Raw genomic sequence first — 144,179 nt, forward strand, 5'->3', positions numbered from 1 at the left:
AAATTTAACTGATACACAAGCCAGCAAAGGAACTTTTCCAACTTATCCTTTAGCAGCAGTAATGCAGAACCTCTTTGATGAAAGGGAAGGGCAAAAGAAGCTTCTTCAAACAAGCACTCACAACTGTTATTATTCTGTTCTCCAAGAATTTAATATTCTTTGGGAATATTCAGCTAAATGTATTGCTTTACAAAATTATAAAATCACAAGCTGAGTAACTGGAATATTAGACTTTCCAGAGAATTTTGAGTTAGCTGTGAAAAAGAAAAGTACTGGAAAGCTGTATCTGAGCATGAGCCACTTCCACCTGTTCAGCCTCCTCTCATACCTGTAATCTCTCTTCCACACATATAATCATCAGGAGAGAATCTGAATGCATTTCTTCAAACAATAACAAACTTTGTGTTGTATTATCTGTGAAGACTGCAGTTTTGGCTTTCACTTCATATGCTACTATACGTATTAAAAAAAAAAATTCCCAATAAATAACATTTTCAAAATATTACCTAACTTTAAAGAACTAAAATAACATATGAAGGAACTAATTGAACAGTAAAACATACATAAAGATTTATGCCTTTTTTAGCAAGGCGGTTAGAACAGGATGGATAGCAGTACTTAAAATTAAGAACTACAAGAGAGAAACACAAGTTGGGATGCATAAACTGAACATATGTTTTGAAAAATAACTCACTTCAGATTAATGTATTGTATTGAATTGACAATTTAGGGACTGGATCAGTCGTATAAAGAAAGACAAGTTTTTTGTTTTCACATGTAACTTGAATAATTTTCAGAGGATCAGTAATATTAGCTTTAATTACATCTTCCACACCTTCAAATACATGAGCAGAGAGAGAGGAAGATGGTTTACAAATATTTGGCTTTAAAGCAGGATGAGGTTGTTCAGGAGGTGTTGGAGGTCTTATCCTATTTGTTCTTAGCAGTTGTGCATTAAAAATAAAGCAAAATACATAAACTTGCAGAGAAACACTAGAAATAGAAAACTGGTTTAATACACAGGAATGATACACAGCGTTTTGATTGATTCACATCAGTAACAGAAGATGAGTATTTGTTTACAAAAACATATAAACAAGGAAACATTATAAATGGAGGAAACAAAAGTAACTGGAATTGATACTGTTTAACAATTCCATTATAAACTTCTGGTTTCAGTTAACTTGTAACTTTACCATTACCTGTGTTTGACAAAAATTTTCCCTTGGAGATATCTAAGCTGGGGTAACACTGTATGAGTACTGCTGTGAAAGTGTTTTCACAGATACTAGCAGCACAGATCCAAGTTTAGAATGAAAAATAAGAGTTAGGGCAAACACTTTGACAGTTAACCTTTGCTAACCTGTGACCTACTATACTTCAATTTCTAATGCCACTCCATTAGACTGTACTAGCAAGTGCAGTAATGTTTCCAAAGCTAATACAGTACACTGCTGTAAGAGCATATCCTACACTGTCTCTCTGCCCAACGTGAAATTACTTGTGGAAATTTTAATTTGGAAACTGTTCAGCTATTTCCAAGGACATATGTAGCTAGCAAAAGCCTACTTAAAAATGAATGAGAGGATATGGTTCTTCACACAGGAAGAAGTAGATCTGTGGAAACATTTGCCAAAACATATCGCAGATGCTAAGTTTACATGGGTTCAAGGAGAGGTTGAAAAAGTTTATGGAAGGGAAATCTATAAGAGATTACTAAGTACACAGAAACGACATCTGGTTCAGAAAAAAAATGCCGAAGCTAAGAACTGTTGGCAACTGGGTCTGCCCTATGCTTCTGTGTATTCAATGACCTTACCATATGAGCAGCTTTTGAGACTAGTTGCAGAAGTCTTACAGGTTGCTGCACCACATAGGGCTAATAAGAGCAGAACAGTCTGTTCACTGTCCTTTCCACTACTTACACAGCCCTTTGACGATGTTTTCCCTTCATTACCCTATTCACAGTCAGGTGCTGCAAATTCCTGAGCAGGCTGCTCTAGTTGCTTCTCAACTCATCAACACAGACAAAACAGCTTAACTTGTCAGCAACAAGAAACAGACCCTGGCAGATGTCTATAGTATTGCAGACTTGAGACACATTTAATTAGCCATAATCACTTTCAGAATAAAAATAACATGCTCAATTCTTGTGCAAATCTGATCTCCTAAACTTCCAGAGAGCACTGATTCAGGAACTGAGATTTCCAGTTCTGAACACTGTACTTATAAACACCTGTGGAAGGCACTATGCAAAGAGAGTGTCACCTCCTCCTCGACTCCTAGTGCATAAAGGGCAATAGCTTCTTCTTGTTTGCAACTATTTCTTAGTACAAGCAGCAAATATTTGTGCTGTGACATAAAGGTTATTGGTCCACTGTCCCTTTATCAGACACAACAATGATGTTTTTGCCTATATGAAACAGAAATGTAGAGTTTCCAATTCATATAAATTATTACGAATCTTGAGATTGGGTGGGAACGTTTCAGTCATTAAATAAATCAGTAATACACTGCAATTGAAGTGTAGTATGTGCAATACATTATTGTTGATCATATGGATGTATGGAAAATAAGTTCTTAGTATCCTGCAAAGAATATTCTTCTGTGGCAGATAAGATCAGAAACCATTTAAATTGAAATACACTTTTTTAATCTGAGCATGCTGGGTCCAATTGAAAATTCCTTTAACATAAAAAATGCCTTAGCTAATGCACATTTGTCTTACATAAATTCATGAAAAATATTCTTTTAAGAAATACTAAAGAAGACATCAGCATGTTGCTGAATATTATACATACAAAAAATCATTAGTTCTACTGATATTTGTTAGTGACTAAAGAAAAGCTCCCAGTAGGCAGCACCACGTCATCCTCACTCAGACCTTGGCAGGGAATATTCCTCAGTAGTTCAACTGAATTACCATCGGTTTTAAAAGAACTGTTCTGACAACATTTGTCCTAACCTTTTAGACTGCAGGTCCCACTGCAGACCTTTTAAACCATATTAAAGCCTTTAACGTACCAAGGGTTCCACACTTACAGCTTGCTGTCTCTTCCTTGTTCTGTCGTGAAGTTCTGTGTTATGCACAAACCTCAAAGCACTTGGGTTTGTTGCTGTGTATTTGGGAGCCATACAAACCAGCCTTTCTTTTGGCTTGCTGGCATTATTGACAGTACTAAGTAGCCCCTCATTTGAATATTTGTCACTCCTGCTATTCTCACTCATGGATGACTAAAGGGAGAAGGATGGCAGGGAGTGCTTCTTAGACATCATTATGTATATATCAAATATACATTATCTGTTAAAGAAAAAATAATGAAGGTTTGGCAACTTCAAATCTAATCTGTACAACTTTAAATGCCTATCTTTAAATGTCAATCTTCCTCCATCGTTGTACTGGTTTTGGCTGGATAGAGTTAATTTTCTTCACGGTAGCTTGTATGGTGCTATGTTTTGCATTTGTGCTGAAAATGGTGTCGATAACATAGAGATGTTTTAGATATTGCTGAGCAGTACTTGCACAATGTCAAGGCCTTCTCTGTTTCTCACGCTGCTCCACCAGCAAGCAGGTTGGGAATGCACAAGAGGTTGGGAGGGACACAGCTGGGGCAGCTGATCCCAACGAGGATGGGATATTCTATATCATATAGCACCACACTCAGCAATAGAAGCTGGGGGAAAGAAGGAGAAAGGGGGCACATTTGGAGTTACAGTGTTTTTCTTCCCAAGTAACCATTACGCGTGATGAAGCCCTGCTTTCCTTTTCCTGGCTGAACATCTGCCTGCTGATGCGAAGTAGTGAATAAACTCCTTATTTGCTTTGCTTGCATACAGAGCTTTTGCTTTCCCTGTTAAACTGTCTTTATCTCAACCTACGAGTTTTCTCACTTTTACTCTTCCAATTCTCTCCTCCATGACGCTGCGGGGGACTGAGCAAGTGGCTGTGTGGCTCAGCTGTCTGCCAGGGCTAACCCACAACAATAGTTCAAACACTTTTGCTGTTTAATTTTGCAGCAGTTAAATGTCAAATCATCTTTCTTCTCTCTTCAAGCAGATGAAGTCTACGATTGTAGATTTTCCAATTCCATCTCTTCTGACTACAGAGAAGCCCCTCACAGCCCAGTCCAGTGGAAACAGAATGACTTAGGAGAGATGTCTGCAAAGTCACAGAGTCTTGATCAATAGGTCACTGATTTTACCGTGTTAAGGACCTCTTTCCGTGGGCAAGATGAATCAAAATAGCCAGCAGGTACTGCTTGAAAGTTAGAGACAATTGGAGCACGCAAAACTGGGGCAAGGGGAGTTGGGGGTGAAGGTGGAGAGCCTAGCTGCCTACATAAGTGAGGCACAGAAGGTGAAAGCACCAGCGTAAATCACCCTCATCACCTTGACCGTGTCTGTAACCAGGACGTGCGTGCCCCACTTGCCTGTGGGAGAGGGGAAAGGTTGCGCCTCCCGGTTACATGTACAGGAGAAGGAAGCCTACAGTTCCCAGGGGCACTCCCCTGAGGATTTCGGCAGGGGTCTCTCACGACAGGAACACCGGCCATCTCCTTTCCGCAGCGGCTGGGCCTGGAGGGTGGGACGGGGGTCCCGAGGCGGGGATCCCCACGCCGCTTCACTCCCCTACTGCAGGGACAGGCGCTCCGGGGGCAACCGAGACCGTCCGTGGCCAGGCAACGGCGCCCAACGCTTCTCGACAGCCCGCGCGGAGGATCTGGTATCCTACCGCAACGGTAAACCACATTTCCGCCCCGTCACACGCACCTGCCGCCTTCAACCAATCAGAGGCGTGCGTCTCTGGCCGCCTGGCAACAAGCCCCGCCCCGCAGGCACTGCGCCCCCTAGCGGCGGAGCGGGTGCTGGCGCCTGAACGGCGGGTGGCACCCGACGGCGGCCTGGGATGGCGGAAGCGGCTGGAAACTCCGAGGGCGGCGGAGCTGGGCTGGGGCGCCCGCCGTGGACGTCTGAAGTGAGGGGCTGCCTGTGAGGGCTGGTGAAGAAGTAAATGTTGGGTACCGCCAGAGGGGGCGGAGCTGCATCTGGCCATGGTTGAGCAGAGAGACTCTGGAGAGCAGAGGGGTCCTGGGCAGGGCCCAGCTCCTCGCTCCCTCGGTTACAGGCAGGCCTGCCTTCCCCTGGCAGGTGAGGCACTGTGTAGCTTTTTAGCCCCCCTTTGAGGGACCAAACACAGATCTAGGAACCTGCTTGTGGAGACCACTTGCCTGTGACAGAATACCAGTGTTTACCATGAGAATTAAATTAATGCATTAATCCAACAAAAACCAACTCCATAAAATTACTTGCGGAGGCTATTTTTCAAGAACAGCCATATTTTCAGATTTCTGAAAACTGAAAAAAGCTTTACTTGTTTTGTTTAGTATTGAGACGCTTCAGTATAGCTAATGTGGGCCTATCAGAAGTGTGCTGAAGATGGCATTTGTGTGACCAAATACTGTAGCCTTGCCTTTTGCTTTGAGATGGAGGGAAATTAACCCCACAATCTGGAAGGCAGAACCTCTCCGGGCCCCAGAGCTTTGGAATTCAAAGGACCTGGAGAGGCACACCAATCAAGAAGACAGCACTGGACAGGACATGCACTGCATAGATACGTTTTGCCTGTTAACTGAAAGCTGTTCAGGCCTTGAGCATTTCTGACAGTGTGCATAGATGTATCACCCAGACAGGCTGTATTTGAAACACTGAATGACATACAGAGTCAAGATGCAGCGTATGGTTCCACTGGGTGAACAGCTTACTCAAACCCCAGATATAAAACCCAAGAAGAGCAGTAAAATCAAAGCAACACAGCTGACAGTTTTTGTCAGCACATCAAGAAGAAAGTGATTTATCTTCAAGAAAGGCAATAGGGCTGGGAGTGGAAGTGGCTTTCTCTCACAGGAGGAGAGGCGAGAATAGCCTGGGGTCTCCTAAAGTAGGGTGATGAGTATACAGCCAGCTTGATGCCTCCTTATGGTCAGGATGGAATTCAAAGCACGTATGGTTTGATTTTCTCTAAAAAAGTGATGATAAAAGCACTTTGAAGGATTTGCAGATGGATAAGACTTCACTGCAAGGTATCCCTCACAAGAGGAAGAGCAGTGGTCTGGCCAGGATTCAGGGGAATTGGCTGCCAAGACTGTACACTAGCCATTAATTCATGATAACTTTGGAGAGCTGAATATTCTGAGATTTCCCATCCTTAATACAGATGATGCCTCTAACAGTTTTAGTCTCTAGCTGTACTTTTTTCCCACATGATTTTATCACTCCCATCCAAGCACTTAGATATATATTTAAGAATGTAACACCCCCATATGGGAAGGAAGCACCCTTAGGTCCCTTCTTAAGAAAAGGGACAGCAAGGCACAAATAGAGCAAAACTACTCATCTTAAACAGTTAAAAGGCCTGTGCCCAAGCAAGGATCTGAACAAAGTACTCCAACTTCCCATTTCAGCTTTAACCATATACATTTTCTTGTCCCACGGACAACAACATGGCAAACAGAACAACAGACAGAGCACAAAGATGCTCTGTATGGTATGGTGGAGGCTTAGTAACAACCTCGGCGTATTCACCTGAAGAGCGCGTATTTCCACCCTGGGTAGCACTGCTTCCTACAGAGGTAACAAAACCCAGAGTGAATATTTCAAGACGACAGTTAAGAATTTCCTTCCAAATCACCATTCAGATGGGACCAGCCAGGCCTGCAGAGTGGTGAGAAAAATAAAAAGAAATAATTGGCAGATAAAGTGAGGCAGAGATATATTTGTACTGCTGACTGAAATAATTCTGGAATAAGATGCCCCCAGCTTGTACCCAGGTTAGCTGTCCTAAAGCCCTCAAACAAACTTTGCTCCCTTTGCATGATGAGTATCGGCTTCTAAAGCACATGGGCAACATCTAGTGTTAGCTGAGGGATACTGCATATTCTGGTATCTTTGTGAATGGCTAAACATCTGAATCACTCATAATCAATGACTATAAAAGAGTTCCTATGAAAACCAGGTCTTCTTACCTCAGGTCAAGATGAAGTATCCCAGAAATCAGGCAGGCATTACCACAAAAGGCATGCATCATGTACTTCCTTGCTTTTTCTCCATGCCTGAATGCTGTTAGTGGTCAGTTCTATCAGTATCCTGTTTAGACTTAGTAATAAATAAACGATCAGGAGCCTTGGGAAAGCAGGTTAACGGAACAGTCTCAACTCAAAAGCGATGTGTTCTAGACAAAAAAGTTTCTTAATCCACATGAGTATGGATATGTTGGACTAGCTAAAATGAAAAGCAAAGGTCCCACCATCATTTAATCTGCAAATCCTAGAAAATCTATGTGGAGGCATGCAAAGTGTCTTTCTCCAATATCAGTCTATGATGATGGCCACAGTCCAAGAAGCCGGAAAAACACTGGTCCTGCCAGAGAGAAGGAGAATTACTGCCCTGCAGAACAAGGCTGTTACTGAATAGGAGTGGGTGGATGGCTTGATTCAGCAGGAGTTACATAAGAAAGGAGTGTCTGCATGGAGTGTGCTCAGAGCTTCAAGCAGGGAATGAAGAGGTCATAGGGGATGATGTGCATGCTCCAGACATGCTCTTTAGGATGATGGGGAATGGGAGGAGGCTGTGTTGCAGAGGAGATCATTCCAAAGTCAGCTGATGCTGGCATGCAGAGGTCAGCACAACTCAGACCCTCCTGCTACCACAGGAGCCTTTACCCCATTTGTTTACGGTGCAGTCAGCCCATTTTCTCCCCCTTTCCTCCCTTGTCATCTGTGACCCAGCTTCTCTGATGACCATCTTTCTTCCACAGTGTCACAGCAAGGGCCTAGGACCAGCAAATGCCTACAAACTTTCTGAAGAGGGTTAGCACTGGCCAGATCACAATCAAGCGGTGGCCGAAAGGGCTGTTTATTTCTTTTACTGTGTGGGTCCAGCCTTCCCCTGGTACTCCAGAACAATGTTAGGTCTAAGCTGGTGAGAGTCTTTTCCTTGCCCTGTCTGGGGACCAAGTGCTAAGACTTGGAGAGATATTTGAGACCCCAAAACTTTTTTCCAGGCCTCAATACTAGACTAGAATCTGCTCTCTCAGTGGTTGTCTGCTGAACCCCAACAATCTGGTCAGGCCAAATGCTATATTCACTAGTTTTACATCACAGTTCTTTACACAATTAGGAGAAGAACATGATCTTTACCTTGTCATTTGTTTCCAAAAGAAAATTGGTGGGGAGGGAGAAGGCAGGATGTGCTTAGCTGGTATTATTTCCCCAGACAACAAAATGTGTTGGTATGGCCTAAGACTAGCAGGTCCCAAAGTCCAAGATACATAGATACCTGCCTCCAGCAGGCACATCCCATATGCTGCTCATGTGGTGCCCGCAGACCAAAACAGCAATTGCTTGCGTGGCAAACCACAGCTGTATGAGGTGCTGGGGAAAATCCCTCAGCTTTTTTGACAGGATCAGAACTCACTCCCTGTCCCTGGCGAGACTTTTCCCCGTATCTGCTCTGGGAGCCTGCTAGCAGCCACACTCCCAGCAAGTCATAGATGGTTCGCAAGCTACAAGTAAGCTACAAGTAGAGATCCTGAGATGCTGTCATCAGCTTCGTGTTTCACACCTCCTTGATGCAGTTTGGCTCAGTGCAAGGTGCTGGTGGCTACAGCTGCATCAGGAGGTCACACGAGCTAATAGCTTCAAGCATCATGCTAGCCATCTTTACAGCATCATCAGTTTGTCATTCCATGCTGCATTTCCAAAGACAGGGATACAGTTTTGTTTCTTGCTTTTAGCACCACGGACTTGGTTTCAGCAAAGGAAGCTTTAAAATGTGTTTGATACATTTTTGTGCCCTGGACTGTTCTCTTGCTGTGACACAAATACAAATGGCCAGCAAAAAAATTCACTTCTCTTTCTGTCATTCTGCTTAGAGAATGTCCTGTACAGTAGGTATTGTAAGGGTATGTGGAAGATAAGAGCCTCTGCTTCATTAAGGTCACCTGATCAAGGCCCTTTTCAGTGCAAAGGGGATAATAAGTAAAAGGGGAAGTGATAAGCAAGAACACATAAAGACACAAACCTGGTAGACAACAGATAAAAGAGACGATGCCAAGGATTAAAAGTCTGTAGTTACTAATTGATGGACGATTGAGGGAAACTTCCAGGCACAGCTTTGGAGATGGCCACCTGGACTTTGTAACTGATAAGAAAGGGGAAAGAAGAGGGATGTGAGGATTTGAGATATTTGAGGGGGGTCTGAGGGACTATGCAAAATTTACAAGGGAATGTTTAGTGGAAGTGCATTGGGGAGGAACAAAGTGGGGGAATAGACAGAAAGTGGTATAAAAGGGGCCAGTTGCATGTAAAACATTGCTGGTCAGTACACTTGTCTGACCACATCCTGTGCCTGATCACTGCAGTTGGTCCTAACTTCTTATTAAATCCTTTCTTGTCACCAGCCACTGGGATAGGAACAGTGTGTGTCCGGAAAACCAGTAACTGTGAGGGACCCGGGAGAATGAAGCAGGTGAGGGGCTCAACTCCAGCGGCTGGAGTGAGACCTCAAGTCACAGGCGCATGTGTCTGGTACCAGTTGCTGGGGCAGAAGAGGGTTTGTATCTTCTGCAAGCCTGCCACGTGCAGGGGTGGGGTGTACTTCACTGGCAAACCTCAAGCTATACCAGCCAGCGAGTAGGAGGTGCTGGGTCTGGGCAGAGGTACCAAGTAGGCAGAGGGTCTGTGCTGGTACCCTGGGGGACCCATGCGTGTGGGGTAGCTGTGAGATGAGTATGTGAATTCTGGATCTGTTAGCTGGACAAGATGGTGAGCCGGAGACCTGTGAAGCGCCTAAAAGGGATGGGGGTGTTGGATGCACAGAGGGGTGGGCCGTGCCAGTACAAGCCAAAACTGTGTGTGTGCTTATGAATTGGGGGGTAGGGCGAGGTACACGCGCTTTCAGCAGTGAACTTCCATCTTTACCAGCTGAAGAGGAGGGGACTTGGCTGTCTGTGCTTATGTTTTATGTGAGTCCTGAATGTGGGTGCTGTTGAAGGCAGCGCCTCATCTGTGGCAGTGTGTGTGACCAGCCGTGTCAGTGTCCTCCAACTTGTGTGTGTGTGTGTGTGTGGCTGTCTGTCTGTCTCTGGGATATGTGCTCAGCTTCACTACTAGTTGAACCTGCAAATGGGAAAGCAGAAGCTGCGTCCATCAGTCTGGGACAGAGACCCCTGGGTCCAGCTGCCAGGCAGGAGGAATCCCCAGGCTCTGGAGCTGCTAGAGGTGGTGGCCACTTATAATACTGCTTAACATGTCTGTGCATTTCAAGCCTAAAGTCTAACTCACATCTTGATCTCCCAGTTTGAAGGCTGGCCTTATCATAGCAGAAGATACAAAATTCACTGAAACTTCCCTTATCCTTAAGTTGCTAGTCCACCAGTCAGTCTGGATTGAACCCCAATTCTTTTGGATATGAGGGGTCATGAAGTGACAGATTTCCCAGAGAGATCTGGCAGGATATGCGCATCAAGACAGAGGTGCTACAGAGACCTCTAATGCATTATGTTTTTCCACATAAAGAGTAAACTGGCTTTAAACACCTCCGGTTCTACAGCACACTTACTCTGAATTAAAAAAACAGAACTAATGCATCAAGAATTGCAGTCTCCAAATTGCAAGCACGAAGAAATTTCAAAACAAATTTGAGTTTTAATGAAATTCCAGTGTAAGAAATTCCAAGTCAGATCTTGAACATATTACCAAAGGAAGTCACTGACAGTAAACAGATAACAAATTCAGTAAAGAATTGGATATTTGAAGAATATTCAGCTTGTTATTAGCAGCTACCACTGAAATTTTGGAAAGGGTATTTTTGTAATTTTTCAGGCTGTAAACCAATCTCCATACTGTAGTTCATCATTGACACCTGGCTTCCCAGGCAAATTATTGTGTGTTTGTCCACGGTGGTACACCTAAATGTTTCCTGGCTTATCGGTTACCATTTCTGCTGTCTAAGTGCTGAACTGTTGAGACAGAGGTTGTCAGCTCTTCTGTAAATTGCTTTATTTGCCTAATTTCCTTTCTAGCTATTGAGTTCTTGGGCTAACCACAAGTGATGTTTTCAGAATTCTCAACACAGCTGATTTTCCTCAAATCTGAGTCTTACCACATAAAACAACTCCAGCATTACAGCTTTACCTCCCAAGCCGATAATGGACAATTGCACCCACAATAATCAATAAATAAACAATGCTGTGAATTCAACTGAGTGGAGTACTTTTATTCTGTTTAAACTCCCACACATCCAGACAATTCAAGCACCAAGCTTGAAGAAGCTTGAAGAGGCTTTTCTGTTAGCCCATGACCTTTCAGCAAAATATGAATGTATCCTAGGCCATTGGTGATTTCTGGTGGCAAAGACTTCGTATTTTCTTGTATCATTGTGAATATGAAGAAGCTTCACCAGAGTGACACTGGTCCTAAGTCGTCTTCTAGAGAACAAGTTCCTTTGCAAAGCACTATTTTCATGATTATGTTCTAATGCCATTGGCAGCATAAATTTACTGGTGAGCAAGGTACACAACACTGCAGAAAAGAAGTAGTGCTGCATGGTGTTTAAGGAGCTAACATTTCAGTGTAAGTCTAATGGGAAAAACAGCCTGTGTACATGCACATCTGACAGGAGCCTGGATATGGGTTATTTAGTAATGGAAATGCCTAAGTTCTTCCGAATGGGTGGCATGTTTGCACAGCAGCAAAGAGCTTGGAAACATTAAAGCCACAAGACAGATGGCTGTTTTATGTGGCCTGCTAAGTACAGATGTGTAACTGCTGTACTTATATTACACATCTTTCTAACTTTCGTGACAGGATAGGAGCCTGATATTCAAGGTTCTTGTTGCTTGTAGCATTTCTGCTCCAATTCTTGTAATAGCCTTTGTCTGTTTTATCCACTTAGGTGTGTGTTTATGTCCTTGAAGCTATATTGGCAAATAATTACCCAGTGTGTTACAAAAGTCCAGCACAAAACTTCACATGCCTTCCACATGGAACTGAGGCCTGGCACCCACTGTCGGAAGGTCTCAGAAAATTGCCTTGCCAGCTGGCAGACTCTGGGGTTCATACTTATTTGTAACATTCCACTATGTTCAAATCAGACATACAAAATGCATTTCCTGGGATGTTTTCAAAAGCCACATGCCAGGTGAGCTTGGCACATCATCACAATAACATAAAGTGTGACTGCGTGCAGCAGCCCATCTATTGCAATGCAACTTGAAAAGACGGGGGTATTTTCTTCTGTTGCTAATTTGAACATAATCAAAATATCTGATGTCTACCATTTCTTTAAAAGGGGCCATCTCCTTCCACTGAACTCTCCATAAATGTGTATAAGATTATAGTGAATACTCACTAAATTAGTAAGAGGGGCTTTAAAGAATTCAAAGCTTTGGTTTCTAGAAGGGTGAAGAAGGAGATGGACACTCTATGGGTTTTTTGATCTGAAGTGTTCAGTGCAGTTTTAAGAACTCTATTTCCCTATTAATCACAGGGTCAGAGCTGCTTTTTCTCTCTGAGTATGTCTATACCACCTGGTGCAACTCCACAAAGGGAGTACCAGCTCTCAGTCCTCAAGGACTCTGGCTCCGCCAGCAGCTAATCAGACCAGCCTCAAGCTGGCCCACTGCTGAGAAGACATACAGTAGGCAAAACCGTTTTGGACAGGGTTGATGTTCCCGGTGTGCATTGTGTCATGTGCACTAACCCTGAATGATAAGTACTGTGAGTATGCAAGGTTTGAATCATGCAGAAGGCTGATCATCAGTGTTGTGTGCATCTTTTGAGACACTCTGCCACCACTTGTCCTGGTTTCGGCTGGGATAGAGTTAATTTTCTTCCTAGTAGCTGGTATAGTGCGGTGTTTTGGATTTAGCATGAGAAGAATGTTGGTAACACACTGATGTTTTAGTTGTTGCTAAGTAGTGCTTTAGTCAAGGACTTTTCAGCTTCCCATGCTCTGCCAGGTGCACAAGAAGCTGTGAGGGAGCATAGAACTGGCCAAAGGGATATTCCATACCATATGACATCATGCTCAGTATATAAGTTGCGGGGAGTTGGCGGGAGGCAGCGATCACTCCTCAGGGACTGGCTGGGCATTGGTCAGCGGGTAGTGAGTGGTTGCATCACTTGTTTTTTTTTCCTGGGTTTTGTTCCTCTCTCTCTCTCTCGTTGTTTTACTTTTCATTACAATTTTTATTATTATTACTATCACTATTACTATTACTATTATTATTATTATTTTAAAGTATTAAACTGTTCTTATCTCAACCCACGAGTTTCCTTAGTTCTGCTCTTCTGATTCTCTCTGCCATCCCACCAGGGGGGGAGTGAGCGAGCGGCTGTGTGGTGTTTAGTTGCTGGCTAGGGTTAAACCATGACAGTCCTTTTTGGTGCCCAAAGTGGAGCTCGAAGGGTTGAAATAACGACAGATCTGACCAGAGCGTATTAAAATAAATTTGTTATAAGCATTTAATAGTTGTTGGTCACAATGTTGTTTTATTTGTTCACATGGTTGTATTACGTAAATCCTTACTTGCAGTATGTATTCCCTGTGGTGCTGTTTATCATTTCTGGGAGATGGGTCAGGATTATCACTTTGCTGTACTGTGTAACATCGGTTTATGATACGATAATATTACTGATAAAAAGACTAATTTGGTGTTTGTATTTGGTATTGCTGTCATCTCTGTACCTCGGGCGCCATCTCTCGGAAATTATTAATAATTACACTCTTCACCTTTTCTCTTCGGAGAACCAATCTATGGGGAAGACAGAGGGGGATGCTTTCCCCCGTTCTTTCACTTTCCCTTTCTCCTTCAGGCTAGTTACACCAGCTGTCAAGAACTTTGAATATCCTTGGGATGTTCAAGCCAGCATGCTCCTATTGCTATGTTTCCTGAATGTGTTTCAGGTCTTGTTTAGGTTTAAACAACTATTTAAAAAAATCACCTAGAGGTCTGCCCCGAGGCTGGATGGTCACGGGTAGCACGGCATGTGGGAAAGTACAGGGCAAGTACTTAGAGAACTTCTCACCTCCAGTGGTCTGGAATTTCACTCCTGAACAACTACAGGATCCTGATGAAGTGATAGAGTGCTTGGAAAAAAAATGTCGTCGTTATTCCAAAGAGGCAGAACTTACCACACTGTGCTGGGCCCTGGCTAGTTGTAGGCCAGGCAAATTGACATTTGTCAGGAAACAAAGGCAAACTACTGTTTCTTATCTTCAGCTGCATAAACTTACAGTGACTTGAAGGGAGGGTGTTAATATAAACAAAATAAAAGAGCTAATGCACAAAAGACTTGTAGTCATTTGTCACAAGCATCAGAGAGAGAACTGTGACGGCAAAGTATTTGTCATCCTGGCTATTCAATTATTTATGCATCTAGAGACAAATCACAAGACACATACAAATGACATTTTAAAATCCAAAGCTTTTGCTTTTTGCAGTGTAGGAGGGAATAAAGTCTCCATGGGTTTTGTAACCTGAAGGATTAAGTGACTTGAGATACAAGTTGTATAATCAGAGGTAATTTAGCCATGGTCAAGCAGAGTGTTTGTGGGGTGGAGGTTTTCTGAACTGTTTGATGCCCAGTTCCCTGGACACCAACAGGAAATAGCTGGTTGCTTGAGCACTGGAAAACCTAGCTCTTGGATAAAGTATAGCTGAACACTGCTGGAAATATCCATATGGAAAGACACACACCTCAGAAAGATTCAGGGGACCAAAGGCCGGAGCCTCAATTCTTTGCCTAGACCATAGATATCTTCACAGCAGTCTTCAGAGTATAAATGCCGGATAGCTGTTATTGTCCTGAAACACAGGAAACATCCAGCAAGACTGTGTGCTTCTAATTTTATTCCATTTAACCCACTCAGTCTACCTTTGGCCTGCTTGCAGGCAGGAGTGTTAATATATTGTGACAGAGACTTTTTCCAGCCTTTACTGATACATACAGTCTTCTCGATAAGGACAAACCTGCACCGTAACAGGACTGTGATCTTGAAAGGTAAATTAATTTCAGCATGAGACCTGACCTGTATAAACCTTATGTGCATTTATTGGTGGTTACAAGATAGCAGTCTGGATGAAGCAGAGTAAAAGGGTAGAAAATGGTAATCGGTTTCACCATGGATATAACAAGATCACCTTTTATTAATTTTCATAGCTTAGATTTTATTTTTTGTGATAAAGGATAAATGACATGTTTTGTCCACATTTTCTAGACAACAAGCCACTGGAGAAATCCATCTTCTAAAGCACATTCCTTGGTTATCTAAGAAAGAGATTTCAGCCTGATTTCTACACACTGACTGTGTCACAGTGTTTTAAATAGCTGATCAAAAGGGGCCATAACAACTCACTGAACTATACCAGCTTATCTTACTTACGGTGTAATTGCAGCTTCAGCTCTACCAGGAAGAGAACAGACCAGCCACAAGACTACCCTGGTGTCTGAAGAGAGGGCTCTGCTCTTTCAGTGCCTGGCTCTTTTTTCCCCAGTTGAAGAGCACCGTATTTTTCCCTGAAGCCTTGTTGCAGAGGGTACAAAAGGAGCACAGATCAAAAAAAGAAACAAAATGCTTAGATTTCTTCAGTTCTATTTATTTACCTGCCTTCTGTAACTCCTGTACTTTTTCCCTCTAATCTCTTTTAGAAGTATAATTTTGCTATATGAATGGTTAAAAAGAGAAAAAACACCCTCTTTACAAAGTTTCAAAGTGAAAGGAAAGAAATGTGAATCACTGAGCAAGATTTTTTGCATTACTCTGTGTTCTTTTATGCTACTGCACCTTTAAAATAACAAAACCATGCAAGGTCCTTAAGGCACGTCAGAGGTTAGAATGAGGTAATCTGCACAGCTTATGCATCCCCTCTCACATTGTTATAATTATCGCTTGGGAGGGATGTGTACATTTTTAGACCCTATCTGAAGAACATGATTTTTTTTTCTTTCAGTAATTTTATTTTTCACATCCTAATCTGAAAGGGTTTGAAAGTAAACCCGCACTGGATCCCCAGCTCACTAAGGGGCATTCACAGTTCACAGAAAAGCTGTATCAGGTAAGAGCACATTACTGTGTATGAAAGCACATTGAGTGAAGTTATGCCTCCTGCAATGCTTCGCAAGAAATCCCAGTCGCTAACCAAGTATCATATCAGAAAATAAAGCTTCAATGCATTAAAAGTGACGAGCAGCAGAATGGAAAAGCTGTGAAATTGCAGGAGGTAGCTGTTGGAAGTTCAACGAAGTTAAAAATAAATGGTATCTAATGCCTGGTCCATTTCGTCAGCAAATAGAAATAAAGTGCAAGTGCTGACTATCTCAGGAAACAGGAATTTATGAACAAGCCCTCTTCCCAAGGAGGATGTTTGTCTGCCTTTTTTTCCTAGCTATATACATAAATGTGACATTTTATAATAATTAAAAAGCATATATGTCATAACACAGTAGTCCATTATTGAAGCTGTCAAGCAATAAATATTCACAAGAATTCACAAAACACTGCAGAACATCAGTGATGGTTATAACCTACATTCTCCAACATTACAATATAATCCAGGGGGTGTGTGGAATTACATTATCAAACCAGTACATTTTGAAGTGGGTAGGTTTTAAATTTCTGCTAATAACTTTGCAAATATCAGCCTTCCAACAGAAAGAGAAATCCTGATCACAAGGAACACATGGCAAGAGTCCCAATCATCGCAAAACAGATCTGTTCACGGAGAACTGGAGAGGTGATTTATGAAAACAATTTAAGCAGGGAGGGGAACAGCAAAGTGCGCAGGCTAATTAGTAAGTACAACGGAAAGAGAATGGAAGAGGGAGACCAGGATGTTCAGATATAACAAAGAATGCTTTGTTATAGCACTTAGAGGACACGAGGCACCTAGCTCAGGAGACAACAGGAGATTTCAGCCCCTGCACTGAACAAAGAAGTACCTGCACCTTCACAGTGATTTCTGAATCAAGTCTGATACTTATCACAAGCCTGACTGAATCTCAATTGCAAGGCAACAAAAGCTACCTCAACTGCTTGGGAGGGACAGCTAGAGGGACAGTGAAGTCTTCTAGGCACATGATGGGAATGCTTGCTTTCCTGATGCTCTGTGGCCCAGAGAAGGGTGGTACCTGAGCAGACACTGGCGATTAGGATGGCTCCTCAGGCTGTTCCAATTCTGGCAAACGTTTCTTGTTCTGGAACTAGGGACAAACAATTGGACTCAAACCTAGCACTCCCCAGTGGTCACTGTAAATAGCTGAGTAGCATGGCAGCTGGAGTAAAGCTCTGCTCTCCGTACCAGTCACGGTTTCAAGACTTTGGTGTACCCCATGGCCAGTCAGCAATGACTGGTCTGGAAGAGAAAGTGAGGAGTAGGAACCACCAATTTAGTTCACAGGTATCAAGCCAAGCCCATGAGACCTTCAAAAATACCTTGAAAGAATTTGATTACTTTGCAGAAAATCTCCCAGGATGCCGCCTCTGTAGGCACATGATCCATCACAGTTTAAGGACATCTCTATTTCCCTGACACAGTCAGGCACTTGGAAACAGACTACCAAACGAGTTACACCACCAGGACTGAATTATCCATAGTGCTACTTCAGGTCTCCATTATTCCCGAGTGTTTTAAATTACTCTTCCTTCATGCCAACCTAAGAAAAATGTTAGTGGCTGTTCCACTCGACTCAGCTCACCTCAGAGAGGCAAAGCTCAGGAGCAACATGGAGGAGGGAACAAAGGAAAAAGTCAGCCTGGGGCTATTTTACACAGCAGTCTTTATCTTGTAATGGAGAAAAGAAATGGAAGCTCTGCCTCAGCCCCTTCTCCCAGTGCTTCCGGAGCCCTTTGGACCTGTGCCATACCTCATCATGCACTTTTGAAGGACAGAGGATAGGGGGAGAAGAAACAATACCAATGCATAGGCTAGCAAGCAGCAGAAGACACTCTGACATAGTGCTTTTAGTGGCCCCCTCAGATGCACTGGTAAATACACAAGTATTTGCTCAGTCAGTCAGGCCTGCAGTGCATCTTTGTAACTAAACTATGCCCCATCTGATCTGCTCCCCAGGTCATCTGATCAGGTCATATTCAGGCCAATGAAAATAGCTCTGGACCCACCAGGTCTATGACAGTTTACACCAGTGAAAGATCAACCAGAGAGAGAGACAGGGGAGAGCAGATTACCAGTCTGGCTGCTGTGTAAAGCCAAGGAAGCCGGAACGCATTTGGTACCCTGAGGTCTTGTAGTATTCCCTATAAGGAATATACAATGAGATGGTGCCGTCTTCTACCCCAGCCCAGATATATTTCATTCTCCACAGTGCTGCTGCAAACTGTAATATTTAGCCTCTCCTTTCTCTGTTTTCCTCAGCAAACTGAGACTTTGTTCAGGTTCAGTCCTTCTGAAGGGGGGCTGAAATTTGAGATCAAGAGATGAAAAGCCTGTTAGGAAAGCTGGAACTGTTTGCTCCTCCTCCTCCAATGTGCAGTAGAAGGATGAGAAAAAGAGGTACTTTTTATAGGCAATGAAAAAAGTAGTGAAGCACATGTAATGCACAGGAAGGGAAACCTGAGGGTTTGTTGTCTCACTGGGGCAGGTGACTGCTGTGTTTCCAAGGTACCAAGCTCAGCACATTGTCTCCAAGCCCTCCCATGGATGAATCTTATGAGACCTTCCCAGGCAATGAAAACCTCCTAAGAGGAGGGAGGGATATGTTGCTCACAAAATGAGTCAGTGTGATCACAAGAGGATGTCCTGTACAAACACAGAAAACCATACATCACCACTTCCAAGCTTCCTACATTCAACAGTCAACAGCATGTCCATTTTAAGTAGACAGCAAAGGACTTAAAACAATTTGGAAAGAATTTCCATTGAAATTGATAGAAAACTTGCAAGGATTTCCTAGAATGAAGTCTAACTGTGCAGAAAATGAAAAGAAAGCCCTTTCTCCCCAGAAGTGAATGTAGCTATAAAATAATAATATATTTGTGATTTAGAAAGAGAGGGAAAACCTGCATCTGGGTTTCTCAAATCACCTCTTGAGAATTTCTTATTTTGGAAGTGTCCAACAGTATGATTGTGAAACTCCTCAGGCAATTTTTTTTCTTGAATGTACATCAGTTTGTGCCTATGAGACTTGTCTGGGCATTGGAGGTTCAGGTGTATCCATCTTACATCAGCACCAAACAGACGGCAGAAACATTCTGTTCACAAGTCTTTACTGTTTTATTCTATTGTAGAAGATGTTGTCATAAACTTTTGTATGTAATCTGGAGTCCTAACAAGCAAGAATTAAAAGGATTACCAGTGGAGACATAAAATACCAACCTCTCTTTCCCAGCTGTGCTCATATGACCGAAATATTCTGTTCTATCACTAAACAAGTTAGTGGTGTGTAAATCTTTTTACAAGGCACTGAAGGTGAAAAAAATGTAATTTAGTTTGGCTCATACAGCTAAACAACAGCTATGTTATAGCAACATTATAATTTCCCCAAAGCATTATGGGATAACATGAAATCATTCTTCTGCAAAAGAAGGATAAATAACACTCTCATTAAAATATCTTCTCCTGTATTGGGAAGGTCAAACCAGTTAATAGTGTTAATGATCCAGATTCAGGAAAAGGAGGGAGTTTAAGAACACCCCAAAGAACAGGTGTCCCACTCAGAGTCTTCTATCTTTGTTTTTTTCACATAAGTTTCTTTCTTGCTTTTTAAGGTGAGAGCCCTGCAGGTTGGCTCCCCCTGTGTTTCAATGCAGCCTTATCATATGTAAAGTCAAAGTCAGTAGCGAGAGGAGGAGAGAATGGGAAAGCTGGTGAACGCTGCCAGTATCTGGGCGAGTGTGACTAGACCGTCCGTGGCCCCGGGGCTGGGGTTCGACCGTGATGTAACCGTTAATGATGCGGATCCGGGGAGGAAGGTCGGTAGCACTGCAAAGCAAGAGAAGAACGTCAGTCCAGACCCAGCCCCGAACTGCCCCATGCCCACAGAGCAGGAGGTGGTCAGCCTCTGTGCCCCACTGTCAGTCTTCTGGGCTCCTGGGAATGGTCTCTCATACTGGTTCCATGCTCAGCAAATGATTGTGTCTCCTAATGGCAGAGCACTGGCTTATCCTTTCCTTACAGGTGTGGGCAGCTCCCACGCCATCCCACATGGACGAGGGCGCTGCCCAGCTGAATTACGAAGCAGTCTTGAGGGGGAACAGGGAAGAGATTGAGGAGGGTGGAGACAGCACTGAAACACCTGTTTTGTACCCAGGTCTATCCAGCCAGCCTGCCCATTGCTCCCACGCAGTCAGTCAGATGGGTAAGATGACTGTATTCCTAGTGCCCTCCGACCAGCTAAGCAGAAGATACGTAAGAAGAACAAAACAAGCTTTGTCGCAGAGGAGTGTCACTGCAGCAACACTTGCTGTGCACAGCAGGAGTGATTTCGGCTGAATCCATCTTCCCCAGCCATGCTTCTGTATGTGCATCTTAGCGTGGACCAGACTTGTTCCTATACTGCATGTTCCCTTCCACAAGTCAGGAATTACAAAGGGCTTACACGACATGCTCTAAGGAGAGGAAGAACCACTTCCAGAAACGCATCCTAGAGTCACTGGGAAAAGATCACCACATCCCAGAGTATCTCCCAGTGGTAGTGAGGACTCTGAGGTGGTGATGAATAAGAACAGAGTCAATGCCCACATGATGCTGAACTCCCATTACGGCAACACATGATGGAGGAGAGAAATTTGTATGCTCCAGGCTGCTAACACCAACTGTCCCGAATTTGCGGAGTTCCAACAGCACAGCAGGTCAAGAGTCAGAAGGGTCAGATACTACAGAGGTTTTGTTCTCTTCAGCAATGGCTTGAAAGCCATGCTTGACCCCACAGTTGTAAGGCTGACATACACCCCAGGGCCTCACTGTGCTGTGTGGAACCAGAAGACAAATTCAGACGAAATTAAAAGTAAGACTACCTGCCAAATACAAAAGCAGAGTAATTTTTCCTGCACCCACTCCCCAGCTGCTGTGCACCATTTTGCCTTATTTTGGCCAGCTGCATTAAGCAAAAACGCTTTGGGAAATTGAAGGCAATTAGTATCCTTTTTAAAAACACTTACCATTCCATACCCAAAGGCCCCCACAGAAGGTTTGAGCAGTAACTGGAGAAAAGCCAGCTGGCACCACATCAAAGAAATACAGCTGACAGCTGATGCATACAGGAGCATGAACCAAAGCAATTCTGCCAAGCCCACTACAAGACTGTATTGAATCACTTGAGCTGCACCTTTCACATTTCCAGGCTCACAGGAGGAAAGTTGTGAATGGCCCATGCATTAGAAACATGACAGCTTTACCTGTGCCTGGGCACCCCGGGAAATGCTTATAGCAAGGGCTGAGACTCCCAGTGAGACGTGCCCTACACACGTGCGAGCTCGAGCCCAGAGGGGCTGGATTTCCGTGGGGACACATCGCGACTGTGCCACGAGGTGGGGCTGTCAGCTCAGCCCACGCCTTCCCGGGCAGCCCGCAGCGGCACGGTCTGCTTGCACACGCGAGTGTCGGGGCAGAGAGGCTGGCGATTCCCTCTGCTTTACAAAGACTAAACCCAGAGCACGGGTGGGGGCTGTGCGTGAACGGCAGCTGCCTCCCTGACACTCGCGGCTTGCCCTCTGCAGTAAGGGTGCAGCAATCTCCCAGGCAGCGATAAGCATCACGAGTCTTTGCCAGTACTGTCATGCAACAGCGCCATCCCCAGACGCTCAAACTCTCTGCTACTAAGGACTCACCCCTAAAAAGAATTTGTCACCTAGCACCTGGGTAAGTTTCTAGCACAAACGATGACTTAATTAGTAGGGGAAGAAAGGAAACATTACAAACGAAGAAAATGAAAGGAGGCATTTACTGTTCCGTATTTATGCAGTAGTTTCCTAAGCTGTCATCATTAGCTTTGCTTTTACCTCACTATTGCCTTGCAGTACTTGCAATCCAGTATGTTGCCCTAATGTACCTCCAGCTTAGTCACAGTAGCACATCCTCCCATCTTCCCTCTTCTTCTGAAGGCACTGATGCTGCAAGTGCATGCATATCTCACATCAGGGCGCCCATTGACTCCACTGAGCTCCATGGGAACAACTGCGTGTGAAAAACTGAACACGTCAGTGTGCAGGCAGGGTGGGAGCTTGAGATCATGAAGACTCCAAATCATTCCTTAGCGTTTCAACTAAGCACACTGTCAACAAAAGCTCCAAAAACACATTCACAAACAGTTGGTATCAACTACATTTAATAGAAAGTAAATGATACACTAAAATACAAAATCAAACGTGATCAATATAAGGATTTGTTGTACTGGTGAATCTTGGACTGTGTGTAGGTCTGTCAGTGGGCATGCAAACCCCTATGTGCATTTGTCTCCCTTTCTCTCCAAACTACTCACACTTAGGTTGGAAGGAGGAGCACAGAGAGAGCACAAAACTACTCTAGAAAGAGGAAAAGAAGTCTGGTCTAAGAAGTTTGACAATGGCTGAATGCTTGGAACAGAACAATGGTTGCTGCACCCACTTGCAGCCAGCCTGAGCAATGTATTACTCAAAGCAGTGGTACAGCTGGGACCCAGGGACGTGATAGGAGAGGCACAGGAGAACCCTGATATACTCAGTACCTTGGGGAAAAAGAAGAAATATTCTTTAGACCAAAAAAAAAAAAGAAGGTAGAGGCTTCATTTCAAGAACTGCTGGCCTTTCTCCATCATCCTGACCTGTCTGGTTATTTACAGTACCACAAAAATAAAATGCTTTCAACCTGACTATGGCAGAGGTACAGAGACACAAAGTACAAGAGAGAGCAGACTCAGGTCTGTGTGTTATCTGACAGGAGGAAAACATTAAGGTACATATTCAGCCACAGGCCTAAGTATAGCTAGTGAGGGAGAAGCTGGCTTTTTTTGCAGGCTGCTGTAGTTCGTGTAGGTGAGTAAGCTCTTCTGAGTGAAAACTAGGGGGTATGTGTGAACCTTTGCCCCACAACACACTCCATTTTTTATATTAACTCCATCATCCAGTAGGTTGTCATCCCCCTTTCCAGATCTCCAGTAATGCCATGGGGCTCACATGCTTTCTAAGACTAGAAGAATACAGTGACTGGAAATACTAGATAAATATTGTCCAAATGCAAGGAGCGTATATGCTAGATATGACAGTTTCCACATATGCAGCAGCTCTCGGATAAAGGTCCAAGGCTTTGATCTGTACCATCTACCACTGGACCCAGCCTTCTGTGATAAAGAGGACTACCATATGCTCACAATCCCTCAAGCCCAAAAGCAAAATGGTCTAGACAAAGCTTCCGCTTGTATTATGCATAATTCTCCACAAACCTAACCATGCGGAAGAAGCTATTTTGTCACTAAAGGCACAAGCAGGCTTGAGTAAATGTTTCAGCAAGAATCACGGTGAGGGAGAAGGTCAGATCCTGTCCTCAGCATGTAGAAGTTTGGTGTACTGGATTAATCAGTCTAAGTTAAACACCAGTTTGCATGATAAACCCTCCTCCCTCCCCAGCCGTTAGCTACCTTTCTTCAAGGCGAACCCAGAGGTCATTAAACTGTCGTAGTCTTTGCTTCTTCTGCTGCTTCTTCTTCTTTTTGTACTTCCTGTCTACCTTCTCCAGCACGTCAATGCCATCAGGGAGCAGCAGGTGAGGCAGGAGCTCCTCCTCCTCCGCCTTCCGGGGGTGCAACGGTAGTGGAAGCTCCTGGGATGCGACATAGGGGCTGTGTGCTGGTGATGACGATGAAAAGGCTAACAAGGTTTTGGGGGGTTTTCTGCTGGAAGAAGGAGGGAACACAGATAATATTTGAAAGGGCTTTGAGGCAGAATCTTGGTACAGATACCATCAAGGCACATATAAAACAGGCGTTTCTCCCTGACATATTGGCTGGATGCTTATTTCTCTGCCTTGTATTCCTGCCCCCCTCTTCCTTAAGTCAATATTCTGATCAAAATAGTTCTCTTTAATGAAAAAAGCTTTGGAAAAGAGGTAATCTGGAACTGAAGAAAGAATGCAGTCTGGCTCAGGGGGGAATAACTCTTTGGAATAACTTTGTGTATCTAGAAAGGAATCAACCTCAAAGTCAGAGGAAGTCAAACCACAATCCTCTAGTCTGACGTACTGCAGAACACAGACCAGATTATTCCTTCAGGGCAATTCCTGCCCAGAGCCAACTAACCTGGGGGGCAGGGGGAAGGGGCAGGGACAGGATGACTAAGGCACAGCTGAAGAAGCCAGTCCTAGATCAACAACTCTCACTGGTGCAGAAGGTAAGTCATGAGCTAGTCACTCAGCAGTGACTGTGGTCACAGCTGCAGAAATGTGTCTTGCAAATTATCGTCTTCTAAGGGAATGGCTCAATGTACCATTAAGCAATCCTTTGGGCCATCTAGACTGCAGCAACTGGAAGCAGTCTAGCTGTGGCAGTGCCAAGTTCCCCACCATCTCATTTTCTCTTTCATGAAGCCAGATGGTACAAAGCAGTGAACTCAAAGCCTTTATAAAACAGGTCAGGGGACATGAGACCAGAGCTCAACTCACTGTTGTGGCATTGACTTCTAGTGTAAGCATTTACTGTCTCCATACTGATCTGCAAAAGGAGATAACACTGTCCTGCCACTCAGATAAGCACACCAAGGAGCATGAAATGGTGGTTTTAAAGGATTGTATCAGACAAGTATGGAGGTACACATGGACGGGAGGAGGCTGAGCAATTGCAGCTCTCCCACAATGCAGAAGTGAGCTTTGCACACATTTATAGTGAGTAATGAGGAAGTAGGAGTCAGGCCTTCAGCTTTCTGGCTGCACAGATCCTGTATTAGGCTGGCAGCATTATCTGGAATTTCAAAGGAGCTCCAGCAAGTGAGATACTGCATGAGACTATGTGAAGGGACAAACTCTCTCATAAGGCAAATCTTGGAAGCCCGAAGGACCACTCAATCGAGCCCCCAGAAAAAAGCTCTAAGGACTATGCTTACTCAGCTTTGTGCAAAAGTGATATATTGGAGAAACAAACATTCAGCTCCACCCTGATTACTCAAGCTCTGTTTCATTGTACTTAGAGCAAGCAAATCTCTATACTCCAAGGCAGGCAGTCTGCAGTCTCCTATCGACTCATAGCTTTGCTGGCCCACACTTCTCATTGTTTGGAACAAAGCGATTCCCCCTCTTTACTTGTTCCTGAGCATCTTGAACAAACTCACAAACTCAATCCACTCTGTGGATACACAGAGCACAAAACAAGTATCTGACTGATCTTTATGGCTACTTCATAAAGAGAAGAGATGCGGCAGTCTTCTGTTGCAAGACAAAATTGGAGACTGGCTTGGGCTGAAATTCAGAAAGGTAATAGAAGACCACAGACCACCGTGCAGAAACCTGGCTTCAGTCAGCGAAACCTTCCCAGAACTATAGCATGTTTCATTTCTGCTTTGCAATGGCATCAAAAGGAGGTGGTCCAGAACGAGACATGTTTCAGCATGGCTGCAGTTTTCAAGCTAGCCCATCACTATGGTGGGCACATCTCCGATGGAGAATAAAGAGGGTCCATCCTGGAGAAGGAGAAATGAAGTTGTGGACTGGAACGTGAGGGAGAGAGTAGATGGAAAATGAAGAGAACTTGATCTTATTTCCTGCAAGGAAAATCACAGACTGATCATGTGGTGAACTTGATGTGACAGAGACTGCTGCAGAATGTGTCTTGGGCTATCGATCTCTTTCAAAATCCTTGTGATTGTCACACTCTCATTTTATCACCTCTGAAGTGTCACGACTCTTCAGCTCTCCGCCACAACACATCACCCACTCTTTAACTCCGCCTTACAGAGTGACTCCCCCCCAGTTGTCTCCAGTGACCTCATTTGATCTCTCTGAAGGTCCTCTGCTTATGGTTCCCTTTTCCCCTATTTCTCTTCACTGTGTCTATTCCTTAATTGGAACAGATTGGAGGCACTAGTCCTACCCTGTAGATTAGAGTGCCTTGCTGCCTGTGGCCTTCCCTACCAAACTCAGGGCCATACCATGCTGGAGCTCAGCATTGCTACAGGCACAGCCAGGATGATCTCCATCCTGCATGGCCAGCCCGACTTGCAGCCTCAGAACACTATTAACAGCAGACACTCATATACACAACCTCCTTTGCAACACTTCCTGCAAGTAATTCTTCCAGGGACTGACTGAGCAACCACAGGAAAAGGCACACAGATGCAAAAGCACGTCCTTCTTCCTCAAGGCCAGTTCCCTCTCCCAGTACAGCAAAGGGAGGAGTCAGGAAGCACCTTAATTATGGCTGTGATTATGTGATGAATATTTTACAATATATATATGCATTCTAAAACCAGGAAGAACAGTTAAAGCCCAAAATAAGACAGTAGGAGCTTGATTGAACTTGTGGCACTACTTATAAACTGTCCTTTGCGTTGCTGCATGGTTGGAGCACTTCTTTTGCCTTCCTTGGTTTGGAGACACCACAAAGAAGGAGCCCTCTGTGACAGATGCACTCCTCCTGTTTAAACTAATTGAACTTTGGTCCAGGCAGATGGTCAGCAAGTAGGCCTAACCGCAGCATTCTCCTAGAGAAGCTGGCAGCTCATGGCTTAGACAGGTGTAGTCTTCACTGGGTAAAAACTGGCTGGATGGCCGAGCCCAGAGAGTGGTGGTGAATGGAGTTAAATCCAGTTGGTGGCCGGTCACGAGCGGTGTTCCCCAGGGCTCAGTTTTGGGGCCAGTCTTGTTCAATATCTTTATCAACGACCTGGATGAGGGGATCGAGTGCTCCCTCAGTAAGTTTGCAGACGACACCAAGTTGGGTGGGAGTGTTGATCTGCTTGAGGGTAGGAAGGCTCTGCAGAGGGATCTGGACAGGCTGCATCGATGGGCCGAGGTCAATTTTATGAGGTTTAACAAAGCCAAGTGCCAGGTCCTGCACTTTGGCCACAACAACCCCATGCAACGGTACAGGGGTTGGGGGAGAGTGGCTGGAAAGCTGCCCAGAGGAAAAGGACCTGGGGGTGCTGACTGACAGCCAGCTGAACATGAGCCAGCAGTGTGCCCAGGTGGCCAAGAAGGCCAACAGCATCCTGGCCCGTATCAGAAATAGCGTGGCCAGCAGGAGCAAGGAAGTGATCGTGCCCCTGTACTCAGCACTGGTAAGCCCGCCCCTCGAATACTGTGTTCAGTTTTGGGCCCCTCACTACAAGAAGGACATTGAGGTGTTGGAGCGTGTCCAGAGAAGGGCAACGAAACTGGTGAAGGGTCTGGAGAACAAGTCTTATGCGGAGCGGCTGAGGGAACTGGGACTGTTTAGTCTGGAGAAGAGGAGGCTCAGGGGAGACCTTATCACTCTCTACAACTACCTGGAAGGAGGTTGTAGCGAGGTGGGTGTTGGTCTCTTCTCCAAGTAACAAGCGATAGGACAAGAGGAAAAGGCCTCAAGTTGCACCAAGGGAGGTTTAGATTGGATATTAGGAAAAATTCCTTCACTGAAAGAGTGGTCAGGCCTTGGAACAGGCTGCCCAGGGAAGTGGCTGAGTCACCATCCTTGGAAGTATTTAAAGGATGTGTAGATGCGGCGCTCTAGGGACATGGTTTAGTGGGCATGGTGGTGTTGCGTTGACGACTGGACTCGATGATCTTAGAGGTCTTTTCCAGCCTTAACGATTCTATGATTCTGTGAAGTTAATTCTATTGTGTGAGGCTATCAGTGAGAACTCAGCACCAAACCCAAAAAATAGTTTGGCTGGAGACTTGGCTGATAAGTGGCCGAAACTGCATTAACACAGCAGAAAACCTGACTACAGATCAACCACTTTACGCTAAAAATATCTGCAGCCATCAGGGCCCATTGAGCTCTCCCTCCATAGCAGCTGGCTGTGCGGCAGCGATCTCTCCTTGAGTACAGACGCCTCTCAAGGTTACCCCTTGAGGCTGAGAGATCCCTTACCTGACACCAGACATCGATGGGTTGGTAAGTGATATTTTTTGCATGCATATAACATTTAAGATACGTATGGCCATTTAAATGCTGTGTCTCGGTTCAACCACTTGCCAGTTTTTTCCTTTCTCAATTTTGTTCTGTGAATGGTTACTGACTGGACTGCAGTAACCCTGATAGCACTGCTATCTAGGACAGTACGTGGATATGGTTCCACATTTATGTGGGCTGGACTGGGTTTATTGACCTACACTGCCCTGGTATTTGCTCCTAGAATAAGCCCAGGATAGCAAACAAGTGAAACCCTCCATCACCTTTCCCCCAGGACTCTGACACACTCTTGCCACAGGTCTTTCTCTCATCTCAAATGCTGTTCGCCTTTAGAACTCACATTTTTCTTGAAACTCGTTCAGTATTTTTAAATCTGTTTCCAAGTCATCCAAAATTGTTAACACCTTTTCTCAAAGAAAACACTAAAGTGCCATCTTCTTTAGCTTCTTCACTCAGCTTTAAAATCAAGACTCCAGGAAAGATGTTCTGTCCAGTAGTCCTAATGAAAGGTTTGAGATGCAACCAATGCCAAACTGAGGGCTTTCAAAGGCACAAGAATCACTGGCTGGACAACGAACTCTCATGATGTGGTCAGAGAACTGGGTGCCCAGCTACCCTGAGTATCATTGATACCTACCCTCCTGATGGGTGAAGATCTAGCCCTCCTTTCCACAGTTGCCTGCCCTTCATTTCCTTACAGCTACACCTTTACAGAGCAGTATCAGATTTTGTTTATTCTCAAGTACATATTAAGCTCTCTTTCCTTAAGCTTTAAGAAGCTGCTATGGCTGTTTTTAGGAATACCTAAGCTAAGAATGTTCGGGGGGCGGGGTGGGAAACCAACACAAAAATATCAGTGCAGGCAGGTTTTTGATTATCCCTGTAAACACTGATACACTGGATTGCCTAGCATGACTTAAGTTTTACAGGGTCATTAGGTCTTGTGCCTAAGCACAAGGGGCTTCCATGTCAAACTATCTCCCCATTGGTGGCAACAGGGTTAGGGGTTGCATTCATGTACTCATGGGAATGAGTCTTGGCTCAGTTTGTTTCGGTGCAAGTAGAGTTAACGATGTATGTCCACATCAAGAATCATAGCAAGACCATGACCTGCCAGAAAAAAGCAGCAAAAGTGGTGCAAAGAGAAAGGTGAAGCAACAAGAGTATGACAAAAACATGTTATTATTTTGCACCACATCTGTGGAGCCCCTGGCACAGACCAACACTCTGCACTGTGCCCCCTGCATAAAAGGTGATGGTCCTGCCTGAGAGCCCCATATCAGAAATGTGGGAGAGGACGAACAGAGATGTAAGCAGTGAGGGACAGCATGCCTGGCACAGAGGATAAAAGGGAAAAAGTACCATAATTGGGACAAAACCTTTCTTCCACTGTGGTCTTTTAGCAGAGACTATAAGGAAGAGTGGAGACACAAGAGCACGCATTTGAGACACACAAGAGCACGCATTTGACAAGAGTCTGGAGAAGAGGGAGACAAGGAGCCTAAGAGCCTAAGCTGGTGGCAAGAAGTCCAGGAAGAGGTGAGTCACAAGCATATATAATTCTCAGCAAAGTGTGGAGGAGGAGATTATTTGGCATTCTGAAACCATGGAGATGGATAAAGGCACCCAGTGAGAGATAAAAAGAGGCAGTAAGAGTATATCCCGAAGGACAGCTGCAAGATGAACCAGAACAGCAAGTACCTTGGCTTAAAAATGCAGAAGAGAGCAGGGGACATCCTGCTCTCAAGGAGCAATCAGTCATGGGGACAGCTTGCAAAGAGGCTGGGTGGACTCTGGGCAGTCAGATTCCAGGCTGAGAGAGAGTAATCAGAAAGAATAAAAAATAGCAGTGTAACAGAAGGAGAGTGTTAAAAGGCAGGGCACTCAAACACTTAAAAGGGAGGAAGGAGGAGCCTGGAAGCCTATGTGGTATGAGACAGCATCCAGATCTGACAAACCAAGCATGCATACTCTATGGCTGTTAGTTTAAGAGTTAAAAACTTACAGGGGGTAAAATATTTTTATTTTTATTTATTTTTATTTTATTAAAAAAACCAAACCAAAAAATAAAAAACCAAAAAATCCCCCAAACAAAACACCAAAAAACCAAACCCAAACCTAATAAAATCCTGTTTCCAAACTGGCTCATGGAAGAGAAAAGCAAACTGCTGGAGAGAGGGAGCCCAGCTCACTCTTAGGGATAGTTCCAGCTGCCGCTACCTCTCATGACTGTTTACAAACCCACCCTCCCAATGGCTGCTCAGCTAGATAAAAGCATGCATTACTTGTTGATGGCTTGTCCAGCTGGAGTGTGTTCTACCTCGTACCCTTCTCTCCTCAAAACATCAATCACTGTGTTGTTGCCCATGAAGTGACCTGCAGTTAAGAGAAAAATGACATCAGAACTCAACGAGTACAGGGAAAGAGAGAAGAACAACAAGGTCCTTCCTCATCACAGGAGGTGTGCCACACTCAAGGCAGACAGTGCTTTATCACTCCCCCATCAGCATGCACCAGAAACACAGGATCTCTAACAAATGGTTGCTGAACTTACCCAAGGTCACTTCAATTATCATATTCTGCCTTTCTAAAATGCAGATGTGACTGAAATAATCTGGTCCCACAGGCTATTGCATTATTAGGCCACTGTGGATTTCTTGGGGCAATAAGAGATGAAGTTGGGGGACACCTGTTCAGGAGCAGCACCAAGTCCACAACTGGTGGTAGTGCAAACCAGATCAGAATCTGGCCACAGCGTGCGCATCATTTTCACATCCTCTGGCATCATAAAGGCATTATCTGAGATGTCGGTCAACATCATTAGTAATTTTTAAATGATTAAGAATCATCCTACTGCAGAGAATGGAAAATAGCTCTGAAAGCCAATGACTTGGATCAACCCCGTTCATTCCTTCAGTACAAGCCACTAGGGACAGAAACTCCACTTCAGTCGTCTTGACAAAAGTTTTGGAAGGACTTAGCTAGCTCTGCCCTAATTCTGTGATTTATGTCTCCACTCCATTTTCAGACAAATGTGGTGGCTGTAGAAGGACTGTATGCTCTGCATGCTGACTGACTTCCACCATCACTCTAACACCTCATCAGACAAGGCTGCTGAGAAGCAGATGGACAACAGAGGCCTTGCACAGTCCCTCATAGATCTAGCTTTCTTGAAAACATTTGTTCATTTAACAGTCTACATCAATTAAAATTAAGCTTGAGCAAATGACTTATTAGAGTGCTCCCTTGCCTCTGTAGATGTAAGCAGTGCTAAAACTGATAAATAACTTCAGAAAAACTGTTTTCTGCTAATATTCTTCATAAATACATGGGAATAAAACCAGCAGAATGATTCTAGTAGCCAGGAAAAGCAAGGACATAGAAAGGGAATTCCAACACTGACAAGATTTTTAATTTTTCACTCCAAAATGGATTCGATGAATTGGAGCACAAAATTCCAGTTTCTCATGCCACAACAGCAAAGGGCTCATGAACTACCAGCTTAAGGCATGACAGTTGGATGGTATCATTTCAGCACAGACATTTATCAAGATGAAGTTTCCCTGAGAGCCTAAGAACACAAACAGATGTAGCTCAAATGAAACTTTTTAACCAAACATTGCAATGCACACCCATTGGGTACCATATTTTCTCACCTAGTAACTGGATTTTCCCCCAGCTCTTCGGCCTAACTTTTGCCTTCAGAAAGAGTAAAGTTTGACCATTACGTGGCCCTAACGTAATTCTGTTGGTATCTGTTGCTTCCCAATGGTTTAGCCCCAGGTGCAGTTAACTGAGAATTTCCTTATGTCAGCAAAAAAAACAGATGCAGCAGGGAACAGGAGTGACTGTAATTAAACATTGTAATTGAGTAAAATTAGCCACTGGAAGGCCCACATTAGGTATCTAACGTGCCAGATGTAGTTACTATCTCTCACCTTTAACACAGAGGAGAGGTATGTGCAAAGGGAAGGGGAGAGGGGATTCACTCCTCCTCCCCTGCCTCCAGACGGCAGAGAAAGTGACGCTTCCAATGGGTGATCCACCCCTTGTAAGTGAGAGTGAGGTAGGACAACTCAAACTTTTAGAGAAGTGCCTCTCTACTGATGAGGATAGGGGCAGCGTATATAACAAGTTCAGACTAGGTAACCATCTCATGCGGGCAATGCTGGATGGGCTGAGTCCCTTCCTCAGCTGCGAAAAGCAGTGCCAAGGCTCTGAACTCATATTTTCCTAATCCAAGTCATAGAATCATAGAATCGTTAAGGTTGGAAAAGACCTCTAAGATCATCGAGTCCAATCATCAATGCAACACCACCATGCCCACTAAACCATGTCCCTAGAGCGCCGCATCTACACATCCTTTAAATACTTCCAAGGATGGTGACTCAGCCACTTCCCTGGGCAGCCTGTTCCAAGGCCTGACCACTCTTTCAGTGAAGGAATTTTTCCTAATATCCAATCTAAACCTCCCTTGGTGCAACTTGAGGCCTTTTCCTCTTGTCCTATCGCTTGTTACTTGGAGAAGAGACCAATACCCACCTCGCTACAACCTCCTTCCAGGTAGTTGTAGAGAGTGATAAGGTCTCCCCTGAGCCTCCTCTTCTCCAGACTAAACAGTCCCAGTTCCCTCAGCCGCTCCGCATAAGACTTGTTCTCCAGACCCTTCACCAGTTTCGTTGCCCTTCTCTGGACACGCTCCAACACCTCAATGTCCTCCTTATAGTGAGGGGCCCAAAACTGAACACAGTATTCGAGGTGCAGCCTCACCAGTGCCGAGTACAGGGGCACAATCACTTCCTTGCTCCTGCTGGCCACGCTATTTCTGATACAGGCCAGGATGCTGTTGGCCTTCTTGGCCACCTGGGCACACTGCTGGCTCATGTTCAGCTGGCTGTCAGTCAGCACCTCCAGGTCCTTTTCTACGGGGCAGCTTTCCAGCCACTCTTCCCCAAGCCTTGCGTGAGGTTCCCCTAGTGTTGCGTGGGGTTGTTGTGCAGGACCCGGTACTTGGCTTTGTTAAACCTCATACAGTTGGCCTCGGCCCATCGATCCAGCCTGTCCAGATCCCTCTGCAGAGCCTTCCTACCCTCGAGCAGATCAACACTCCCACCCAACTTGGTGTCGTCTGCAAACTTACTGAGGGAGCACTCAATCCCCTCATCCAGATCGTTGATAAGGGTATTGAACAGGACCGGCTCCAGTACTGAGCCCCGGGGAACACCGCTCGTGACCGGCCACCAACTGGATTTAACTCCATTCACCACCACTCTCTGGGCTCGGCCATCCAGCCAGTTTTTACCCAGCGAAGAGTACACCTGTCTAAGCCATGAGCTGCCAGCTTCTCTAGGAGAATGCTGTGGGAGACAGTGTCAAAGGCTTTACTAAAGCCCAGGTAGACCACATCCACAGCCTTTCCCTCATCCACTAGGCGGGTCACGTGGTCATAGAAGAAGATCATGTTGGTCAAGCAGGACCTGCCTTTCATGAACCCGTGTTGGCTGGGCCTGATCCCCTGGTTGTCCTGCACATGCCTTGTCAATGTCCTCAAGATGAACTACTCCATAATCTTCCCCTACACCGAGGTCAGGCTGACAGGCCTGTAGTTCCCCGGATCCTCCTTCCGGCCCTTCTTGTAGATGGGCGTCACATTGGCAAGCCTTCAGTCGTCTGGGACCTCCCCTGTTAACCAGGACTGCGGGTAAATGATGGAGAGTGGCTTGGCAAGCTCCTCTGCCAGCTCCCTCAGTACTCTCAGATCCCATCTGGCCCCATAGACTTGTGAATGCCCAGGTGGTGTAGGAGGTCATTAACTGCTTCCTCTTGGATTATAGGGGGTTTATTCTGCTCTCCATCCCTGTCTTCCAGCTCAGGGGGCTGAATACCCTGTGGATAACTGGTCTGACTATTAAAGACTGAGGCAAAGAAGGCATTAAGTATCTCAGCCTTATCCTCATCCTTCGTGGCAACGTTCCCCCCCAAGTCCTTCAGGGGGAAAGGGACAAGACATAAAGATAAGCAATCTATAGGGCAATCTATAGCGTTAAAATAATTTTCCTCATCCTAGTTTAAAAGCTTACACTCTCACGCATTTCAAGAGTGAGCTACTGAATAGCTGCTCACATCACTTCATTATACGCACCACCCCCCATCAATCTTCAATTATCCTTGCTTAGAGCAGTGATTTACACTGGTATGTAGGAAATTACTGTAGCACATGGATGAAATCCCATTTCAATCAGTCAACCTGCTCAAGTGATTTCCTGAAGCTGGGCCTTAATCTTCTTTTTAATTTGATGGAGTGATAAGAATATCGTTTATATCACAGTGTACAGGCCTTCACAGGGAGCCTTTGCTCATTGTTGCCTATACAATGAGTTACGTCTGCATGTGAAAGAAAAATGGTGTGCTAATATTGTACCAAAGAGGACAGACCAAATGAATAGATATGGGTAAAAGAGATGCATACAAATACAGGCATGTGATATTAGATTGTTCACAAGATGTGATCAATCAGGAGCCACTCAGGCTAGGTATGTAAAAGGATTAGAAGATGTTGGTGTTTGGTATCCAAAAGGTGGGCCACGTGTGCTCCATGAGACAGAGCTAGTCTGGGGCCCAGAGGACCTACAGGCTCAACCTGAGCTAGGTGCAAAATGAAAAAAAGACAGAAGGGTGAGGGTTTGAGGTACAGGACCCCACTGGGAGCCTCTCTAGGGTCAGCACTTTTGCCTCTTTTCTGGGAACTGTCACAGAAAGAGCTTGGTGGTGTGTGAGAGACGTGATCACCAAAAGCAATTGTAAGAAACATGAGAAAGATTCACTCTCTAAGGTTTAAGATCAAGCAGCTATGCTGCAAGGGAAACTTAGCCCAAAGTCACATGACAGGGAGTAGGCCTCTTTCACCTGTTTTCTATTTTAGCCTAACACACTTGAATGCCCCCCAAAAGAAAAGCCCCAGGCCTTGTCCCATCAGAAAGCCTGCTCTTTTCTTTCTGTACACAGCCCTGCATTATCCTCACACCACTAGGTGAAGAGATGCCTCTGAGAGGTCAATTTACTCTGGCAGGGGGTGGGGAGCCATGAATCTCTATTCTTCTGTGTTCAAGCTCAAAGAGAAACTAAGAAGCTGTTGTGTGCACCAGCTCAGCCATGCACTCTACTGGAGAGTAAATAAGACCCCAGCCTTTAATCTATACTGAAAGGAGATGGCATGCAGGGACCACAACAGGCAATACGCTCAAACAACAATGCTGTTTGACTAATGTGCACTTGCAGACTAGTCCGCACACTCGGACATGCTTTGAGCACTCCTAACCTTCCTCAGTAGCAATACCCAATCTTGCAGAACACAGGCTACTACTATTGCCATGAAATCTGTGTCTCCTGCTTGCAGCTTTTACTGTCAGTGCACCCAGAGGTCTTTTCATCTAGGTAACTGTGCTAGGACTGTGGGTTTCAGCAGAGGCTCCTGAACCCAAATTTGAGACACCGCGAGGCTGAGAATTTTCTGCACCTAGCGAAATGAACTAGGAAATACTGCACAACGGAAGTTCTGTTTCTGTTCCTGAATTTTTATTTTTCATATAAAGCTAGACTGTAAGACTGAAGGAAACTATGTTCCTCTCTGAATTTCAACAAAATCCACGATTCCAAGCTGATACACAAATTTCCTTGTGAATTAGAGTCATGTAAAAGGAAACCCCCAAGCCCACATAGTTCTTTATGTCTGCTGTGTTGTCCTTAGTAGAAAGATGGCACTTCCCACATGCCCCAGAAACATGTCAGGACCTCACCATCTACAAATATCCCAAGACAATGAATCACTGGACGTACGTGTAAAGAAATAAAAATGTTTGTTAGGAAACCTGATCTGGACTGCTGACCTCCAAGAAGTGGTGGGAACAGCTACAGCACATGATCATAACAGTGCAACCACAAAATGGCACAAACAATTCTCGCCACTGGGGACATCATAAAGCAGGATGTCTATCTCTGACTGGGCTGGGAGTGCTCAGATGGGCTTGTGGTGCCAGAGACTCTATGGTCACTGAAACAAATATTTTCAGGAACGTTTTAGAGGTACAGATCTTACAATTATTTTAGAAACTTCCTGGAAATGCCCATGGCAATGATCATCTGCTATCATTCTTATTAGACTGCTTCCAAGAATTATATAGATAAATTGATATAATGTGCCCCAGAGGGGTGAACAAGACACCTGTAGGTGACTGGATTAGAGTTACTGGCCTGTAAAAAAGGCATGACATGAGGCTGCTGACTATGCTACCAATGAATAAAAAAGAAAAACTTCAGCAAAAATTATCACTTAACTGTGAGGCGCAAAGGACAGCTCATCCTTCTCTGTATGTCTCCCAAGACAGAGTTCTTCTACCCTTTCAGTAATCAAATATCCTCCAATAGCAGTCCGTGAGCCAATAAATCCATGGAGAAGGGTTCAAAACCACCAGTGCTCCCTCAAAGGATGCAAACACAAGCAAAGGAGAATTCCTGATGGCCTGGAGAGCAGGGACATGCATGGCTCAAGTCAGTTCCACAGGTATCTGCAGTGAACAGCTGAAAGTTCAGCGTGGCAGATCCAGCCAATGACCTAGAGAATGCAGAGTACTGTCTTAAATAATTTCATTGGATGGAAGCCAAACTGCAAAACAGACATCCTGCTCCTCCTACAGATCCAGATCGCTTTAGTGTTCATCAGTCCATGAGATGGACAAAGTGATCCTTATTGATATCAGGTACCTGACGAAGCTAAAATGAGTGCCTGGAAGACACAGCTCTTAAGACACAGTGACTACGAATGGAGACACAGAAAGCATTCATGTGGTACCCCCACCCAGTGTCCCCACAGGCAAGAACCCTCACAGAGGAATTTTCTTCATCCCACTCCATGGTCTGTTATTCCCTGAAAGGAGCTGAAATCAGTGAAACAGAAGCAAACCTGTGGAAAGAAAAGGATGCTCCTCCCTATCCCCAAATCTCTACTTAGTTTAACCTTTTGGCACAAGGACAAGGTCAAATCCCCTGCAAGCAGCCCTCCCATGCCCTCCAATCTTTTTGAGACTGCAGACTTCCAAACGTACTCCTTCCTGTACCTGTAAAATGAAATATTACTCCATAAACATTGAACTTGAGGTTTTACTCTACTGAGGCGAGCACAAGTGTTTGTCTTCAAAAAACATTATTTCCTTCAAATCTCTTTTTTAGTAAAAAATCTTAGTGATTTATACTTCACCACTCTCAAACCAAAGAGGAAAATCTGGTGGGCAGGACTGTGGAACAGTGGCATTCTCTATGCCCAAGAAAATATTTTCACTAGACATGGAGAGACGTAAAGAAAGTGCCTCAAACCTGCATTCACTCTGGAGGAAGCAAAAAATAACCTTCCATTTCTTCAAAAGTGATGTGCTTTGCTCATCAATTAACTCACCTATATGAAGTTACTAGGATTCATTTTCCACATTTGTTTGTAACAGAATCATGTTAACATGAAATCCTTCTCAAAATAGTTCATGATGAAGGCCTTGCACAACATGGGAAAAATTGCCTAATAACATGGAAAAGAACCCTATGAAGTTACAATTTGCAAGAACCAAAATGAAGGCATTTTTCTTGTGAAAGACAAGAAGACACTCTTATCTACCAGGTTCTGTCAAAAACTAGGTCTCTTAAATGTATGACCTGAGTATTTTTTGGTCCCAGGGATTCCCATTTTTACCTTTAGGCAAAGTCAAACCTTCCAATAACTGCACAAATTGAAGCTAGAAAAAACTTTTCCACTGATTATAAGGCCAAATTCATAGCAAAGTTAACATAAGGAAAAAGTTTACAACCCCATATTGCTTATTTTGTAAAAACCAAGTTGAAAGAAACAGCTTCTGTTCAGGCAGCCTTAGCCACTAGGGCTCCATCTGCACTGGCATTTACTGAGAGTTTTCCACTGTTGAAGCCCTAGGCTCATTAGGCAAGGAGACCCTCACATAGGTGACTACGCTAGCAGCCAGTGTTGTGCTACCAGCAAGGGAAGGAAATACCAGTGCTATGTCTACGCTGCAGTACTCACAGCCACCTCTGCCGCTGGACCTGCTCCCATTCCACACCACTGCTTCCTTTCCAGAAAAAGGGTATTAAGGACTTGAAATCCCACTAGGTTAAAAAATACATTACAAGATGAAAGTTTTCCTGCTGTAGCTGCCCAATAAAGGTAGCAATGGGTAAACGCCAGCACAGATAAGAAGCTAATAGCCACCAGACTGTCAGTACCTGAGCAGAAACAGCACACAGTTGTTTGACCTGGCTGATTTTGACAGTTGCACTAATATGTTGGAACAGAGGTTTCTGCCTCTACTGCAGAAATGCAAAGCTTTCTTCATTTCATGTGTCAGAGATGTCAGGAGGAGTGCCCTTCATGTGAACCCTGGGGCTTTGGATGTGGGTCCTGCCTCCACACAACATTATCTATCCGCTTCAGGGGTTGTTGTTCTAATAAACCCTGTCATTAGCATTCTGCAGACTCAAAGAGGCTACTAAGGAAAACAGTCTCAAAGCTGCTGGGTTGTATCTGGCATTCTCAGATTACAGAGGTACAGGCACACCTTCAGGGACGCAGCCTTTCCTCCCACCCAAAGAGGCTAAAATAATGCTGCATTCCAGAGACAGAAGAAGCAAACAGGCAATCAGCAACCCCTTTGTGCCTAGGGAGAAGTGAGGTGGCCCCACAAGACTCATTGAATCTGTTTTATCATTATGTTATCTTCCTGCCCCCCCGTCCTTTTTGTCCTCTTCCAGGATCTGCCAAGATTCAGCTTCTTGTGGATTTTTCATGAACTTCCTTATTACACATTTCAAATCCTTTATATAAGGCATAGATAAATTTACATTCTCTGTGCAAACCCACATCTGCAGTCCCAAATGTGCTGATAGGAGGTTCAAAGTTTCCATGCTCGTTTCTGAATTCCTGCTAATTTCAAGGGCAAATTGATATGCCATTTACCTGGGCAACTTTCATATTCCCATGGCAGCTTTTTGTTTGGTTTTGTTTTACAGGTATAAACACGTACACAAGATGGACAGAGACATCCTGGGCTTAGCACTGTTAATTATTTTTACAAACACTGGTGACAGATCCTTTCTCCAATCTTTTCTTTTCCAGAGACAATAAATCTTGTTCCTCTTGCATAATTCCCCATGCAAAAATGCCAGATGGAACAGCAAATTTCAAGAAGGGACAGCGAACAGCTCTACACAGAAACACCACCACTTAACACACCATTCAGGACAGGGACTCAGCAAAATTCCAGTTTTCCCTGGAAATCTGTTATTTTTTTTTTTTTTTTGCTTTTTATGATGTAAGGGGCAAGGGAAAAGGAATCAGACATGCCTGTGGATCCAATGCATTTGGCACCTGACGCTGACACATAACTTACCAGTCCCCCACATCCCAAGGACTGCCTCAACCTAGAGAAGTGAGAGGAAGCCATTTGGTGGACTATGGCAGATTCTGGGGTAACCATAGGTGGTAGCATGTTCTCTCTTTTCCTTGTCCAGGTGGCTAAGACAATAGGTTACATCTTCAGCGCAGACAGGGTCAATTATGCTTCTACAATGATGTCCAAATCCTTCTTCTGTGTGTTGTTGGATCACACGTCAACCATCCGAGAGTTAATTTTAGTTTAGTGAGTATCAGTTGACTCAGCTGCTGGGAGGAAGACAACTAAGATCTGGAGCTCTTAGCTGAACTGTTAATTTGGATATTGCTTCACCAGTCTGCTCATAACAATTCTTCTTTCTGGGAGGTCTTGCGGAGAGTGGCGGGGTAAAGACTGGGAAAAAAAGAGCCAGTCCTTGGAGGTTTGAATCCACACAGTCTGAGTAATGCTAAATAAACACATTTAATATTTCCTTTAGTAATTAGAAGAAATGGTAGCTGAAGAAGTTTTCACCATCCTCCTTCTTTTCTTAGTGTTAATGGTGGCTTGCCAACATCCACTATACTTTAAAGCCTCAGAATGATGCTTTTTTCAGCAGCAGCAAGGAAAAAAGAGCTCTGAGAGAAAAAAGAATTTGCCAGTGTTTACAAGATTAAGAGGACCAACTTCTGAAGTTGTCACATCAGCCAGTGTCTCTCAGTGAAGTCAGTCATTTTGTCCACAGGGATATAAGGCATTTTATATCCCTCTATACTTCTTATTCATGAGCTGGCACTTCTGGAGCTTCTCAGCTGTTCAAAGAGGCGGGAGAGACTGGAGGGAATTTAAACTTGGCTCCTAGAAACTCTGGCTTCACCTGGGGCCTTGCCTGTCATAATAAAGTCAGGATCTCATACCACTAGGTATGCTTCCTCCTGCATAAAAAAAACGCACAATACTCTTTTTTTTCTGTCTTATTCTTTAGGCTTTTCAACAGAAATTGTAAATAAGCTAAAGCAAAGAAGCCATGCTCATTCTGGAATAAAAGTAACCATGCAGAAAGAAAGCCCATCTAGAGTTGAATCTGGTGAGAAACGTCAAGGGAAACAAGGAATACTTCTACTTATACCTCAGCAGTAAAATGTAGACTAGATAAATGTCAGCCCAGTGCTGAAGGGGGCAGGAGACCTGGTGACAAAGAATATGGAAAAGGCCAAGGTACTCAGTGTCTTGTCACCTTCTTTACTAGTAAAATCAGCCTTCAGGAATCTCAGGTTCCTATGACTAGAGGGAAAGTCCAGGGCAAAGAAGGTTCACCCTGGGTGGAGAAGGATCAGGTTAAAGAACATTCAAACAGACCGCTCATGTACAAGTTCTGATAGGATACATCCACAGGAACTGTGGGAGCTTGCCAATGCCACTGCGAGGCCCCTCTCGATTACCTTTAAAAGGTCGTGGCAATTAGGGAAGGTCCCTGAGGACTGGAAGAAAGCAAGTATCACTCCTATCTTCAAAAAGGGCAAGAAGACAGATCTGGGGAACTACAAACTCGTCAGCCACACCTCTATTCCTGGGGAAGGTGATGGAGCAAATTATCCTGCAAACCATTTCCAAATGTGTTAAGGATAAGCAGATGATTGGGACTGGTCAGATTGGATTTATGATGAGTCTTGGCTCATGAAGTTCAGCAAACTAAGTCCTGCACCTGGGCAGGAATAGCTTTAGGCACCAGGATAGGCTGGGCACCAACTGGCTGAAGAGCAGCTTGGCCGAAAAAGATGTGGTGTCCTGGTGGATATCAAGTTGACCTTGAGGCAGCAACACGCCCTTATGGCAAAGAAGGCCAATGGCCTCCTGGGCTGCATTAGGAGGATTATTGCCAGCAGATTGAAGGAGGTGATCCTTCCCTGCTCCTCAGCCCTGGTGACATACATCTGAGTCCAGTGTCTAGCTCTGGGCTCCCCAGTTCAAAAAAGATGTGGACGTGCTGGAGAGAGTCCAGCTAAGGGCCACAAAGATGATGAACAGTTAGAGCATCTGTCATACGAGGACAGGCTGAGAGAGCTGGGACTGTTCAGCCTGGAGAAGAGTAAATAAAAATACACATCAGAAGGATATAATTGATGTGTAAATACCTGATAGGAGGTTGTAAAATAGATGGAGCAGAACTTTTCTCTGTGGTGTCCCATGAAAGGAGAAGAGGCAACAAACACAAATTGATATATAGGAAATCCCACTTAGACATAAGAAAAAGCTTCTTTACTGTGAGATTGGTTAGACACTAGAAGAGGTTGCCCAGAGAGGTTCTGGAATCTCCATCCTTGCAGATACTCAGAACCTGACCAGACTCAGTCCTAGGCAAACTGCTCTATATGATCCTGCTCTGAGCAGGGGGGGTGGACTAGATGATCTCCAGAGATGCCTGTCAACCTCAACTATCCCATGATTCTGTGAAGCTTTAACCAGTAGGCAGCACCCTTGTAAGACCTGTACAAGTGGTAAAACTCTCCACAGCACAGTAGGACAATGCAGCCCTCTCTACGTCAATGTGCACCTATTAGACAAACCAGAAACGTATAGTGTTATCTAGTTGGCAGTCTATGGAATCACATGCGCCATCACTTACTTTGGCTTAGCATTCAGATCCTGAACGCTCCACTCACAGTTCAGAGAAATTAAAAATGCAGATAGAAGGAAGACGCTTGTGAACGATTATAGCTGGCTTTGTTTCACGTGTTCTTCCACTGGCAACAGGAAGTAGGTCTGGCTTGTAACTCTAGTGCCGCCATACAAAAAGGCCTGCCCACAATTAAGATAAAACCCTTACTGAACCTAGGGGAATGCCACTGGCATTACCATCTCTCTCTTCCCATACGTTCCTCTAATTCCCTCAAGCAGACTTATTTTGGCTTGAAACTTTCCATGTTTGCACTTTGGCCAGAAGCAAAGCTTTTTGGATAGTTTCAGCAAAATCTGTTATTTTTTTCCTCTCCACTTTTGTGCAAGCTTAAATTACTTCCAAACAAAAATAGTTCCAGAAATGAGCTCTGACTGTGAAATGTTTTCAACAGAACATAGGGGGAGTTTGTCTGATCTGTTAAAATATAGTAAAAGCATAAAATACACTGGATCTAATAATCAAATCTATTACAGTCCAAATTACCATATGTCATTCCATATACGAAATCAACATCTATAGATAGACATGCAGCTGTATTAAGACCTGGAAAGAGAGATGAGCTCTTTTTGCACAATGTATTACACATCTCTAAACCACATCAATCTTTTCTGATTTTCCCCCATTTAAAATAAAAATAGAAAGAGTAGTTTAAATAACAAGAGGGGGTATTTGTAATACCGCAGTCACCCACAGACCATGAGCTTGTTTGGATATAATTGATGATAAAAGTGTTTTTTCAATGGTGTTTCGTTAATGGAAAAAAATGAACTTTCCTTACAAAAAGCTTAGCCCTTCTAAAAATAAAAAGCACAGTGTGAAAAAATCTGGAAAGAAACAACTAGAAGTCTTCTCCCCCTTCTAACCTGGAGACCCTTCAATATCCTACTACCATTTTAACATAACCTCGTCCTGCAGTTTATCCACCACTGCTGGGAGATACTTTTTTCACTGGTGGCCAGAAGAGGGAAAACCACAATGCAGTGATAATTTAGTCCCATTCCTATAGCCTTTCTTTTGCTCCTCTTCTACCTTCTGCTGCAAGCTCATTCTAACCTGCCTTGTGCGAGTACTTTCCTGGAACACTTTTCCAGTAATTAAACAACAGTACAATACTCAAGCAATGCTCAAAACAGAACACAAGACATTTGTTCATCTTCACTGCTTGGCGGCATAAAATTAAATCTTCCACATAATTATCTATCACATACAGCAATCTGGATAAGCAAAAGGCTAAATTAGCTTGCTGGAAAACAATAAAAGCCTGCACTCATATTTGTAACGTGCACTCAGAAAACCTCAGAACTGTGTAGAAATGGAACTATTTTCTGCATTATATCCTATGATGTTACTTATCTCATTTAGACAATTAATATGAAACAAATGAAAAAAAAAGAAACCGCCATGCAGTCAAACAAGGGGGTAAAGAGGAATTGTGCTGCTAAAAGTGGGAGGCTGCCACTGTCCTTTGAGCAGAGCTATTTGGAAGAGCAGATGAGAACAGAGGCCGGACTGGTATCAAAGCCAGAATGTAATTAGAGACAATTTCAAAGTCGATCTAGAGTCCCTAGAGAAGACAGGGAACCTGTCTGGATTCAAAAGTATGATGGAAAAGCATGAGAAGAGCACACCTAGTGCTTGGAGATCAAGCCATATGCACATAAGCCACACATCAAGGGTGTTCGTATAGGCCCAAGGCTCCAGGCAGCACTATAGTATAGCGGTGTCAGGTGAATCCTAACTCTGCTCTACCAGACGAGGCAATCAGGGGACAACTGGGAAAAGGAAAATAAGAGGAAGGAGGAAAGCGAGAATCCAGAAAGCCTGGGAAGGGTTTTAGGACTGTCATAAAGGTTGAGGACAAGAGAGATTGGGAAGGACAGGGATCTGTACTGCTCCTGCAGTGCTTCTGGGCTCTGGGGCAGAGCTGTGCACAGTAATGACAATGAAGACAGTCTGGAGCAGAAGAGTGGGAAGAGAAGGAAATTGATGGGAGGGGAGACAAAAGCATCTTAAAGACGTGACTTGCCCAATGCAGCTGCTGGGATGCAGGGTGCCCGTGCAAGGAGGGTAAGAGGCTCTCTTCTCTCAAAGAATCCTGCTCCTGGGACAGGGCAGACTCAGAGTGACACTTGCATCCACATCCGTCCATTTGCCTGGGCTGCTCATCGCTCAGTTGTGACCCAGTTACTGGAGCCCCAACATCTGTGATTAGCTCCTGACAGGAGACTAGCTACCTGCAACTGATGCAGCTGGCACTCAGGGCTGACATACGTGCTGGTCAGGAACATCAGTCCAGCAGGGACAAGTGTGATCCGAACAACAGCAGCAGTGGAGTACAGCCAATCCCTGTTCTTAACTTACAGACAGACACGACCAAAATCTACATAACCTGCGCCTGTTTCACTGTCCTTCGTGACAGGGAGTTGCACAGAGCAGTGACACTGCAGGAGGATAGCACATTACAATCTTCACACATGCCTGAACAGACATTATCAGCCACCTTTCATTACGTCCCTGCCCTCACACACAGGACCCTTGTTATGATAAGTTTGTAACCACAACTCCCTGCTGCAAGTGAGGAGATTGTCACAAGCTTCAAATACCAATGCTTTTAGAGTGTTTAAGTAAACACTTTCCTTGCCTTGTCTAGATCTTCCATCCTCACTAAAGCAGTAGCCACTGAGACTGGAAAACATCACATAGATCCTGACACCAGTTTCAGTTCTCCCCCTTTCCCAAGGCCCATATGGTTCATGGTGGAGGGGATGCGATACTTCTCTGGGAATTAGCACCCGTCTTTTCAAACACCCCTCACTTCTTCCCTTCCCTGGAGCTAGAACCAAGGACGGAGGTCACGGCAAACCAATCTTGTTTACACCCTCTACCCAGCCTTAGTCTGAAGTGTGGGTATTAATCTCACTGAGTTGGATGTTTTGCTGGATGTGCCTGTGGATTCCTGCTGGCTGCTAAGAGGCAGAAAATGGAGTAGGTTTTCCCCATCTGGGCCCAATGCTCTGTTCCAAAACAGTGGCAGACAAAATTTCCTTGTAGTTGTGCAAGCACAGTGAAAGAGGTAAGGAGATGCAGCAGGAAGAGAAAGATGAAAGTGTGCCTTGCCTCTCCCCTTGCATTTATTGAGCCCCTTAGATTCACACAATTTGGCATGTTATTCTTTTGGATGTGTTTGTGAAAGGTTTATTCAAGCATTGGTGCAACCTCTGACTTGCTACCTTTCATCTCAGCTTCCTATTTCTCCTACTCTTCTGCCTTGGCTGGCCAGAGCATAAACACATATGTCTAAGAGCTGTTCCTTTTGTGTATGCACTGTAGTTGGTTCAGTATCTTTGGCTATGCATGTAACAAGTAAGTTTGTAACTAATAAGTATTGAAATCAATGCATGCACTGTGAGCTCTTTGCATACTGAAGTAAAACATCCTCCTACACTGAAAAAGTTTTCCTACCAGGGTACAACTATCAGGGGAAACCTGTGTTCTGTGTCCACCATGATAACAGTACTGACCTTTCTTTAAACTGAGACAAGCATTTGTAAAAACCTTCTAACAGATGTGGGAAGAATGCGTTCAGGTTGAAGGGCACCTCAATCACATACCAGCTCCAAATGCAAAGAAGAAACTCTTGTCTGGATACTCTTCCAGCAGGTCCTTCACCCTCCTGCCCATTCGCTCATTTCGCTTGTAGATGAGCTCCTGACGGAAGTAGCTGTCTATCTCTTGGGCAGTAATGCGTTCATGGGCTGGAAGTGTAGCATTAATGAAATTTGGGACCTAAGGTAGGGGGAAAAAAAAAAAGTCTTCATGAAAGGGGCGTTTATTTCACAGGCAGCCATCATGCACAGGCATTTTGCTCCATCACTGAATGTGGGAATCACCTTGTCCCTCAAGGCACATCCACAGTAGGACAAAACCCAAAGCTAAAAAATGACTCAGCGAACTTCTAATAACGCGTAGTGCTTCATTTCTCTCAACATATCATTTCAAAGCCAGCCAGATGAATTTTTTTTGATGCAAAGTCAACAAATACTCTCAGTTTGCCACACCGCAGATTCCAAATCCTGATTGCTCGGCTGAAGAAAGTAAATATTTGCCCCTGGCTATCTTTAGCTACATACCTCTTCCTTAAACTGACATAGGTATGACATAACTATAATGATAATTACACTCCTCTAAGAGAGTTTGACTGGTATCAGACCCCTCAGGCCGTCAAAGAATAACTGTGCAATTTGAACCAGTTAACAAAAACGTCCCCAAACTGTCCAAAAGAAAGAGGGCAAGATTTTGTCAGGAAAGAAAGTATTACCACCTCCAGTTCCCCTGTTCTCAAAGCATCTTTTAAAATACTGGCTTCCTCCCCTGGGGCCTCCAGGACAGCTGTGGCTGCACACTACCCTGACCTCTTGCTAGTGGAGAGAAACATGGGTCTGGAGTTGCAGCCATCCTGGCTTCTTGACAAGTAGCTTTGGGCATTGCAGCTATGGGAACTACTAAGGAAAGGGCCTGCAAGTGGTAGTTTCTGGGGAGCAGAGCCACTAAGCCAGGTGCTTTCCCTTTCAAGGCTGCAGCTCTGGAGCCACTCAGAGACTATTACCAACTGTTTCCAAAGGGTTCTTAGCCCACAGTGGGTCATCTACTGGGCAAGCACGGGGTCAAATACAATTTACAGAGATGTTCTGCTTAAAAACATAGGCTGATAGTGTTGCAGGCTATTACTACTCAGCTCCGCTGTGAGGGAAAGTGCTCTGCGGTGGAGCCCCTCGTGTAAGTAAAAGGCACTTGCTTCCTCAGAACCATTCATGTCTCGGCAAGAGCTGTTCTCTCCAAGGACCTCAAGGCAATGCCATCTGTCTGCAGTCTGTAACACCTTAGCAGAATAGCGATGCAGCATCTGTACGCTCTTACAGTGCTGGCCTCCTTTGGGAAGCCCTTTGAAATCTATGAATGAAGTAAGTGCACTGTGTAAGAGCTAAGCAGTGTTAACGACCAGGTTGCCTGCATCTGCAGGCCAAAGGGTGTGCAGGACAGGAAGGTAACAACACGCGCGGAAAGCTCAATGCCGGAGAAGCAACGGTTAGTATGACAGTATTTCCAGCTCTGCAGCACTGCACTGTATATATCAAAAGGCCATAGGAATATGGTTATTCAGCAGGGAAAGCCCAAGTACCAACACCCACTTGTTCAGCACTGCTGAGGCCAGAGCCTACGTTTTCACTGATGTGCACGAATTGCCAGGCAGTACCTCACAGACAAGAATAGAGAGGCCTGATGTCTCAGTCTGAGGTTAGCTAATCTAACAGCCCAAACAGGCCAAATTGGTCCCTGCTGGGCATTTTCTCGTGGTTTAAAGATCAGAGCATTGCATTCCACTGCGCTGCTTAGGAAACCGTCTCCATCACCAAGTCTGTGAGGCCTCAGAAGGTTTTCTTTTCCTTAACATTCAGTCTAAATCTATCTTTTCTTTGTTTCACTACATTTCTCTTCTTTGGGCCTTGCCCATAGTACACAATCATACTGAAAGGGGACATTAAAAAGCTTGCAACTTGCCCAGCCTTACCCAAGCGTCCAAGTCACGAGTGCATTTCTCTGTCGCTATTTGCACAAAAGAGCCTGCTGCTGCTCTCTGTTGGCGCTAAGTTCACTCGTACCTAAGCTAGCGTAATTCCACGGGATCCTTAAGAAAATAAAGGATTAACTCACAGAGCTTTGACACTAAAGCAAACACGGCGCTCGCCCAAAAGGGAAAGCCAGGTGCACCTTCATTGCTTGCATGCAGCAAGACAGGGGTGAGGTGGTGCAGACTCCTGGGACAGGAGGCGCAGGAAAGTGGATGTGCCAGGGAGCCACCGACATGCCCTTGGCCCTTGTCTGCAAAGGGCCTGCCTGAGGAGAGACGGGTGTGAGTGAGACAGGGGTTAGCGCTATGGGGACATGTGCGTAATACAAGAGCTGCGGTGGCAAGACTCACTTGAGAAGTGTCATGGTTGAAGATGATGGAGCTGAGGTCCCCACAGTTGTAATGCTTGATAAGGTCTTCTGTCGTATAGGGGATCTGGAAACTGCCTGCTCGGAGGCTCTCCTGCTGCAAGAGAGTCTGATTCAAAGCAAAGACCACCTGGGGGGGGGAGAGGGAGGAAAAGACAGAGTTCCTGGTGAGTTCTCATCTCGCCCCTTGAGAAGGTCACAGACATACAGCCACGCGCCAAGGGCTCTCTGAAGCTGCTCCCGCTCCAAGCGCGCCAGTCCACACGTTGCCAATCTGTGCCTCCTCCAGGCCTGCAGGCACTCACACCTCAGGTCCCATGGGCCTGCTCATAGGGAACTGCCTCACCACAGGTAACTCCAGGAGGTTTTGCCCATGACAAGACTAATACAGAAGATACAAAGGGGCAGACTGAAATAGGGGCAATCTTGCTCCCATAGATGACAGTTTGCCTGACCACCATAGAGTCCTAGAGCCTGACGGGCTCCTATCCCCACAGCATCTCAGCCACCTACCTAAATTAAGCATGGCTTCTCCTCGTTTGCCCTTTCTTCCTCATCCGCAAGTCATTTCCTGCTTCACGTCTCCTCCTCCCACACACTCTGTTTATTTCAGGCAGGAATAGCTCTTCAGAGCAGGCCGGGGTAGGATGGCGGCTGCTGGGGGATGCAGGCGGCCACCCTCCCCGCAGGCGAAGCTTCCCCCCCCCGCTGATTGCCCCTGCAGGCACGGGGGCTGCTGCTGCTCCCCCTTCCTCCTCGGAGTTCACCTGGGAACACAAACACTCCCATTCCCTTCGCCTCAAGCCGAACCAGCACGGCTGCCACAGCTCCTACCCCCAGGGAGCCTCTCCCTTGACCGGGAAGGGAGAAGATCAGAGGTCTCCTCCAGGTGTTGCTGCTTCCCCGCCTCCAGCACAGCTCAGCTCTCCCAGGGCAGTGGCCTCAGGGCCTGACCCAGAGAGAGCTGCCGCTCCAGCTGCCTCCCGCCTGGGGCAATGCACACCCCATGAGGATGACCGCCACTTAAGAGGCACAAGAGACCAGTTTGGAGCAACACTTGCAGGAGCCAAACAAGCGACGCAGCACCTCTATACCTCTCCCTCGCTGCTCCAGCCGCTGCAGCAGGCAGCCACCAAGCCCCGGAAAGGCAGGGAGCCAAGGAAGGACTTGGGACAGAAACCCCCCAGGCTAAGCATGGGATGCTGGTGGGCACATCGGTGGGGCGCAGAGCTGCTTACTCGCCAGCGCAGACAGCAGCTGGTTTACGCATCCAGACTAGACAACTCTAACAAGCCTTCCCACGACCTTATTTTCTTTATTTCTAAAGGAAGTAAGCCAAGAGATATTATTAAGGTCTTGAAAGACATTTCAAAAGTTACTCTTTCCAAGCTCTGGTGACTCTCTGCAGCCTGGTGAGGGTTCTGTGTAATTAACTCCTCCTGGATATTTGTCTCAAACACCATGAAAAGCACTCTGGAACCAGAAGTATTCACCAACACCATGAAACTCACACATGAGTAAACATGCTCTTGATGTACTGAGATGATGTGAACCAAATCTTGGGATTACAGGACAGAGCAAATGGGGGAATAAACAGGTGTAGTTTGCCCTCCCCTAGCACAACAATCAATCTCCTACAGAAAGGTGCAGGTCCCACCAAACTTGAAATCACGCTGTCCCCACTACAGCTAGAGCTGCCCATCTGGATCCAAACCACTGTGTATTTAACTGAATATGAAAGCACATAACTTAGTATTAGTTCTGGAATGGTGGTCAGGAATAGCAACATTCACTCCCATCTCATGTTTTTAAAAAGGGCAAGAATTCACTTTGTTTGTACAAACTGCACCCGATTAAAAGAAAACCTACCAGTGGCCATCTTGCAAAGGACCTCAGTTTAATTTGGAAGTAAATTAAACAAAACCAAATTGAAACCACTTTATGTCTGAACAAAAGTTTGCATGCAGGCTGAGGTTTATTGCACTCCGAAGCCATCGTTTTCCATTTGTTTGGTTTCACTTCCCACATACCCTAATGGATGTTAATGACCAGACGAGATTCACTGAGAGACAAGCCAAATCCATGCTGAAAATGCAGGGTTTCTACAGCCAGGACTGCTAGGTCATGCCAGGAAAAATCTTGTATGTACAATCAGTCGAGCCAAAAGCACTTCCATGGGAATGGCTTAGTTTGTAAGTTATTTGACTACTATAGCAGCATCCGCTTGGACAACTTACCATTAAAGCAATACGGCCCTTTCTAGACTCTGCAGCCTCTGAAACAAGGACCAGACAGTCCCTGCCCACAGAGCAGGAATAAGACCTGTGACAGTCTCCTGAGCTGGTCACGTAGCTCTGCCTCAATGTAGAGTAAGCACATCAAAGAGGTTTTGCAGTCTTCACCGTTTGACTTTCATCCAAACACAAACCAGCGGACGGTAACCGGCTTCTATGGAGAAAACACCAGCCTGCTGGGTGAGACGTGAGAACAAAGCAAACCGTCCTCTCTCCGCTGTACTCCCACAGCCTGCACTCCTGCTGTCGCTTGCTCTGCATGCTGTCCTCTGCTCCATGAACATCTCCTCCCTCTTCCCTTGCAGTGTGCTTCGGGTGAAACAGATTCAGCCTCTCCTCCAAACAGACCTGGCCTGGACTGTAGCAGCCAGGTTGAGCCACACAGGCATCTTCCTTCTTTATGCCCACCCATTGGCCATAAGACACTAGCACACAGTAAATTGCAAACAGCTAAATAAATCTCTCAAGAGCAGTTTTAAAACTGCAATGACTACCTGCAGTTATGGAGGATTACTGCACCCATTTACACAGGAATAGAAGCAACTTACCCCCCTCCCCTCATATTTCTAAACTTATCGCTGGCATGACACAAAGCTGCCCTGGAGAGGCAGCTTTGGCAGCTCTGTGGTCTTTGCTAAGAGTACATCTTTCTGGTGGGGAGGTGAGAGAGTTGGTACTGGACATGTGAAACAATCTCAGGATGTCCGCAGCTGAAGGCTTGCCTGCCCAGCTGGGGAAGCACAAAAGACTTTTCACAATGAGGTGGTTGATGTTTCACCTCAAAGAAGAAACAAAGTGTCCAGGCTCACTGCCCAAGACTCCTACACCCCATCCCAACCACAACTGCCTGGGGACAAACATCCAGCAGGCTGCCATGGACCCCACAGCCCTGCACTGCGTGGGCTGTTTTAATTTGGCACGGAGGATTACAGAGGGCTGCGCTGTGCCAGGTCAGACTTACCCATAAGCAATGTTTGGATCTAGACCTGCATCCTATCACTCTATCAGCATAGCACCTGATAGAGAAGTCACAGAAGAACCACCCAGAGAGGGGACTTTCACCTGCGCGTTGTGAGGTAAAGAGGTGGTCTCAGCTCCTTTGATGACAGCAGCAGCAGCCCAAGTCCCTCTGCACCGTTCTCAACCACAGCCCAAGCACTGGGAGCAAGAAAAGTCAAGCTACAACAAATGCAGAAATCAAAAAAGCATCAAAGTCCTTGACAATTAGCCCTCACTAATGAGTTACGGTAACTCATGTCATCAGGCTTTGCACAGCTGGAAGGCAGGAGATGCTACTGCCAAAAATACTCTCCACATCAGCTGGACTGAACAGAATGGTGGCATCTGCTGGAAGGAGATCACAGCACACCTACTGAACAACTACACAGGATTACAGTTTGGCATCAGTGTGTGTGTAGAGCCTCTCAAAGGAACGTGATAGCTTCTCTCCGTTTCTGTATCACTTGTACCTTCTTGGGGGAAGTGTAAATCCCCTGCAGAAAGAGAAGGGGTGTGGGGCTAAAGAGTGAGGAGCTGTTTGCAATACCAGGTGTGGCTTAAAGCTGTGCCCTGGTGAGGTTATCTTTGGTAAATACTAATGATAAATACTGTCAGGATCTCAAGAGAAGGAAGATTCCTGAACCTACTGTTCTTAAAGGATTCAATTTGCTGAGGTGGGTCTTGCTCAGAGGTTGATAACTCTTATCTGTCATTATTTCTCAAAGAAAACATTAGACTAGGTGCAAAGTGATACTTAAGGAAGACGAAAGCCATCAAACTCTGCGGATTGGATCTCACTCCTGTTTACCAGATGTGGGAAGCTGAAGAAAGTCGACAGAGCATGGAAGCAGTGACCAGATCAGTAGTTGATCTGGAACTGCTATATTTGGCACAAATACTGCTTGCCTTCTTAGCTCCCCATTCAATCCTGCAGTTCTTTCATTTCTATATGTCCAAGGAGTTAAGAAGACAACAGAAAAGCAGGAAAGGTTGAAGAGAAATTTTCAATTTTGCTTAGAAATCAAAGCCAAGAATTTGTGCTGAGCTGAGCTCCTCCAACAAATGGTACAGAAAGCATGCGTATGTCTTCCAGGTCATCTCTTGCATTGCACTGTGTTTTACTAATTCCAAAATCTTTTCTGTGTTGCAATCCACAGAAATCACTCCACATTCATCCTCCTTGCAAAACTGTTCTTCCTTACTTCACACCTCCCCCCCAGCAACTCTACCCTACTCTGCTCCATTAAGTGTATTCATACTAGCATCAAAGCATCTCCTGAAAAGATGTATTTGGAGAACAAAAGTAACAAGTTTATTAGAAAGGCATTTTTTTCCTCCCACCTCCCATTTCCACTGTGATCTCTCCGTCTTCCCCCTACTCTCTCCCTTTTTGTACTGTGGAAAAAATCGATTAAGCTCTCTGGTATACATATTGCTGCAAGCCTCATTCTCCTCCTGGAGATTTCTTCAGCTCTCAGGAGACACTTGTCCCCTTTGCTAGCATTGTTGGAGTGGCCTGCTAGGCTAAGGGGGTGGGGAAAAGGGGGTTAGAGCCCGGCAGATGCCTTTTTTGTCAAAGACAAAAGACCCCCTGCCATCCTCTCCACTTTTCAGCACTTTCATCCACACTGGATCAAAGTGCTATTCTGCATATGAAAGGAACCTGGCATTATGCACCTCAAATTAGCCTATCGCCATCCCGCTAGCCTCCAAGTCTTTCCAACAAAAGCGCTCACATCTGTTCCATCATTTGCCTCATCTTCTGTGTTTTTTTTCTCTCCGCTCTCAGTTTTTGAGGGCCATTCAGCCCCTTGAATTATAGTCTGGGGGAGCATCTTCCTTGCTCTGGGATCGCTCAGCCGGACAATTTGCTTTTAATTGTCTTAAGGAATCACGGGCTGCTTTTGGGCCCTTCCCAGCGACTAACTGCATCCATTATGGCTTCCATTCAGCCTCTTCAGTCAATTCCTTCCCTCTTCCTCCTCCTTCTCAAAAGCGTGTTTCTCTCTTTGCTCTTCACCTGGAGGAGACCATTGCTTCTCTGGGCCAGCAAACACTACTGCCCCAAATCAAAGTGAGCCTCAAATCAAAGGCACATGACTATGAAAGTCAATAATCCTGTTTTGTCATGGTAATGGTCCAGGAGGCCAAGTGCTGAGAAGAAAGCCGGATTCCTCGCTCCAATGTGACGCAGCTCCTTAGATGTCTGGTGCCCACGCCCCAGCTGCCTTCGAGGCAGAAAAGTTGGGACTGGCCTTCTCAGAGCCTGGATACCTGAACCCACCTGCCATAATGAGCCCTGCAAACACCAGTCTGCACACACAGGCAGAAGTCTGATTTTGGCAGGGGCCGAGAATACCAGTAGGAGATTTAACCCACCACCTGCAGCCTTCAGAGAAGCCTAAGTCACTTTCGGGGCTGTTGCACTAGATGAGATACTCCCTGTGGACCCTGCAACAAGGTTTTGTAAAGAAAAGAGAAAAAGGAAGCAACTTCCCAAACCTGGACCACTTTTGTGAGAAAGATTGGATTCAGGTGACTAGAAGAGACAGGTTATCCGAGGGATTCACTCAGAGGACAAGAGACGAACACTGCAATAAGTCACTGAAACAAAAGGAAATGGAAACTATTCTAGGTTACCTATGAGCTACAAGTTTCCCATGGGCTTGGTTTTATTTATGGCTTTTGTTCCCAAAAGCCAGCATAGCAAGCAGAGGGAGCACCTCTTCTCTAGCACAATCATGCAAGGTACCTAGATGACTCTCTGTTTGCCTCAAATCAGACACACAGATGCCGGCAGACGTAATGGCAGTGAAGAATTTGGTCTTTGGTCTGCTGACAACAAACTCACCTTGGTACATCTGGTGCGAGATTCTTGCATTGTGTCTTTCCAGAACTGAACAAAAGGACACTCTGAAGATTTTGGTTGTTATCTGAGATTTATATGGGAACACACAACCCAACCCTTCTCCAACTAGGAGCTATAAAAACAAGGGACTTCCAATAATTTATCAATTTATCACTTTTGAAGCAGTCAATGAATTTATCATCCTCCTCTTGATGCAGGAGGATGATAGATAATGCTGAATGAGAGGAATGCTGCTTACAGCACTGCTGGAAGAAGTGCAACTCATTTACTTGTAACAGACTGCATTAATACATAGCCTTTTGTCTGAGTAATTTACACTGTTTTACAGGCTTTTATGTTTCCACTGACAGCAGGAGAAATAAACACCCCACTATGTGCTGAATGTGGAATAAGACCAGCAGCGGAATAGATTGTTCCCATTTCAGAGGTCAGCTTGCAGTTCACAGCAGGACACCTCCACGACCTTGCTGGGACTTGCCCCCATCTTTCTATAGTGCTAAGAGTGTGGCTATGAACCTGCTGCTGCACCTTGTCCCTGAGAGCTCTCCATCTAAGTGTCCACTGGGGTTCCTCCTCGTGCTGCAGGAATGCCTAAAGCTTTCGTGAAGTTCATCCTTGTACAGAAAATCTTTGCTCTGTGCTGGAAATGAACTGGTGATGCATGTTTGCATGTTACTAGAGAAGGATTAAACTTTTTTTTTTTAAATTCCATCTTTTTTAAGGATTTTGTAAACATTAGCAAAGTTTGGTTTTAACACCTTCACAAATCAAACCTTCATCAGATACATTTTTATCTTATCAAACAGAACTAGGGACTAGCCCTTTGTATAACCTGCAGGCTTCTACAGTCCTGAACCAAAGTTCAAAGCAAAAAAAATGGACTTTAAACACACTACAGTTATAACTCCTGCCTGTCTCCTACTCAGCATTTCGTCAGCTAGCAATATCCAGCTTGTTTTGGGTTAGCATTGCCATGTAGCTCCTAAACTCAGGTCAAGATCAGACTTGGGAACAATTAACAAAATGAAAAAGAATTACTAGCAATCTAGATTTCTCTTAGGGTATGCCCACTTTCCAATTTACATGACTGTCTAACCAGTATGCTAGTAGTAAGGGTTTCTTTCTTTTGCATAATTATTTATTTTACAAGACACTTAACACAGCCATCTCTAAACTGTATTAAAAGAGTAACAGAGTTGCAAAGCAAAAAATCTGAAACTGGGGTTCCTTGGGCTGAGACTGGTTATACTTTTAAAACTCAGCACCTACAATTAAAGTTTTGTTTGGTTGGTTTGTTTTGGTTTTTTTTAAAAAACTTTCTACTTAAATATGAGTTGCTTTAGTCTACCTCCTCTTCCTTCTTTTCCACTGATACTCTTAAATTTAGTGGAAGCAAAACTAAAATACTGAGGTTAACAAAGCTGCTCTTTTTTTTTTTTTTTTAGTTTTAAACAACTTTACAGGAAAATTCCCTTAGAAAGGAAACAATTTGGCTTTCCAAACTGTAGAAATGATGTAAAAAATGTAGAAATGATGAAGACGTCACTGTACTGCCACTGTAAGGAGTAAGCTAGTAACACAGCCAAAGCTCAACCTATATCCACAGCTTCAATGGTAACATTTAGCAGTACTTTTTACCTTCCTAAAACGCAATCAATGAAACTAAACGAACTTGGTATTAATGACCTGGGATTTGGCCTCCCATTTTCTTTCACTCAACCACAGATGCTCTTTGGAGTGCTGCTAGATGAAGGAAAAAGTCTTACAGGTCCCCTCCTGCCTGCGTTGATTATTTTTTCACTCGTCCTCTCTAGTACAGGCCATGCATAGCTTAGGACTAAAACTGACAGTGGTTTGGAAGATTGCTAGAAGTAGCATGTCTTAGAAATGCAAAATACCGAAGTCTGAAACACCTCTCACCAGTTCTTGTGCACCTTTTTTGGTGGAATGGACTAATTCAGAAAATAAACTTTTCATTGGCTTGAATGCCTCCCCCCTCATCAATGTAAAACGGATGCACATTACTTGCATAATTCAAGTAAGCATGAGCAAATCAAGACTATAAAGTTAACAGAGTAAACAATCTAGCCTTGCAATGTGATGAACAAGATCAGAGTTATCATATGCTTTTTGGTAACCATGCAACAAGATAATTTGGATTTTCTTGAAGTTCTGCCAGCAGGGAAAGCATGTTCCGTATAAAACACTCAGCATTGATAAAACATTTTTCCACTCAACAGAACAATTAGGCCAGGACTCTGGCTGCTATTCCAAACGGAACAACAACTTTAAACCAGTGTTTATGTCAAAGGCAACTGGGAGCACCTTTAAGAGAAGCTTCTGCCTTCCAAATGGAGCAGACCAGAGCAAGCTGACCTTTTCAAAGTACAGGGGTCAAAGGGAGAGTTTATATTAGTGGTAGACTCGCAAGAAAAACCTCAAACAAGAACTGCTGAAATGGTCCCTTAGCTGGTTTCAGGCAGATCAGAGGCTGGAAGTTCTCAATGCAAAAGCTTTCCAAAAGGAACAGCTGACAAAATTTTCACATAGTGAAACACAGGACTAAAGCTGTGCTCTTCATAGCAACTGTGAGCTCAGCCACATAGAAAAATTAGTGTATCCCAAGATAGGGTGGAGCAAAAAAATTATCTGAAGATTTTGTCAGGCAGAAAGCCCTGGAGTATCTCTGAACTCATACCCTTCAGAACATCTGAACAGAGATTTCTTAATCACCTCAGTGAACAGGGTAGACAGCAGACCCAACAATGAGCTAACCCGGTCTTCTTTAGCCCTTCTAAGCCCTAGATAGTCAAATCATTTTGTTAAAGGCCAGGGCAGGTCACCTTCCCCACAGCAGTTCCAGCATTTGGTCACACACACTCACTGTCAGGGTAAGTGCCGTGGATAAATATTTGTTCAAGGACCCCTGAGAAAAGCAGAGGTATCTGCCAAGAGCTCATCATTTTCACAAAGTCACAGGATTACAGAAGTCTGACTGTTAAGATTAAGATGGCCCAAGATAAGCCGGAAGGCTCTGGGGCGTGATGAAATGTGGTGGTAAAACAAGAACAAAGCATGGCAAGATTTATCTCATGGGCATGTCATACTTTGGCCTTGGAAGGGAACACCTGGGTAGTTTTCCTGGGCTAGGGAGGACAATGCTTTTTCTGAAGTTATGTGGAAAAGCTGCAATGCAACTGGTAGCAACTAAACCAGCAACTCCATGTACGGAAAGATGCAAGAATATATTGGCTTAAGGTCTGTAACTGTCAGCACCAAAGCAAAAAGCTCTGGTGCACTCAGAATTGTGCAAAGGATTTTAAAGGCATAATGGGATGTGAATCATCATTCTCCAAATCCAGTTTTGGAAATAACAGACAAACAATATTGTACAACAGCAGTTACTTGGTGAATATCTGCTAGAACTGTGACAGAAACAAAACCATAAGCAGGTAATCACGGCAACAAAATTCAAGTGGCTGAACTGCTCATCCTCCCCAAGCTGGGCAAGTTCTGACAAGCTGTACCTTTAGACTAATGGGATCTTTCTCAGGGACTCCCAAGTGATTTAATTCCAGTTTTTGGACAACAAACTCTCAAGAAGGCCTATACAGCCCAGCATGAGGCTTGCACTCCAAAAAGTCTAGTCTGAAAACTTAAGTTTGAATGAGAACACATCATATACAAAGTCTTGAGTTAAGCTTCATTACGACTATCCACCTCAAATATCTGCAGAAAGATGCCTTCCTCATGCATCATTATATTTTTACACATCGTTACTAATGTGCATCTTCTCTATTTCAGGCAACATCTTTCAGGAACTCCTCATGCTTATGTCTCTTCAGTTAAAATCTGAGATGCAGGTCCACAAACCATATGTCTATGCAGTGTTGTGACGCTGGATTAAGGATAAAAGAGTTCAGAGATTACCTCACTCTAGATTGAGACACAGAATAGATAACAAAAAGAAGCTATCCAAGCCTTCAAATACACTACATATCACCCACCCTAAAGCTCCTACAGGGCTTTTTTTAAACATTCATATACATGAAAGGATTAAAATGCTACCTCCAAACTCATATACAAGGAAAATAAAGTTGGCAATGAGAAACTTGTGTCAAAATCCAAGAGACAGAAGAAACTATCTCTTATAATTAATGAACTCCTACAAATTCCTCATTTTATCATCTTGGAAAAAATGCTGCCCTGTTGGTATTTCTGATCAGTCTTCATCTTCAACCTTTCTAACTAGAAATAATTCTTGAGACAAAGTTGCCTCTGTAGACCAGGACATCTGGCATTTGCTACCCTGCAATGTGTAATCCCCAAATAGGGATGGAAGAAACACTCTTTTATCAGTCATTAACAGTGAGGGACCCCACTGGACTAGCTCATGTTGCAGCTCAATGGCAGCTCAATCCAGCCCTTCTCAAAGACTACACGCACCAGTATGCCACAATACACAATGCATCCTTACGTTGGTGTGTTTTTCCACCACACCCTATCAGGATTCTGTTTCCAAATTTGTGCTCATTCGCCCTTCAAAGCAACCATAGCTCCAAACCTCCCCTTCCTTTCTAGTAGCTACTCTTTTCCCAGGGGTATTAGCTCACTTTTTTACTCAAGCTCATCTTTGGTTTTTTTTGCCTTCTTACACATGAGCAGGACAGGGAACTCACTGAAGACAGAGAAATGTCAATATTACCTCTTCCCTAATTTTTCCAGACACAGTAATATTTCAGCTTGGAAGAAAAGTCCACAAGAGCCCTGCTGGTGCAGGAATCTTCCTAGACATTGCCCTAAGAACACGCATTCAAAAAACACTCATCAATCAAAAGACATGAGTTGCTCTCAATGATGCCAGTTTTTCAGGCTCTGCACCATTCATGATTAAATACAACTAAACACAAACCTACCAGGACAACAGAGATTTCCTGTTCAGAACATGTCACATTTATTATGTTGTTAAGCACACTTGGTATTGAAAAGTAAATTCACATCAAACAAACATTTCATTAGGGAACTTTACATAGCATAACATCTGTTTGTGACAGATAAAACAAGGAATGAAATCACCATCCCTCAGAACAGCATTTCAAACTCTTGTATAAATCCAAAAAAACTGAAATGGGTTCAAACCAGAACCTGCTGAGCAATTTGAAATTAATGCAAAAAGGAAATACAAGTTTCCGAAGAGCTTTCAGGAGCCTCTGGAAGTTTTGCACCTTAACTCCACTGTGATCTCCATGAGTCCAGTGGAGATCTCTAAACTACTGTGGGTACACACGTGAATTCCAAGGATAGAAGACATTAAAGCCTTTTGTCATGTGCATGCACACTACTGTCCAAAAAATGCAGTCCTAACCAGCTACAGTCTTCCAGCTGAGCAGTGCTGCAAATTAAGTGTAACAGTCTTGCTAGTGTCTCACTTCACTGTTTGTACTCTCATTGCACTCAGAAATAGGGTTTCGCACTATATGAGCACGCTGAGCTGGTTCTGAAGCTCCTCTTCCTACTGCACAAACCTGAGCTCTAATAAATTCCCTTCCTTTACCATCCAAGCCTCCTCTTCCAGACTTAGTCTTCCCCTTCTGCTTGGTTGTGCGTGACCTGCTGGCATTCAATTTGATTGCGTGACTATCCAAATCAGTCCCAGAGTCAGTGAAAGTGCCCTTGGTGGGCTGGAGACCTGACAAACTCAGCCAGAAGTCACTCAATTCAAAGGTCTCATTTTTTTGCTGCTCCAAAGGTGGGGAGGAGAAGGGTGAGGTCCATTCCTGATGGTCACATGCTCAGTGCTTGACCTCACATGCTAACTGCCGTCACATTTGCTTTTTATAATCAGTCTGTCCGTACCTCCCAGACTCAACAGCAATAGGTGTCAATGTTTCAGTATCAAATTCAAATGTGAGTTGCAACGCTGATGTATCACATTCTTCTAACGTGACAGTATTGACGCTCTGCCAGGTGACAAGAAGCATGGAGGAAGGAAGTGCTTCCACATCCATCCTTAAATGGTGAAAGTGAGATCCAAGGGAGACAACTCACTCCCTTGGTATGTCCTCTGGTCAGCATCAAAGCTTAGCACCAAATCCAGAACCCCAATTCTTTGCAGCCCCTAGTGCAACCCCCTTGTACAATCTCTTCCAGGAAACATTTCAGATGAAGTGGACAGCACTGCTACCAGACAAGTGCCCTGCTTGTCTAATACGCACACCAGGAAAGTGTAAGTTTACAAAATAGCAGCACCACTGGTTAAGAGGTGCAAACCTGAGCCATACACCAGACTCACAGCTAGTATGTCCAATTATATATACGTTCCTAAACATTTCAAACCAGGTAGAACAAAACTTGAAGGCTGTACACCCTGGCAAGTAACTCCCTCATTCCCTATCCTTGGCTATGGAAACTGACAAGCCATCCGAACTCTGGGACATGGGACTCCTCCCAAGTTCTCTTTTTGCAAGAAAGATAATCAAATAAATGTAAATCCAAATAATGATAATTCCCTCCTGAGTCTGTCTGCTACAGATATCCAGCCTTTGCTGGGACTACATCATCCCTCTGCAGAGGCCCTTAAAAATATTATTAGCACCTTTATTTTGCATCCAGGAGGGAACATACAGACAGTTTTACTTTTGGTCCAATTAATCCAGACCCACGTTTTCACTTTACTCAGCGATCACACAATTCTGCTCCAGAGACCGTCAAAGTTTTGTCAGCACAATCTTTTATCTTGAATGACGTCATGATACTCAAAAGCCACTGGGCCAATCCTCAGTACATTGTGTCAAGGATGTATTCGGTGCAGCTCAGTGTTTATTTCAATTGTGGTCAGACAGATCTGTCATCCAAGGACATCAGACGATGGTCCATGAAATGACTGCAACATTTTAAAGGCCATCATCAAAAAAGAGACTCAAGCACTCATGAAATAAAAATAATTAACACTTTAAGCCTAGCACAATTTTTTCTCTGCTGATGGAATCATTGCAACAGCACTGCACAAGATGGCCTGCAATTCTCCACCACCCAGAAAGGGCTAATTCAATTTCAATTTAAAATAGCTGAAAAATATTGTTTGATGTAAGTGCTGCCATGTTTGACCTTTTGTTACATTTCAAAATGGTTTTAATTGGCTGCTTAACAATTTCCAAGCACATGCTTTTATCTTGTTAAAGGCTGTTACTACATTTGCCTAGTCCAGTTTTCTTGGATCTCACTTGTTCTCCGTAAATGTTCAAAAAGGCTGGCTAGCAGTTCATGGTACCCTGTGCTAGTTCCTTTAGAAACACTGGCTGTGTGTCATCTGGTCCTGCTGGTTTTGAAATGGTTAGTTTTACCAAGTATCCTCTCACCCTCCTCTCACCACTAACTCGCTGGCTAAACCTACACCAGTTCTATTCTTTTCGTGACGGTCCATAGCACTGTTTTTTAACTAAAATGACTAAAATGTTTGCTTGCTTCAGCCTTTCCTCCATCCTCAGATACTCCTAAGCTGTTCTTTCAAGAGCTTCTTTCTTTTTATTTTCCTTTCTTACCTCCACAGCTTTTGCTTCTTTGCTGCAAAATGGTGCAATGAATATTTCTGCATCACACGGGAATTTGCACCAGTGCAGACCTGCTGGTGGAGAGTTCTCAAAAAATCTGGCCATCAGAAAATCAATTTTAAAATACTTCTTGCTTTTGCCCACTCCATTTTTCTATCACAGTCATTAAACTGCATGGCTTCATCTACCCTAGAAGCAAATTCTTCGTTTAACAAGTCAAGTAAAAAGCGCTGGATTTAAATAAACACAAATCCTAACAGCCAATTTCCTTCATTTGGAAGGGAACATAAGCAACAAAGCATCAGCTGCAGCAATAACTGTTTTGGTTAAACCCAGAAAGTCCTCCGAAACTTTTCCATGGTTTTGAGCGGCAGCTAGACATTTACAGGCTAGTCGAGGGGGTAGGAGGGGGCAGTAGAAGGGAAGTCCTATGTCTGCTTCTGTAAAGTTTTTTTACAGTCTTTTAAATTCCCAAATGCTGACACAAGAAAATACCTCTGCTTATGTCATGATGGACATCATTCTCAGTCCTGTTCTCTTTAAAAACCCTGTAATGGAGAATGGGGTGTCTTTCAAAGGTGTTAGCAAGCCCTACAGCTAACACACAAAAAAAGCTTTTGCAGAAAGCACACACTCTGGAGGGGAAAAAAAACCCAAACAGCCCAAATGCTACCATCAGGTTCCCCTTTCACAAAAAGTGACTGGACGGATGCACCAAGCCTGCTGAAACAGCTCACCAGGAACTACCAGAAACGTGGACCATGGGCTGCCTGCTGGCACTAACACTTCCAACTGCAAAGGTCCTCCTTCTCCTCTGCAGATGTGAAATATCACAATCTCAGACATGCTGCTACAGCTGTTTAGGACAGAGCTCCCAAAACATTTGCTGCTCCTCTTTTCATATAGCAACGCACGCCAAACCTGGACTTTAGCTAGAGTGCACATACAACCCTATGCTACTAGCCACGGCTGTACCGTGGCTTGGGGAGTCCGCAGTCATGCACGGCTTGTGACCTGTGCAGCACTGCAAAAAGTCAGATACCAAACACTCTGTCCAGGATCACTGCACAAACTAGTACAGCTGAGTGCACTAAAACATCATAATCCTTCCACATTTCATTTTATTCGTGATACATTCTAACACCATTTAATAAATATTTCCTATCCAGCAAAAGCTTATGGGATTTACTACATTAATAGAATGAATGCATAATTACAATTGTAATTACAATTACAATTTCTGACAAATTTGGGTCTCAAGTCTGTCACATCTCCTGAGCTTCCAAATCTAAAGGGCACTGAAATCAAAGGACTTTTCATACTTACAAACAGGCAGTATGTTTAAGCAAGCTAATTCATGAGGTCTTTCCAGGACAGGGGCTCTCACTGCAAACTGAATGTGCCTTTCTGTAATAGGCTAAGGAGCTCAAAATAACAAAATTGATTGTGAACTCCTGGCTTTCTATCTCAGTACATGGAGATTTATTATGACAAATACACTTTTGGTTTTTGATGCTGCTGTTGTTAATTCCAAGGTCAAAAAGTTCCTCAGAACTTCTTTGGAAACAGAGCAGTATTTCACAATTATGGTAAAATGAAAGGATAATCTCAGATGGATCAAATGAAAATATGGGAAGAAAAAAATCAAAATCGATACACAAGTAAACAGGAGGAACTATTGGGAAGGTAGCCATACTATCACACAGGATCTGTGGGTGGCAGGGCACCAGAAAATTTATGGGTCAACGACATGATGCTTTTGCAAAACGCAGTTTCCAAGACTGTGATATGCAAACGTCAGGAAGTAATTAACCTGTCCTATCCAGCCCTGTCGAGGCTTCTGCCAGAGTCTTGCATCCAGTTTTGGAGACTGCTGAGACAGAAACAAATTCAGAGTCCAGAAGAGAAAAGGAAGACTGTTCAGAGGTTTGGATACATAAGCTACAGGTAAGCATGAAGAAACTGGCTTAATCAATTTAGAAAAGAGAAGCCTGAGGAAGGAGACAGGCGTCACCACAGTTCACCCTACAATAGGTGGTTAAGAAAGGAAAAGGCCATCAAGTTGTGGTCCACAGCTTGGCGATGGCAAGACAACATAGTTCAGCTTGCAACAGCAAGTGTTTTAGGTACAGGTGGAAGCTAAGATGGGAAGGAATGAAGCAGGGATGGATTCTCCAGGGTCACTGTACAGTCTCCATCATGGGATTTAAGACACCATTAGCCTCATTTCCCAGGCATCATTTTGGTGTACTTCTGCCATGGGACAAGAAGATGAATTAGGTCTCCGTAGCTTCAGCGTGTCTTTTTAGCTGTCATATCCAAATGCTCACATGCTACAAGTGTGAGTATTGTCTTCTTCAGGTAGGAAGACAATAACTGGAGACAGAAAGACACACTGATGTTAGGAAAGGCTGAGTGTGCTCAGCAGAAGTCCTCCTGCCACCAAGCTCCCACCCCACTTTGTAACTCCCTGTGAGCCACTCGAGTGGTTTCCCTGATAGCCATGAGATTAAGGCTCCTGGCTGTCTCCTGTCTTTAGGACCCAGTGCATAGGGGATGCCTTGATGTGGCCTGCTAATGTTTTCTATTGTATATTTCTGTGTTGCAATGCACAGGTGAGAGTTTTTCAGCCTTTGACACCTAAACCATCATCTGCTTACCATACCCCCCAGGCTAAATTCTTAAGGAATGGACACTCAAAAAATGGCTCATTTCAGACAGAAAAGTAAGTAAAATACTAGGTACTACCTGTGTCGAGCCAAACAAAGGCAAAAAGGAAGCAAGCTCTGTCTTTATAAACTGTATTAAAAAGCATGCACAAAAACAAGCAAGGTGCCTCAAATTGGCATTTCCTACTATAGTAGTATCAATTGAATTGTTCAAATCCATCTCCATTTTGAACTGACATAATACTTGAGGATTTTCTCTTTTTAAAATGTTTGTTGCCTTATTTTCCCAGTTATCTCTGCAACATTCCCCATCTTCTAGGCCCAGCTACTTTGCCCAGAACCTTCTGGTTTCAAGTGATACCAGCATATTAGATCTTTCCAGCACTGGAAAATTGAGCATTGAAACAAAGCCAAAAGTCATACTGAGTGACAGGTTGCTTCAATATCTAGTCTTTTTTGTATATTTGTGTCTCCTTATTTAAAAAGTTCCAGATGCTGCTGCTGTAATACGAAACTGAAATTGGCTAAAGAACAGAATATTGTATGCACAATAATTAATTAAGAGCCATCTAGTATGGGGGAAATAAATGTATGCAAAGAGAAAGTCAGTGTCCAAAATAATAAGATAATCTTCCCAAAGATTAATTTCTGAGAAGACAGGTTATGGAAAAGCATACTTTTCCTGGTAAATTCGTTACACTCTGTAAACCCACAAGATCTGAAATGTTTCTGTTTGTTACATGACAGAATAATTTCATCTTGGAGATTGTCTACATAGTGGTGGTTAGCATTTTCTCTGGATCATGACACCTGATGACAATAAAATCATCCACATCATATGAGCTCAGTACCCACAGAAGCCGTCTGCAAACCAGCTCTATCAGGAATCTTAATAACTGCCAACTGCAAGCAGTTAATTGGTCCCTCAATTTAAATTTTATTAAATTCATTAAATAAATCGGTTTATTTATAAACCTATTTAACATACCAAGTGTCGTTGTTAAATTAGCTGTTAATTTAGTTAGTGAACAGAAACCATTCATGCACATCCACAGAGCTCACAGGCTACTCAACTTGTTCCGATAGCAGAGACAGATTCACAACATCTTTCTAGCAAACAGAAAAGATTGCTGAAAGCGTGACTGCAGCCGAGGGATTGCATCAGTCTCAGCGACGCATGGGTCCTATCCACAAGTCTTTATGGCAAGGTGTGTGTGGGGGGGGAAGTGTCACAAGAAAAGTTACGATTTCTCAGTACTCCAATCCTTCCGGATAAATCATCTCTGCCAAACCCTGCTGCTCAACTCCGTATCTTTCTCAGATCCTCTTCACACCTCTGACCTCCCATTGTACTGCTGCTCCCCCTTAGCACGCCCATGTGCACACACACGCTCCACTTGCACACAAACATGTACCACCAAGGGAAGTCTGAATGCAGTTTCAGAGCAGTGCAACGGAGCAGCTGAGGCTGCTCCCCAGCACAAACAGAGATGGATATAGCGCATCCACCTTCTCTCCGAGACTCAGACGTGGTAGGCAATGCACTCAGCACTGACAGCCAGTCCTAATGCTGCTGAGGCAGAACAGCAGCTGCAAGACTGCAGCCACACTAGCAAGCTTACACTTACATGCACACACACAGAAAGCCACAACTGCAGCAGCATCAGCAGCACCTGAAGCTGCAGCCCTAGCACAGGCTGCCTGAGGTTTTTACTTGGAGACAGCTGAAAAGCCAGATGAGAATGTGTGCACCACACAAGCGCCTGGATGCCAGTGTTGGCACATGGCGTGGGACCTGGGCAGCAGGTGAACAGCAGAAGGAATAATGGTAGCGAGCAGTTTGCACACATTTTGCCATGGTGCCACAAAGCCAGCTCCCACACGCAAGAAGCTCGGTGGCCAGAAGCTTCTCACTGTCAGTAGCAATCAGCAGGCTGCAGGAGGAAAGGCTCCTGCTGGAGAGGACTGGCAGTAGAGGCTGCAAAGCAGAAGCAAAAGCGAACTTTACGTCTTGGTAGCAGATGGGATTTGCTGCCAAGGTGTTGCAGCATGTCTAGTCTTAACACGTGTGCATGTTTCCCTTGACTGGAATGGCACCAGCTGCTCTTACCTTCCCCCGAATCATAAAAGTTCATACAATTATGGGAGAGAGAAGCAGACAGAAAAGGATTCTGTGCCATAGTATTTACACAGACCTCAAATTCTCCACAAAATTGCTTGCAACTTCCAAATATATCCAGAAGTCTTCTTTCAGTGTCGACGATAAACCTCACATTGCCTTCCTTAGTACTGACTCTCAGAGCAATCCACAGGCAGACACTTCTAGTCTTTCCCTACTGTCTTACATAACCATTGACTTGAAAGCCCAGAAGATATCTGCATACAGTAGCTGGATCTTTTAATGACCACCAAGATAGCAAGCAAACAAGTGCTCTAGGAAATGCTGGGCAGAAGGAAATCAAAGCTATTAGTGTTTCAGAACAAGCCCAGGAAGTCAGCACAAGGCATATCCAGCCAGCTTTCTGAAAGTCATGGTGAGGTTTTTCAAAACTTGTTCTCCAAAGTCAACCTATGTTTAAGAGGTTGCATTTCAAAAATCCTGTGCCTCTTTCAGCCCAGTATCTCTAAAAAAAATTTAGAGGGAGTCAGTACCTCTAAAACAAAATTTAACTTTTAAAAACAAATATAATGGGATAACAATTTAAAAATAAGCCATTTTGGAGCTACCAAAAGGATTTTCAGCTAAATCTAAGTCCTTCTAGGTCTCCAATTCTCAAAAAATTGAGATTACAGCCATACACTTCAATTCAAATCAGAGAGATCTTTCCATAGGCTGGAAAATTCTAATGGAAAAAGAAACCCTTTCCCACCCACTTTTACATGTAACATTAAAAGCCATAGCTGAGAAAATATGATTCCTTGGCCTGGGGCTATGAACAATCCAGTGGGGAGAGAAAATAAGCATCAGCTACCAGGACTGTGCTGAAGGACCATTTAAGCTGCAGAACTCAAGGACATGGATTGTCTTCTGCAATTCAGGCTCCTTCCTGTTTTATTTCCTGTAAGGACAAAGCTACATCCTAACAAAAAGCATGAACTGTATGTGCAAAAGGTCCAAATTTCCCTTGATCTCAGTTACACCAAGCCCACGTTTTCAAAAAGCCAAAAAGAACCCCCATCTTCCACCCCACTGGAAGATGTTTGTTTGCACCTGTCTTAGCCTATCCTGCTGTCTCTGCTGTAAGCATAATCCATCGAAAAGATAGTCAGCAAAGCAAGCCACAACCTTCACCTCTGCTCTAGGCCAAAAAGCATGCTGATGCTTTTCTTGTGCATCCTTGTTACACAGCAACACAGCTGAGAGCTAAGCCAAACCGACAAGAAGCAAAGAGTCTTCTCACCCCCAGAAATCTGAGCAGATACATTGCACGTCCCTAACAGCTGGAAAAATCACTTATTCACAGCTCTTTCTGCAATGACACTGATGATGGGGCTGTCACAACACAGGCAAGGTAACTGTGAGGAGATTCAGACCTAACATCCTCTTACAAACTGTCACTGAAAAGAACAAGGGTGCTTTAAATAGCTCCTTCAAAATCCAGTACTATACAGATTTTGGGCTATCCCAGACAGCCCTAAGGAGCAAAGATTTTCAGATGCAGAGAGAGGACGTAGGAGTCCAAATCCCACTGAGGCTAATAGGACTTGTTCTTCTAATCCACTCAGCCCTTTCCAAAATCTGCTTCAGCCAACACATATTTACTTATCTGGCAAACATCACATCCAGGAGCAAAGGGTGTGTTCTGCCTTCACACTGCAAGAAGTCTATAGGAAAATGTACAGGAATTTCAGAAGCACCTTCACGTTACTTCTCAGGTGACTTCTGCACTGATTTGCCGCTGCTGTGCAGCACACGTTGTCAAATGCTCCTCTCTTCAGCTTTGCATCTGCTACAGCACCAGCACTCACTGGGCATCACTCCCCACACTACGCACAAACCCACCAACATGACCCATAGGCTTGAACTAAAAGTAGCATGACCCAGCGTCACTGGTTTAACCATGGGAGACAAAGCACTCGGGAACATTAGGTTCAGGTCATATAGGAGCATCTGCCAGAACCCCCCTAACTTTCATAATCTGAAGGGACTTACCCTCCTGCTATTTTTCAACATGCCCATTGGTGACAGAAGTGTGAAATACTGTTCCAGTGTCAAAAATAATTAAATTCACCCTGATCAGAGCCCTGAAAATAGAGAAATCCTGAGACATCACCTACCCCCCCACCCCGAAGTATGTAGAGAGTCACTCTAGGCTCTAAAGTAATTATGTTTTAGAAGATAATCTTCTCAAACGTGACAATCTAATTCCTGTTAGAGGAACAGATCTATTAAGAGGCAAAACACAATAAATACGTGCTACAGCTGGGTCTCTGCAATGCTGGGCAATTGTCAATGGTGCTGCAATCTGTCAATCCTAATAACATCTGTGCTAAAATTATGCCAACATAAATTAACAAAATCCACCTTCACTAAATCATTTAACATGAAAACATTTTTTAAAATAGAAAAGATCACAGACAAGAGCAGCATCACCTGAGGTTAACAGACACATTAACAGAATAGTGGAGGGAGTAAGCGAAACAACGCTATTCTGGTATTTCCTTTTCTCCTAGGCAATCACTTGGTTGTTGCTTACAGAACAGATTTTGTACCCATCCACAAAAGCACATCTGTTGTAATCCTGATGAATGTTTTTTATTTTTCGCCTGTCCAAAAATGCATTCTTAGCTCCTGAAAGAAAACATTTGAAATCTATTTTATTAACACAGCTTCAGTGCATCTGAAAAATTTAGACTTATTGGGGGCTAAATCCACCTTCATTCAAAGCACTCAGACTACCTCACATGTCTCCTCAGCTTGCTTTGCAGTAACAACCCCACTTCCACCTCTCTAAAAGGCTACTGAAATGGCTTGTTACTACTCAGGAAAACAGATTCTCAAGCTTGGAAAGGATCAGCTTCTCGGGAGTCCTTAAAAAACTAAACCTAGAGTGTGACTAAAGCACATGGACAGGCTTTGGAAAGCCAACAGCAGAAGCAGCATGCTACCACCCCCTCTGTTCCTGTGAACTTTTTTGCTGCTGCTATTTCCAAGTACTGGATCAGTGTATTCACTGCAGCATCTTCATAACAGCTCTGCAGAGCACTGTTAATCCTGATGTTATACAAGGAACAGAAGGCACAGAAAAGGCAGGAAGGCAGTGGCAGGGCTGGGAATTAAAGGCAGGTCTTCCTATTACAAGGTTTCAGCCTGGAGACACCCGGCTCTTTTCCCGTCACATACCATGCCATGGCATCCTTCTAAGGAAAAGAATGCTTTTGCCAAAATAACCTGAATAACAGTCCTAGAAATTGCCTCTTACAAATCATCATCAAGACTACATTTGACACATTTTTTGTTTTCAAACTGAGGACTCCCTGACCTTTTGACAAAACTTTTGGTAGAAGAGAGTCCACCTCAAATCCTCTGAGCAAATCTAGTCAAAGCCCTCTGCAGAACTGCCAATGAAGAATTACAGTGCTGCCACAGAGCTGACCCAAAAAACAGGCATGGGCACTACACCATGTTGTCATCCTGAACAAGATATATGGAAGTCCGCAGGAGCACGACAGCATCTCCTTCCCCCCTCTAGCCCACAGGACCTATTTGCAGAAACTTGCCTCCAGCCACCACTTGCAAGTAAGGCTCTCCTGATTATGAAAGCCTGCCTCTACTCTAGACCTTGTCTTGGAAGCCCTGCTTGGCATTCTTGTACACATCCTCTGGGCTCAGCCTCCTTTCATTTTTACCTGGTGGGAACTCTCTGGTATGTGTCAGAACTAATCCCTCTGAGGAGACACAGAGAGAGAGAGAGGTAAAGGAGAAGAGACCACGCAACTATGTGTCCTGACACCTAAAGTATGTGTTTGGAGCACCTGATCCCTGTTCTCCCACTTCACATACCCCAGTCCTACAACAGCATAGGTGCTCTATGCTCTTCTTTTTTCAAGGGAAGATTCATTTTGTATAGCTAGGGCACTTGCAAAACATGCTACGCTGCAGTGCGGGGCCCAGGCCAGCCTAGATTATATGTGAACAGTTAAGGTGGGTATGTCAGCGTACTGTTCCTCTGAATCTATTACATTATCCAATAGCATTTGTTACACTCTGATTCACTCCTTTACAGGACTGCATCTCGTTCAACTTTCCCTCCTGTCTAAAGCAGGACAAGACGCTAGCCAGGCCTCGGCTGGATGTACCAGCTGTGCTACCAGCTCGCCTGCTGCTGGGAGTTCAAAGCCTACTTGCTGCTCTTGTGCAACCACATCGTGTCCCAGCTGCCTAGGGAAATGCCACACTGCTTGCCTGCAGCAGACAGAGGAAAAGCTAGAAAACAGTCATCTTAGAGGATACTAAACCTGGAAGACATTTAAGAAGAGGCCAACACATATTTAGTTCAGCTGACCTGATTCACATGCTTTGACCTGTTTGAATAGGTAACACTGTTTATCAGCAGGTCCAGATTAGCAGCCAGAAAAATCACATTACAAGGAAGATGGCTGAATGGAAACTCTTCTCTTGTAGATGCAGTCCCAAACCAGCCCCTTTTTCTGGTTTCTCATTTCTAGTGAAGTTTTCCACTTCCAGTTTGAAAGATTAATGGAGACAACAGATGAAGGGCTCAGTCTGTTACACACCTCGTTCTCCTGTAGAAGATACGATGATTTGTTTTAACAGTACACCACTGATAAAAGCATATCTGGTTCTTCCTCTCATCGTTCTTCCTTCCTTGCTCCTGACTGCATTTTCCTGCATGCATTTTCCACCATGCTGCCTCTGTTCCCACTGGACCCTTCTCTGGTTTGTAAGCCACTGAAGTGTGGCTCTTTCCAGGAGCAGCAACAGGGCTAGATGGTTGCAAGGTTTTCTGAGTAATCCAGTCCCAAGATTTGGGAATGACAAGCCAGCAAGGACTTCAAGGCCATAACTGCTAGACTACCCTGCACCCCAGTGGTACGCTGCATCCCACAGTTGTCTGCTGCGCCCACATACTGTCTTCTGCCTATGACCTCCTCTCAGGAGTTCTTCTCTAGTTAAAAAATCCAGACCTCTACAGGACATGCTAAGTGACTGCCACTGGCATAGCCTGGAGAGGTAGAGGGGAAAGCAGTGATGCCAAAAACTAGGAGCTGGTTTCTTGTGCTATTTTCCCTGCACACTCTCTCACTTTCTCGATGACCCTGCAATACTTCTGAGGCTTAGTAGTCTCTGTCCTTGATAAATTTGACTTTGGCCTTCTCCACCCCTGCACCAACCATTTTACAATCCATCTTCCCATGGCTGCTCATGCTGTGCAGTTCTGAAGCCTAACCCAGCAATCCCTTCGCTGTTTGAGTCATGCTGGGGCTGGGCTGTTTCTTACCACAGTTCTCCTGCTCCTCAATAAATAAGATGGCATGTGACTGAAAATAAAATCATCTTCCTGGTAGGAGCTAAGGCTGAGAAATGGATTGGCTTCAGGCACCACTATCTGAGACCTAGAGACTTTACCTGATTTTCATTCCTGTGAGTCTTAGCAACAAGATAGTACCTAAATTTTCTCCTGGCACTCGTATTAGAAATCATAACAGAGATAAGGGATGACTGCTTCTACTCAAATCAGTCTGAGACAAGTACAATTTCTGCCCTCATTAAAAGTAAATGCAGCACAGCTTTCAGAAAGATGCTTTCCCAACAGTATTAACTCTCAGCTATGAAAACCCATCAATAAAATCCTCTGCTGGAACCTTCTGTGGCCAAGATAAAGTTCTTGTTATCAGCTCACTAATCTGCAATTATTCTCCCCTAGGGACTGAAATGGATGGAGGAAAACATCTTGGCCAGGGCAAGTGCAATTAGAAGCAGAGTAAGTTATCTACAGGATGTTTGAAAGCCCCACCTAATACTTACAATACCTAAGGTGAAGACTCATACATTGGTGGGTCTCCAGGTTTCCATTACATGACCTGTGGCTAGACCCTGCATGATAAATTGACTAGTTTCTAGGGGAGCCAGGTTGGATTAAGAAGCAGTGGGAACAGAAAACAAACCGGAGTTCAAGCAGACCATCAGTGCCAAAGCATGCACACACGCTCTGGCAGTGTAGAGGCAGGCATTTGCAAGCAGAGATGCTGGGGCTGAAGAGAATCTTGCTCAATCAGGTGTGAGATCCCAGCTTCAAAGCAGATGTTCCTTCTAATTCAGCAATGCTGCACCTCTGCCTGGCATGGGTGACATGAGAAGGAAGGAAGGAAAGTGCTCTTTATCAAAAGCCTACAGACAGGCTCTGAACAGAAGCACTGCATTGTCCCCTGGAACAAAAAGGCAACGTGGACAACCTCTGGCTCATTGTGGAAGTCCTTGAGAAAGGTAGGTGAGCACAGATACCAGGAACCTCATTTGGGGAGGAAATGCAGCAGCACCAGAGCAACTGCCTTGTTCCCAGCCTTGAAACAAGTTACATTTTTGCTCCCTCTACCAGGTAGAAGTTGTTTAGTGTCTGTGCAGCTCCCACCACTGCAGACCCTGGGAAGCTCTTTAACCCTCTGTGGGATGGCATTGTCTATGTATAGCACATGCCCTGCTGAACCTGTTTCACCTGCTCATGCTCTGTCCTCTGTTTCCCAGCTGGAGGAAAGAGCCTTCCTTTTTACCTCACAAGGGGCTGTCAGTGAGTGGAAACCTAAGCCTTATCCCCCCCTCCCCACATCCTCTTGATGCCTCCCTGCAGCTCTGGCTGTGCAACCTGCAGGGCATGCAGAGTGTGAGTCCAGCCAGGACCGCAGTCCTGCCCTGAGGGCATTTTCCATGTAGTGTGTAACAAGGTCGTGGGAGACAGGCAGTCGGACTAGCAGTAATCTGGGCTTCCTTCTCGGTCATCTCCTGGCAGGTAGGACCACCACTTGGCGCACACACGCTGTGGGCAGGAGCACAGTGGGGAGACCTGCTGCCCCCAGCTCCGCACCCGTCAGCCGGGACATCACATGTGCTTGCATTTGCTGGAGGAGGAAACTTCCAAAAGACACCAACTCCCAGGAGGCCCGTGGAGCTCTAGCACGGAGCTGAAGTGTCTTGGCACAAGCAGTGATGCTCTTGCAGAGCTGATGCCTGTCACCCACCTGTCCAGGAAAGTTTGCTCAACGGTTGCCTTTGTTTTTAAACATGAACCCTGGCGGAGGCCAAAGTGCTTGCTTGCAAAGTCCTCAGGCACTCCACCGGTTCGCATTAGACCTGTCTAACTGTCTTGGGAATAAATGTGTCTGTGTATTCCAGGAAAAAAGAAATAAAAGAAAAAAACCTGAAGCTCTGGCCAAGTGTTGATATTAAACTGGAAAAAGGAGCCAGGCAGGAATGCAGTTAAAACTCAGTTCTAGCTCTGCCCCCTTGTGCTTGCTCCAAAAAAGGGCATGAGCCCAGTTTTTTTTTTTTGGGGGGGGGAGGGAAGTCTGCTCACCCTGAAGGAGAACAGGACTGAAATTCCCAATGCCTGTGGAGCTCAGAGGCAGGGGGGAAAGTGGCAGCAGCAGTATCTTACATAGTGCCACAATACCAGAGTGCCAGGCAAGCCAGACCTGACTCAAGAGTTTCTAGAAAATCAAGCCCTGGATGTGGGACGAAGCGCAGAATGACAGCCCAAGGCAGAGACTGCAAGTAACCAAAATCCCCATCCCTTTGCCTCTCCACTTCTCCTGCTGCACACACACCTTGGGGGCTGGTGCTGTGCATACAACCATAGGAGTGCAATGTCACATTTCATTTAGCTGCTGCATCAGCAGCAAAGTCTGCCCTAGACCGCGTTTATGTTAAGATGGGGAGAGAGGAAGGAGAAGAAAACGCAAGCCAAGGGAAAGTAGAACTGAATGTAGAGCATTTTTCTTAACACTAGGTCTAAGGCTCTTGACAACATAAACTGGAGGAAGACTGAAATTTTAGGGACAGCAGGGAAAAGCTGTCTGACCCGCAATAGCAGGAACACAGGAAAGTCACTTGCAAGAGTTTCCTAATCAGCTGAGATCATTTGGGCTGGTTCTAGCCCATGTAACACAGTCATTCTGTCCGTGTTCAAAACTCAGGCACTGTATGCATGGGTACCCATATAAAGACTAAAAAGAGAGAGTTGAGTGTGAAAAACTTGTATATTTCTAATAAAATCAATGAATCAATGCTGATTTGCAACCACTTTGAATGGGTAAGCAGTTTTCAGGATGTAAGCCAGTGTGACTAAGGCATGTGACTACAGAACTAGTACTCTGCAATGTTACGCTACAGAAATGTGTAAACGTGCTTGATATAGGGAATTGGTGCTTTCTCTGGCTGGGACACAACTCAGAAAAGCAGTGTGCAGGGAGGGGTAAAAAGTGAAAGCCCCACCACTTGCACAGAGGAGCAGCTGTTAATTCAGTGTACACCAGCTCTGTTTTTCAGAGAGAGGTACATTCCATGAGGCCAACAGGTCCCATGTTTGTATGAAGAGATCTAACATCAGCATTGATTCCTAGGACTTTTCCCAATTCTTCTAAAGGGACTGAAGCAGAAATCCACTGATGTCTGCAGGAGATCCTTTCCTGACTTACACAAGCTTTGCAGCAAGAAACAGCAGCTGACTTTTCACAAAATGCATTTAAGATAAGACTATCGGTACCTTTCCAATTTCCACGGTTCACCTGCTTCACCCTTGGCCAACTTCATCTGCACGCAGAGGGAGCTCTTTGCCAGGCTCTGAGCTTCACCAAGGCTATAGCCACAGAAGAGGAAAAGGAAAATGGCACCACAGGCTAGGACAGCTTCCCTGCGAAATTTAGAATAGATCTAAAGCAGCTCACCTTCTGTCTGGCTACATGGGACCCTTCAAGGACTGCCCGAGAGCTGCAGGACTCCTTTTTCACAGTCTTTCCTAAGCCAAGCCTATTCTGGTTTGGGGGACACATTGTGGATCCACCACTCTGGCTCTACATCACATAAGGGCAAACCCCCTTATTTAGGGAGATCTAGCATCATGCAGCAGCTCTACAGCCACTTGACCCTCTACAGCGTGGACAAACAGCCTCTCAGGAGATCTCCAGCACCAATCTTAAGAGCAAGCACGCAGCACATGGAATCACAACTGCGTAGGCTAGGCAGATACCATCAAGTCACCGCCATCGCTCCATTGCATTGCCTGGGAACCTGCTTTATGCCAGCATACAGTCCTGCACATCCCCTTCCAAACCACAGTCACCAGCACTGAGCTTAGCAAAGGACCTGCAGGGTGGCTCCTTCCAGAGAGACATCGCTGGCAGAAGGGTATATAGAAGCATCAATTATGGACCAGCACACACCTCTTAAAGACAACGGTGCCTGGAAACACCTCTGTTTCTCCTGTCTCTCAGTCACACAGCCTCTGATGCACCTAAGTTCCTGAGCTGCCAAAGGATGCAATTCCTCTAAATTTTAGATGTCTGCTTAGCTACTTCATGTGCACAATCACACATGATGGCACTGGAAAAATAAAACAGTGCCTGCTCTCAAGGTCTTCCCCCAGCGAGCTCACGACTTTTGGAAGTTACGAAAACATTGCACTCCAGCAGCCACAGACAATGGGCTGCTGTGCAGGTGACCCGGCTTCCATAATCCACCACGACAGGGAACGGATATGTTCATGACAGGTCTTCAAAACACCATAACGGCCTTGAAACGCTACCAGCCCGAAAATTGCCTGAGCAAGGCAATGCCTTTGGCCAGGTTCCCAATCCTCACTGAACATGGGGAGGATAGAAGAGACATCCCCACCTATCCACGATGCTATCTATAACAGTGGCACCAGAATGACATTTTGGGAACAGTTTTGTGATAGCGATAATGAGCTCCAACTCTTGCTTTGGCCAGCTGGCCAGGATTCAGTGCAGACTGAAGAATCCAGCCTGGAAATTTTAGCTCTTCATGTCAAACTGGACTGGCCTAAAATAACAACCAAATTTTAGGCAAAGGAAACTGGATTATTCCCAGAGGATTCATTGCACATTGCACAATGCTACTGTGCACACATGCTGTAGCTTTCCCAGACAGCATGAACAAGAGGAGTGACTTCTGCTACTTACCAGCATCACTTATGCCTCAGTTTCCCACCTGTATGTGTCACAGGCTCCCTGCCACTGTGGCTGTCCCAGGAAATACCGCAAAACGCTGCTCTGGGGATGACTCAAGCCATCTTCAGGAGCATCCAGGAAAGCGTCTTCCGTTCCAGGATAGCCTCGGACTAAAGGGACCTGGCAACGCAACTGCTTTTTAAATCGTTCTTCATCTGCCTTGTGCTCCCTGTGCTCAGCGCCACAAATCAATGGCAAGCCGATAGAGCCAGCGGCAAGGGCTGTTGTCACTTACCAAAATCCCAGCCCTCCACTTGACAGCACAGAGTATGGCGAGGGCTTTTGCGAACATAAGGCCATACTGTATGCTGGTAGGGCAGGGTGCTCAGTGCCCGCCTGCCATGCATCCCCGCAGCAGCACCATCCCCTGCCCTGTGCCAGGCGGGGACAGCAGTCTCTGCCCTTTAACAGTCTCCTGGAACAGATGTAAAACAGAGGTTAAGGCGGGGGCTTAGTGGGATGAAGGAGGCATTAGAATCATAGAATCATAGAATCATTAAGGTTGGAAAAGACCTCTAAGATCATCGTATCCAACCATCAACCCAACACCACCATGCCCACTACACCATGTCCTCATCTACACGTCTTTTAAATACTTCCAGGGATGGTGACTCCACCACTTCCCCGGGCAGCCTGTTCCAAGGCCTGACCACTCTTTCAGTAAAGAAATTTCTCCTAATGTCCAATCTAAACCTCCCTTGGCACAACTTGAGGCCATTTCCTCTCGTCCTATCGCTTGTTACTTGGTAGAAAAGACCAACACCCACCTCGCTACAACCTCCTTTCAGGTAGTTGTAGAGCGCGATGAGGTCTCCCCTCAGCCTCCTCTTCTCCAGGCTAAACAACCCCAGTTCCCTCAGCCGCTCCCCATAAGACTTGTGCTCCAGGCCCTTCACCAGCTTCGTTGCTGTCCTCTGGACACGCTCCAGCACCTCAATGTCCTTCTTGTAGTGAGGGGCCCAAAACTGAACACAATATTCGAGGTGTGGCCTCACCAGTGCCGAGTACAGGGGCACGATCACCTCCCTACTCCTGCTGGCCACACTATTTCTGATACAGGCCAGGATGCCTTTGGCCTTCTTGGCCACCTGGGCACACTGCTGGTTCATGTTCAGCCGGCTGTCAACCAGCACCCCCAGGTCCTTTTCCTCTGGGCAGCTTTGCAGCCACTCTTCCCCAAGCCTGCAGCGTTGCATGGGGTTGTTGTGACCCAAGTGCAGGACCCGGCACTTAGCCTTGTTGAACCTCATACAGTTGGCCTCAGCGAACTCTAACGACTCACCCCTGACTAGCCTGAGCAGGAACGTGGCTTCCAGGCAGCATTATGGCTTTATGGTCCCACTTCATTCCTTGTTAAGCAGGTAAACAGAGCCCAGATGAGCTGGTGCCTGCTCCTTAGAGATCGTCCTCTGCAGGTATTGCAGCACTGAATGCAGCCCTCCAAATCTTTTGGTCCCTCTCACACACATTTGGCTGATGCCTGAGGGCATTTGGAACTGGCTAGCAAAGGCCTCCAGTACCTCAAGCACACAACAGACCCCTCTGCTTGGTGGTGGTATTTCAGTGCTCCTAAAAGCTCAGCCCATTTGCGGGGGATGTGCAGCAGAAAGCACACAGCTTTGACCTGCAGCTGCCCCCCACTCCTGCTTGCCCCCGTGCTAAAGTCACAGTACCTCTGTTTTATAATAATTTCTTGTCCTATGTCTCATTGTCCAAAAAAAAAAAAAAAGTAAGTCACAATGGCACTGACAACAAACTTACAAAGCTTCAACCCGATCTACAGAAAAGATCTACAAAAACCAAGAATCTGGAAGCTGTTTGAAACTGCTTGTCTAGCCTTGATTGCAGATGTCTAAATGCCCCAAATTGGTATTTTAAAAGACAGAACAAAATGTACATTGATTCCATGCATGAATCAGCAGCCCTTGAACACTACCTAGCAATCTTTTCTGTTTCACAGAGCTATTTGGTGGCGATTTAAAGCCTGAATGATGGCAATTCCACCAGGTCCTAAGGAAGTTTGTTCAACTGGCTAATTGCCTTCACTAGAAACCAATTATATTGATTCTGACAGTGTGTGTCCTCAGCAGCTAGGCCACTGGACTTGAGGCTTTTCCTGCGTTGTCCCTCTTCCTCAGACAGATACCCAAGCATGTTCATGAAATGACTTGTCAGTTTCTCTACAAACAACTTTGTAGATCAAGTTTCTACTCTCCTGTTGTACAGGCATGCTCTTCAGGTCCCAAATTAATTGTGTAGCTCTCTTCTGACCTGCTCCAAATCTTCAACGCTCTCTGAAGTGCTGACATCAGGATTGAGCAGTGTTCCTGCACTGGGCTCCCCAGCACATTTCTCCCCTGCTCCTACCACTCACCTGAGGACTGCAATCTCCGTCTCAGTTGCAGTACTGGGCTTGGCAGCCATGTTCACTAGTTATCTTCCAAGCCCTTTGCACCATCAATGTGTCTCCAGTCTTACCAGCCTGACCTCCATGCTTTGCTCCTAAATGTATGGCCTTGCATTTAACAGCACCAGAGGAGCCCAGCTTTCCAGGTGACTGAGCTCTGCTCCCACAACTGACCTGTTGTTTACCTCCCCTCCATCTGCAGGATCTCCTTTTGTGCAAACAATTATTTGGTGTTTACATCACTGACAAAGCCACTGGGTAATGCAGGACCAGGAACAGATACCTTCAGTATTTCTTTATGAGCATCTTCTAGCTTCCTTCCTCCCTGGTGGAGGATGACTCTTCATCTACAGCCATTTTATGAGAATGATCACTTCCCCTGGGCTGTTTACAATAAGCCACTTTTTTGTCTAGTGTGTACTTCTATATCAGAGTATTAGCAGGAACAAAGTCAGAAGCCTTCAAATCCATGTATAATTTTGTCAACACGACGACTTTTATCACCAAAAATCATACTCTTATCAAGAAGTGGGATCATGTTTGTCTGACAAGGCCAGTTTCCCATTCAAGGGAAAATTGGCAAGCATCATCCTGCCTTCTCTCAGCTCTTTACCAGCTGCAGAGCCTATCAGCCTTCTTATGCTTTGAACAAACTGAAGTTTGGGTAGCCTGACAAGCTACCCACTCATTGTCCCAGAATAATGCTGATACAGTAGGTTTGTTCCACTCCCCTGAAGTTTTTTGAGTGCCTATATTAATGATTGAAAGAGCTCCTTGGCTTAGCCTCTAAATATTCTGGACTGTAAGTTAACCATTGTTAATGCTTTGTACATTTAAAAACACTGACATTTAACATTTTTTCTAATTACTGGAAGTAATTTCTTGCTGGAGCAGAAAATATTCCCTTATGACCAAGCTATGAATACACAGTCTTCTCCTTTCCAAACACCAAGAAATAGTTCCCGGTTATTTCTGCCTTTTCTATTTCATAAGCAACGATTTTGCACCCTGTTCAGTATGGAGCCTGTACCACTGCTAGGATTTCATGAATCCCTGATACATTTAAAGAATCCCTTCTTATTGTTCCAAACCCACTGCCCAAAGGCGTTCCATTGGTACCCTTCAGTTCTTTCATCAATTGTCTGCATTTCCTTGCAGATTACTTGTCCACGTTGCTTCCTCTAGTTTTCCATTCGTTGTATTTTGGGTTTTTTATTGCTGCTTTCATCTCCTCTGTTAACCAAAACAGCTTTTTTTAACTAAGGAATTCATCTTTGCAAATGCAGAATTGTGGTTTCTCAGGGATCTAATACAGGATTCTTGAACAACTCCCAATTATCATTCACATTTTTACGCTTAAGTTTTTCCTCCCACTTTATTTGGCCTATAATTATTTTCAGCTTGGGGAATCTGGGCCCCCTTAAAGCACCAATCATACATATTATTGGTTGGGATTATATATTCCCTTTTCACATACAAATTAAGCTCAGTCACGATTACTTGTACCTAAGCAAACATCCTTTTCAGTTCAGTGATTTTTATTAACCTGGATGAGGTCTGAAATTGCATTACACCAAGCCAGCTGTGATACCTTCTACATAAAGTGTTATTCACCTATGCATTTCAGGTGAATAGGTTTCTTCCAAGGCTGCAAAAACATACCTGAAATACCTAAATGGAAGTATAATTTTTCTCTTTCTTCTCCTGTGGCAGATTTTGAAGGAGCTGCTCACCCAGGCATTGTGCAATACTGATAAGTATTTCAGTCCCCTGTGGTGTTGTTGATCAGCTACAACCTTGAGCTTTCCATGTCTTCTTCTTTTGACTTACCAACAGCTTCACAGCAAATTAAAAGATTATGTGGTGTCACCCTCTCTTCTTCCTCCTTTGCATCCTTCCTAGAAAGCATGGCTGTAGCTACTTTATTTTTAAACATTCCAAATGTGCAACTCATCCCACCGGATACTAGCTGTAACAATAGCCCCTCTATCTGAATAAACAGGCCTTATAAATTCACACAGGGATGAAACTTGTGATCAAATTACCCTAGCCTAACAAGTTACTGTATACTGGCTGAGCAGCAGAGACCGTCCAGGAGCCCAGACTTAGGCTGTACTGTATGAATTGTTTCATCAGCTCCCAACCACTCCTTACATGCCTGCATTTTCCAGGGTCAAGCCTTTGTGCAGGCACTTGGGAAACTGGAAATGCAGTGCCCAGTGCAATTAGCTGAAACACTCAAGCTGTCACAGACCACGGACTGGTGAGAGGCTGGGAGCAAGCAGCCAGACTGCGAGAAATGGGTCTGCTTAGTCACCTTTCACCAATACAAGACTGAAACGTACCTGTCTACCAGGTACCCATCATGGTCTCAAGGAGAGTATAGATATACCTCAAGATGTCTGCAACTGCTTGAGTACAGAAATCTCAGCCCTAAAAATCGCCAGAGACCATTTTACCAGACATACCAACAGTGACAGGACTTCAGTTCCTCTCTCAAAGAGCTACAGAGGAATTTGGGTATGTTTGCACTTTGGGGCATGCTCTGAAACTGCATGGGCAGGAATTTCCCCAAGCATACACGGAAGTCAGGTGGAGTTCTTGTACGATTATAGGCATGGGATATCATAAAGCTGAGGTTAATCAATACGCACAGGTGGTCAAACAGCTGCACATTTCCAGCAGGATGGGTTGCTTTGGCCCATATAAGGTAAGAGCTTCATAACATCAGCAGCAAACCTCTGTCTGTCTAGCACTGGCTAAGGGCATGTCTTGCCTGCTGAGACAGCCCTGGTCAAGCATGCTAGCGACTACAGTGTCAAGCCTTCCCAAAGCTGCACAGCCCTGAGATGTCTAGTGAAAGACCTGGGAGAGTTAGTTTTGTGCTGATCCTGTGCAACTGTGGAAAGCTAAGCTGCTTTAGCCTTCTTTCCCATTGGATTCTGACATAACTTACCTGTCCTCCTGGGTGCACGGCAGAGGGTAAAACTGTGGGAAGAGACCAGTGGATTTTGAGCACCTGAGTGATTTACCCAGCTGCCCCCTGCAAAACAAGTAGAAGAGAAGCCCAAAGCAGTAACGAAACCTGCTTTTCACTCTGTTTCTTCAGGTGTACCAGGGAGCCAGGACTCAATGGTCTGCTGAAAGGTTTGTGGGGGGAGAGGCAGGGACATGCTTAGGACAATGTCCAGATGAAAGTTCAAATTTTCTCAGCAGTTAAAATCTTTAAGCAGTTAAGTTTAAGCAGTTTAAGCTCAGAAAGCAAAAAGGTCAACAACAAAAAAACTCACGAAAGCTGCCATTAAAAAAAAAAAAATCATTTGCTAGAATCTTCCTGCAATGCATTTACCAGACGCTTCATGTAAGTCAAGTCTGAAACAGTGTATCTTTTTTTGCCAAAAATTAATTTGAGCTAGCAATCCTGCTAATCTTCTCAGAGCAGAGTAGAGACTGAGAAATGCGCAAGGCCAACTACCTAAATCTTCCTTACACAGTTATATGACAGGATTGTGATGACAGTAAATTGCAGACTAAACACTTAACATTTGGTTTTAATTGACAGGACTGTTCTTAAGTTGCACGGATGGATCCCTTCCTAAACCTCTCCCTGGTTTCAGATTGCACAGCCAACTACTCCCCACACGCTTATCTGTTCACATTTGACCTCTGCATGCTCAAAAAAGATAAGCTTCATGAAAAGGAAGAACATGTGGATGTCTGAGTACTCCAGCAGGGACACTGCCAAGCTTACGCTGGCTGACCTGTTCCTTATCAAATTCCAAGCCCACCTCCTGTTCCCAGCGAGCCAATGAAGCTTGAAAGCTGCTGTGTTTGAGCACCAACTTTTAGTGCCACTTGTCTCAGGTCGAGTCTCCAAGCATCCACCCGCACAGACTGCATGCTTCAGGAGACTGGACAGATGCACTGTGACCCGGAGTGTAGCCCGGACTGCAGGCACTGCATGCAGGACTGTCGCGCGTGCCAGGGTCAGGCTTTGGAAGGAAAAGGGCTGTTGCACCCCAGGAACACCATCTCACCTGGCAACCTGGCAGGAAGAACTGCTGCTTTCCGAGAGCACAGCACACACAGGGGTGTCGGCAACACCAACCCAGAAGCCCAGCCTGCCCTGGCATTTCTCTTCCGAAAGCAAGCGGGATGACCAGGAGGGAGGAGAGCAAGCAGCCAGCTACTGGCACTCCCAGCAGAGCCTGGCTCCAGGCAAGTCTCATACAGGACACCTAGCCAGGCCGAGGTGGATGTACACACTCTGTCCCCACCGGCACAGCCAGCATAGCTCAGCATCTCTCCAGAAAGAAGTCATGCCCTTTGTTTCAGCTGCTCACTTTGGCCACCCCTCTAGGAAACGCAGCCTCAGTTACATTTTGGGAACGACCTTCCCACACCTGCCCAATGGGGCAGAAGCCCAGCACCCTATCTCCAACAACTGCAGAGCACCTACAGAGTGGTTCTTCCCCTGGCACCTGCCCTCAATTCAAGCTGTCAGAGGCTGAGGGACATCCTGAGACATGGCACTTGGGACATGTATGAGACTCCCTGGTGAGACTATCCTTCATCAATCTGCCTAATACCTCTGAAACTGTTCACACGTCCGAGCATCCGTCATCCAGGCATACTGGCAATGAATGATGTCTTGTGTGAACGTGCATGTACCTGCTAAGCTTGCTGCCTGATATTAATTTTACTGAGGGACCCAGACTTTCCTCTGTTATCAAAAACAGTGAAGAATTGTTCCTGCTGCTCCCTTTCTGCATTAGGCCAGATAAAGCAACAGACATCTTAAAATTGTGTTTCAGCCTCCTCATCCTACTTGCAATCAACCTTTCTAACTAGCTAATAAAAGCCTTCATGAAGATTATAGGAAATGATTATAGGATTATAGAAAATTGCAAGTCAACGAGGATAATGGAAACCATACCTTTCCAAAAATCCTGATAGCTTTTTGCAAGCTTTCAAGTCTACTTAGTAAAGGCAATAGCACAAGTGAACAGACTTCTGAATAGTGTATGGCAGTAGGAATTGAAAGAAACACAAAACATCACATATTGAAGACAGAGGAAACAAAAATGGTAGTCAGTAGACCTGAAAATGTAAATGCAGTTGAGAAACAACTGTGTAAGCTACTGCAGACCTCTGCAGGGGAAGTTCTTCACCGTACAGTATTCAACATACATGTCAACAACCCAGAGGACAAAAAAACCCCAACAAACTCCAACTCTATCATTAACGGATTTTGCAGATAAAACAAAGGTCAGGGGAGCAAACTAATTAGGGGAGGAGAGCAGAGGTGCTGTGTAATCTGGATCTCTTTTTAAAACAAAGACTGTCTGCTGGCTTGCAGTTCGTCTTGGCAGACAGGGACCAGACCACAACGATGAAGGTAACGCTCTCTCTTTCCTGGGAAGCGGTGAGAGTAAAAAGGACTTTGAATCCCCCAAGCACGAGCTCTCAGGAAACCGCTGTGCCTGAATGAGTCACAGACAAACTCAGACGCATAAACAAGGAAAGCTGAGGATAGCGACAATACCACTGCATCAAGCACAGGCGTGACTGCCACGACCCAAGACAGATGCTGCTGGGCCTGGGAAGAGCTGAGGGAACAGTTAGCACGTAGAAACTGTGCCCCGCTGGGAAAGGCTCAACGGGTTCCCTTTACTTCATTTAACAAAAAGAATATTAAAGGACAAACTGATTACAGTTACAGTACCCGCACACGGCAGAGAAAGTTGATAGCAGAGGCTCTTTGGTGGAATACAAACCCTCACAAAATCTAACAGTTGAAAGCTGAAGCTGGGCTGTATTCTCGGTATGAATGTGTCGGGGTTTGTTGAAGAAAACCAAAAATTAGTCTTTGAAACCACTGCCATGGGACAGAAACCCTGTCACTGGGATGCAGGAGCCAAGTGGGATCCCACGGACCTGGCAACCCAGTCTGAGCCAAAAAGGAACCATCCTACAGCTGCTGGACGGGAGGGTGACAGCAGTGCAGTCCAGTTCTTCGATCAGAAAGGAAGCTGTCTTCCACTCTGCAGGCATGTGCCTTTAGGTTGTCCAGACCGATTGCAACCTTGTGTCCAAGGGAAAAGCTGGCAGCTGCAGTCCCACACTTTGGGTTTAGTAATTAGTAGTGAGCCCTCAGGATCAGGCGTCAGACGGAGCCGCAGTGTCAGGCCACCGATCACTGTAAGTCTGCACCAAGACCTGAGAACGTGCAGACCGAAGCTTAGCACGGGGGCACCCGACTGCCTGACCAACTGAATGAGCCAAGCCCACATCCCCTCCCTGCTCCACACTCCTCACTGTTGGTTGAGTTGCTCCAAACAGCAACTCCAGCCCAGACCTTCTGTATGCTCCCTCGAGTGGCCTCTGATGCCCAGGACCCCTCTCAGCCCACTGACAGGGCTATGCTCCTCTGCAACAACAGTACTCTCACCCAGAGCTAGAGGACCAGTGTCACGGAGTGTGTCTGCCAACCAGCCCACCAGCCCAACGCTGACTTGTCAGAGGAGAGCGGGATAACCCAGTTACGAGCACTCACAGAACTCGTACACAGAGGTGTACACAACTCACCGCCCAGCCCTCGCTAACTAGGAAAAGAGAAAAGTGTATGGGCATGCTCACGCTGCAACACTGGGAGCCTGCCACAGGCAAGGGGCCGTCCGTGGGAGCTGCAAGGAGAGACGAAGCCACATTTACCGCCTGACATCTTCTGTTTCTGTAGTGTAATATGCTGAGCAAAGGGCATTTTTAATGGGAAAATCCAGCTACTTGATAGGCACGCAGAGTGCAAATGCAAGCAGCTTATAACGGCACATGTGACCAGTGCAAACTGGTGCCACAGCAAAATCTGCAGTTTGGGATTTCAAAGCCCTACCGCAGAGTCCAGGCTGTTTGAAACAAAGTCTCCACCCTTCTGAATGCAGAGACAGCAGATCAGCAACTGAATTCCCCTTTTACTCTCACTGAGAGACGAACTCTGAACTCCCCAGGTAGTTAATAAGATCTTAATTAAACTCTAAAAACATCAATAGAAATGCGGAGCCTTAGCTATTTCGGTTCCCACCAGCCAGCCCATTCCCCATCCCTGATGTCTAGACGTGGAGGCTGCAGGTGTGTCTACACACAAACCGAAAACAAAAACAAATCTAGGTCACAGACTTCAGCAGCCAAAGATGCAAATAGGATCAATTCAGTTGTTTCAGCTCTAGTTCATGTGCAGAAAACCCTGATGTTCCCATCATCTGAGGAGGGAGGGCTGTTCCTCGAACATACATCTTGAAGTTACACCCTCGGGGCAGAAGATGCAATCAGGTTACCGCAAGTAGTGTCCCGTCCAACTTGTTCAGCAGTGAGTGCTCTGCTCCTCTGTCAGCTCTTTCATCGAGCAACTGCTCTTCGCTTTGCTCCAAGTTTGGATCTGAACTACTCCTTGCAGAGTTCCCACCGTGTGCCTCTCCTTGCTCTTCCTTTCTCTGAGGTTCTCTGTTACCGCTGTTGTCAAAGGTGAACCTGAACTAGGGTCTCATGAATGGAAACACTGCCATATCTGACCTCGTTGCCCCGAAAATTAAAGACAAACAGTAAAATTGATCAACTCAACGTAGCAAAAAAGCCCTTTGTTTGAAATGAGGAGAGTAGCACAACTCTCTCCAATTTCATATCACATCTTTTGGGCCTAATTTCAAGCCATCACTGCTGTTTCTCTAACTTCCTTAGAAGGGGAAAAACCCAAACCAACCAACTCCCCCCTCCACACGTAACAAGGCAGTGATGTCTTGGCTTCCTGCTTTCCCCACAGACATGGACTGCTCCAAAATGACAATTTTATACCAGGGGCTATCAACGGTGGCCCTTTCACCCAAGTGGGTACACAGATTAAGCAAGAAAAATGATGTTGCTGTTACATCAGCAGGCTTGTATTTGGTAAGCAGGAGTCCACAGCTCTCACAGTGTCATGTTAGTGGTCCAGAACTTGGAAAAGCTGGGAACCCTGTAGAGAAAAGCAGGAATCTCTCAGCACTTCGCTGCTTCCAGAGGTTGCTCTTTGAGTAGAACAATTAATGTCCCAATTAACGCAAAATGATCAATCATAGAAGCTTTTGCTTCATTTTCTATCTGCAACTAACTGTATGAGGAAGTGGCCGAAAGATGCGAAAGACAAAACTTTCAAGTGCTCAGTCTCAGAGCTGAAGCCAGGATTTCAGGAGCAACCAGTCCTTAGTGGCCCCCTGCTTTCTACTGTCACTCAAGCAGCTGTCAAAACTACTTTTGAAGATGTAGCCTTGTATTCAGATGCTCAGATAGGAAGAGAGTCCTGTAGCAAGGTCTGGACACAGGAAAGCCACGTGGGGAAAACAGTTCTCAAATCAAGGACAGCTAACAGGTAGGGTCTTCCATCAAGTGTCCCAAGCTTGGAGAAGCCAAACTGGCCAGGGTCTCGGCTAGGAAATGGTGATGGCTGGACAGTGTTTACACACTTAAGCCTCGGTCCCACGCAGAGGGTAGACACAAGTCCGAACTTCTTGTGTTCAAGCTCAAACCAATCTGTGAGAAACACAGCCTGGACACCACCTGAGTGTGCCAAAGCACAGTCTGTTTACAAGTGCATGGCACGTACGGGCCAAGGCCAGCTCATTTTCTGAGCCAATACCAACTGATGTTCGTGACAGTACAGCTGGAGCCAACAGCAAACCTGCACGGGCTTTAGGCTGGAGCAGTGATGCCTCCAATCCAGCAAACATGTAAGCACATGCACAGCTTGAAAGGAATAGTTGGGAGGTCTCAGGGACTGACTCCAGTGCTGGAAGTCAGCAATGGCAGATTGTGTATAGCTACAAAGCCTTTTATCTTCTAGAAGCCCAGATGCTGCTAGGAATGAGACCTGCATCCTTATAGGGTATTGCAACAAGAGAGGCACTATGCATGAAAGAAGGTGGGGTGGGAGAAAAAAAGTCTTTTATGACAAACTAGAATAGAAACACCATGAAACGGGAAAATAAACACCATGGCCCTGGCATGGAGACAGACTAATCTTTCCATACTCCCTAAAGTTGCACAGATCTTGGAACAAGAGAGAGGGATTGAGGAGGCAGTAAAGAATTTCACAGATTGAGTACACATCATTGTGTACCATATAGAAATGATACTTTTATGGCCTGGCTATGTGGGCAGCCAGCCTGAGTTGAGCAAGAACAGAGAGATTTGGCAGGTAAAATAAGAGAGTCATAAAACAAAAGATAAAGAGGAAACTGGAACAAATATAGCCAAAGAAAAAGAGCCCCATGACAAGCAGTGTTAGCTGTTGTATGTGGGGGTTTTTTGTTTATTTTATTTTTTTCCTCTCTCTCCTCACAAGGAGAAGAAGGAATTCTCTAGCTTGGGTTTGTCTGCACTTTGCAGTTACTGAGCATTGTGCAACCCCATGGAGACAATCAATGATAAACTGTTCCAGACCTTCACCTGCAATAACATACTCACACTAACCAGGCTTTGTCCAATAGTATGGGTCAAAAGAGGGACCTAGCTAATAAACATGTATTGCTGGTAAGCGGCCTGGGAGTCTTCCTCACCATGTTGTAAGTGAAAGAAAGCGCAAATCCTACGCAGAAGTAAACTGAAAGCACTGAACTTGCTTCTCTGCCAAGTAAATCATCTCTCTGCGACTCTGCTGCAACAAAAAAGCATTTCTTGCACAGGATTAGACCATTCCTTATGGGTTTGTGTCCCCATTTTCTCCAGTAGAAGTTTGTAAGTCATCCTTGTGTGTTTGCTCACTTGAAAGGCAGACACAGAAGTGGTCCGATGCTGGGGGTTCCCAGACAGCAGCACAATACCAAAGGAAATAATTTTCAAAGAGCCTATTTCAAAGTCTTTGTTTGGTTTATATTAAACACATAATTAACTCAACTGCCTGAACAAACTGAGAAGAAAGCTCTGAAATCAAAGATTTACAGAATTGCCAACCATGAGAGTTGACAAGTCAGGTTCTGAAACAACCATGAAATTAGCTTAGAAACATAAAACCCATCTGCCTCTGGTTCTCCTTTTCCTTGAGCTGCCTGTACTGGAAATCTAGCAGTGGGCAGAAGTGAGGGTGTGAATTTGTGGTGCAGCGGCTGCTCCAGACGCGCTCCCACAACAGACAGCGTGCTCCTTCCCCCTGGAAGTGAGCAGGCGTGGGAGGAGGAGCAGCAGCTCACATGATGCACATGCACATCTCCACCCACTGTGGGGTAATCACAGGCTGTGATTTTCCTGACTAGAGCCAAGTTTCTTCTGCTGTTCTGGTTACCCCGACCCACTCAGCTGAGCTCTCACAATAAAGGTCACCAGGTTGGGCAGCTCTGGATATTGCAGCTCTGTGTCCCCACCCCACGCAGCTCCCCGGCTCATGTGATATTTATTCCACCTGCAAAACAGCACAGCAACAGCCGCTCTTTGAAGAAAGCTGAGTGAAGGCCTAAAGTAAGTGTCAACAGTTGCAGGAGCTTAATGGGGACACGATTTGCAACCTCTATTTTTCAGCCTCCCTACCACTGTCATACAAGGCAGCAGAGAAAGCACATGCCCCATCCTTCTGTCATGCTAAACCAGAGGGGCAGTGTCAGCACAAGAAGAACACGGGCAATAATGTTCATAAAGCCTCAACCAGATAAGAGGTGGAGGAGATGGGACTTCCCAGCCCATTCCTAGGCTGGCTGCAAGCAAACAGCAATAGCACAAGGATTCAAACCACAGTTAAGCAAAAGACTGGAGATGCAAATGGGGTTGCCCAGCTCCAAACAAGGGAAGAGAGGAGTGCAGATTCCCTGCGGGCAATTAAGGCCTGCACAAGCGATGCACCCTGGTCTGCCATGCTATTCTCTTGGTGGCCCCCCACCAAGACTGGCCAGGGTAGCAGCACTTCTGACATCTGCCCCAAACTGCTGTCCCTGCCCTTGCTGGGCCGCACCTCCCCTTCTGCTCCTTCCCTTCCAGCATGGGAAACTGCTTGTGTCACAGGACAGGCTTCAGGATGCAGGGGAAAGGGTCAGGCATTAGTTGAAACTCCCCAGCCTGATGACCAAAGGTCCTCCCACCTTGGACTACCAGGGCATGCTGCAACAGCAGGTCTCGCCTATTCCTAAGCAGATACCACTTCCTCTCCCCAAACTAGCACCTCCCTGCAGCAAAGGCACCCCAGGCCAGAGAGCAACATTATGCCTGCTTGTCATCCCACCAGGCAGGCAGAGACAGCGACAGACGCTGCTCCCTGGTGTATTTAGTTCAGACAGGAGAGCCCACAACCGCCCCATCCAAAACACGGACAACAGAGAGGTCGTTCTGCTTGCCTGGTGTGACACTGCATGAACAATGGTGCTAATCTCCAGCTGGTTTGCAAACACAAAGGCACTTGCACAAGGGCCTGTGGAGCTCCCTGCAGGAAGCAGTGTTGTGCTGACCCTCACCTGGTCTCAAAGGAAGAGGGGGGGACAGACCACAAACCCAAAAAATACATTTCCCAAGGCAGAGGATGGACCCCTATTTCTGAGGCCACTGAGAGGTCCACCGGGATACTTTTCCAACAGCAGTTACTTCTCAGCTTTACTCACAGCGCCCCTGCTTCCCCCAAGTGATCACACCTTTTTTCTTAACTAGCTATTACAAAAGCAAATTTAGGCAGTCAGCCCCAGCCTGCCCCAGGGTCCTGCAGGGCAGCCCAGCCAGGGTCAGAGAGCAGACATCCAAGGGTCCAGTGTCTCTTAGGGTGGAGCCTGCCCAAGGCTGCCCAGGGAAGAGGAGAGGGGTCTCCCCAGGCCAGGTCTAAATGAATTTAGAACATGGCTTGAACTCCTATAGCTAGCACGCTCTCACGAGGGCACAGGCAGAGGCACAGGCTGCAAGGAGCAAATGCGAGGAGAGAGCACTTACCGCACGCTCCAGCCCATGCTCTTGCTGCTGGGATATCCACCCGAGCAGCCAGCCTGGCACCCTGCACACCACTCCGTCTCACCTGGGAGAAGTTCAGCCCATTGAGCGGGTGGCACTGCTCCTCCACTTTCTCCACAGCGCCGGTTTGCTTCCTCAGTCGCTCCGCTTCCTGGGCCAGGTACAGATCCAGGACGGGCACGCCTCGCGACTTGATGTCTACCTCCGTCAGAGAGTTCACCATCAGCATCACCCACACCGGCCTCTTCCGCTCCCAGTTGCCAGCAATGGCGTTGAAGAGGTAGTCTGCGTACAGCCCTTTGCCCCGCTGGTCTGGGGTCATCCAGGACGGCATCATGAGCTTGACGTACTCCAGGTGCCGCTTGAGCCGGCGGTAGATGTCGCGGGGCAGCACGTCCTGGAGGTTCTCCCCCTGTGGCAGGAGCTGACAGCTGGTGAGAGCTGAGATGGTGTAGGGGTCAGTGAGGTCCAGCTCGAAGTACACAATGTGGCTCTGCTGGAAGGCCTTCTTGGAGTTCTCTGGGATGAAATCCCAGACACGTGTGTACGGGACATGGATGGTGCCAAAGAAGTAAGACGGGGGATCTCTCTTGATGGTCCACAGGAAGGAGTTCAGCTCGCTTTGCTGGGGGAGAGGGAGACACAGCGGAATAAGTACAGACATTCACGCCGGGCCACTGCAGTACAGGGCTTAAAGAAAACATGGTGCCAAGCCAACAGGTCACCTGGCTCAGCAGCTTGCCAGCAGGGACTTTTCCTAAAGCAGCTTTGCTCACACAGAGTCCTCTTTGACCACCCTTTTTCTCAGGTCTTGAGGTCAAAATTGAATTTTCATTAATTAAACACACAAGAAGATTGGCCCTGGCTTTCTTCTCCTGAAAGGCAACGCTGGGTCTTCTCAACAGTAACGCTTCATCACCTGAGTATCTGCCAAAACCAGCAGCAGAGCACGGCCCGCACAGGCCGTGCTCCAGGCAAGACGCTAATCCAGCTTCCACCTTTTATCGAGTCAGAAGCTGGCATCACTTTGCTGAAGCAGAGCAGGACAGCAGGGTTTCAATCACCTTCACCTTGACGCCTCTCACTTCAGCATACCAAGGCACCTTTCGTCAAAGAAACTGCCTTGACACTTAGTCAGAGGGTACCGCAGCATCTAGGGACAACTTTCCACTCTGAGCGAGACACCAAACAGACAAGTAATACATAACACAGCTGGCAGGCAGACTTGCTGGAGCAGGTAGAAATACAGTTTTACAGGGATGTAGCACATGGCAGACAGACACATAGTCAAGACTCCTCACAACCCACTTCTCCTCTTTCTTAAGGAGCAGAGAAGCGCATGCAATACCTTGGAAAATACAGGAAGAAATTCTGCACGCCAAACTCTGCCTGTGGTTCCAGGTCATACTCTTTCAAACACAGAGGAGGAAAAAGCTGCTTTCTCTAGATTAGCTTTTAAAATCTCTCAAAATCCACACCCATCAGGAAGTCCGAAGCAGACTTTAAGTTCATTCCGCTGCAAAATGTGCCTCACAGCATTCCCAGGAATACCAGGGTGCAGGGCTGTGCTTAAACCCTAAGCAATCCTGCAGGACAGGAGAGCAGATGGGGCAAAATGGATCCTGCTTGGATCCTGCCAAGTTACATTACACCAGCAGCAGGCATGACCTACAGCATGCACCCCGCTGGTGCAGTGGTCCTTAGTGGAGCGATGGACACAAACAGTTTCTCTGTCTGCGCAGACAGGAAGGGGTAGCCTTTGCATGTCTGAGTAAGAGGACAGGCTTCCAGATGCACTCAAACATCTGGTCAGCCTTTAGCCAGCAGATAACTCTAACCTCAGCTCTGAGGCTAAGTGTGCATGTGCGCTGATCTAAGAAGCCTGCCTGACTGCCAAATGCAGAACAGTCTGCTTGGAGGAATTTATTGGAAGCACATTGCCTATAAATTTCTGATACTAAAGACCCAGGGTTAGAAGGGTTAATCTTAAAGACTGCTCTGCAATGGCTCATCCCGGACAACCTTCTCCAGCAGCTCCCTATGTCAAACCCAGACCACCGATCAGGCAGCACTTCAGCGAAGTGCTACCACCAGTCTAGCTTACCAGCATGGACCCACAAACCAAGTATACTCCAAAGAGCTCTTCAGACACTTCTGCAGCACATCGAGAGCCTGAAGAATACCTTAGACCTTGGTAACACCATGCTACAACTCTGGATCCTATAGGACAGTTCTGGAATGCACTCCTGAATTACAGACTATAAAAACTCTCCTGAAGACCATGGAAAGAAGGGAGAACAAACGTGATGCAGCACCAAGAGGTAAAGAAGATACAGGGCAACACGTGAGTACAAATCTGACACAGACCAGGAGGAACATAGGAAAATGAATACGCAAAGTAAAACGAGAGGGAAAACAAGACAGGGTTCCCTCCTGTCATTAGTCAAGAGGGAAAAATGGAAGGACACATCACTATGGTGAGAAATGAACTAGAAGTAGCCATCAGCCAGCAAGGAGGAAGGATCAGAAGTGCTGCTTTCTGTCTACAAGCAAGTAAAAAGACAGAAGAGGCACCTGGGACAGGCACAAGGTCAGGAGGTCAACACTCCGTCACTTCGCACAAGTCTGATCATGTACGTGGCAGGGCACAAGAACAGCCACGACTGCAAGGAATCGTAAGGAACAAGTGGTCACCAGCCAACTTAAAACTTCAATTCAGCTCCTGAATAAACCCAGCCAGAAGGCCCAAGCCCAGATGGATGGTACCAGGCTTTAACGCGGATCATCAGCACTGCTCTGGACTACTGCACACAGCCCAGCTAGAAAGGCATTTGGCATTGTACTCTCACTTTTTTTGCTCTGCAAATCCCCCCCCAGTTTTCACTATCCGATACTGAAAGCAGAGTAATACTGCCAGCTATTAGTGGTATCACTGAGGAAATCACACAGGCCATCAGGCACAGAGTAAATAAAGTCTTCCTTTAAAGACCCTGCAGCACAGGCAGAAGAAAGCAGGCTGAGACCTAGCAAAACTTCTCACACAGTCCTAGAGACTGAGACCTTACAAAGTGGAGCGGCTGGGCATCCTTGCTGGCACTTCCACACAAACAGCAGTCACGAACTTGGCAACCCACCCCAAGCACCATTCAGACCTCCCTTCTCAGAATTGCTCAGAACCAGCGTGGGGGGCCGGAGAACAGGCCTCAGTTTCCCACCATTGATGGGAAACCTCCCCAGACCCCGCAGAGCCAGTTGCCAGGCACCAGTAGTTGGGAATCATCACCAGGTGATACTACAACAGGAGCTCACAAAGCTCACTTTCCCTCCAAAAGGCAGCATTACAGCTGCTCATGACGTGATGGTGTCTCACACTCCTTTGGTATCTCCTTTTTCTTCAGGAGGTGGAGACTGGAGTCCCAGCACTGCTCTGCCTCCATGACACACTCCTGCAAACAGCCCGATACAATGGGGCAAAGTCCGTGGTGTGCCTGAGCAGGTCTGTGGTTCCGCTGCTGTACCTTCTGGCACTCGCATGTTCCTGTGCACCCCCTGGAGCGCACACATGTTTCACTGCAGCTTCAGAGAGGGAAACACAAGGCTACAATCTCTCCCCAAGACTGTAAAAGGGGAGCTGTTAAACAATGCTTTAAGTGGCTGTCAGATAGCACAGGAGCAGTGCCGAGGCTTGGTCAGTATACACCGTCACTGGCAGCGCCTCTCTCTCACCTCACTTCCCTGAGAGCATGCAGTAGATAAAGGTGCTAAACCCAATTTTCGCTTGCAGTAGGATCCTTCTACACAGCTGTTACACCAGAAAGCAGTGCTTTAAAACCAGCATAAATTACAGTCACAGTGGTGTCCTGGAGGCTTGAGAGAGCTGGGTTGTTTAGCTCCAGGAATTTCATTTGCAGCAGCATAGCAACAAAAAGTCAGGTTCACGTATAGATCAAGATGCATATTTCTGTCTCCACTCTCCAATTTACAGGTGGTACTCAATGCATTACTCATGATGGAAATAACTAGGAGCAAGGGGAAAAATGGAGGGACAGCCTAAGGAAGAGAGCGGCAGTCCTGCACGAGAACACAGGTCTCCCAATTTGCTGCCGCACGAAGATCTGAGGCAGTGTCACACTAGCCATACCACACCTCCTCTGTGCCTCAAGTTTAACGTCCCACTACGTAGTCCCAGATCAAGGTATTTCTGAATGCTCAGCACTGTGGCACAGTGCCTTCTCCCCTACCTCACCTCCCCAGGTGAACAACAGCTGGCTGTGAACTGATTCAGGGTATCAGCCCAGCCAAAAAATTGCTTGGAACAAAAAAGGAGAAAGGCTTTTCCCCAGCCAGAAGGGGAATGAGGGAGAAAGAAAAGGAGCTGCTCAAGCTGACACTGTCACAGAGGCAACGCGCTGGGACCTATGGGATCCGCTCCCTGCCATAAGACTGGAAAGCCTTCCTTCCCAACCAGGGCTGCACAGGGGACAAACTCCACTGCCCACTGTGAGATGCACACAAGACCAGACAACGCTTCCCCAAAATGAGCGGGCAACAGCGTCAGGCATTGCAGAAATCCTGCAAAAGCATAGTGCTTTTCCTCAGGAGCTAAGGGAGGGTCTAGGCAAGAACAAAAAAACCTTGGAGAAAGGGAGAGTAAAGTTACGTATTGCAGATCAGTAGCTGAAACCAGAGCATGCTAGTCCCATACCCCAACATCTGCCCTCTAATCACATAGCTGGTTGTCCACAGGTGGCACTGAAAACTCCCATGACCCCCTGCCTTCCTTCTATCTGCTTCAGCAGAACACAGGCTGAGAGGTATTTCCATCATCTTTCCAATAGGTTTCTTTTTTTAAGATTTTAAAAAAACCAATCCTCAGAATCTGTTCATTTTAACTACCCTCAGCAGCTTGTTTTTCCAGCAGTATTTATAGGTCCACCATAGGATGCAACCTGTAGTCTTCAAATACACAAATACTACTGCATTTGTCAGACATCACGCATCATTTCAGGTGAGGCAGCAATGATTCTGCTGGAAGAGTGGTGCCAAAGAGGATCAGAAAAAGTGTCATTTTTCTTCTGAGAAACTAGCTCAAATTGGGCCAAATTATGCACTGACTGTCAGGAGTAAAATTATGGTAAACATCCAGAACATAATGCAGCAAAAAACAGGAGGAACAAAGAATGTATCTAGTAGCAGCACTCTGAACATCTAGAAGAAGAGCATGGGAGTTTAAAAACCAAAAAAACTCAAGAGGGAACGTTGTAGTGATATGGGGAATGGAGGCTCAGAGGGGAAGGAAAACTGCTGTCCAAAGACTGAGGAGCTGGATGTGAACTCAGACATGGGAAACCTACACCTGGTCTGCTTCCTTCTACATCACTTCTGCTTCCTTCTATCTTTTGCCTGTCTCTTCTATGTATACTATACTTTTTCCAGCACAAAGTGTATAACTCACTGGGCAGGTAGGTGCCCTCTGTGGCTTCAGTGTCTTTCAGGACCGCTAATCCTTATACTCACCGCTTGGCACCACAGCCACATCTTCCAAACCTCAGCCCAGGATTGCACTGTTTCTCAATCCACAATATCTTCTTAAATTTGTTTGCTTGCTACAGAAGCCAGAGTATGTGGCATGCAATATTTCACCCAAGCAGGCAGCCCTATAACCACCCCTATACGGCTTTCTCCCTCCCTCTTATCTATCCTGGTGTTGTATCTTGTCATGTTCATTTATACCTAATTGAGGCAAAGACTGTGCCCTTACTCACCACGTGAAGTGCCTCATGCATCTATGGTAATGCACACAGAAATGCCAGGCACGTTTTTAACAGTCATTCTCTTGAGGTTTTGCCCACCTGCATTACTGACACGCTCAAACTCAGCTTAAGACTGTAAGCAGAACTCGCCTGGGATAAACACTGCGCTGGCTACAACTATTAAAAGAACACACATTCAGTCTCCATTTGCCAGAAATGAAACATAAAAATCTAATTTTTAACTAAAAAGCCAAGGGTTGAGAGCAGACAGATTACTTGCTCTGTTGAAGTGCATATATGGGGAAAGGTAGCCCTTTAAATTAATTGGCCCCCTATCAGGAACATCATAAAATACTAACCAGATACAACCACAAGCATTCTGCTGTTAATCCCTGGATTCTGGCTTTAAATTTGCCAATACTCTCCGATGTTAAGCAAAAAGAAAGCACCACCAGACCACATTACTTAGTAACTGCAATACAATCCAAAGGATTCCAGCATACTTTATTTTAGATCAACTGTTTTCAAAGACTTTTTTTTTCCCTATTAAAAAAAGAATGATGGGGCACATTATTAGTTGCAGCTTTAAACTATAATTTGGAGTGATGATGACAAAGCCCTCTGAAGTATTGTATGTTCATTCCTTAAAATAGCAGCTTCTCTTTCAGGCACTGATGCACATATTTCTTTCATGATAGCAGCTTTAGGCAGCCTGACAAAAAGAAGAAATGTATACATGTAATCTAGAGAGGTAAGAAAGAGTCCCCATAAAGAATTAAGATAAAAACGAACAAAAAAGTCTTCCCTGATGATGCAGGGACAAGGAGAAATATTTTTTTCCCAAGGGGTTGGTGTAAATATTCATAAAGACAGACTCAACAGCTTTGCAAATAAGGCAGACGCTGCCATTCCTAGACAGCATAGCTACTACCACTGTCCTAACAACCCTAGGAAACAGCCTGCCAATATCAGAACTACAGGTGGTCTCACATTTTAATGACAGAGTAATCAGCAGATAATGAGATATCATCAACACATTTCACCTCCAGTTTTGCTGGTAATTGGCAGAAGTCCAGTTAATGGCTCCTGAGGAAAACTCCCTGCTGGTCCCACAAGTACGACTTCTGATGCTCAGGCTCCCAGGGGCTGTCCCCTTCCTTCTTCTTGCTCTCACTAACTCCTTGCAGCAGATTCACGCCAGCCCAAAGCTTTTGCACTTCATGCCCTCAAGGGGAAGAGGGCACCCACACCAGAGGCTTGACCTGGCTTTATGGCAGTGTCACAGCTGGCCACCTATAAACCCAGTTGACAAACTGGTTCCAGGCACAAGCAAATTGGTAAGACACCCTCCCCCAAGGTAGGGTTAAGCTCTGTCTAACCCAAGCTCAGGCAGACACCTCCAGTCAGGCACACATAGCTTGGGTGTGTGGTTGAATCGGCAGTGCCCTAAATCCTGGGAGGAGACATCTCAGCCTCTATGGCTGCAGCGGGGGGTGGCATGCTCAGCTGGAGGCAGCAAGGCCCCTAGACCTGGGGCAGGTGAGAGGGAGAAGAAAGGTCACAGAGCAGACATTCTTCATAGTTGCAAAGCTTTCTCACACCTACTCTGCAGTGAGCCCACTGTGGCTCTCGCACCTGCCCAGTGCAGCAGGTCTGCACTTACTTCTCAGGGCTTCTAGTTCCCTTAACAGCTATGCTGGAGACACATTTCCTGGGGCAGGAGATGAACATGAATGGCGAGACACATGTCCCAGGAGTATCTCAGGTGCACAGCACCTCCGGTCAGGCTACTTCCAAGTCCAAGCAGATGCCAACAGACAGCACGGATGGTCTGTTAACACTAACAGACACATTAACACAAAGCAAGTTCAGGAAGGCTTTTCCTACATGATTTTGGTACTTTAATCTCAGAAACTGCAGCGAGAACTGCTGTTTCCCAGTGTCTGATTTTTAATGAAAATGACACCGTGCTCGCAAGCTTCACACTAGCCAGAACATCACCCCTAACTTGCAGCAGAGACCCTCAGCGGCGCTTACCACCCACCGGAGCCAGGTCAGCCCATACTACTCCTGCTTACAACAGTCAAGCTGATGAGGTCAGAGGACGAGCCAAACCTAACACAATCTATAACCATGTTTCCACTTCAGGGGCACGGCCATTTGGTGGTGCGAACCTGCTCCCCCACGCTCGGCGTTCAGCGGTAAGGCAAGAGGCTACCCCCAGCGAGGGATGCTGGCAGCAAGTCGCTCCAGGCGTGCCTGTCCGGTTGCGAGCGGTGTAGCTCGTCCCGCACAACGCAGGCAAAAGGTCCTGCTGGGGCTCATCCCGGGGTCTTCCTCCTCCGTCACACTCCCCCCGCAGCACCCAGCGGTGGTCGTCCCACCTGGCGCACAGCCCCGAGGAACCACCCTCCCCTCCCCTTCCCGCCCCGCTCCCACGCGGGCGCCCGCCGCCCCAGCTCCGCACCCCCCGCCCGCCGCAGAGCGGGCTGAGCCGCGGTCGGGGCGGCCCCGCGCACTCCACCCTCCCGCCACCGCCCCCGAGGGACGGAGACCGCCACGCCGTGCCGTGCCCTCCACCCCGCCCCGCGCAACTCCCGCGCAGAGCCCCCCCGCGCCGGCGCTTACCTTTCCGCGGAGCGGGCAAGCGCCGGTGGGGCCGCGGCTCTGCCGCGCTCTGGCCAGCAGGAGGAGGGAGCCCTGCAGCAGGCACAGCCAGCCGGGGTGCACCATCCCCGCTCGCTCCCACACTTGGCACAATTTGGGGACGGCTTCCCTTTTCTTTTTTTTTTTATTTTTTTTCCCCCTCTTCTCCTGCTTCCACACCTCCCTTTTTTTTTTTAATGCCCCCTTTTTTTTTCTCTCCCCCCCCCACTTTTTTTTTTTTTTTTTTTTTTTTGGCCGGTCAAGCCAATCCTAGAGCCCTAGCAGGAGCGGCCCCGTCCCCTGGCCAAGCTCTCCAGCCGCTGCCCCCTCCTCTTAAAGGGTCCCGTGCCGGGCGGGGAGGGGGGGGCGCGGGGGGAGGAAGGGGAGGGCGCGGGGCCCGCCGCACCGGGGGCGGGCGATGGGGCGGCAGCGGGGGGGTCCCCCCGGGCCCCGCCGCCGCCTGGCTGAGGCAGACGGCGGCGGAGACGGCGGCCGCCGCGCATAGCGGCGAGACCCCGGTCTGGCCCCGGGGTGCTGGGGCGGCTGCGGCCCCCGCCCCGGCAGCCCCCGGCGCACCCCGCCGCCCCCGGGGTCCGCAGGGCGCGCAGCGCCTCCGGCCCTGCCCGTCCCCTGCCCTGCCCCGCCTGCCCTCTCCTTGCCGGGCCCTGCCCGGCCCTGCCCTGCCTTGCCTGCCTCTGCTTCCCTGCTCCTGCCTGCCCCCTGCCCAGCCTGCCGGTCTCTGCCCAGCCTGCAGCTCTCCCGAAGTGCGGATAAAATGGAATACTGTGATTCTTCCCAAGGCTATTTACTGGCCATCAACTTCAGATGGAGGAGCTATTACTTTTGACTCGTTCTTCTCTTCTTGTTTCAGGACGGCTGTGCCAAAATTGTGTGTCCAGTGTGCTTTGCACAAGCAGTGTGATCTATTTAAGATCAAAAATGCACTGAAGAACATGCCATCATCCTCAGTTGTAAAATTCAGCCATGTTTTCTGAGGAGACTGGTATTTAAAACCTCACAAAAGTACATATTGCTATTAATCACAGTCTTAAAAATACTGAGCAAAGCTGGAAATATGCCAGTTCTTAGTCCAGTGCGAATTTAAAAAGTGAACTTTCATAGCTCACAAAATATTCACAGTAGGATCTTCCTGGTGATTTTAATATGACGTGTAATTCACATATAGCAAAACGGTTAGCACTTTTAGTGCTTAAACTAAGAAAACCTTTAAAGTTAGAATATTAACTGTCCATTGCCCACCATGGTGTGTGGTGCTATTGTATGGTACCTTCCCTCCTGCACCATCCCCAGTTGTTTCTGTTAAGGACTTCCAAACACAGAAGCCGCCAAAATCTGTTGAAGCCGTAAAAAAAAAAAAAAAAAGACAAAAGAGATCAAATGAAGGGGAAAAAGTTATGCCACTCTGTGAACCAGCATCTGCTTGTTTAAGTAGCAGAATAAGGTGTTGCTCTTAGTGAGTGCTCTTAGACCTTTCTCCACAATGCATTTCTCCATCTTTTCTCAGCGTTCAGTAATAATATTTTTACCATTTCTACTTTAGTAGTCACTGTTACGCTAACTGTCCTGTGGGGATGAATGGGGATGCTTCTGCCTTTTTTTTTTAATAGCTAGTGGACCTGACCTACCCTTGGGCTGAGTACACTGGATGCACATATATGGTCTTAAAAGACTGCTGTAATTTCTTTGTAATGTTGACCATTCCTTCCGAAGCTGTGTGTGTGAAAATACCATGCACAAAGCAACAGGCAAGCTGCAGACCAACTGTTTCAGGCTCTTTGCAGACTCCGATCATCATTGTTTCTTTAGCTTTACCCTATTCTTACTTTTAAACTCATCTTTTTCAATCCCAGAGATCCAAATCTCTATCCCTAAGGTTAAATTCTGGTTCAGAGTTAATGGCAAACTTCCCACCAACTCAAAGAAAGTGGAGGTGCCATTCTTTACTTTTGTTAGGAGAGCCTAGTTTTGTGGTGCAAGGTAACTGCAGAAGAAGGCAGCCAGAGCCAAAACCCTTCATTGTCTTGCTTTCTGTTACGTGCATTACTGTATTTCTGAATACTGTGGATTTTGATGAGGAGAATGGTACTGGTAATATATGAAATGCATCTTCTTTTGTTAGGTCATGCCAACCATTTAGAAAAAAAAGCATTATCTGACAAAGAACATGGCATTTATGCAACATATAGTAGTTATAATCCCTAACTATTTCAATTATTACTCCTTTTTTACGGCAGGGGAAAATACTACCTGCAATTTGCCAGCGGTCTAGATATTCCTATACCTAGCAGAGCAAGAATTGAGGATGGGACATCTTTCTTCATCAAAAAAAAGTCCCTGATTCGACACCACAGGTTAAAATAGTGAGTTTGCCCACCAGTCAGAGACAGTTAAGCGGCTTTTCAAACATCACTCTTAGCAGCCAGGTGTAAAACATAGCAACAACATTTTTCTGCCCTGGAATGCAGTAAGCCAGACCCACATTTGGTCATATGTATTTCTGGGCATGGAAACCAGAGAGCATTCATACAATACCTAGATCAAGCTATAGAGGATAAGAATAAATCTTTCATGGCACAGAGATGTGCTGGCAGACTGATTAGGTACCTTGATTCTGTGAGCGTTTTTAATTGCTTTTGGTTCTGAAGTAGCAAAATACATAACAAGACTTTCTGAAACACACAGCTCGCAGGCATATAGGCAATGCAGATTAAGATGCTGCTTGGCTTTATTTTTGAATTGGTGGGAAATGCATTCTTTGTGGTGAATTGCTGATGGAAAATAGGGAACAAGGAAGGACAAAGGGAATGTTTTATAGAGACTTTCAAAATAATTTATACTTTCACTGCAACATTTCAGTAGAAAGCCACATCCTAGACCTATTAACAGAAACCTAAGAGATAAACCCAACATTTTTATTTAATGAAGATCTGTTTGTATAGTGGCTGGGATTTGTTTATCCCAGTCTCTTGCAAAATGATTCCAATAGGGCTTCAGCATCTGCTTAAGGCTAAGCATGTGCTTATGTACATTGCACAAAAGGATAAACTGAAGCACGCACTTAAATGCTTTTCTGGATCAGGGCCTTAGACCACAGAGAGTCTGTGACCTGAGTTGTCTGGTTGGTAGTTAATTGAAGGTAACTGAAGGGGCAGGCTCCACAGCTGTGTGTCTTACAACAGCAGAGTTTAAGCAGCTAGTTTAAGCAGCCGTCAGGCGCAGGCAATTGCTCACACTCACATCCCATACTTTCAGGTGTGCCTACAGGTAGGTCCAAGAAGTGATCTGGGCTGTGTGTAAAAAACAGCTACTTTTTTTTTTTGTCAGCTGATGTTTAACTTGTGCCAGTTTCCCAGGCCATAGGAGCAGTTATATGGAAACGGCTCAGAGGCTGTCAGAGGCATAAGTCTCCTCAAGTGGGTGTTACTGCTGACAGATCTGCAGAGGATTACAGTTCAAAACTCCTGCACATGCTAATTTAGATGGCACGCGTCCATGTGCACACGCGGCACAGTGCACATACAGCGCACGCAGTCCTGACAGACCTCTCCAGCTTGTGCATGTGTCTTTGCTACCTAACATTAACCTGCAATGGGAGAGAAAGCCACCTCGTACAGCCAAACACAGTGAGCCTTGAGTGAAAGAAACTGCCACAAAAGAGATTTGCACAGACTTCGGGACAGAATATATTCAGACTCCGTTAACAGGCAGGTCAGCTGTGATTCACCCACTATCGAACATGATTCGGCTGGTTTTGAATTCAGCATAGATTTTAAACACCATGAAAATTAAGCATGAGGATTTCTCACCATTTAAAATTATGAAACAGATATCATAAAGCAGATAATAAAGGAGGTAAAGGAGCTTTCTTCATCAAGTTGAGAAAAAGTACTCTACTTTATCTGCATTTGAAAGGAAGTTTGCTTAGAAGGATTGATGTGGACTTCAGAGATTCAGGAACACAGAGCCCCAATTATGCCTCTAGATAAAAAGGGTTAGTGAACTTTGTAGTATGTTACTGTATGAAAGTGTTAGGTCAGCTGGAAGGGAAATATGGGGAATATATTACAAAGCGAAGTGGTTACATGTAATTATCAAGCATAGTCAGCCAGAAGCCAAAAATAAAGAGTAAAGAGTGGAATTCTGTTCTCTAAACACATCTTAATAATAGTAATCTCAATTTGAATGGAGAGAGAAAGCTAAACAAAAATAAATCTCTTAGGCATTGAAAGGAGGTGAAGAGAAAGTACATGACCAGAACAGGGAGCTCTGAATTGCGCTAGGCCCCAGCACTTCAGAAATAAAGGAGAGGATCATTTGAAGCCAGGCTAGAAAGAGTTAAAGAACGGCTTACAAACCCCTTTCCCCAATCTGAACTTATTCTTTATAAGAATGCAATCAAAACCCAAACTGTTTAAAAGGTGAGAATAAAGTGCTAAAAAATTAGTAAAAATAGTGTGAATTATTCAGCTATTAATTCATAATGTTAGGAGGAAAAAATGCAAAGGGTTGTCAAAATAAATAGGATTAATGCATTATTTTATTAAATTCACTAAATAGGGATCCCATATCTCGTGCTGATAGAAAGTACTGTATATCTTGAAGTGTTTTAAAGGGGTGGCTGAGTTGCATTGTCATCATACTGCAACTGGAGAAGAAGAAACACACCACAGCTCCATGGTGAAGCTCAAGTACTCTGAGTGAAATTAACTGATTTTCTCCACCAAAAGGGATGTTCCATCCCGATCAGCCCATGGCTAACCCTTTCACCTGATGCTTTAGTGCTCGTCTGCGTTGAGCATGGCTGCGTCGTGAAATCGCATTCTGGACAGTAAGCACGTTGGCCAAACCTACTCTGCATGGCTGGAAGAGAAATTTAGTCCCTGAAGGCTAGTCTGTCTCCCTCTCTGGGAACTGTAGCCCCATCGCTAACCTGTACTTGGCCCTCAGCCACGCTGGCTGCAAAACAGCTGCTTAGGCATTGGAAAGGAGGGATGCAACAGTCCCTCTTCTCTTCCCGCTTCCTTCTCAAGCCCTTCACTAGGTTGGAGGAAAGATGCAGGAGCAATCAGCTGTGGAAACCCAGGTGGATCCTGGTCCTGTGCACATACAGGCGTCCATCTGGGAAGCAATTGCAAAGTATGAGCTCCCTGGGAGGGATCCACAATCTGTAAAAGCTTCAGTTTACTTAGGTAGATTTCTGATGTCTTGCAGGAAATGTCAGGACAATTTCACTGTGGAACAACTGAAAAAATCTAAAATGGGTAGAAATGCATTGAATTCAGTGTATCCATTAAATTAACATGATTTTTTTCAGGATGTCTTTGTGGGAGAAAAGCTTTCCTGATTTTTTAGCAGCTGTAATTAAAGATTTCTACAAAGAGTGGAAGAATTTTCTGAGACAAAACACTTACTTTGTTCTGGTTTTCTAACTGGCTCTAAAAAAATATTAGCAAAGCTGCCAAGGTTGAAGACACAGTATAGGCAACACTCTAACTTGTTACAAAACAGATTTGTTGTCTTAGTAGTGTGTAAGGTGCCTTTTTTTGTAAAACCAGATAAATACATGGTGAGCATCTCCCTGCAGGTACTAAGGCAGAAACAGACCCACAGGGTGCACCATGGAAGTGAAGCTCCAGCACAAGGGAAACCACATGGTTTTGATACTGACTTCAGTGGGGCGGGATTTTTCCTTGGGGTGGTGGAGCTCAGGTCAGGCGTTTGTGGCACCACGGAATTGCTGTGCATGTGCCAACTCATTCAGACCTGACTTCTGAGAAGCACTTGAATATGTCCTTGCACGGCAGTAAGCCACTGGTGATCCTGCTGTATTATTTGCTATACAGACGTGCACAGCAAATGACCATCCCTGCCTCAAGGCGTTTAAAGCTCAGATCCTGCGAAGATTTACATAGACAGTTTGCTTCACGTACTGCAAAATGTCCCAGGAAAATTAAAGAAACAGCATACTGAAAATGTCTTATACAATTTTGAATTAGCCTTGAGCTCTCTCAAGAGACTACATAGCTGGATATGAGCCTGTCAGTGATTATCCTTTACTCGATTGTAGAAATTCTTCTTTCTTGTCAGCCCATCAGTGCAGCAGAGCTGAAATTAAGTTTCTATTCTAACTCTATTTTCATTGGTAATTTTCTTTTAGTCAGCACTTGCTTTGCTTTCAGTCAAAGGGGAATTTTCTTTCTCCCCACTAAATTTGAGGAAAATTACTTCAGTATCTCATCAGGATTAATAAAAAAAAAAAAAAAGAGCCAATGAATGTGCTTTCTACTTGTTCCAAGAAATGGCACAACTCTAGCTTGACATACAGTGCTTGCAATTTTTAATGTTGAATTTATTTGCTGAAACAGCATTTGGGGGGGCGTAATAACTGCCCTTTAGTCATGGCTAGTGCACCTAGCTCTGCAGAACAGGTAATCGCGAGGAGCTGGAAGAATGTCCAACCCTTATCGGGTAGGGCGACCGTTTCTGCTGGGAAAGCTATGTAACTTTCTTAGCCAGTCTGGATCTGATTTGCACTCTCTCCACTGAGAGCTCTGTCCAGGACTTCAGTGACCACAGGATTACTCCTTAAACCCTGTGTTAAAGATGTGCTACAAACAGAGGCCCAATTACCTCCTCTGCGCCCACTATGATGACATAAAACAAATTTTTTTATCATTGTGGTGTCTTTCAAGTAAATGAGTTGCCAGGGACATGAAAGCATCAGGAGCATGTTCAAGCTGCAGACCAGGAGGGTTCTTGGATGCATGCTTAACTTGAAGCAGATGGACAGTACAACATCTGCTGTCTCCACTTTGAGGCTGAGATCTAGTCAAACACCCTGTTGTGCAGAAAATAAACTCAAACCAGAACACTCAAACGAAGCTGAACCTTCCATTGCTCTATGTGATTAATACTGAATACATGTAAAACCATTTAGGAGGGAACTTGCTGGGGAGACAGTTCTTCTGCAAGGATATCTCCCCATCATGTGAAGGTGAAAGACCTGGTACCAAGCCATCTGTACCACGCCATTAGCAAGCCAGGACCTGGTACCAAACCATTAGCAAGTCAGCCCATTCTTCCCTGGATCCCAGGCCCATTCACTAAAGCTACTCCACCCTGTTTCTTTGCCTTGCAATCATGGACAGGACTCCTACCTAGTTGCCATGACTATCTGCAACTATTTTAAACCAAAGCCTCATTTTTTAAACCTCAGAGGCATTTGCTAGGATGAGCCATGAGCTTTCACACTTCATGGGGAGATTCTGGATGAAAAGCCTAATTCTAACGTATGAAGCAGAAGCAGAAGGACCTGTGGACCTCATCTAGCCTCCCTTCAGCCAGACAGGGACACTTACCGCATAGCTGGAAAATGGAAGAAGGTCCAAAGCAGGACTTCCATGAAACTCCCAGGCCTCCTTACTTCCACTGCTGAGAACTAGTTGAGCTAGCTGCTACTCCCTTATTCTCCCCAGGCCACGGGGTTGGCTTTTATCCATGACAGAATCTCACCCACAGCCTTATCTCATTTGCCTTATTGAAACTGCACACAAAGGGTCAGAGTTACTTTCCTTGCTCAGACTGCACAGCATTGCAGCCCAAGTTCATACCCATGCAAAGGCAAGATCTGTACAAGATACCAAGGGGGATTTTAAAGAGCACTCAGCATTGACTCCAGTCTTCTTTCTCTGTATTGTTCTTTGCCCCTACTCCTCTTCTAATCCGTAAAGACACTCTGACCAGAAGATGGCATCATGATTTCTGTGGGTGCATCCTAAAGGATAGGACCGTACTCTTCCTAGACTGATCTCTTCCCCCTTATCCATCCATATGAGATTTAAGCCACTTCAGTGGTCTTCAGGCCTCACTAGGTGCCTCAACGTCTGTTAGACATTACGAACCATCTGCCCCTGGATCCTCCTGCTCAATAGCTGCCAACATCACAGGCCAATAGCAAGGCAATGCATAGACTCCACACAAAGCATGCAGACTGGTACCAAGCATTCAGTGCCATGGTGAGCCAGCTCTCACAGCTCTACACAGAAGGCAGGAGGACTATACGCTCAAATAAAACCAGCTGGGTTCAGCACAGGAAGCAATCTTGCCCAGTTCTATTGGAAGGAATAAGGAAGGTACTAGGTTTTTCTGGACTCCAACTTCCTGGTCCTATATGACTCATTTATAAATGCCAGACAGTTCAGTATAAAGCATTAAGAAAAGTTACAGATAGCATTTTAAATCCAGTTAGAGAATGTTCCTTTCCTCTGCTCTCTTCTTGATTGTGGCTCTTTCCATTGTCAAGCAATATGACAACAAAGCAAGAATGATCAGTATCTAGACATGTCAGACTGTCTCCGGACAGGTACAGCAATGAGATGGAGTGACATTCATGCAACTGAAGTGGACAGAAAATGTTTTAATATCAACAATACAGAGACTGTGTTCTAAAGATAGCAAGATTTTTGGGATAAATGGCATCAAAAACAATAGCATCTCCTAACTGTCTAAAAATTTAATAAAATATTTTCAGCTGAATACCATGTCTTGTAGGTTATATCCTGGTCATTCTCAAGTCAGAAGATCAGATAGATGGGGAAGTGAGGGTAGGAAGAGGTTGCATCGTTTCTCCAAATGTTTGACTGTGAATAACTTGTTAAAACTGAACAACATTTTCATTATCTATCCTGTAAGTTGGGCCTCTAAAAGCCATATACAGTCTGAGTAGGGGACCAGACTGGATGGTTCCCTACTCCAGCCTGTATGTGGCTTTTGCCTGAATGAGAATCCAGGCAAATGCACGCTAGCAGAATTTCAGTTCCTGATGAGGAAAGGGGAAAGAGCCCAACATACCTATCCTGAATTTTGGGACTAGGGTGCAAGAGGTTTTTTGCATGTCACAAAACCTTTGTTTTGTTTGTTCACCACATCTTTTACCCCCTGACTGCTGTGCCCACTGGTTCAGCAGCCTTGCTGAATCTGCCGCGCCTCCAGTCTTTGCATTGCCTTGTTATCTTTCGCATCACCCACATGATTGCTTTCCTGGAACTAGCTGGCAAAGGAGAAGTTTTCTGCCTGTTTGCACTTAGCACACCCCCAAGACACTCTGCTGATAAGTACTTGTTTCTCCCAACCTCTTGCTCCTTCATCCTGCCTGGCAACACTACCAGAATACCAACTCAGGCCTGGCAGGGCTTGTGAATTCGGGCTCAATGCCTTGCACACACAGCAAAATCACTTCTAGTCCCCAGCTGGCCACGTGGAGCCCCCTACTCTCACTGGTAGGGTTTAGCTGCAGACTGACTAAACCACAGTGGATACTGGAGCATCAGTTATGTATGGAAAGGGTTTTCCTTACCACATCCTTACATCAAGTCAACCTTTTCATCTAAGATAATCACTTTTAAAAAACATCATTTAAAGGATGGACCTCTGAGGGGGGTGGCAGGTAGGGCACAGAGGGTGAGGCCAGTGCCTTGGGAGGGGAGCAGGAAAGATGCCACCACTCTGGTTTTGATGGTAAATGCTAGGTGTGTCAGAATAGCAAAAGGTGACTGTGCCCCCCTGCATCCCCCATGACGAATTCATCTGCAAGTTGGCGATGTTAGAAACACAAGGGCTAACTCAGCGGTAACAATTCCAGGGCTGTGCTAAAAATCATCCTGCAAGGAAACTCCCTCCACTCACTCATCAGGAGCGGCTAATATGCCTGTAGTGGAGACCACGACGAGACTCAGTTTTGCCAGGACATGTTCTTCCTCTGCTGGCACAGGACAAGCTCCCGGCTGGTTCTAAAAATGGCCTGCAGGCTGTAACCCTAAACGCAGGGAGGAGATCACACTTCCTCACGAAGCATGCCCCTGGGCCCCCATAAATTATAGAGAGACCCTCAGTAAAGGCTGGAGGGCTGGCTATTTGTTTTTCTTGCAGAGCCTGGGCTGTTGTTGATTCATGACGCTTGCTTAGAAGTGCTCTTTCGGTGCATTTGCGTGAGACAGCAGCAGCACGTGGGCCCTTGCAGATGCTAAAAGCACCACAGGACGTCTCCTAAGCAAACAGGGGTGTTAATCCTTGGCCAAACCCCAGCAGAGGAAACGGGATAATTTACACCCCGCTTCCTGGGATTCTCTCCATCATTCCTGGGGACACAATTACACCTTGTCACTTCCTGCCTGGGGGTCAAGTCCTCTTGGCTTTAATGCACCCTTCTCGCTCCCCAGCACCTATCCGGAGGTCAGTTTCTTGCCAGACTCTAGCAGATCTCTATGGACCTGCTCTCTCTGATCCCCTTCAAGAAAATTTGCAATGTAGGGATGGAGACTTAGTGTGGGTTTGCCCCTTGTCTGCTAATAGTAAGGCAGGGCCTGCACACCCCAGAAGCATTTTTACCTTAACTTAGCCCACTTGTCTGTCCTCACATACCTGTTCTGCCTTCAGAAGTTGCAGATATTGAAAAGCTGAGGCACTAAGTATTTGCAAACTGCCTGATGTGTCACAACAGTCTAACCAGCTTTTGGGATTTGTCACCTTGTTCTAACCAACAGAGCACAACCTGTGAAAGAAATCGGATCATAGTTGTACAGTTTGCGTTTTCGGAAAAGTTGAGGGATGCAGCTCGACACACTGGTCTTCAAGTTTGCTTCAAAGCTACACGGGTTTAGGTTCCTTGATACACAGTGGGACGAATATGGTATTACATGTAGTGTTGTGCTGAGATAACAAAGTAAGTTCAAAAGCTGGTAGGGCTGCAAAACTCAATACTGCAGCATATGCAGGAACCAGGTTGTGTGGTGTGTCCGTGTGGGACTGTGCTGAAGCAGCTATGCTGCTTCTGGACCCGTCTCTGTGATCCATGCTCTGCTTTGGTGGCCAGGGTCATGGAGTGTCCCCAAGGTAAAGCGTTGCAATCAAGCATGCTGACACACCTATTGCAGCCACCACTGTCACAAACGTTATTATTCAGTGTTGGCGAAAGCAGAATCAAGAGTTTAGGACTAAGACTTTCTTACGGTAGGTGCCTTACAGAGACAAGCTGCTCTCAAAACTGGGGAGCCTGACAGAAAGGATAGGAATGTTTCCTTGGAGCTTTAGGATTGGATCCAAGACCTGTCTCTGTTTATATGATAACTTACTGTTTCTATAGTAAACTCACTAAAATATTAGCAAGAGAGAATGTTCCGGTTACAGCCAGTAGTAAAAATAACGCAGACACTCTCTGTACTAGTTTCCTCTTATGTTCCAGTAAACAAGCCATGTTTACTCAGCTAGCTAGCTTGAAATCCTGTGCACATAAACGTTTGCCTTTTACCCTAGCTGCATCACCAGATGTGATAGAAAAGATCACCTCTCCCTGCAAATATTGCACTTGAAATCAACATTGCTGAGTTACTGCCTGATCCAAATCTATATTGAGGTCTTTCTCACAAACAGACTAGTTTCAGCTTCAGTTAAGATGTCCTCTTAAACTGATTACACAAAGACATGAGGGCAACTCAGTCTTAGAAAGCTGTTTTTGCTTGGCTTAGGTAAAACAAGAGTAAATCCAGGAAAGTAAATCCATTTAGACTGACTTGAACACCCTTCTGTTCCTTTATACAGAAATTCCTACTGCTACATTGAGTATTCTGGCTGTGTTATGCCTCGTTTGCCAGATGAATTAGTTCTTGCCTCTAAAGGCACATCACTCCTCCACCCTGCAAGAAGATGGGCCAATGCTATTGGAAATCTAGTGGCAATTGCACTTTCTCAGCTGTTCATGGCACATTGTGCACTGGAGTAGTGGAAGGCAGGGGGATCCCTGCATGTCTCCAGTTTTCCTGAGTCTTTTCTCAGAGGAACTGAAGAAAACTGCTGCGTTCAAAGCCCTTGAGGACAGAAGGCTGCACCTCCCTTTCTGTGGTGATAGTTTCAAAACAAGGATTGTGGATTTCTGGATGCTTTTTCATTCAGGTGAGACATTTTGCAGAGCTGCTTGCAGCTTGCATGTTCACTTTCTCTGAAGCTGGATTTCATTATGGAGCAGAGAGCCTTTTACCATCCCTGGTCTCAGTTCGGAGGACATACACTTACAGCAAAGTTGGACTATTATTTTTTGCCCCCATAAACAGCCTGAAACTTCCTTCCCACCTACATGAGAAAACGCTCTGCCCTAATCTAAGCAGTTCTTCAAGCAAACCTATCTAGGAAGAGGAGGTGGCAGGCCTGTTGGAGGTCACATAGTTTTCACTGGTGCTAGTAATGCCCATTTCGTTTAGCAAGGACAAGGACTGAGAAGAAATTCCTCTGGTTTCAGGAATAAATCTTTGGCTGAGACGAATCATCTTCTGGCACTCTCTCTGTCTATACTGTGTACAAAGAAGCCCAGAGGCTCACAATAGCTGACATGAGAAGGTTGACTTTCAGATGGTAAAACCTGGGCAAGACAAACTCTCTGCCTTACGTCACAAAGTATTCCAGTGTTTTCCCAGCATTCCCCCAGGGGAACTGACATTGTTTAACATCAAAATTACTAGGTGATAACTATAGTACCAAACAGTTTCCCACCTCGCTAAAAGCTATGGCTGTACCTCCACAAGCGTGAATAACACAGGTGAGAGCAGCAGAGGTCAGTCACCACAGAAACCACTGGAGACTTGGCACATCCATGCTGCAGTGGTCAGCTCAGCAGTAGGAGGACTTTTCTTCAGCCAAAGTTACCACACTGCTCCATGTGCACATTTGCGTGTCTTCTAGCCATAAAGCCTCTAACCCTGGGGCACGGTCATCTCAAAGGTAAACTGTAAATAACAGCAGTGAGAACACAGGAACTCAGGTACGGTCTTGCTATGCAACTGGTTATGCACAGGCTAGGTTGACCCTGGCACCAGAATCCCAAACTAGCTCTGCCGTAGCAGCAGAAGGGAGAAGACCCCTCCAAAATGGCATTCCTATCTCATGTAACATGCGCTCTGAGGCCAAATTCACTTTTGGATCAGCTTCAGAAACTCCGTGTCTTTAGGGGCTTTGCACTGTTCTTCTCAGTGCCTGTGTTCTTCCTCAACAGTAGATTATTGTTGCTGGAGAAGATCCCAAAAGCTCTCACAGATCCAAGGTTGACTTCCACAGTCAGCAAACTGTCTCAGCAGTAATGTTGCTCTTCTTCATTTCCAGTGCTGCATGCTCAAAACAGTGAGTAGGATTTAGACCAGACAGGCACTGGAAAATTGCCCATATGTCTATCAGTACCTCTAGAGAATGAATCATTCAACATTAGGGGCTGTTTTTGGGTCTGGCCTCCAAAAATTCCCTGCAAATGAAGCACAGTGAGAGCCATCTCTGAGGCCTGGATTACAATCTTCCATTTGTTATTTCCAGCTAGACAGTTGCTGGACATTTTGTCATTGCTTATTCTTTAAATCAGTTAGAGACATCATTTCAAAATCCATCCGGTCCATCGCACTACTTTTTGCTACCAACAGACTGCAAGCATCTGGAGCACATTTCCCCCACATAGTGGAAGGGAAATGTTCTTGCTGGCTTTTCATTTGTTTATACCACAGAATTACTTAGTTCTGAAATAAAATTGACCAAATCTTTGCTTGTGTTTCAAGTTTAATGGATTGTAGTGGGTTGTTACTACTGCTCATTATTCGGGGACATTTGCAGTTCTCTGGAAATGCTCTTCTACTTTTATGTGATTTATTAGATCTGAGCTGGGCACAGGTTCAGCAATCTTGCCTTTGTCAGGTACCAGTCAAACTGTCCCCAGGCATAAAGGGCAGAAGCAAAAGGAAGATGTCTCAGAGTTTGTCTGGGAGAAAATGCTGGAATGTATTGCTGCTTTGTTCTCAAGAACAGCATTGCAAAACCACTTCATGCACTAAGTAGTATTGCCTAGTGCATTGGCCTGTGAAGCTCTCTTAGATCTAGATGACCCCTTATCAACTTTCCAGTGCCTCGTTTTTCCATGGTTGTTAAATGTGGGTAGTTGTTAATGTGCTTCCATGTCTCCAACAGAGAAGAGCTGCGCCGGAGTAAGCACCACTAACACAGTATCACAGCTAAGGCATTTCACTGCTGTGTGCCACTGAGCTGGTGGACTCTGCTTCCAGTACCTGGAGAGCATGCTCACATCAGACTGGTCTGAACAGATCCGCTCACTCACTGTCACAGAATAACAGAGAAGTTGAGGTTGGAAGGACCTCTGGAGGTCATCTGGTCCAACCCTCCTGGTCCAGCAGAGCCACTTACAGCCAGTTGCCCAGGACCATGTCCAGGTGGCTTTTAAATATCTCCAGGGATGGAGATCCACCACCTCCCTGGGCAGCCTGTGCCAGAGCTTGGTCACCCTCACAGTGAAAAAGTGTTTCCTGATGTTCAGAGGGAACCTCTTGTGTTTCGGTTTGTGCCCATTACCTCTGATCCTGTCACTTGGCACCACTGAAAAGAGAGTAGCTCCGACTTCTTTGCAGCCTCCCTTCAAGTCTTTATATACATTGATGAGAGCCACGGTTTTCTCCCCATTTGTGTTTTTCGGTTGGGTTTTTTTGACGCAGAAAGACTTTCCACCAAAGGAGATTTCTTCCTCCAGCTGACATGATACAAACAAAACAGCTCATGCACACTTACCTGAGCTACAGCCTTTGATGAGAAGAATTTCTTTCCCATGTAGACATCTGTGATCTCATGCAGGGAATACCTACAGAAGAGGGGATTCATTTGCTAGGCCAGCCAGCTGCTGAATGACTGGTCTGCTCCTACCAGGATTAAAAGGCAGTCTGCAAAGCACTTACCCAAACATCACAGTCATTGAACTATTGTGCTAACAAGCTATCCTTGAGTTGCAGAGGGAAGATCGTTAAAGGGGTGATGGCTCTGATTTTAAACTGTGTGGCAGATCTCCTCTGTCAGCTATAATAGCCATAGAGTCCTACAAGGCAAACAAGCCTTCATCTCTCTCTGTCTCAGAGATGTTGGGGTTTTACCAATACTGCCTGTGCAGAAAGTCTCCGTTCCCATTGCTCTCAGAGCAGCATAAGGAACTAGAGCATGACATGATCTCAGCAGAGGGTTTGGTGGCTGACTTTCCAGATATGGCACATCAACAGCAGTTAGAGTCAGAAAGATGTCTGTATAAAGCTGTCATCTTCTAACTTACTACCTGCTGCCTGTGTGATCACATCTGCTTGAAGACCTCACAGCAACATGCTGCTATTGGTTCCCACAGTGATACAGAAGCAATGTAGAGGTGAGTGAGTGAGACAGATTTTTATTTTGTTCTCTCAGGCACTGCTAGGAGACCTGCTACTGAAGTGAGAATGGCTGAATCCTTCTCTAATTGCTGGAAAGGCAGAGATAAGCCCCAGGTCCACACTGACTTTGCGGTACTGAGTGATACAGTGGTTGCTATAAGAGATACACAAAGTCATAAGCCATGCCTTCTTGCCTTGCACATCACATTAAAAAACTAACAATGAGAGTCTTCTTAATTATCATCATGCATGTCTGCACTTCCACAGGTCACTAAAGAAGCAGTCAGAAGAGCAAGAGTATTTCTGATGAAGACTGCAACAACTGCACGTGCACATGACCCAGGGAAGTGGGCAATAGGAAGCAATGAGGAGTGGGGGTGACCAGCGTAAATGCAATCAGGGATCAGCAAGTCAGAAAATATTACTTCAGCTTCAAACAACAAATTCTAGTATCACAACTGTGTTTGATTCAACATGATTTAGAAGCCAAAGGAGAAGACAACCAAAAGTGTTCAAAACTCTCTTATAGAAACATACCCAAAACCCTCCCCAGTATTCCTGCTGAGATCCCAAAGCAGTTTCTGGAAGATTTCATGACATGTTTTGTTTATGCTTTTGGTGATGGTAATCACAGATACAGTTATTTTTGCCAGGGACAGCTGTGTTCCCGCATTTTCGAAATGTGGGCTTTCACTCTGCTATCCATATTCAACACCATAACTGCACCATGTAAGAAAAACAACTGCAAAAATGTGAACAGGGGAACAAAAATGTAGAGCTAAAAAGAAGCAGGGGTGGGGGGAACAACTCTCACTGCGCTATGTAGTTTCTCTTTTCCTATTGGTTGGTTACCCAGCCCAATCAAGGGCAAGTCAATCAACTGATATCTGGTGTGTTTTGCAGATGGATCAGCAGCAATGCATATCTGATGCACAGATGTTTCAACTTGGATTTGCTAGCTATCCAGCAATCAGACAGAATCCTGATGCTGATCATTCACAGATGTTGCAAAAAGAAAGAAATTGCTCCATCCACTGCAAATAAATTTATACCTTTTACTCTTGGTCAGCCATAGCAGCAGTCTCTCAAGGAAAGCAAAGTGGGACTCTCAGCTAGGATGGTGGGGTTTTGCAGTTGGCTGCATTGTAAGTGTTGCTCCTTTGAAAGGAAAATTCCTGAAGCCATTTCTAAAGCATGGGGAACTTTTTTTAGCTTTGATTATCGCCAGCACTGAGGGCTGTGTTTGAAATCAAAGTCTCAGCTGCTAAACTGGCTGCTTCGTTCAGTGGGGAGATTCAACCAGCCCATTGGAGAGCATGTCCAAGGGACTGTGTAGGTAAGGGGCAACTACACTCAGGGCTGCAGGACACACATCACCAGCCTGGCAGCAGTACTAAAAACACTAAACTCTTTAGTTCAGCATTGACAATATCTGCACCATCAGTTCTGGTTCCTGAAAAATCGTGGGACAGGCCTGAAAATATCAGATAGAAAAATAGATTGAGGTGTAATTTGGTTTTGAGTACTTGATGAATCCAGTTTTCTCATTCTTCTTCGTGATCACAGCTGTTATCAGTGCCTGCTTTATGAAAACTGTGGTTGTCACCAAGGTCTATATGACTCGGCTTGGGAAGACAATATATAGACTAAGAATGCAAAGTCCTGTTTACCTCCATGTGAGCTATCAAATCCTGCACCAAAAAAACTTCTGAAGGCAGGAAAACCTCATCAAAACTATTTGCCTGTGGCAAGGAACAGTGATACTCACTAGCTATGGGGATGGTGACTGTCTCAGGAGCCTCAAACTGAATGCCTCCTACACCATTTGCGTTCTCCAGCTGGTAGGCTGCTGGCCTTCCCTGTGCCCACAGCACTCACGTAGCAGATTCAGAAAGAGGTAAATTCAACTCTTGCACTTCTTGGCTTGCAAGGGTCAAAAGCAGGCAGCGTTGGTCCTCACTGAAATAGCCAGTGTGTCATTTAGAGAAGCGATCCATCTTGCCCTTTCTCCTTCAAACATGCAGTACATCTGTTTCAGATAGATACCTCTCAAAGACAAACCTGCCCTCCCTCACACAACCAGGCATAGCCAAAGGCCACCATCAGCTCACTGAATGAAGCTAATCTTCAGCCCTTGCACAACCTGCATTCATGCTACCTTGTAGAAATCAAACCCTTTCAGAGAACTCTTGGATAATCTCCTTTTGACAGGGACTAAGTTATCTGATCTCTTTTTCCTGGACTTCTCAATAGTAATTGAACATCTGTTGACCATCAGACTTCACCTGTTCATCTCAGAGATGTCCCAGAGGACAAGCTAAAGCACTCAAACTCCTTCCTTATGGAACATACTCAATGTATGGTGATGAGCAACCATGTCTCCAGCACTTGGTCCTTTACATGCAATTCCTGTTTAATGATTTCAATTTAGAGGCCCCTTTTCAAGTCTGGCTTGTGACAATGTACCTACAGAGGTAAAGATCACAAAAAGTACATGAGGGAGCAAAGGCACATGGGACCAAAGTGAAATAGGAAAGGACTTAAAATAGGAGGGGATTTCTTGGTCCCCCTGGTTTGCATGCACATTTATGATCTCAGAGCGGGAGATGAAAACACCAAACTCGTGTGCATACTGTGGTGCTCTCAGCTTGACAAATCTCAAGACAATGCATCCCTGCAGGATTATCCCCACTAAGTCCTTCCAACCTGTGCCACTTCTGCAGACCTCTGCAAAAGTCACATAGTAGGGTTTAATTTCTGAGGGGAAGTCACCTTCACAGTAAGAGTTAAAACAGATCCATTTCCAAATTGTTGTACCTGGTAGCAGACAGGTTGATGGCATGAATCAGTCTGCAAGCATGGAGCTGTCTTCCCAGAAGGGAAACAGGCAGTCTTTAACTATCAGGTCTGAAAAGCACATAGAGCCCTTTGGCTTTACCCTGCCTTGTTTGCTGCAATCCTTAAATATGCAGAGTAGCCAACAAGGGTTTTCATGTGCTGAAAAGTTAGACATGCGTGCCAATGCTTTGCTGAGGCAGAGTTGGGAGCCTGACCCCATGATATAGCAGTCTCACATCACTGGGTTCCTCAGGACTCCTACAACCAACCTAGGCTGCTAAAGACATGGGGAGGGCAAAGGAACAAGGGCAAGCAGCTGTTTTGCCCTGTTTAAGACGCAGACTGTGCACAGGAAAACTCTTTCCCAGAAGATGGAGGTGCTGCAGGCAGTAGCAGCTGCAGGAAGGAAGCATGGGTCATGTCAGGGGCCTGGGCCCTTCCCAGTGCCATCAGCTCACTGGTAACAGCTGGGTGTGCAGTGACAGGCAGTGCTGCCCTCACTAGTGAAGAAGGACGATGGGAAGGATCCTTGAAGTCATTTTGCAGTTACGAGAGGGAGTTACTGCATCTTTACAGCTGTGTCTACCTCGCCCTTACCCCCAGCGACGCTGGAGGGCATAAAGGACAACCAGCTGGCCTGAAGATGGGGGAGGTGGTGGAGACATTGGTGCATGGGGAGGGCTACAAGGAGACAAGACCAAGCACACAGTGGAAGAAGAGAAGCATCATATGATGGTGGAGTTTCATAGCCAGGCATCTTCACAGCCAAAGGAGACCATAAGCCACTGCATTTGAAACAAGGCTTATTTGCTACTCGAACACAATACTTACAAATTGGTCTCGCAACGCTGCTAACCTGATTTTTAATTTCCAAGGCATCCTGCTCCCCCAGTCCTGCCAGAAATCACATGCCACGGTCTCCGGGGTGCTCCGAGCATGGCCAACTGGGGAACGGGCAGGATTGCGTGAGGCTCCACCAAAAGATGTCATGTGGAGAAGGGGCAGGGAAGGCTGGGCTCTCCCCACTTCTCTTTAAATTATGCAAATACTTACTGTGCAGAGGTACCAGAAGCATAATTTACAGGTACAGCATGGAAATGTTGCAAGTCTGACAAAGCTTCACGTAGGCTTGCTGAGTGGTGTTTCTGGTTCTAAGAAAGGGTACTTGGGGAAGGACAGCAGATAGATGTCACCAGCCTCCTTTCCCCTCTACCGTACCATATCCAGTATGTAGAGTTAATCACTATCCGAAGGGGTAACACTTCTGAGGTGTGTATTATATTACTGTCAGACTACTGCTCCTTTGATCACGCAAGTCCTGCATGTCCTTTTCTGTGTGACTCAAATATAGCATTTATGTTGTTGTTCACTCTTTCTTCATCATGTTTTCCCCAAAGTTTGTCCCCATCACGTTTTTCCCAGTGCTAGCAGTGAGCCGGTTCCAGAGAAGCCTTGCCTGTCAGAAAGGGCACAGGTGCCACCCAAAGTCAGCAGCGGGAGGGAGTGTGTGCAACCTGTGCCATCATTTACCATGACAAAGCATGTTGTTGAAACAGAGGGTCATGCACTCACTCAGCTCTCTGCTTGTGTCACCAGATGAGGAGGCTCCTGTGGCAAAAAGCCTGGCCTGTGCACATGTGAGCAGCTCCTGATGACTCACGTGGATGACAAAGCAGAGCTTACTCTCCAAAGAGACCAACTTCAGCAAAAACCTTCATGAAAGCAGCATCAGAAGTCACATTTCAGGCAGAGCCAGGAGAGGTTGAGAGAGATGAATACCATGCTCCCAGAGCAAGCAGCACCAGCCAGCAAAGGCATATGGTCCGCATGGCCTGGGGAGACACAGAGTTAATCATCCATTTGAGTTAGGGCACAAGGGCTTTTTTAGCACATGCTTATAAGCAGGCTGCTGCTGAAAAGCGCTGTTGCCTGCCACACTGGCAGGGCTTCAGCACGCATGTAAAATTCAGCCTGTCTTGGGCTGAATTAGGTCCTTGGTCCAAAAGCACTTGAAACCAGTACAAGTCTCCCCGTTGCTCCTAATACCCTCTACCATCTTTTTCAGAGCTGATCCACTCCCCTCCAGCAACATTTAGTAAAAGTTGTTCCTCACAGAGAGGAAGGAGGAGGCAATATCCCCGTCTGCCCCCAGCAAATCCTCCAGGGATACATAGGAACAAACCAATGTCAACGGGTAAGTATTACCACTATCTCTTGAGGCAACTCAGACAAGTCCCTTTGGATCACAAAAAGAGGAGAAAAAAAAATCTCAGCTGCTTACTCCATCTGGTACTAGAGGAGAGTTTGACTTCTCCCCTCCCAATGCACTATTTCAAGGGCTATTTGTAAAGAAAGCTCCATGGTTATAAATCTCCCTGGAGCCACTTGCACGCACAGCCTTCATGGTAATGTACCATGACAATCTTTCCCCTTTCCTTTTAGCAAATGAAGGGTGAAGGTGTATAAACTGGAGTTTCTGAGGTCACTGGCTCGCAGGGCAAGGAATATGACGTATGGTTTACATTGCTTTAAGCTCCAGTTCTGAAGCCTGTGGGGACATTCTTGTTTGGCGTTGGGCTCCCTCCCGCTCCTCCCCTCTAAGTCTTCTTACTCTCCCTTGGGTGGGGTGCTGGTACAAATCAGAAGCAACTTTGTTAGAGCCAGTGAAACTATTTTCATAAATGTGAAAGCTATGTAAATAAGAATGGCATCAGGCCTCACAGTTTGAAAATAAACCACTTCTGGCAGAAAAAAACACTTTTTTTCTAAGACTACTTATCCTTTTGAAAGAAAGGACACAAATTATTCAGATATGTTTTCACTTAAAATTCTATCTAAAGAGGCTTTGTGACACACAGACTGACATCATGGTTAAGCAGGAAATAATTTTAAGTGTCACGTCCCCTCTTGCCCTCCCCAGCCTTCTCACCCCCTTGACTTCTTCTCGCCCCTGTCCCCTCTCCCTCTTACGCATGATTTTCAGAAGCGCAGTATATTTCTGTTTCCTAAGGCTAGGAGCATTACATTTCTTCTCCAAATCAAGATTTTTTCCCAGTTTTTCCTTTTAAAGGGGCACTTAAACTCTCTCAAAGTCGAGGATTAAGAACGGGAAGAACATTAAGGGGGTTTATGCACACTGGAGTATGCATTTGGGCATTCCTAAGAGGGGGGCCACAAGACTCAGTATTTTTGAGGAAAACCAGTCTTAGGTATAAAAATCCCTAAAGCTGTCAGAACAGCCTGGCAGGATAGGAATCGAGACAGTATTGCCTTCTTCCCATTAAGCAGCCATTCACATCAAACAGTTGCAAAAGAGATCTAAAGGCAATTTTCCTACAGATGCTTTGGGCTTCTTCCAGAAACAGTAGTATTTCAGGCTGGGATTTTGAGGTAAGAAATTTTGAAAGGGCTTTTCTCCCACCTATACATAAAAAAGTCACAAGACTGAAAGATTTACAGACCAGGAGGCTGCTCAGTTTTTATCTGGGCTGTTGAATGTGTGACGCTTCTCTCAGAGAGAACGAAATAATCCACTTGGAGTCAAAGAAATTTAATGTGGTTTTTCATTTTCTTTTTCCTACCCAAACACAAAACAGCCTCTTTGACATCGGAGACCTATTTTAGGCACAGGTAAGAGCAGCAAGGATAGGCAGCTGGATTAAAAAAAAACCTAACAAACCCCTCAAAGCAGAGAGCAGAAGGATGAGTGGTCCATCTTTAAACAAGAGCCCACCGATGAGGAAATCCAGCTTCAAGGTCCTGTCCTGGCGAAGGGACACTGAACGTGGCAAGAAGTTTACCCATCACAGCTCACAGCAGAGCATCTTGGAAAGGGATCCTCTCAAATACCTCCATTAACAGGACTGCGTTTCACTTAAACAGAAGTTTGCTAGACTAGGGTTTGGAGTGCACCTTCATACCTCCCTGCTGTATCGGCCTTGCAGATCCAGTCAGGATCCAAACCATATATTAATCTGTTGTTCTGAAAATGTCTCAGGTCTATTTGGCAGGGCATTTAAGCATTTATATGGCCCTGATGAATTCCTGCGTCTAGGCCAATTTTTAATTTGCAACTTTTTATGGAGAGCAAAACAGAGGGCTGCAGCTCTAATACAGCAAATAGCTCATCTGAAACAACTTCTGGGAACAGCATTTAAAATATTAGGAATTAATTGCTTTCTTACTTGTTACACAAAAGCTGCTAGCAATACATAGAGGCAGGGAGGGAGGCTCCAAACATTACAAAGAGAATCACAGAATCATAGAATCATAGAATCATTAAGGTTGGAAAAGACCTCTAAGATCATCGAGTCCAACCATCAACCCAACACTACCATGCCCACTACACCATGTCCCTAAGCGCCTCATCTACACGTCTTTTAAATACTTCCAGGGATGGTAACTCCACCACTTCCCTGGGCAGCCTGTTCCAAGGCCTGACCACTCTTTCAGTAAAGAAATTTCTCCTAATGTCCAATCTAAACCTCCCTTGGCGCAACTTGAGGCCTTTTCCTCTCGTCCTATCGCTAGTTACTTGGGAGAAGAGACCAACACCCACCTCGCTACAACCTCCTTTCAGGTTGTTGTAGAGCGCGATGGGGTCTCCCCTCAGCCTCCTCTTCTCCAGGCTAAACAGTCCCAGTTCCCTCAGCTGCTCCGCATAAGACTTGTGCTCCAGACCCTTCACCAACCCTTCTCTGGACACGCTCCAGCACCTCAATGTCCTTCTTGTAGTGAGGGGCCCAAAACTGAACACAGGATTCGAGGTGCGGCCTCACCAGTGCCGAGTACAGGGGCACGATCACCTCTCCTAGTCCTACTGGCCACACTATTTCTGATACAGGCCAGGATGCCGTTGGCCTTCTTGGCCACCTGGGCACACTGCTGGCTCATGTTCAGCCAGCTGTCAATCAGCACCCCCAGGTCCTTTTCCTCTGGGCAGCTTTCCAGCCACTCTTCCCCAAGCCTGTAGCATTGCATGGGGTTGTTGTGGCCGAAGTGCAGGACCCGGCACGTGGCTTTGTTAAACCTCATAAAATTGACCTCGGCCCATCGATGCAGCCTGTCCAGATCCCTCTGCAGAGCCTTCCTACCCTCGAGCAGATCAACACTCCCACCCAACTTGATGTCTTGCAAACTTACTGAGGGAGCACTCGATCCCCTCATCCAGATCGTTGATAAGGGTATTGAACAGGACTGGCCCCAGTACTGAGCCCTGGGGAACACCGCTCATGACCGGCCGCCAACTGGATTTAACTCCGATCACCACAACTCTCTGGGCTTGGCCGTCCAGCCAGTTTTTACCCAGCAAAGAGTGTGCCTGTCTAAGCTATGAGCCGCCAGCTTCTCTAGGGGAATGGCATGGGAGACGGTGTCAAAGGCTTTACTAAGGTCCAGGTAGACCACATCCACAGCCTTTCCCTCATCCACTAGGCAGGTCACTTGGTCATAGAAGGAGATCAGGTTGGTCAAGCAGGTCCTGCCTTTCATGAATCCGTGCTGGCTGGGCCTGATCCCCTGGTTGTCCCGGACATGGCTTGTGAGTGCCCTCAAAATGAACCACTCCAGAACCTTCCCCGTCACTGAGGTCAGGCTGACAGGCCTGTAGTTCCCCGGATCCTCCTTCCGGCCCTTCTTGTAGATGGGTGTCACATTGGCAAGCCTCCAGTCGTCTGGGACCTCCCCTGTTAACCAGGACTGTGGGTAAATGATGGAGAGTGGCTTGGCAAGCTCCTCTGCCAGCTCCCTTAGTACTCTCGGGTGGATCCCATCCGGCCCCATAGACTTGTGAACGTCCAGGTGGCGTAGCAGGTCGTTAACTGCTTCCTCTTGGATTATGGGGAGTTTATCCTGCTCGCAGTCCCTATCTTCCTGCTCAGGGGGCTGAGTACCCTGAGGATAACTCCTCTGACTATTAAAGACTGAGGCAAAGAAGGCATTAAGTATCTCAGCCTTATCCTCGTCCTTGGTGGCAATGTTCCCCCCCCTCCCCACATCCAATAAAGGATGGAGATTCTCCTTGGCTCTCCTTTTGTCATTAATATACTTGTAAAAACATTTTTTGTTGTCTCTCATGACAGTGGCCAGGTTGAGTTCTGGCTGGGCTTTTGCCTTTCTAATTTCCTCTCTGCATGACCTAACGAGATCCCTGTACTCTTCTTGAGTTGCCTGCCCCTTCTTCCAAAGGTAGTAAACTCTCCTTTTTTTCCTGAGTCCCAGCCAGAGCTCCCCATTCAGCCAGGCCAGTCGTCTTCCCCGCCCGTTTTTCTTATGGCACATGGGGACAGCCCACTCCTGCGCCTTTAAGACTTCCTTCTTGAAGAACGTCCAGCCTTCCTAGACCCCTTTGCCCTTCAGGACTGTCTCCCAAGGGACCCCCCTCAGCAGGCCAAAGTCCGCCGTCTGGAAGTCCATGGTAGCGGTTTTGCTGACCCCCCTCCTTACTTCACCAAGTAACGAGAATTCTATCATTTCATGGTTGCTAAGCCCAAGCCGGCCTCTGACCACCACATCTCCCACCAGTCCTTCTCTGTTTGTGAGCAGCAGGTCAAGAGAGGCACCTGCCCTGGTAGGCTTGCTTACCAGCTGTGTCAGGAAGTTATCTTCCACACACTCCTCGACTGTTTCCTCTCTGCCGTGTTGTATTTCTAGCAGACATCTGGAAAGTTGAAGTCCCCCACAAGAACAAGGGCTAGCGACTGTGAGACTTCTGCGAGCCTCTGGTAGAATATTTCATCTGCCTCCTCGTCCTGGCTAGGTGGTCTATAACAAACTCCCAGCAGGATATCTGCCTTGTTGGCCTTCCCCCTCATCCTTACCCACAAGCATTCGACCTCATCGTCACTATCACTGAGCTCTAGACAGTCAAAGCACTCCCTAACATACAGGGCTACCCCACCGCCTCTCCTTCCTTGCCTGGCCTTTCTGAAGAGCTTATAACCATCCATTGCAGCACTCCCATTGCGAGACTCATCCCACCATGTTTCTGTGATGGCAACTAAGTCATAGCTACCCTGCTGCACGATGGCTTCCAGCTCCTCCTGTTTGCCACCCATGCTGCGTGCATTGGTGTAGATGCACTTGAGCTGGGCTACCGATTTCTCCCCCGACATTGGCGTGCCGCCCCTAGGCTCTTCTCTAGTGAGCCTGGTTTTATCCCCTTCCCCCTTCGAACCTCGTTTAAAGCCCTCTCGATGAGCCCCGCCAACTCATACACGAGAATCCTTTTCCCCCTGTGAGACAGCTGAACTCCGTCTGTCGCCAGCAGGCCCGGTGCCGTGTAAACCTCCCCGTGGTCAAAGAAGCCAAAATTTCGCCGATGGCATCAGCCCCTAAGCGTTGATGCGATGAGTTTTCCTGTTCCCTTCAGTATTCCTCCCTGCCACTGAAGGGATTGAGGAAAACGCTACCTGTGCTCCCGATCCTTCCACGAGTCGCCCCAGTGCCCTGAAGTCCCTTTTGATCCCTTCGGGACTTCTCTCTGCAACCTCCTCGCTGCCAACCTGTATAACCAGTAGCGGGTAGTAATCGGAGGGCTGTACCAGACAAGGGAGTTTCCTAGTAATGTCCTTAACCCAGGCCCCAGGGAGGCAGCAGACTTCCCTGTGGGATGGGTCTGGCCGGCAAATTGGGCCCTCCGTCCCCCTCAGAAGGGAATCACCTACGGCAATTACCCTCCTTTTTTTCTTAGCAGAGGCAGTCGTAATGCGTGGGGCCGACTGACTCGCCCTGGGCAAGCCCCTGGATGGGCGCTCATTTGCCTCCTCCTTTGTCTGGCCCTCAAGTTCCAGGGCCCTGTATCTGTTCTGTAAGGGCAACTGGGAAGGTTGAGGTGAGGGAGGCCGGGTGGGAATTCACCTGGTGCCCCGAGCAGGGACCTGTGTCCATTCCCCCCCGTCTCCTGGGTCCCCTCCTTCTGCCTGGTGGCAAGAGGGCAGGGGATCCTCCGCTTCTTGTGGAGCCTCCATGTCCTGCCCTTGCCTCAGGGATGGTAGGATGGCTCCACCAATCTATCTCCCTCTCGCACTCCCTGATGCTCCTTAGCCTCTCCACTTCCTCCTTCAGCTCTGCCACCAGGCTGAGCAGATCATCCACCTGGTCACAGCGCACACAGGCGTCGTCTCTGCTGCCCTCCTGTACAAGTGACAGGCTCAGGCACTCCCTGCAGCCGGAGACCTGGACAGATGTATGTTTGCATGGGGGCTCCGTCTGGGTCGCCACATTCCTTCTGGTGATGGCTTTCGGCCAAGTGGAAACCATGGCTAGAGAAAGTTACAGTTCAGAAAGGATTTTTCTAAGCCATTCATCATAATTCTCCCACAGAAATCAGAGATGAAACTCCCTCTGAATTAAATGAGGACAGACTTAGGCCAGCAGCAAGTGGTTTGTTAAAGCTTCTATCTACCTAGGGATCTGACAAAATGGCAGCATGCTGCAGCAAAGCCTGACTCAATGTTTGGCTATGTGTATTACAGACCAGAAAACACATTTCTCATTGAACAGCAAAGAGAAATTGCTGCTCAGAAGGACACAGGGACTGCTGAGCAGTCTGAACCAATCATCTGTTTCACAACCAAAACTATGGCCACATCCAATATCCCAGGTGTTTGGACAGGGGAACTCCAAAAAGTCTCTCCCCAGAGTGCAGAGCTCCCTGCTCCTCGGGATGCTTTAGGCTCTGAGGCAGAGGATAGTGACAAAATTATACCCTGTTTTGTAAGGGTGTTCTATCAAGCTTTTTGGAAAACACCCTGGGTAAAAATACAACAGAGAATCTCTCCAAAAGCTCTTTTACAAGCTCAATGCTTTCCCCTGCTATCAGCTCTCCATGACACCCTGCATCTGTCTGTCATAGCTGCAGTGCATTTAATCTCCACTCTGCCACAGCAGTATGAATGTTTTCTTCCCTCAGGTCAAAAAGCCAGAAGCAGTTCTTCCTGGCCCTTTCATGTACTCTTGCATCAGTAATTTATGGTGGTGAGATGCCCCAGAGCCACACAGAAATTTCTATGCAGACGGACTGAATTCAGATCCTGTCTTGTAATGGTGCCAGTGGGAATGGTTTTTGCCTCCTGCCCATGAGCATCTTGCTGCAAAAATGCCAGATAAAGCCTGGAGGGAGTCTGACTGATGGCGTTAGATTAGATTCCATGGTCTTGTCTGTGAATCAAACAGAAGTAAAAGTCTCGATTCCCAGTAGATGGCACCACCTGTTCCACTGAATTTTTTGTGGTTAGTGCGGCAGCAGCTCACAAGCAACTGACTGTGCAGAACAAGAGCTTAGAGGTCCTAGAAGCCATCAGCTGGCCTTTACGGGAAACTGGCGTGAGAGCACAGCAAACCGGGGTCAACACACGGATACCGCACCTTCAAAAGAATGAAGATACACCAGCTTCTAAAACAGCGTAGCCATAAAGAAGATAAAGGCATGTAAGGGCAGCTGTCCTCTGTGTACCACAGGGATGGCTGCATGGGCAGGGCTCTGTCCTGTGCCCTTCAAACGCACTCCTTGCAGATCAGTTCCTTGCCTGGGGGCACCATGGGCTGCATTGCCCCTGCCCATGGGAGGATGAGATTATGGCCCCAGGCAGTGCAAGACAGCATGCTCCATAGCAGAATTTCCTCGCCTGCAGGGTGGTAGAGAAATGCGTGATGCCAGCAAGGCACCAGCAGCCTGTCTCACCGCCTGGAAGTTCAGTGCCTGTTCAGGGCTAATAGCTCCCATCTTCCCTGGGGAGGTGTTGAGACACACACACATAAAAACTGTAATGGTTATTTTCCATAAGGATTTAAAAATTCAGCATAGTCATTGTATCAATTTATTCAGGAGACTGACAGTTGTCTAAACACACAGCAGGCTGAGAAAGATGGTTTTTCTTTCAGAGAATAAATTCTTTCTTGCTAATTAATTACAGGGGAAATGGGAACATGCGCTAGTGTTTAAGCAGAGAAAAGCCAGACTAAGGGTAGCAGGAAGGCTGGTATTGTTGAGACGTGGTGTCGCAGGGGACCAGGGCACCATTTCGAGCTCAGACACAATGCACACAGCCTCTCCGAGGCTTATGTCAGTGCCATTTTACAGCACAGTGGTCAGAGGCGGCAGTATATGACGTGCCTAGTGCCTCCCAAGCAATTGCAATAGTCTGGTCTCATATCCCCTTTCCCAAAAGAGGCCTGAAATTGTGAATGGCTGCAGCCCATCTCTTAACAGTACTGGTCAAAACAGGCATACATTGGCTCTTCTCTTGACAAAAAACCCAGTTCAGAGTCTCTGTCCCTCTATTTAAAATGCCCCTCACGAATATTTTTTGAGTCTAACAATACCCCTTCATCAGCCAGTTTGATCTATGAAGGGGAAAATCTAATTGTAACTGCTCAGCAGTGATAATTTGTAACTGAAGAATGATGTGGCATGGAGGGCAAGAAGACCCAACTACAAGAAAGGGTTAGACTGGCTGGAAGCAGGAATGCCAGAGACAGAAGGACTCCTTGCAAGGGAGTGAAGATGAGATAAGAATCAGCCTCAGCATTGTCTTGTAGCCATCCTGGAATGGTCAGGGGCCCAAGCTCAGGGGCCACCTCTGGGCGGCAGAACTGGGCTGGGGGATGGACCCACAGCTGGGCTGAGGTGCCCCATGCAACTGCTGTCAGGATTGGTGCTGGTGCAAGGGTATATAAGGAATCTGCTTGTGATGCATCTTTGAAGGCTCCATGTAGAACCTCTCGTTGCCGTAGGACTTTGCCCAGTATATTGTTCATTAAATTTTTCTTTTATATTTAAGCACAAACATGTGTTTAATTCACCTCAAGGGGTACCATAAAGATTCCCCAACATCTACAGGATAATTCCTCTTCCAATGAGTTATCTGATCTTGGCTTATCAGAAATAAAAGGCAAACTCACAAGGCTGATGCCAAGTTTGGGACATAGGAACAAAACATACTACCAACAAGTCCCCTTCACCGACTGGGAAGGAAGAGAGGTACTTGCCCTTTCCCAAGTGGAAAGAGGTCACATCTCATGTGACAGTGTGCAGGACAATTGATAACCTCTATAAGTACAGAGGAGTGTCTTATCAAGTCCAGCTCTTGTCTGACTTTCTGTCTCACAAATGGAAACTTTAAAGTCTTCTCTAAGGAAGCTTTAAGAGGAGAACATGAGCGGTATATGGCATGAATTAATTCCCTTTCCTACCTGTGGTGATCACTAGGCCTCCAAGCACATGGTCAGGACTTGCCGATACCACACTGGGCAGCAGAGATGACATGTTTGCTCTACCTCCTTGCCTGTTAAAAAGAAACCCAGAAAAATTTCATCCAGCAATAGCATTTTCCTTAGAGCCTAGATTACAGCTGATTTTTTTAAAGAACTGTCTAATCTCATTTTAAAGCCCTCGAGTGCTGGTGAGTCCCGAACCTGCTCTGCTGCACTATTCAATTACCCTCACAGCCAGGTGCCTGCTGAGACCAGCGCCTGCTCCCTGTGTGCTGAGGGAAGGCTCCTGGCTGGGGGTAAACTTCTGGCAGAAAATCTCATTTCTAGGGGACAACAAGTCAATAACATACTTTAGAAAAATAACCTGGCTTCAACTGCATCATTTTTGCCAACATCTTTGGAGCAGTTACTGGGCTCCCCCGCTTTGTTTCTCATAATGGAAGCTGTATTTGCATCGACAGCCTGCATTTGGTTTTATTGAATATTTGCAGGATGTCTCTGCTTTACTCTGAATCTCTCCGACAGATCCAGCAGTTAATTCTCTGATTTCACAGCTTGTGTGGAGGCAGCTGAATGTTTTCTGGAGCTGAGACCGCAATTTATGCAGTGCTGGTTTTCCAGAAGGTCAGGCTGCTGTACTTTTCCCTCTGCCCTTCTCCCAGGTCACAAAGAATGCTTTTCAGTCCCTCTCCTTCTCAGTTTGGATTTAACTCCACCCAGGGACTGGTGTCTTTTCCATCTACAGTAGCTTGTGCGAGCTCCCACAGTCACTCATACACCTTTTTACATGTCCCTCCTTCAACTGGCAGGGCAGACTCTGTTGTATAGGAGACACCACTGCTCTCAGTGGAAGCCTGCCCACCTCATCCAGCTACCAGCCCAGGATCAAAACCATCACTTGGATGAACAATGGTAGGCCTGAGGCCAGCTCTCGGCTAGAGGGACGTAATGACATCCATCAGCCCCCAGATCCTGCTTGATCTTAGGGAACATTCTGTAAGCAGGATAGCTCTTACTGCTGAGCCCTGATGGGAAAAGATGAGTAAGAACACTTTGGTAAAATCTGGGGACAAAAGGGCATTGCTCCCAGCATCTCCTGCCTTCTAAGTTTGCAGTGGCAGAGTTTTCCCAGACCTGTATATCTCAAAAGGCAGATATAACCCCCTTCTACATTATGGGAGGCCTGCAGTGGCCTGTCATTTCCATCCTAGCACACTCTGCCCCTTTGTGTCACAGCTGTGCCAAACCCATCTTTGCACACAGACACTACTCATGCTCCCTTTCAGGGTGGACTAACCTTTTGTGTCTGGGAGCCCTGCATTGCAATACCCACCCAAGGGTGAGTTTTCTGATCAGTGAACAGCCCTGTTGTAACTGTTGAAGTTCAGCAGGGTCATTTTCTGCATGCTAGTTTTAATGGGCATTGCCATTTTTTGCTCCTTAGCTCATTCCTTACTTTGTTCAGGTTATGTCACTCTTCACGGGCTTTATCCCTAAGGGCTGGTTCTTTCCTCACCTCATTTGCATCTTCCCACAGGACAATAAACCTCACACTGTTTGTTTTCTCCTTCTGTGTCAGATGTAATTTTCTACTCAATGACAATGAGGATCTTCTCACCTCAATTTTGGCTGTACCTTTATACCTTTCCCTCTCACTGCAGAGTATCGACACACTCTCACGCCCTACCCTTTCTACTTTTAAAACCCTAATGAAATTCTGGGCCTGACCTCAGCCCGGTTCCATCACCACCAGATGAAGCCATACCGTCTCCGTAACTCCAGCAGCTCTGAGTGGCCAAGCTTGCTTTCATTAGCAAAGGAAAAGGGGAAGTTCAGGATAGCCAACTGCCTTCTAACCCCTGAAGTACAGCCACGATGGAACGGAGTGACTGGGCTTCCTGGAACAAGTAAAACTGGTCTGATGCTCCTTTCTGTTACACAAACTTCATAAGCATATAGCTCCATTGGGTTGAGCTGTGATTTACCGCAGGTGAGAGAAATAAGATGCTTATGCATGCTTCATCTCTCATTTCACCCCAAACAGAATTTATGCTGTGCCATAAGCCTCCCCTCTCCTGACTCTGCTTAATGCTTATGCACCAGATGACAAGACAGAGCCGGCCCTTTGATTCCTTTTGATCATGTTTGATTACCTTGTCAGAAGATGAGAAAGTTACATGTACTTTGGAGGACAGGTCAGAGCTGAGAATGAATGCAACCTGCCTTCAGCAAGAAGAGGTCACTTCTAGTAAAGCAAAGGAATGTTTTATTTATTGGTTCTAGCATTTGATGGGCCTTCTACCATGCAATGAGGATGCAGAGGGGAGGACAAACTTAATTTTTCAAAAAGCTACAGCAACAAATTATCCAGGAGAAGGGGAAAATGGCAAAAACCTATCAAAGGAGTCAGTTCAATCTTGGAAAGGGAGAGGCAGCAGTAATACTGCAACGAGGAAAAGCAAACCCTTAACAGCATAAATAAAAAAAAAAAAAACAATAAAGCAAGGCAAAGATAACAAAAAGGCAGTCTAAGTTGAGGTCCCCCTACTCATCAGTTGATAGCAAAGGAATCCAGCCCTCCACCCATTGTTTCTTGCATGGGGTAAGGTTGCAGCCAAGGTAAAGTCCAACACCATGAAAGAAAAAAAAAGAAGGAAAATATGGAAAAATTCTCTGTCAAGGAGTCTGCCATCTAAAAGCACATGACCAGTGTGGATTTTTATCTATGATTTACAGACAAGAAACTGAAGAATCAAGCAACAACATGGTTTGACCAAGGTGATGCAGAGAAAACATCTACTGTCATGAAGTCAGTCATTTAAATGTTGGGTCAAAATACCATTTTGAGATAAGGAGAAGGTTTGAGAATCGTGGAGCTATGCCAGTGGAGACCATGAGAATATCTACAAAAATCTAGCCTACGACATGTCTTCCTAACACTATTTTCAGCTAATGCAGATGTTAAGATCCCATTCTCTCCTAATGCCAAGATAGTGCAGGCTTATAGTGACACTTCCTTTCTCTGGAGAGGCTTTGAAATTACTGAGCCATCTGTCTGCTGCCATCTGTTGTTGCCTTGGAAATGAATTTGTTAGGTCAGTTGGAAACAGATTTCAAATAAACCACTGCTCTGAAAGATAATGCACAATTGCGATTGGTGGTGTCACCCACCCATCGTGGTGCATCTGCCTCCCCGGAATTCCCAGCTGGTACCTGCTTCTTCTGTGGGGATAGCATTCTCCTTCTCCAACAGGACCACAGCTGCTTGTGTGCATCTCCCCCTTGCAATGGGGCTGCTTGGCATGTGAGCACACTTTGTGTCCCACCCACACGCGCTTCCCTGTGGCCTTCTCCCCACCATCCACCCGGAGATTATACACGAGCACAACTCATATTCCAACTCTGTGTGCAAAAGCCAGGCAGGTCCCTCCAGCTCTCCACCAGAGGAGAGGCAGACATACTGCCAGGGCCAGAGCATGAGTCTGCAGCCGGGGTGGCCAGAGGACAGGGGCACAGACCACTTCTGTGGCAACTGTGAGCCCGTGTGCACAGCCACCTTTACTGTGAGCAGCCAGGGCGTGGTCCTGTGGGGCTCTTCTGGGGAGAGAAGAGTCGGGCACTATGGTGGGACTGGCCATGTCCCTTCCTCCCCAGCCCCGAATTGCAAAGTCATTCTGCAAACCCTCCATTACTATTGTACTCAGTGCCTCCCCTTGTGTTGTCTCTGTTCCCCAGGTCGGCAAGCCTTTTCCTTGGGGAAGATGGAAAAAGGGTCATTGAACTGCACATGCTACTGTTCCAGGCAAACACCCTGCCTGGTGCTTGGACACTGGAGTCTCTCTAGCTGCTGGAGAAAAGAAAGGCACATGGAAAAGCAGGAGGCATGGGACCTGCCTTTTCCTGCAGTGTGTATAGCCGGGCACTTAGAGCCGAGTCACAGTGCCAGCTCTGCCCATGAGGGTGCTCTCAGGACAGGGATTCATCCCCTGTGGGATGATGTAGGGTGCATTATGTCTCTGGCTATCCATGTAAATAAGCAGCAGTATATTTATATAACCTGGGGCTCACAGAGGACATGAAAATCTGCTTGGGAAGATGTGTAGGCTGGAATGGGTTCCCTCAAGGCTTCATGCTGACTCAGAGCATCGCCAGCAGCACTCACGCTACCTCAGGTATTACGTGTACATAAGCTTAGAGTCAAGCTCTGCACACCCTTGCTGCATAAAACTACCTGCACCACTCAAATTCACCTGCTGGTGAGTGGCAGGACCAATTCGTGTCCACCACAGTGTAAGGAACATAGAATCATGTGCGAGCTAAGCCCTGCAGAAGATGCCCCTTTACTCTATTTGTAGGACCGCACCAAATATTTTTTCTGTATACACATCCTTTGCAAGGGTGAGCTGTCCCATAGCTACTGCATCTCGTCTCATAAGGTGGTTAGATTCACAAAAATGGTCGGCAGACAGGGAAACTTTCTGTATTTCCTCTGGGCACAGATCAGACTACATAGAAAATCTGAATTTGAAGGTAGCTTTAGGTACAGCCCTAAACAGACAGCAGCAGGTAAACAGCTACCTCCTGGAAAATGGGTAACTGCTGGTCCTTTCTCACCAGTGGTATTGCTTCACTGTTACCCAACAAAAATCCAGAGCACCCGGGCTCTGCTACCCTGGCTGTGAAGGAACAGAAAGAGGAGCCGCTCTCTGTGCCAGTGCTCCACCTGTTCCTCCCCACTTGCAGGAAGGGGACAGGAATCTTCCCTTAACTGCCATTGCCTGGGTGCAGGATCTGAGCAGAAAAGGCAGCACAGCTGATCAAGGTGGGGACATATTACTGTTTTGCACAAAAATCAAGTCCTAGGCACAATCCCACCATGCTGCAAATGCAGAAGGGCCATCTGAGGCGACCATATAAAAATATTAACTGCATATTTCCGACAGAGGAGAGCAGAATGGACCAGACAATTCCCAGTGAATAATGTGAGCAGAATATTTTCTGGAGGGCCACACCACTTGACCTGCAGCCCGCTTCCCCAATACTGGCAGGCAGAATTCCAAGGGAGAGGTGTTTTTCCACAGAAAGGTGTGGAAAGGAGACATTGCCTTTAACACTGCACTTCTATGCCTTAATTTACACTTATAAATCAAAATGCTCCACTTCCCTCCCTCAAGCACACAGTGAATAGATGAGTTGGCTATAGGCAGAGCAGGAAGGGGACTGAGCAGTGAATAATGGAGAAAGTGCTCAGCCAGGATCCCGCTGGGCAAGAGGAGCCACATCAGTTTGCTCCAGTGGAGAGCCTGGGCTACGTTCTTCAGAAATTGTAAGCAACTTGGAAAACTAAAATCCCAGTTTGAAGATGACAGGGGCACCCAAGTCCCTGAAGCTGAGGCGCCAGAAAGCTACACATGCTGGAGCTGCATGCCCACCTCCAGCCTTCGGTGCCAGAGTTTGCAGATACAAGGCCTTGGCAGTGGCTACAGGCACCAGCAGAACCAAGTTGCTCGGCATTGCACAGTGTGGCTAGGTGTGCACAGGTGCCAATAGCCCTGCATGGGATGGAGATCAATTTTCAAACTTGTCACCTATGTTATTTGAAGATGAGGTCAAAACCCCTGGCAGTGCCTTGTTCAGCATGGTCTTTTCCTGCTCTGTGCAAGTTGGGGACACTCAGGAGGATGCTCTGCCCATCAGGCTGGAATCACAAACAGACATGTTTGCTTTTTTCTGTTTCCAAAGGGAAAGACCTAGAGTACTGGTAGAGAGGAGGGGGCTCACAGCGGAAAACCAGAGCAGCAGAAAGTGCCCAGGTACCTTTCGGGTCCAATTGTAATTCTACCCAGTGCGCTCTGCTTGCTGGTTTGCACCCCCTACTCCACTTGCCAGCCCCCTAGGATCCCATACCTGCCTACCCTGCTCTCTCCAGGAATTACATGGGTGTTTGGCTCAGTGCTGAAGAGGCACGGGCTGCTATACTCCTTCGTTGTGCTCTTTCGGAGCTTTTGGGAAAGAAAACCCATTTTACTTCTGAAATAGGAGGTAAGTGAAGTTAAAGAGGTTCCAGTAGGTAGAACAGCTTATGCTGCTGTTACCCAGAATAGAGTGGATATTTATAAAGCAAAATGGGAATGCTATCCAGCTGAAGCCATTTCATGATACAGATGAAGACCTGCATTGCTCGCTTGTGTATATTGATGAAGCTTTGTGGGAATGAGTGAAACAGGATCAGTTTTACACTCACTGCCAACACTGATGAGTGCCTCTCTGCCTCAAACTTTATTACCCATCTCATCCTTTTAAGCAAAATGGTTTCCTTCCCCTGCAAAACATCCCCGTTCTGTTACTGAATTGTTCTCTAGCCTCTGTGACTTGCCATGGCATCTTTTCTTCAACACACAACTCAATCGCTTCCCTTTTTTACTCCCTTAGCAGTTGACAAACCCATATTTAATTTGCTGTCGACACAACATGCCAATATTTCTTGATGCTTTGCTGCTTCCAAACAAGTGTCCTGCTCTGCTAAGTATCACTGAATGTCCTTCTTTTTACTGGGTCTGATCTTTTGTTTGTATTCTCTCCCTGAGAACATCTTCTTTACAAGCCATTTGGAGTGTGGAAAATCCGTCTTCCAGAGAAAGGCTTAAGAAGCTCTTGTGGTGTAGCTTACACAAGAGAAGACAGAGTGACTCAGTCTCAGTCACGGGCTATGTACTTTGGGACCAGACTTCCAGAATCTGAGGTCTCGTTAATCCAATCCCCCCTCAAAAAACCCTCCCACCCACAAACCCCAAACCACAAGATCTCCTAGCCTCCCTCCCACACCCTGCAAACCAGTAAGCTTGAACCTGAATTCAGAGAACATGGCACAAATATGAAACTGCTGTAATTAATCACTGGGATGATGCCCCTGGCGTATAGAAGAGTCTGTATGTCTTGAGGATTTTAAGACAAAGCTGGGTGTTTCAGAGCAGGCGAGGTCTTCCTCTGGGATTTTCTAGGTGCACTTTTGTAGCCTGAGCTGTGCAAGTCCGAGAGACAAAAGGATGAGTCCCTTACAGTGGCCTGGTGAACGACATCTCTATGCTTGCCTTCAATGGCATTTGTTTCCCTGGCTATGGACACCCAACAGCGCAAAGTCCATTGTCCCTACACTCAGAGCTTTCTACCCTGTATCAGATGGTAAGCAAAAAGGCTATTTTTATAGACTAGGCAGTAGCTAAATAGTCCCGCACCCAAAGGTGAATGAGGCTGGCTGGCAGCATCAATAAGGCCAGAGGAAGGATCCCAGCTCTCAAAGAGTTACCCATCTGCAGTGACAAACTTCAGGAGTGATTTCAAGTGAGACATGCTTTATGGCAGCTTTTTTTATTCCACAATTTGCAATGTCAATTGAAAGCCAGAGATGACAGCGATGTTGGGCTGAACAGCTCAGAGGTATAATTGGATATGAAATGAGAATTGGTTTTGATGTAAAAGGATATCTCAGCCGCATGCCCTCATATACTTACCATGCTCTCACCCTCTCTCCAGATCTCTTTATTGTTTTGCCTTTTATGGAGGAGCTGAATCAGAGCTCCATCTTCTTTATTGTGTCTGGGCACTGATTGCTTTGATCATGTTGAAGTGCAGCATCGCACTAATGATCGCTAAACCCCACCTTTGATGTTGGTTGTGAATGTGCTGCTTTGCCAGTGGAGAGAACTTAAATGCTTTTGTTTTCTGATTATTGTCTGTTATGTTTAGAAACAACAACAGCAAGACAGGGGAAGAAAGTGTGAATACTTAATGGAATGAAAAATTCCGCTGCTGCCTGGCTCCCAGCATCGACTGTCAGGCGGTTTCTGCAGAGGCAAGGCTTGACTCTGTGCTGAATTGCAGGGAAAAGGCTCAACCAACTAAGTGCAGTGTTACCCCTGGGGAGCATGGCCAGCACACTGATGTGGAAGACCACCGCAAAGGCAAAGCAGATGCACTTAGCTGGCTGTACCCGATCCCGGGGTGTGGAAAGAGCCAGGAGCTATGGGTCTTGCCCCACTGCTCCCCAGCACAGATATGCGTTGCTGGCCATGGTCCAGCCCTTTCCAAACTGTCTGTTTTGCTGTAATCTGTCTTGGCGTTTACACTATGCTTAGTCCCATTGTATCCAACTGCTTTACAGTACAAGAAAGTCCACTCTGTGGCTAGATCTGTCACCAATGCAAAACAGCATTGTTACAAGAGCACTCATTGCTTCCATGTACTTAAATAGTCCTGATGGATGGAGCTCCAGAAGGCATAGCAGCACAGTCCTTGGGTCCTGCAGGACCAGTAAAGACTCTGTGCTGTGAGTGGCTTACCTGATGTAGCTCTTTCCTTTGGTTATTAGCCCTGCAGTCTACTGATCACATTTACAACAGCTGAAGTCTGACCTGAGTCTCTCTTTTTTCCATGCCCTCTGGCCCTCCAGCCTTTGTAGGTTAGTCACAGATGGCTACGAGGAGAAATGGTGTTTTGAATGGTGTTTGAGAGCTCATGTTCTGTGCAGCGCGGTCTGAGCCTTTCCTACAGCACTAGCCACCTAAATAAGCTCAGCATCTCACCAAACCATAAAACCCCTTGTTCTGAAAAGTAAGGACCCGTCTTCCTACTTGTACCTTCTCCATCATCTTATTGCTGTAGAGTTACTTGTGTTACGACTTGAACTGTCGCATCCATGTCAGATAGGTCTTTCAAGTTAACTGAGACTCAGACTTTCCCTGCCACTGCCCAGCTGCTTCTTGCATTGCGGGAAGGGTGTTGGTCACAGAATCCAATGTGGTCAGGACACAGCAGTCAGTCATCTTAGAGAGCAGAGCCTTGTCATATGAAAGTGCACTGAGGCAACAGTAACAACCAAGTGAGAAATCTAGTCTGCCTGACAGCTCCCTTACATGCTGCAGTAAATCCTTTCAATAATTTTAAATGTGCTTCGCCTCATTTGGTTATTTCATTTTCCTGAGTCCTGTCATATCACACACACCAACTTTTAGATTTGCCATCTTAAATAACTTCTTTCAAAACCATCTTGACGAAGGGCAGTAATGGTGTTCCCATATGCCTATAAATATTTAACGCTAAAAAATTGTTAACTTTTTGCTAAAGATATCTTTAGAGAGACATTGGCAACGGCTTGGGGTTTTTTCCATCTATTTTAGGGGCAGTAGTTTTGATTCACTAATATATCTACAGCATCAAATATTAGGAATGGTTTCTGTGCTGTCCTTTCCTTGGGATGACATTCAGCATGTACTTCAAACCAACATATACATGTTACATGTGTGATGTGCTCATATTACCGCAGCCTGAACCTTTCAGGCAGAACAATTCCATAAAGTAATTACACCAGTTATCAAAAAGTAAATATTTCCAAAAGAGAAACACTGATTTCAGTGACAGTAAATCATGGAGAATGAGTCTGACTGAGGTTGGAAGGGACCTCTGGAGGTCATCTTGTCCAACCCCCCTGCTCAAGCAGGGCCATCAAAAGCCGGTTGCCCAAGACCATGTCCAGGCACCTTTTGAAGATCTCCAAGGAGGGGGACTCCACCACCTCTCTGCGCAACCTATGCCAGTGCTCGGTCATCCTCACAGTAAAAAATGTTTCCTGATGTTCAGAGGAACCTCTGTGTTTCAGTTTGTGCCCACTGCCTCTGGTCCTGTCACTGGGCACCACCAAAAAGAGCCTGGTTCCCATGTCTTTGCAGCCTCCCTTCAGGTCTTTATATACATTGATGAGATCCCCCTGAGCCTTCTCTTCTCCAGGCTGAACAGTCCCAGCTCTCTCAGCCTTTCCTTACATGAGAAATGCCCCAGTCCCTTGATCATCTTAGTGGCCCTTTCCTGGACTCTCTCCTGTATGTCCATATTTCCCTTGTACTGGGGAGCCCAGAATGGGACCTAGCACTCCAGGTGTGGCCTCACCAGTGCTGAGGGGAAGGATCCCCTCCCTTGACCTGCTGGCAACCCTCCTCCAAGTGCAGCCCGTCAGCCTTCTTTGTGGCAAGGGCACATTGCTGGCTCATGTTCAACCTGGTGTCCACCAGGAGCCTCAGGCTTTTTTCTGCAAATTTGCTTTCCAGCTCGTTGGCCCCCAGCCTGGCCTGCTGCACAGGGTTATTCCCTATATGCATGTGAAGCAAACCAGGCACTTGCAATAGCAATATCTACCTTTAAGGCGCACTGCAGACCCAGCTCCCTGGCAGGTGTGTGTTAGGAGGGCTAACAGCAGCTGCCAGGCTGTGGGGGAGAGCTGCTGAGTCCACCAGGCTGGGGAAACCACCATGTCTCAATGCACAAATGAAGGCTCACTGACTTTCTACAGAGCAGCACGCTTTTGGGTATTTGTTAGCATCTTGAGTGGAATTTTTGGATCCAGTGTTGAGCTGCACCATACACCTAGACACTTCAGCTGGCTCTCCTGCCTGCCTGAGGCCTCTTCAAATAATAGAACACTATGAACTTATCAGACCTCCACATGGCAGAACTATGGTCCTGACATTGTTTGGCTGTCATGGTGGTGTCCAGAAGACCAAACAATCTGTAGTCCAATCTGTAGGGAGAAGATGCAGGGAACTGTGCTCTCAATTGTTCTTGCAAGACTCAGAGCTGTTTATTCTGTGCAGATACTTACAGTAATGTAAAGTTAACAGGTCTCAGGGCTTGGCAAGGTTGCCTCAGATTCTGCACAAGCAACTTGGAATCCTGAGATTGGACAGTGACTTTGGACAAGGATGGACATCCCCTATCCAAGTGTCCTTTATTCCAGGAGCCTCCCTCAGAGGCCCACTTGCTCCTCGTCTCCCTTACCCCCAGGAGCTAGCAACTCTACAAGCATCCCTGCTCTTGTGGTCCACAATCTTTCCTGGCAGACTACAAATGTGCTTCACCTGAGACCACTAGCTGCTACCCTGGGCTGCTAGTTTTATATCACAGAGCAGAGTGGAGGCCAAAAGGTAGAAAAGAGAATACCACATCCTAGGAAGAGGTCAGAGATGTTTAGTCTCACTGATGAGTCACCTGCAGGGGCTGACACATAGGCTCCCTGGTCCTTCTCTTTCCAAGGGACTGCTGCTGCCCCACACTGTCCATCATATTCCTAGAAACCTTGGGCTTCATTATGGAAACTCCAGCTCTCCAGGGTGGCTGGAAGGCCACAAATGACATATTGCTACAAAGATGAACAAGTCAGGCCCAGAGTGATGTTCTACCCCTGGCATGCTGTGTGTCTCTCCCTTGTGTCCTTGTACAACTAACATACACTCCCCACTTCACTCCCTGAAGTTTTCAGATCTCTGTTACTCCATGCCAGCCGTTCCTAACACAGCACATAGGGCACAATCTCCCTTCATCCTCCTATTCAAAGGTGTCCCTGACAATGTGAGGGGACAGCTTTGGAAATGGAGGTCTCTTCAAGGAGAAAGAGTCCAAAAAGAAGAGCTGGTAGGAAGAACATGGCAGACTTTTATTTGGTACAGGAAAGTGGCTCAATACAACTTCTGTGTCTATGTTTCTGTTAGTATCACCTGAGATGGGCCTGGCACAAACAGGAGAAGTATGAGAGGATATGTGATGACTCTGAAGTTAGGAATTCAACTGCAAGTATGTGATAAGAAAACAACCGTTTTATGCATGAAACTAGGGAGAGAAGAAAGGGTTGTCTGCAAAGGAGGCTGGTCACAAGGACCAGGTATGGAGGTACGGCCTTGAGGTAGGAAAGAATAGGGCTTCAAACAACTGGGGCAGCTCACCACCCTTGTGCTGCAGAGACTCAAATTTACCACACTCTGTATAGCATCAGGCACATCAACAATGTTGAAAGTTGATGGATGCTCTAGAAAAATTGCATGGAAAGGATTGGAATGTGAAAACTGCATAAAACAGACACAAAGGTAGCATGCTCAAAGCTGGGTAGTGTGTTTAAAAGTTTAAGGCATTTTTGTGTAGACTCAGCCAATGTTATTCTACAAACAGGAGGGCTGGACTACTGAATTTATTCCAGCTTCTGTCCCAAGAGAAAGCATTGCCATTAAAGTTCCAGCTACAGGCATGGCTTTTGCTCGGCAGAGATGACAGGTCAGATGTTTGCATAGTCTCAGCAACAGATGCATTTGTAGTTGCAGCTTAGGGAATATTCCTTTATCTTAATTCCTAGGGGGGCTTAAGTGCGAAAGAAGTACTTGTGAAGCATGGAGTATAATCTCTACTGTGAGGGGAAGATTATCTCCCATCTGGCAAAGGCACAGACAAAATAAGATTTGCCAAAGGTCACACACACACACACAAAAAAAAGTATAAACAGTATACCAAAGGAAAAAAAGTGATCTTGATTTCCAGAGGCAGTCTTCCCCAGTGAAACCATTACAAAATTCATATTGCTCTTCCAGTCTGGTGCAAAAAGAACCCGTAACCTCTCTTACCAAGTGCAAAAGGGTATAATAAGTGAAAAGAGTGGGGACCAATTCAGGGAGCACTGTTTCCAGAAGAATGCCATTCAGCTGCAAAGGCTTCTAGCAAGAACCCTGAGAACAATTAGAAGTTGAGAAGCATTAAAATAAGACTCCTGGGGCATAAAGGGAGGGAGACATTGATCAACAGCCTCAAAGTGCATCCGTGAGAAATTTGATCATAGCAGGCTCTCTGAGCTGGCAAAGGCATAGGCACAGAGGCCTCTTGGGCAGAGTCTGGAAACTGAATTGAGATAAATTTGAACCAGAAATGTGGTGTAAGTTTTTCAATAGAGCGCAGATATCATAACCATTGGGATGGTCCAGGAAAGAGTGTGCTCTTGTTTAAGCAAAGATATTGAACTTCAGGCAGGAGTGAATACAGGTAAATACTACGGCCTGCTATGCCAAACATAAAATTAGGTGACGACTTTTGACTACTCAAACCAGAGAACATATATTTGCAGGTCTTTTTTTCCTGAAGGCTGAGGTGTAAAGCTAGTATTCTGACCACGATTTGTTAGTTCAAGTGTTCCCTGGTAACACCAGAGTTCTGCTAATGCTTAAGTTTTCCCCATGTTACATTGAACTGGGTTCAGACTGATTATTTACTTGCAGGATGGAAGTAATAATGGTTATATTTCCCAGTAAAACACTGGGAAATGAGATCCCTTTTTGCTGTTTCTGGAACAGCCAATCTTATACCAACATCCCTAATGAGTCTTGGTGCATGAAAAGCCATTTTACAGGATCTAGATTTCCCATTGAAACATTACACCAAGTCAAATTTTCAACTTTTTTCATCTTTTATGCCTTCCCTACCTCCCCCAATGAGTTTCATTAGAATTGCTTAGTTCTGATGAACTGGCATTTTCAGCTAGAGCAGACAGATCTGTTCAAGACCATTCACAGATAATCTAAGGTGAAATCTAAGGTGAAAGAGCAGGCAGGTATCCCCAATCAATATTACCAGCAGGCATTCAGAGTGTGTGGAAGCAAGTGTCCAAGGAGATGTTCTGGAGCCCAAGAACTCTCTGCAGTTTTATGAAGTTTTAGAGGAATGGATTGAGCAGTACAGGCCAGTCCTGCTCAACTCGGGACAAATTGCCTAGGATGGATATTCAGAAAAAAACTTTTATGAACTGATGGCAGCAGTGCTGTGGGGACTTATCAAAAGAGCTTATCACACTGACTGTCCTGTGGTGTATTATAGGTGGTTTTCTGATGGGCTTGCTGCCAAGACAGGGGGAAAAGCAGAAAGCCAGATGGCTCTGGACTTCTTGTTTGTCCCCAGTGGTGCCTTTCTCATTTCCAGAGTTTTGTCACTATGTGCTGTGTGACACACAACCATCACCATTTAGAAAGACGTCACATCAACTAACATGAAGAATGTTGACATTTCCATACAAGCAGGCCAGAGTCCTTTCTCAAAGATATTTTGCACCTCTGTATGCAATGATACCTAATAACGCAAGAAGAAATGGACAAAACATCCACAGGCAGAGTGGAAGCTCCAGAAGTGCATGGGACAGGACCTCAAATCATAGTGTGTTGGCCTGTCGTGCATCCTTAATCTTGTATGTGAAATTGATGCATTGTATTTATGGCCTAGAAGATCTGACTTGTGATGCATCTAATACTTTTGATGTATCTGATATATATGTGTACTTGTGAAGATCTGACTTGTGATGTATTCAATACACTGCCTTAGCTTATGGGCTTACCAGTCAGCTAATCAGCTGCTGCTAAAAGTCACATAGCAAAAGGTGGAGGGAAGAAGTGGTATGCATGTATGCATGACACAGCTGGAGTAGCAGCCTGCTAAGCATCCTGGTATGTTTCTGTGGGCCCTGCCAGCCTCTGCCAGTCAGGCTGACTGACACCACAAATTTGACAGTTCATAACTGCACTGGGACTACCATCCGGTTTTCATTGTAAAGAAGTCAGTTCCACAAAAAAATCACATCTCACATTGTGCTGCTAAGCCCCTTGAGCATTGCCTGATATTTTTCTGAGATCTGAAATAAGGTTTGGAGCAGGAAACATGCACAACTGTATGGATAGCAGCTGTGTCTTCACGCTCTTTATACTGGCCGAGGCTCAGGTTTTCATTGCTTCCAGTGCTCCATACCAGAGCCCTAAAAGCCCTTCAGGCTACTCCTTTCCTCTCTCCTTCCACACTTATGCGCCTGACTCCAGTGGAATTGAATCTGCCACATCTCCCCAAGTCCCTGGAAGATAAAGAGCCCATGCAATGGCTCCTCAAAGGTGAGGAAGAAGGAAGAGTTTCAGTGAGGACACAGTCTGAGTGCACTGAGACTAGGAACTGCTGGAGACGCTGCTCATCTCAGCCCATGGAGTAGCTCAGTGCTGGGAAAAATCGATTCTAGTGTCTGAAAAGCAATATCATACTATCAGTAAAAAGTCTGATGAAATTGTGTAAAAAGTCTTTGTGCTCAGCAGGGGGAATACTATGTTGCACAGAGTGGGCTGCATGAAGTAATGAACTTTCAGAGGAAGGCTCATTCACTGAGCTAGATACCAGGCAAAGCAGCTTCAGCTCCCTGTTCCTTCAAAAGTGTCAACAAGTCCAAACTGTGTTCAGTTCCCACCCATAAAATGGAAGTGACAGACCCACCTCCCTGCAAGAACAGGAGTACAGAAGCATCAAGGTCTCCTTTGATATTACAGAAAGGAGGAGGGAGGAGAAATCAAAGAACCTTTCATAAGCAGGACATCAAAATGATCCCCCCTTCCCTGCCCTTTGGAGTCATGTGGAGTCAGTCTGTTGGCTGTATTACAGACAAGGTCAGAACCAAAATCTTCTGAGAAATTCAAAACAGCAGAGCCCTGGTTTCTTTTGAAGAACAAAATACCTTTGTTT

General features: G+C 45.8%; 1 protein-coding gene across 2 annotated transcripts; it reads right to left on the reverse strand.

Annotated features, from left to right (window-relative positions):
• Window positions 1-19,780: 19,780 nt before the first annotated feature.
• On the reverse strand, window positions 19,781-99,810 carry TRABD2A (TraB domain containing 2A). Of its 2 annotated transcripts, none has more exons than XM_075136386.1 (7): window positions 99,514-99,810; window positions 91,197-91,757; window positions 48,178-48,324; window positions 45,809-45,983; window positions 30,377-30,467; window positions 23,631-23,882; window positions 19,781-19,999 (listed from the first exon to the last, which is right to left on the reverse strand). In XM_075136386.1, exons 1-7 carry the CDS (start codon window positions 99,616-99,618, stop codon window positions 19,819-19,821), a joined length of 1,512 nt encoding a protein of 503 aa, XP_074992487.1. In that variant the 5' UTR covers window positions 99,619-99,810; the 3' UTR covers window positions 19,781-19,818. The 2 variants fall into 2 exon arrangements, with proteins under 2 accessions (XP_074992487.1, XP_074992486.1); XM_075136385.1 differs by having other exon boundaries at window positions 23,631-23,885.
• Between the last annotated feature and the right edge of the window lie 44,369 nt (window positions 99,811-144,179).

This window comes from Calonectris borealis, chromosome Z (assembly GCF_964195595.1).
Source record: "Calonectris borealis chromosome Z, bCalBor7.hap1.2, whole genome shotgun sequence".
Lineage (NCBI taxonomy): Eukaryota > Metazoa > Chordata > Aves > Procellariiformes > Procellariidae > Calonectris > Calonectris borealis.

Coding starts and splice junctions, on each gene's coding strand:
- TRABD2A (XM_075136385.1), bottom strand. CDS start 99,618: ATGGTGCACCCCGGCTGGCTGTGCCTGCTGCAGGGCTCCCTCCTCCTG. Junction 48,325..91,196: donor ATGGGCTGAACTTCTCCCAG/GTGAGACGGAGT, acceptor TCCCCCCCCCAG/GTGGTCTTTGCTTTGAATCA. Junction 45,984..48,177: donor TCAACCATGACACTTCTCAA/GTGAGTCTTGCC, acceptor CCCCTACCTTAG/GTCCCAAATTTCATTAATGC.